Raw genomic sequence first — 115,884 nt, forward strand, 5'->3', positions numbered from 1 at the left:
TGGCCCACTCCGGCCCCCATTGCAGGATTAGGCTGTGTGTGACTTGATGTACATTTAACTCTGTGTTATTAGGGCAGTGGTTCTCAACCAGGGGACACGTACCCCTGGGGTTTCGCAGAGGTCTTTGAGGAGTATGTCAACTCCTCTAGATACTGGCCTAGTTTTACAACAGGCTACATAAAAAGCACTAGCAAAGTCCGTTCAAACTAAAATTCCATACAGACAATAACTTTATACGGCTCTATAGACTATCCACTGAAATGTAAGTGCGACATTTATATTCCAGTTGATTTATTTTATAATGATATGGTAAACATAAGAAAGTCAGCTGTTCAGTACTAGTGTGCTGTGACGCTTTTGTCTTTTTATGTCTGATTTTGTAAGCAAGTCGTTGTTAAGTGAGGTGTAAGTTGGGGGTGCGCAAGACAAATCAGACTCCTGAAAGGGGTACAGTGGTCTGGAAAGGTTGAGAGCCCCTGCTCCAGGGCACGGACTGGCTAATTTTACAGGGCTTTTTTTTCCCATCAGTAAATTCTGTGGCAATTGATGGCAAAACTTCCATTGTTCAACAGAAGCTGGATTATGCCCTGTAGTTGAGTCCTTATTTTCCAGGATTGCACTGGGATCATGCATCAGAACTGAAGTCAGTAATTATAAAAACATTTCATTTATCTGCCTCTTTTTTTACAGTTATATAAATTGAACTTAGCAAGTAATAATAAGCAACAGACTCAATTGCTTTTGCTTGTAGTTTGTTACGTGGGCTAGAGAAACAGTGCGTGTCCAGCTGTGGTACTCATGCATGCTCTGCGTCTCTTAGCCACCACATTGATGCCTCCCTGCTGCCCTGAGAATACCATGTAGGCTGACTGCCCTCTATTGGCCCTAGAAGGGGAAGAGAATACAGGAGAGCAGATTAGCTCTGACATTTTGAACGAGACCTTGTGCGGGGGCGGGCGGGATTAAAAGGTACACCAGGCAATTCGAATGTCTGGGTTTGGTAACTTCTCTGCTCACAAGGGCCTGACCCAACAAACCCTATTCACATAAGCCATCCCACTGAAGCCAACAGCCAACCCTGGCTTTACTCTAGTGTAAAAGAACTAAAATCAGGCCATATTATATACATAAAAAATTCAGAGAGATACAAATCCCAAACCTTTGATCCAGAATCTCACAGAGCATTGCGAAGTTGGAGTACAGCTTTAGGGTCAAACTTTGTGTGTCAGGCTGATTTTTAACATCTGTTGGGGGTACATAAATGCTCCCACACTTGCTGTCGTCTTAAATTTAGCCAATTGTAGCTAATCAAATGTTTTCCTTTGTGATTCATGTAAACTGTGCCTGTGAAAGTTCCCAGTAGTTTCAATTAGAACTAATAAGACCAGGCTTCTTTGTGTAAGTAATCATGCCAGGTCTGGGACTTATGAGGTTGCAAAGGCAGCATTAAAGCATACGATACTGTACACAAGAAATAATGTTCATGTTAAATCAGACTCCATGAATAATTCATGCAGCTTGATATCCCATTGTTTTTGGTGCTAGTCAAAATCAGGGTTATTTCTTGTAAGCCCTGCAAAGAAGGCCTTTGTTAATTACACTTGTGTTGTAGGGTCACAGGCTGCTGAGAATGCTATGGGGAAGTGTGCTGCCTAGGTTAGAAAACATCTTTACAAAGTATGATTTTTTAAAAAATTTTGTATTTTGCATCTTCATTTCAGAGGCCTCTGGGGAATAAAGACACCTATGTTCCAGCTCCAGTGCCCAATTCCTTTGCCTTTTTATGAACTGTCCTATTTTCTTCATTCATTTCACACAGCCCTACAGATTGTGATTCGCTCCTGATAGCTTTCCCCATATTATCCTTCAAAGTCCTGTTATTATTTAATCCCCACAGAGTAGCTGCACTGTGACAATGATCTTTGCAGCTGCAGAATGGTATTTCTTTTATCATTTTCGAAACTGACCTTTCTGCAAGTAATTTGGGGGAGATTAGGATTAGTATTTTAGGGCCCTGTCTCAAGTGGCTGGAACCACTTAATCTGAATCCAGTGTGTCCGAATTACATGAATGAATAAATGCACAAAATTCTGTTTCTACATCCCATCATATTTGTACATGTTTAAATACAACCTGCTAATCTGGAACAGTGTCTTCTCCTCACTGGGAGCTTGCTCCAAAGCCAGTGGAAGTTTTCAGTTTTTTATAGTGTTTCCATGGAAATTTGGCCTGTTTGTGGTTCTTCATCACCTCATGTTCATTTCTCTCTCACCCACGCAGGGGGACACAAATTTTGGGAGATGTGGCTGAAAATCCTCCTCAATTTAGGGGCTGAGAATAAAGAGCCATTTAAAAACCTCATTCAATTTAAATTTGCAACTGATCAATTAAAAAAAGAAAAAGAAAATGGAAGCTATAGACTTGTATGTTTGCATTCTTTTGTCCTGATATCAATAACAATGACCATTGTATTAATTTAAATGGCCTGCCCATTGCACTGGGCTTCTTATTTTTCTATTGAAAAATTATTAAAGATTTTGTTTAAAAGAATGTGGATATTTTTCTGTTTCACAAACACAATTATCAAGGAGCAAATAGAGTAAAGACAAAACAAGGGAGGGCTTTTTAAATGAGTCAACAAAAGCATGGGGCCTAGGAGGGAGTGTGGTATGGAAAAGAAGTGTGATCTATTGCTTGGAACAAGAGGCTATAGACTGGCAGTCTATCTGAATTTTATACCATGCCTATCACCAGAGCATCAAGGCTTCTGGATTCTATTCCAAGTTTTGCTATTAACTTTCTGGGTGACCTTGGTCAAAGCACTTCTCCTCACTTTGCTTCTAAAATACCATAATGCTACTATATAAATCCATGGTACGCTCACATCTTGAATACCAGGTGCAGTTCTGGTTGCCTTATTTCAAAATAGAATTGGGAAAAGGACAGAGATGCTCAACAAAAATTATTCGGAGTATGGAACAGCTTCCATATGAAGGGAGATGAATAAGGCTAGGACTGTTCAGCTTGGAAAAGAGATGACTCAGGGGGGGATATGAGAGAGGTCTATAAAATCATGAATGGTGTGGAGAAAGTGAACAGTTATTTACCCCTTCACATAAGACAAGAACCAGGCCAAGTGAAATTAGTAGGCAGCAGGTTTAAAACAAAGCTGAAGAAGTAGTTCACACAACACACAATGAACCTGCGGAACTCATTGCCAGGGGGGATGTTGTGAAGGGAAAAAATATAACAGGCTTCAAAAAAGAACTAGATAAGTTCACAGAGGATAGGTCCATCAATGGTGATTAGCCAGAGACCCAACCTCATGCTCTGGATGTCCCTAAACCTCTAACTGCCAGAAGCTGGGACTGGACAACAGGGGAGTGATCACTCAATAAAGTGCCCTATTCTGGTCACTCCCTCTGAAGCATCTGGCTCTGGCCGCTGTTGGAAGACAGGATACTGGGCTAGATGGACCATTGGTCTGACCCAGCTTGGCCACTCTTATGTTACTATGACATGTTCTTAGCGCCTGGGAGCCCAGTCATGCACCAGGACCCCACTGCGCTAGGTGCTGTACACACGCACACAACAAACACACAGACCTCTCACTAAACAATCCATCCCAACTAAGCCCCCTTATCATACTGTACCATAGAGGCACTGAGGGGGTTTTGGTAACTTTATAAGCTTTGCCAATGCAACTGGAGTCACCAGAACCCCACTGCTCAAAACAGAAACAAGCCCCTTGGTGAGCGCTGTGAAAATACCTGGCAGGTTCCCTGCCCTGCAGCCAGCCTTCTCTCGCAGGAGCCTGCATTCTTCAGCAAACCAGAGCAAACAAGAAGCACCATGGGTTTGCTGTGCTGGAGTAATTGTTCCTGGCGCCTGCCTCGCTGGGGCTGGGGTACTGGTGAGACTCACACAATGCTGCTCCTAGGTCATTCAGAACTGGACTGAAACCTGATGGGATTTACTCCAGCTTGCAGAATTAGTAGGCTCTTTGTTTTCCTGAAATTGCTTCATTTATCCTCAACAGCTATATGCAATTTTGTCTTCCTACAGAGACTATAAAAAACACTTAACTCATCACTTGCAGCACCTGCCGCTTCCAACGCCGGTGAGCTCCAGGACTATTTCTCCTGAAAGGTCCTGCATTCGCGTGTGGGAGGAACTGCATGTCTCCTAGTTTTTGTCAGGACACTGACCCGCTCCTCAGTAACTCTCCTGCCACCTGGTTACTGTCCATAGCACATCCTAACCTCTGAGCCCCAACGCACATGCCTAAGGACTGGAGTAGTGCCCCCCCCACACACACACACACACCCTGGGTTGCATACAGTCTTCTCTAAACTACTGGAACAGAGCTTGCAGGAGCCCCCACTCCTGCAGCCCAGAGAAGGTCCAAATGCCCCACCAGAGTGAAAAGGTGAAACTTGCCTGAGGTCACACTTGCGCATGCCAAGGATGAATTTGACCTTGAAGGTGCTTTATATTCAATCAGTGGGATCCCCAAGGGTCCTGCTAAGTCTGGTTCCTTTGACCAGCAATAGTCTAAAGGAGCCCACAGTTGGATGTGTCTCCTGATGCTCAGCTGACGGTCTCCTGCCATCACCAACAGCTGTCCCCTTGCAGCAGCTGTCACAGCTTGTACATAACCAGCTGGGATTGCATGGGTCATAGCCTCAGGACTGGCCCTCTGTCCCAGTGCAGCTCATTGGATGTGGGGCTTTATGCCACATAAGGGGTACTGGCCATTTAAGTCTGGAGGAGGCAGACTGGGAATCCGGTCACCTCGTTCCATGACTGACGTGAGCAAAAGATAGCCCTGGGGGTATTGGGGAGGGAGAAGGAATAGGAAAATCCAGGCCACTGTTCCTTTAAAAGCCCAGGACCAGGATCCTTGTAGAGAGGGCGGGGCATGGTTCCCTTCTCCCAGTCAGGTGTTTGGGATTATTAGACCCAACTGCAGAGGGTCAGGGAGTGGGCAGATGACTGGGCTGGTGAATTGCAAAGGAGGCTGCAAGACCAATTAAGGACAGCCAGGGAGCACTCAGCCAGGTTGCAGGCCCCGGGGTGGGGAGGGCTATGAAAACCTTGACTTCAAGGGGAGAATCTGCGGGCTGAGGAAGCCAAGCCACTGGCCTGATAAGGAGGGTGGAGCCCTGAACGCCAGTGCGGGAGGAGCACGGAGAAGCTCTTTTGGCTGCCAGATGTTGTGCAATAAATTAGCCCTTAGGAGAGGGAGAATTCTGGTTAAAGACTCAGGGCTAATCTAGTCACACCCAGACACTAGAAGGGAAACTGAGGCAGGGATTACTGTAGCACCAGGGGGCACGGCTCAGCGACTGCATTCCTCCTATTCCATCAGCTCCAGGCTGCTGGGTGCCAGGCTGCACCAGGGGGGAACAAATTAGAAGAGACTTAGTGCTGCTCTAAATTGGGCTGGCTGGTCATGGCCCCAGATTGCTAGAGCCTACAAGCAGGTTTTCCACTGGCCACACCCTAATGGCAGGGTGGCAGAGCTGGGCTGAGTTCAGCAGGGCAGGTCTGCAGGCTTCCTGCTGGTTCTGCAGTGCTGGAGTCCCACTGAGTGGGCAGACAGGGCTGAGGGTCAGGCAGATGGGCTGTAGTTCAAGGCAGTGGAAGGCTGGCCTGGGACTCCGTAAGGGCCAAGCCCCGGTCTGAGCTGACTGAGACCTTGTTCAGTCTCTCACAGGAGTAGGGGAAGGTGATCTGGGGACCGTACTCTACTTACACTAGTTAATCCCTTCTGTCTCATGGGGCAATCTCGGGCTTATTCTGCTTAGCCATTGGGCATGCCAAGAGCCAGATTTCTTCTGAGCTGGCCAAGGATAAATCAGTGCCAGCCGCACTCGCTTTAAGGCCTGCCAGCATATTACCTAGGTCTCCAGTCAGGGCTCTGAGGTATAGTCCTGTGCTTGCTATAATAGCCGAATTTGGGGCACAGTGTCTGTGCTGCAGCCTGGCTGGAGAATGAGAGCTGACAACCTGGTGTGTAGAGAAGCTTTCTGTACACGTTGGTCCCCTCATACTGTCCTACCTTCACTTTCCACCCCACCACCACAAATCACTGGCTCGCTGGCTGATTTCCTGTGATGGAGTCTGAATACCGACTCCTCTAGCATCTTGTGCTAGAAACAGAATTCTAGTGGAGGTGGCTGCTCATTAGTGCAGAACGTCAGAGCAGAGAAAACCCATCACTGCTCCCATTTGTCTGGGCCTCGTCACTGCTGGGGAACAGACAGACAGATGTCACATGCACCGTTCAGAGTCATTAAAAGGGGAACTCTTGAATCAGTCTTTTGAGCATTTGATATTCTGCTTAGTGGAACATTTGTACCATCTTTAATTACTATTTCTAAAAGCACCATGGGATGAGAGGCAAAAGCCAGAAATAAATCGCAAAGGATGATCAATTGGGCATGAAACCCTTGTTATTGATCACCTTTAACCTCTTCTTAAACTAATGACAGCGCTACCATTTAACTGTCCCCAGGCACAAAGCACATCAATTGCACAAGTGCCACATAAATCATCATGGGTCACAGTGCATTGCCAAGTGGCTCAAGAGTGAGTCTGCCTGACAGCAAGCAGTGCAGGCATCCCGCGTGTACTGTGGCGAGGTCACACGCAGACACCAAGCTATAGCGTTTTCTGATTCACCACGTCAGGCTATGCTAGGTCCCTGCCACTGAAGCACAATGGAGCTACTTCCTTCCATAAATAAAAGGTCAGCCTCTCAGTGCGAGATTTGGCACCAGAGAGATTGTCCAGGTGCAAGACCATGTCACACCACTCCAAATCCTCATCCTCACTATGTAGTAGCCGGATTATGGAAATGTCAGTTACTTCCCAGGCAGTGTCCTTGCCCCGAAGAGTTTATGGCCTAAAAGAAATACACTCAACCCAACGGGTCCATCTATGCCTGCTCCTGACAGCCAAATCCTCTGATCATGGCAGCACAGCTGAGGGTTGTGGGAATGTCAGAGGCGCATGCCTTCACAGGAGGAGCCCAGGGGGCCTTAGAAGAAATCAAGTTCCTGTGTCTAGGCAAACATGCTAAGCAATACAGAGCTACCAGACATGGGCAGAAGGGGGCTCAGACTTTCCCACAAGGCGTTAGCTGCTTTTAAGAGAAAGGACACTGAAAATTTCAGCTTTTCTGGAGTTGCCACTTTTCTTTGGCATGAAAAAATCAACACATGCAATTGGCAGCAAAGCAAAGTTAGCACAGCCTTTCCCAATAACAATAATATTAATCAGCGTTCAGTTTACAGATTATCCCTGGAAACTTCAGCCTGGAGATTTGCTGGTTTCCAATGCAAGACAACACTGGCTGCTAGATTTCCACCATGGTAGCCTTTACTAGGCTGTGTCTAATGGATGGCATCATAGCACTTATCGACTGTCCATGATGCCATGTAAGCAATATGAGAGGACACACGCCTACACTTTGAAGGAAATGCTTGTACTTAATTATAGTGGAATGATCGGCTGCGCTGTGAATTCTGCCCCATGAAAGACCAAGAGATGGTGCCTCCTTTAAGCTCCTGATTTTTCACATGAAACTGTCAGTCATCAGATGCCACCTAGATCTAATAGACGCTGTTTATTGCCAGAAAGTATTTCCATATACAGCCACCCTCGGCCCAGGGGGAAAAAAAAAATCCCACAAACCAAGCAGAATTCCATTGCACAACCTCTCTGTGTGCTTCTCTTTCCCAGAAAGCTCTTGGGATTCCTTCCTTCACAGAAACTGGGGAACTCCCTTTCTGCAGCTAGGTAAAGGAGAGGCCATGCTACTCTGGTAACTTCACCAGCACGAGTCTGTGCATGAAAATCCTTCAGCCAGAGAACTCACAGGCAGACTGCACTTGGTGGGACAGACTGCAGCTCTAGGGCCTATGGGTCACGTTCATCCCCACGCTGGAACAGGGCTTGATGACTCGACGAGGGGCAGAGCAGTGTGGGGTGAAGGCAGCCGTCCCATCCGGTGCTGGGACTGACGGGGCCTGTTCTGCCCTCGGGGCAGGTTAGAGTGCCTGATGGCTGAACTAACTTGCACACAGATGCCAATGGTCCTCCTGGGCTGTTCTGGCAGATAACAATCTCTGTGGCCCAGGACACACACACCCACACACACACCCGGGACTCCTACAGAGTGCGGAGATGAGCCAACTACGCTGATATGGCTCTTGTTGAGGAGTGGGGGATGGAGCTGGTATGAAGGGGCCTAGGTGGGTTAAAGCCACTTTGTAGGAATTAAGAGCACTTGGGATATGCTTACTTGCTAACAATACATTCTCCTCCTAGGGGCATGACTGACACACGCTCACTCACACACACTCTCTCCCCCCCCAAGTAACAGTGACAAAGTCATGCCTTCTGTGCAAGGCCCTGGCTCCTTCCCGATTCTTGTCCTATCGGGCCTTGTGCCCAGACACCCCTTCCATTCAGTGCTATTGCTAACGTGACTCGGTGGGGCAGGCCTTTGCTGCAATGGACTTGAGCCCTTTGGCAAGGCTCTCAAGCCCCCTAGAAATGTGTTTCTAAAGTGTTTCCAATCTGCCATATCCGCCTTCCCCTTTGTTAGCTCTCCTGCGGACAGGGCAATGCTCATGGAGGGTTTCTCCAGCTAGCGTGTTTGGAGCCAATGCACATACGGGGATTTGAGTCTTACTGTTGTTATCGCTATATTATCTATTGATTGCAATACCCCAATCTCCTTGGCAGCTGGGCACCAATATATTCCAGTACTTTCCAGCTGAGCCTCGCCAAAGAGCTTCATGAGTTTTAACTCACCCTCCCTCCACCTCCACCTCCACCTCCCTCTGAGGTGAGGACACAGGAACTGTGTTATCCCGACCATTCAAACACCAAGCACTTTTCTGCTATTAAATGTGCTGTCTAAAGTGTGATGCTAAGCACACATTCTGCCTGCGGGTGGCTCCGGTACGCCCAGCCACACAGGACATCCTCAGCAGGACTTGGATTAATATACACTCTACCTCCCTCTCTGCCATTTGGAAGATTTCCACTGAAACTCTTAAAAATCATTTGGGTGTCCTCATCCATCAGCTATTGGAAGTGTTATTGATAATGCAATCATTCCTCCTTGGGTCCCTCCGTTTCCCTTTTTCTCTGCTGCAGACATTGTAATTTGTCACTGCCGTCCTCCTGTAACATTGAGAGATTGGAATCTCTGCCCAGGTGGATTCCTGGAGCATTGTAAATGCAGCTCAGGGAGGCGGCCTGCATTAGTTACAGCCAACACTTATGAACAGGGCTGTAACACGCTGGAACTCACTCTGCTCTTGTACAACCCCACTAAAGCTCTGTCGCAGACCCCGGCAGGAGAGAGTAATGTCCCTGCTTGTAAGTACACTCAGGCGCCACTCCAGAGCAGCCAGCCCCACTTACAGCTCTTGAGAATGAATGACCACTTTGAATGAAGAAGGTGGAAATGTGGGTGGGCCCATGTGACTCAGGAAGCAGCTCCAGGAACTTGGCCTGATTGTGGCAACAAACAGGATTCACATCTTGGGCAATCTCCAAAAACTCTCCACAGCCGCATGGCAACCACCATGATGGGAACAGGAGCACGTGTTCAGCTGCTGTCCTGGAGATATCAGGGCTGCGCCTGACTCCTGCTTTCCTCTGCACCCCTGCTGTCTCAACGGTGTACATTCCTGGGCACCCTGGCTGCCAGTTCAATGGGGCTGCACAGCAGAGTTCTTGCCAGGGGCTGTTCAGGCTGGTACACGACAACAGCATTTGTGCCACAGGGTCAGGAGGTGGGAGGTTTAAGTCTCCCCTTAGTGGTACGGCATTGGGTGCCATCCTGACACAGGGAACTTGGAAAGAAGATTTGGAACCCAGGCCCCTTCTGCTCATCTCTGGGGGAACATTGTAGAAGGGTATTAAAGCTGAAGGGGGGGTCATCCTGGTGTCCTGGACAACAGCCCCCTTCTCAGTAAAGCAGGTTGCACCATCCCACGGTTGGCTGGGAGATCACCAAACACAGAGTGTCTGGTGCCGTTTACCTGCAGCCAATGTCTAAGCTGGTGCTTTGCAAAGCATTTCCTGTGGAGGGTGCAAGATAGCCATCCCGGCCTTGTGACACAGGGAGAGGAAGAGCTCTGCTTCTGCACCACTTTGGGCTCCTTGCTGGGGGGCAGGTTTAGACCAGGCCTTTCATTTTGAATGTTGCTTCTCACAGTGGCATTTACATTTAAAATTCACCTTGCTGAGCCACTGTGGGTCCTGACATCTCTCCCTGTCAGGGAAGGCCATAAAATCCAGCCAGCTTGGTAAGCGCTGGATCATAGCAGACCCTTGCTGGCTCCTGGCATTAGAACATAAGAGCGGCCATACTGGGTCAGACCAAAGGTCCATCTAGCCCAGTATCCTGTCTTCCGGCAGTGGCCAAGGCCAGGTGCTCCAGAGGGAATGAATTGAACAGAACAGGTAATCATCAAGTGATCCATCTCCTGTCACCTCAGCAAGCAGAGGCTAGGGACACCATCCCTGCCCATCCTGGCTCATAGCCGTCGATGGACCTATCCTCCATGAACTGATCTAGTTCTTTTTTGAAGAACTATGTGGGCATCTCATGATACTGAGCCACAATGATCTGGAATCTGTTATATGCCATTGCTAGTGATGCTGTCGCAGGGTGGCGAACCAGTTCCCCCAGAGGACGGCTGAGCCACGCTCTGCCCAGCCCCGGGGCAGCCGTGAACTTCTCTGAGGGCCTCTCTGAACATGTTACCATGTGAGCTCCATGTGCTATAAAGTGGGACGGATTCTGGGTTTCAGCAGACTCCTCCCATGTGCCACGCCCCTCTGACTCCTGCCACTATAGCCGCTAGCATGATGTGTTTGTACAGCACCTAGAACAATGGAGCTCTGATCTCTGACCGGGGCCCCTGGGTGCTGCTCCAGTAGAGAGAATAAATACTGAGATGAGGCACATCGCTGTCATCGATTCTGACTGCACTGGGGCTTGACTTTGGGGATAATCATTCAGAACGTGAGGCAGCTTGCCTCTGTCGCCTCCCCCATGATGATTACTCCCCAGGGTTTTGCAGCAGTTCTCTAGCTCAGCAAACTGCCCCTGACAAAGGTTTTGGCTTGGGAATGGCTCCCATCCAGTCTTGGTCCTTGCTCAGGTTCCAGGGCATTCTCGCAGAGGGAGTGCTGGGCACATCCGATTTGGGACCCCAGCTGGCTCTATTTTCCACTGTTGCAATCAGCTAACCAGTGAGTATGTCTATGGGGATTCCAGCAGCTCCAGGTAGGCAGCATTCTCTACAGCTCCCTTCCCAGCGGAGGAAGGAATAAGCCATAAGCAAAACAAGCTCTAAAAGTGGCTTCCAGCAGGGGTCTCTGTATCTCAAAGCGGAGGAGCTGCCTTGTTAGATGGCCTCTGTATCATGCAGACCTCGCTGCAAACGCTTCTCAGCTCTTGTCTGGCCCTGAGGCTGCACTTAGCCATGTGGGGCCCTTCCATAAGGAAGAAGCCTGGTGGTGAGACTCTCCTAGGAAACTTGCTAAAGGCAGGAGCCTGCTGCATGGAATGTCAAGTGGACGCTTTCACTATGCCATGAATGGTTTCTGTTCTGGTGGAAGGAAAGTCTAAGCCACAATAAAGTCCTCTGACATGTCAGTGTGCAGAGGCAGAGCTCCGTTCTGACGACAGCTGGGCATAGAGGTTGGCATGAATTTGCATAGATGAAATGATTTCTCCTGCCATTCATTCAGTCTCTCTGTCTCTCAGCTTCGCTGTTCCTTTTTGGAATCCGGCGTCCACACAGAAAGCATTCACTGCCTGACAAGCTCTTTGCTGTGGATTGCTTTACACAGATGTCCGCTAGCAATTCCATGAATTGTTGCTCTATACTCACTAAGCTGTTTGGGAAAACATTTCAGATAACTGTCCTACGCATTGGGGTGACTGAATTAATGACATTTGGATGGTCAAAAAGATAGTGTGAATCGAAAACAATGCTTTCCCTGTGGCAGCAGAACCAGGAGAATTCCAGCTGGTATTTTCTGTTAATAACTGACTCTGGGAGTGCTCTGCAGCCCTGAATACCTTGGAAGGGGCTGGGGAAATGTATAAACCAGCCTGTCAGTTTCCCTTCTGAACTTTGGAAATGCCAGGAGAGGAATTCTTTTCAAGTTGTGACTGACATTTCCACAAATAAGAAAAGCTTCCCCTTCCTGCGGCTCTGCCTCAAGGGTGGGAGAGAAGGTCAACCCAGCCTTGGCGGTGGGCAGCACAGGTGTGAACCAGCCACGGTGCATGGGGGTTAATCGTCCTCCGGAAGGGGGCATGGGTGTGACTCTCTCCTTGGTAGAATGTGAATCATCTCAGGAAGGTGCAGAGTACCAGAAGGGCTGCAAGTCAGGGCTGAGGGGCAACAGGAGATCCCAGGCCTTGAACAGCTGTGGGTGCTGTGGGTCTGGGCAGAGGTGCCTCAGCAGAGCTGTGTGGAGGAAGGGGGCGGGGGGGGCGCTTGCACAGCACCTGCTCACTCTCCAGCCAGCACATCTCGGCCCAACTTGATTATCATACACATTGTAAAGAGAGTGGTCACTTTGGATGGGCTCTTACCAGTAGGAGAGTAAGTTTGTGCGGGGGGGGGTGTGTGAGAAAACCTGGATTTGTGCTGGTGCTTATCACAAAGCGAAGAGATTCCAGCAACGTCCCCTAGTGCAGCTCGAGGCGTCTCCCCAGCTGACGAGCAGGTGACCCTGTTCACAGCCTGGGATGTGGGTCCCATTAGGCAGCGTGCCTAGCCCTGAGCCTGGTGGTCTGGACTCGGAAGAGTCTTTGCTGCGTCTGGGGCTCTGCGAAGCGCTGTGATCCCAGCCATACATCATGGGGGAGAATGTGCGCTCGGGTAACACATTAGAATAATACATTATTAGAACAGTGTTGCTATGGTGATGTATTAGGGCAATACATCACTAGATACTGTCCCCTTGATGATGTATTGCTCCAAACATGGCTCCTGCCAGCCCTGGCACAAGGGCCACTGGAAAAGGCTTTCCTTTTGTGCATTTTTCTCCCCTTCCCCCCAAGGAAAAAGTCCAAATCTAATGGCTTCATTAAGGGAGGCCAGACCGGGCTGGCCTGGAGCCCCACCGCCTCCCTCCTGGGGCCTTTGAAAATGATGTTTGCTCTGTGCTGAGCAGCCTGCTGTGGGGCCTGGGAACCTGGGGGGCTCATGGGACGTGCCTAGAAAATATGGCAGTGTCTGTAGGGCAGCGTGACAGTGTGACGGGACCCCAAAGCGGCTCTGGCAGGCAGAGGGTTAAACACCCACAGCCAACTGCCCCAGCCCTTGGCTCTGGGATGCAGGGGAGCTGCACTGGCAGCAGCCGTCACCTGATTCCCTGAGGGGTGGGCGATATACAAGGAGAAGGGGTCAAGAGTCCTGCATTTGGCAGCCCAGCCACACCTGCTCATACGCCCTCCCCAGGCCTGAACACACCAGCCTGGGGGACGTGCACTGACCCGGGAGCTCTGGGCTTATCTCTTCTACTGGCTGATGGTAAGGGCATGAACTGCACAGAAATAGTCCTGGTGACGACGGCCTTGTGCCCTCATTGTAGGAGGCAGGCAAGTGCCATTCCCCCCATTCACACAGAGGGTTGCTGAGAGGCTGTGGAAGGTCACCTCAAGCAGATCTAGGACTAGAACCCCAAGCTTTTGCCACCACAGAGCCAAATCTCAGCCAGGCTGCTTTCCTGGTTGAATGTGCCCTATCTAAGCTAGCTGTAATCACTAGGCCACAGTCTGCCCCCAGAGCCAGGCACAGAACTCAGGACTCTGCCTACCTGGTGGAAGGAGGAGCCATGCCGGCCAAAGGGCCCCTGCAGGGCGTCCAAGTCTTCAGGCGGAAGAAAACAGCTACAGCTGTTGCTCACTGCAAAGGAGGAAATGGTCTCATTAAAGTGAATGGAAGACCCCTGGAAATGATTGAGCCAGAACCCTGCAGTACAAACTGCTCGAACCTGTTCTCCTCCTGAGCAAGGAACGCTTCACTGGTGTTGACATCAGAGTCCGTGTCAAGGGTGGCGGCCACGTAGCACAAATCTATGCAATTCGTCAATCTATTTCCAAAGCATTGGTGGCTTATTATCAGAAGTATGTTGATGAAGCTTCCAAGAAGGAAATCAAGGACATCTTAATCCAGTATGATAGGACCTTACCGGTTGCAGATCCTCGTCGTTGCAAGTCCAAGAAGTTTGGTGGACCTGATGCCCATGCACACTACCAGAAGTCTTACCATTAAAATTGTTCTTTACCCTTGTATCTTGCAATAAATATGAGGAAAAGTTAATAAATATTTCAAGTTTCTAAGTCTAGGGGGCAGGGGCAAAAAAAACCTCCCACAGCTGGCTCTCCAATGCTTATGTAATCTGTAGGCCAAGAGTGCTGTGCCCTGCACTGTGGGCTAACGCACACAGAGGATAACAGCTTACTGCTCCTACCAGCCACTCCTTTAGCTCAAGTGGAAGAGGTTGGGCTGAAGGTCCTGGAGTCAAACCCTGCTGACTCCCCGTGTGGGAAAAGAGTAATATGGAATCACATAATTAAAGACTGTATCATGATGCATATGCACAAGGGGGCTGAACCAGGGTGCGTGGGTACTTTAACTCCTTTAACGCAGAGGGGTTGGCGTTGTTGTTGTTTAGTTTTTCGGTATGATACCTGTAATATGGGGAACACCCTTAAGTTAGTTCCAGGACCCTAGAATAATTGTTGAAACTATTTTATATTACAAAAGCGTTGTACTTTGAAGTACATTTGGGTGTTGTGTTAATATTTGTTTGCTTGTAATACTGTGGTAGTGTTTGGATTTGGCTAATGGGAGGTGTCCCTTTAAGGACAGGACAGGGCACTTGATTGTCGAGTGCGTTAGCCGAAGACCTGGAGCCCTGTGTAGGAAACGTTTCCTGATTGTCAGAGAGCGGAAGAATCTATCTGTCTGGGCTCCAAAAAGGACAGGATTTCACTGAATAAACTAGACACACGACACAGCACTAACGGCCAAGCCCTTCCACCAACCCCAGTGATGCGTATGGTCCTCTTACCTCCGGAGCCATGAGTGTGTTTAAAGGCTGCCGCCTTTTGCTGCAGCAGCTTGGCAGGAAATGTGATTTAACACAAGTTTAAGGCAAGCATCAAACCCACCGGTGTGGCGGGTTCCGCTCGTGCCAAGCGATGTTTCAGCCACCTACACCAATGACTCCCTGTAACGGGGAGCAGGGTTCTGTGCGACGCTGCGTATGCACTGGGCTCAGACAAACCAAGCCTCATTCTGACCCCCTCGCCTAGGGTCGAGGGCCCAGAACTGAGCATGCCTGGCCTCTGACTCCCAGCAGCTATGCCTTTGCCACCAACAGTTTCTGTGGCCCCCTGGCTCGGTGGGTCATGGATGGGGGGGCACTCTCCCGGGCCCCAGACCATTCGGAGCTTTGGCATTTAAGACCAGGACTATGAACTGGTCCCAGAAGTTAATGGGGGACTAGCAGGCAGCCCAGAGCCCCAGAGAGCTTCCACTCTGAAGGCAAGACAAAGGAGGGTGGATGCCCGGGGACGGCTGTGGGTAGTGGTATTGCAATAGAGAAACCATAGGCAGAAGCAGGAGCAGCCAAGCCATGCGGCTCTGAGCACAGCCGTAAGGGGCACATCATCCTGGGGTGCTCTTGGAGCCATCTCTGTGCCACGGCCCAGCCTGCACCCCACTTGCAAAGGGGAGCAGGGCTGGAGCATCTAGTCATTGCCACTTTCTGGAGGGAAGTCGGCCATTTGCCAGCTCGCTGCCATCTCGGGTCGGTTCCTGGAGACGCTGCCGTCCTGTAGGCTGTTTCCCTGAGGCAGGTGTGTTCCTGTCTCTGACCCAGGTGACAGTGGTGCCAGTCAGTGTGTGGCCCGCTTCGCTGACCCCCGCCAGCTGTCTGCGGCGGGGCTTTGAGTCACGTGTAGTGACCCAGCTCGCTCGGGGCCGGCCAGGGGCGCGAGAAGCTCTGCCCCGACTGGCTGCCGGGCCCACTACGCCGTGTTCAGTGGGTCATTGCTGCCGAGGGGCCCGGGAGCCGGCGGGGTTGGGCCTGGGGTTTAGCTGTTGTGTCGCTGCGTTTACCTTTCCTCTCTGCCTGCTCCTCACGCGAGCTGTGCAGGCATCTGCGTGCGCCTGTGTGGGGGAGGCAGGGGGAGGCGTGGTTGGGAGGGGGCGAGCCCTGTGTTGGGTCTCTGCCTGTGCACACGCTGCTGTCCACGTGCCTTTCCATTCCTTAGCCCCAGTCCAGCGGGGAAACTGAAGCCAACTGAACCCTAGCTCTTGAACCTCTCTCTATGAGGCTCGATCCCCTGCCCCCCTTTCCCCACACAGCCGAGGCACCGTGGGGCTGGCTCACTCTCTGCTCAGCCTGGCTTTGGACCCACATCCGCTCATTTTTCTCAGACATGCAACTGCTCTGTAAAATAAACAAACTGTGCCTGCTCGTTCTTCCTGGCTACAGGACATGGACAGACGTTAACGTCGTTTGCTACTTCATTTGTCAAATTGCATGAGCTGGTTCATTTGTCGATGGATGGGAAGCTGCTCAAATATCTGATCTGTGGTGAGATGGAACATGTGCCTCGTGACGGATGGGGGAGCTCTGCAGCGGGAGATTGAAAATCTTTCTTAGCAACCTTTTTATTTAGCACCCTGTATCACGTTACTAAAACTTTAGGTACGCAGACAACAGGCAGTAGAGCACTGAACAAACTGACTCACAATCCACAGTCCTCTGACAGCAGCTGTGTGCTGCAACACAAAGTGACAAGAGCCAGCCAATCAAAGTTAGCAGTGCTGTGCAGTTCTACACTTCCAATGTTCAAGGCAGAGCACAGAGATTAGCCGATGAATCCTCCCAGCACTCTGGCGCTACGGATGGAAGTGCAACCGTTCCAACTTCGTAGAGGAAGAAGCTGAGGTTTGGAGAGGGGGAATTACTTGCCCCAGGACACCCAGAAAGTCTGGGAATACAGCTGAGCCCTGCCTGACTCCCAGCCCTGTGCTCACTCCTCGAGGTGTCTTTGAGCTGATGCTCCAGCAAGAGCAAGTACCACTTGGAGCCTTGAGATGAAGCTGCTGCTTGTCATATGCGCCATTCACGGCCAGCAGGCTACAGAGAGGACAGTGCTTGGCTCCCACATAGACAGAGGGTGCACTGAACAGGGGGGACTCCTGAAGTCAGTGGTGACACCTCCAAGCCTCCAGCTGGAACCAGTGTGGTACCACCATTGTCTGCCTGCTGGGCCCGTCCTGCCCCTCTCTGAGGGACCAGTTGGGTTTCGCAGGGGGATGATGGAGTTTCGTTCTTCAGAACACTGGACAGACCCCACAGATTGGCAAGCCTGGCCCAGGCCCGATGTCTAACCTACCAGGCTCTCCAGCACTCGGTCTCCAGGGCTCTTGTGATCAGTAGCGTTCCCAGCCCTGAGCGACCTCAGCAAAGGATCCGGGCTGTTCTCAGCTCACCGGAGAAGGCTGAAGAGAGCAGAGTGGGAAAGCAGGTTGCTTAAGCGGCGGAGTGTGCAACATGCCTCGGATGTAATCTGATTTTAATTAGTGAAGAGAAAAAGTAGCGGAGTTAATAAAGTATGCACCTCCTTCTGCAGAGCTGTCAAAGCTGAGCTCATCATGTATGCAACCAAGTCAGGAAAACAAGCACAAGGTGAACTGAGGCTGGCCTTGCATGGGCCTCGTGACAGCAAACGGTGCTGCCATGGGGGAGTCCTGGGCTCTGAGGAGCTGCAGGTGTGTCCTCACCCTTCACAGGCACGACACACACACACGCGTTCGCTCGCACTCGCTCGTGCACATGCGCTCTCATACACTCCCACAAAGTAACAAAATGGGATTTACCAGCTGTGGCTTTGCCAGTGCGAGAGAGCAAAAGTGCCAGGAAGTTTGTCCTTTGTCACCAGAGCTCGTCCCAGGGACTGTCTGGCACCTGCTGAGTTCTGGAGGCTTTTCACCAGGCCAACCGTGGAGCCTGCACAGATGAGGATTGATTTTTCTGTACAAGGCTGTTTCCATTTCAGGCCCAGAAGTGCAAAGTGAAGGCTGATGCTGGGAATTTCCATGGGAGCATTTTCCTCTCCCTGCTCCCCTTGCTAGTTGCTTCTCCCCTTTCCTGAGCACAGGAAGAATCCTGGGTCTCTGCACCCTCCTACAGTGCTTCCAGGCAAGGCTTTTAGCTTTCCAGTCAGCTGGATTAAATGAGGTAACACATTGAGCCCCAAGGGGGGTGGGGTTCTAAATTGTCCCTTAATCAGCAACGCATCCTTCAGCAATGCAGAGAAGTTTGCCATCTAATGCCTATCACATCCCATGCAGTCTGAGAGCAGAGATCTACACAGCTGGGAATACAAACAACTCCCTGTATGAGCCTTGAGTCTCTGGCCAGTAATGTGTGTGCATGGAGAACTCAGGTTGTGTTTGGACTCCAGGCTGCTGAGCCCAGCTTCCCCTTCCCCCACCCCCACCCCCTTTTCTCAGGGCATAACTCATGGCCAGTGTGGCCAGTTCAGGTGCTGGGGGCTTTGCTGTTGACAAGACAACATCTCCAAGGGCCCTGGGTTTTGTTCTTTGCCTTCTGGTGCTCCCCTCTGAGCTGGGCTCTCTCTCGCTGAGGGCAGCCAGATGATTTGGGGAGCAGCAGCTGCTCTTGTATTTAAACCCTCTCTCTCCTTAGTGTGCTTTCCATGGAGGGGGATGGTATATGCCTAGCACCTCACTCCCAGGAGCCAGTGATGTCTACAGAGCACAGCTCTCTCCTAGGGGGGCAGCCCCACCAGTCCCAGAGCTGTGAGCTCCCCTGTGCACTGGTGTTCTGTGAACGGGGCTGCGTTCCAGTGGGCCTGTGATGCTGAATGTAACTGAAGAACGATGTGTCCTGGCTGTGCAGGGGGTCAGGACTCACTCCCCTGATTTTCGGAGCCAGTGCCAGGCATTTGCTCTGAACATGGCAGGGGCCCAACCCCCGGTTTCTGTTTCTCTTTCTCTGTTGAGCTCCATGTAAAAGCTGTTCTTTCGGGGGCCGCAAGAGCAAGTCTCTTCCCTCTCTCCATCTGACCTGGAGCCCAGCTCCTGTCTGCTCAGCTCACACTCTGATGGGTGATAGAATCATAGAATATCAGGGTTGGAAGGGACCTCAGGAGCACCTATCTAGTCCAATCCCCTGCTCAAAGCAGGACCAATCTCCCATTTTTGTCCCAGATCCCTAAATGGTCCCCTCAAGGATTGAACTCACAACCCTGGGTTTAGCAGGCCAATGCTCAAATCAGTGAGCTATCCCTCCCTCACCAATACACAAGCTTGAGGTGATTTTTGGATGTGTGGCGGGGGGGATGAGTCAGGTCTCTCCAGAGCAGGAGCAGCACCATGCCCCCCGTGTTGTGCCCAACCCACCCCCAAGGACTGTGGCTGTTTTCTTGCTACGGTGGATTCCTCAGGTTGGCAGATTCCTGCCAAAGCCCCCGGGGTGCTCCCCACTTGTCTCACCCACTGCAGGAGCATCTCATTTGTTTCTAGAGTTACTGGAAAATGGCAAGCAAATTCTGCAGTGAGTGGCCACCAACAGGGACACTGCAGATACCTCCTCTGAAGGGAGCCCTGCCAGCCTCTCGCCCCCACCCCACCCCCAGGCAGAGAATGTGGTCAGCTTTGCCTTGTCCTTCCCAGCCACACAATCAGCCTTGTAATGCCCCGTGTCTTTGTCCTTTGGAAGCTGCAGGTGCGTCAGCTGAAATCCATGCAGGCAGCAGCTGCAGACCCTGGGTAACTCAAATTCACCGACACCTCGCCAGCTCCTGACCCATTAATATTGCATCAGGTAATAGTGCAGAGCTCAGCTTGGGGAGCAAATGCTGCATGGGAGGTTTCTGGTGTTGCTAAACAAAGGAGGGTAAAAACAAAGTGAGGGCTTTCTCTCCACCCATCCCCCACTCCGTGGCTCCTGGCACTGCTGTCCCCAGCTGGCAGGGCTCTTCTCCCCAGGGAGATGGCGTCCTGAAGCTGGGCCAGGCTGCGAGGGACCACAGACATCAATACACATCAACATCAAAAGGGACATCATAAAGGTTGTGTATGAGCAAACAGCCGAGGACGTGAGACTGCGATGGGGGGTGATGTGTTACAGGCCCTGAGGCCGGGAGCACTCAAGGGGGCCCCAAACTGAGATTCTAGCACTGCTCTTGTTTCTCACGTCAGGCAGGCCGTGACATTCTGAGTAAGGCATGCAATTCTGCATTGGCATGCATATGGTGCATGCGAGGCCCTGCTGTCACTAATAACTGACAGAATTCTGGTGCCCCCGCAAGATGCCAGCGCTCTTCATGTGCAGGGAGATGGTCTCTGCTCCACAGAGCCACGAGCGACATACAGAGGGTGCAGGAGGGGGTGGCAAGGAGACCAGATCCCATCACCTTCAAGGGCTTTCTTTGAATTACACAGAAGCGCTCCAGGCCTGCCTCCTCCATCTCGCCACGGCTAGCCAGCCCCTTGTAGACATGGTGGCAGAGTAATGCCTAGCTGGCCCAGTAATGACACCCAGCTCTGCTGCTGCCCTCTCCAGGCACAGAGCTCCAATCACGGCATAGATGAGGGCAGTGTCAGTATCCCCATTTTTACAGACTGGGACACTCGGGCACAGTGTGGGGTGGCAGAGCTGGGCATGACACTCAAGACTCCCAAGGGGTGTGACGGCAGCGCGGGCAGTGGCCTTTATGACTCAGTGCAGGGGGTGGCGTGGATGAAAGCGTGGCACAAGCGGGTGAATGGGCGTTCGAGGCTGGTGGTGAGGGAGCAACGCCATCAGAGACTGGGGCAGAGCAGGGCTGGGGCAGTGCAGTGAGATGCTTCAGCCTGGTGCAGCGGAGGTGGAGGAGACGTGGTCAGAGCAATGACGGGCTGGAGGGGGCAGTGGGCATCATGGGGAGCAGAGACAACAGCAGCTGACGAGGCCCGATGAGAGCTCCAGCTGCCTGGGCAGGAAGGAGGAGGTGTCATGGAGAAAGGCAAGGCAGGATTTGGACAGAGCCTGAATGTGTGGGAGAAGGAGGGGAGGAGTTAGGCGCTGGCGTGACAGGGAGGATGAGGATGCTGCTAGAGACTTGGCACCTAGGGGAGGATCCAGCCATGGCCTGTCAGAGGGGTGGCTATCCGGGGCCCTGGGGTTCATTGCCACACCCACAGTCCTCCTGTCTTCTGGATGAGTCTCTGATGGGGGCTGGATCAGCGTTCACATCACACTCCTGGTCAGTACCCGGCCGGGCCGGGCCAGCTAAGGATCCAACCAGCGGGCCGGACGCAGTGCGGCATGCTGCTCACCTGCCCCGCGGCACACGGCGCACACGCTCAGAAGAAGACCCCCCAGCAGCTTTGCACCGTGAATGCTGCAGGGGGGGGGAGCTATCCGCTGGCCACAACCTCGGTCGCCCCTTCACGCTGTGCCAGCGGCGTGGACATGAGTGTTCAGTGACAGCTCCGACGGCAGGCCTGGCACCCGGGGGTCTGGGAGCGAGTCGTGCCGGGGCTTGTGGGCACACAGCAGCCACTCAACACAAGCGCTGCAGGCGGGAGGGGCAGGGCACCTTCCGCTCACCCCATCTCCTTCCCTCCTGGAAGCCAGGGAGCTCTCCCCAGCCTGCTGACTGCAGATTTCTTGGGGGTTCCGGCCTGCCTGGAGCAGGAGGGGATGTGACCCAGCTCTGGCTGAGGCTGGGCTTGGTTCCTGCTTTCCCTTGTCACTCTACCCAGCCCCCACGGCTGTTTCCTCACCCCACGGCCAGCTGAGTCTGAGAGGAGCAGCCTCGTCTCCTATGGACTCCCCAGCCACGCTCCAGGAGCCTTTTTTTTTCATTCAGCTGAATCCAATAATTCCCCCCCCCAATCCCCATTCACACATGGAAATCTCTGGTTTGGGGGAATTGCTGGCATGGAACCACGAGTAACTCGGCTGGAGCAGAGCCAAGATGTGCCGCTTGGCTCCCAGGCCGAACCCCAGGCTTCCCTCGCCCTCTCATGCAGTACCCTGTGGCCACGTGCTCCTCCAGCCGGTCAGGCACACAACTGGGTTGGCACGACTGCCCAAGCCAGGGCGTGCAGAGCAGAAGCCAGGGAGTCGAGGGTGAGGGCGGCTGGGAGCATGGGCAGAAAGGCCCGATATTCGGGAGTGCTTGTAAGGGGCCCTTCACACAGTGACTAGCTCTGCTTCAGATTGGACCATGATGCCCTTGGGAAGCCAGCGAGATTTCAGCGAGCAGCCAGTGCCCCTGGCGGCCTGAGGGCAGAGCTTACCCTTGGTTGGCCATGTCTGTGCAGTGCTTAGCAAGGTCATGTATGGCCTGGCCCAGATCCTGGGGGAGTCAGTGGAAGAGTCCCACTGGATCCTGTGGGCTTTGGCTCAGGCGCCTGGTGGTTGAGTGACCCTGTGGCTGTATTAAAACGCGTTCCCTTGCAAACGGCAGTAAATAAATGATCTGGGAAAAGGGTAAACAGGGAGGTGGCAAAATTTGCAGATGATACAAAACTACTCAAGATAGTTAAGTCCAAAGCAGACTGCAAAGAGCTACAAAGGGATCTCACAAAACTGAGTGACTGGGCAACAAAATGGCAGATGAAATTCAATGCGGATAAATGCAAAGTAATGCACATTGGAAAACATAATCCCAACTACACATATAAAATGATGGAGTCTAAATTAGCTGTTACCGCTCACGAAAGAGATCTTGGAGTCATTGTGGATTGGTCTCTGAAAACATCCACTCAATCTGCAGCGGCAGTCAAAAAATCCAACAGAATGCTGGGAATCATTAAGAAAGGGATAGGTAAAGAGACAGAAAATACCATGTTGCCTCTATATAAATAAATGGTACACCCACATCTTGAATACAGCATGCAGATGTGGTCACCCCATCTCAGAAAAGATCTATTGGAATTGGAAAAGGTTCAGAAAAGGGCAACAAAAATTATGAGGGATATGGAACATCTTCCATATGAGAAGAGATTTCTAAGACTGGGACTTTTCAGCTTGGAAAAGAGACGACTAAGGGGGGTGATATAATAGAGATCTATAAAATCATGACTGGTGTGGAGAAAGTAAATAAGGAAGTGTTATTTACTCCTTCTCAGACCACGAGAACTAGGGGTCACCAAATACAATTAATAAGCAACAGGTTTAAAACAAACATAAGGAAGTATTTCTTCACACAACGCACAGTCAACCTGTAGAACTTCTTGCCAGAGGATATTGTGAGGTCAAGACTGTAATAGGGTTCAAAAAAGAACTCGATAACTTCATGGAGGATAGGTCCATCAATGGCCAGGATGTGCAGGGATGGTGTCCCTAGCCTCTGTTTGCCAGAAGCTGGGAATGGGCGATAGGGGAAGGATCACTTGGTGATTACCTGCTCTGTTCATTCCCTCTGGGGCACCTGGCATTGGCCTTTTTGGAAGACAGGATACTGGGCTAGATGGACCTTTGGTCTGACCTAGTCTGGACTTTCTTATGTTATGTTCTTACGTTTTATGTTATTGTCTCCGATGCGGGATCCACCATCACTGTCCCTAAATCACAGTGATCACACCACAGCTTCCCAAGATAGCTGCCAGAAAGCCTGAGGGGACAATGAACTGCTTTCAAACCCAGGCATGGTTTGCACAGGCTGGAAGGTGTTCCTGCCTGTGGGAACATCCTGGTTGATACAGTGAGCAGAGTGGGTGAGGCTGATCTGATTCCCAAACTCGTTTATCTCCCTAATTATCACCAGAGCCAATATCTCCTGCCCTTCCCCTTCCAGCAGCCAGCAAAGGAGAAAGTGTCCTTCTGTGTCTTTGGGCCTGATCCTGGGAGGTGCTGGATGCCCACAGCTCCCTCCCACTGGAGCCCATGGCCCACAGCCCACATCAATAGCAAAGGTTCTGCTCTGCCAGTGGGACACGACTGAGCCCCGGGGATCAGCAGCCACTGAGCACCTCCCACATGAGCTGGTAGCAAACAACCAGTCCCCGGGCCCCAGGCAAACCTGTGAGAGGTGGCACCAGTATCCTGATCAGTTTCTAGCCCTCTCTTTTCTGGCAGTGAGTTCATCTGCTGGCCGTGGGCCCAGCCCAATCATGCCCCGTGCTACCCTGCCTTCTTCACAACAGCCAAGTTAGCCCCTAGCCCCCACCCCATATGTTCAGACTGTGTCAAAGCCTACTCTATTGGGGAGCAAGATCTTGGGTTGTTTTTGTTCCCTTTTCACTGTTTAACCTCACCCCGTGGATTTCTGCAGCTGTGACTCCAGAGTAGCTGAGTGCAGGATGCAGGAATGCTCCTGGGGCCAACAGACCTGCTGGCAGAGGGGAAGGAAATGGGACCATCTTCAGTATCAGCTGGTACTTCATTTACAGGACTCCTGCAACCTTCCAGCCAAAGGGGAGGCAGGTTGGCTGGGAGGCACTCAGCCCTGGGGCCAATCACACAGTATGGGTCGCTCTCCAAGAAAAGAGGGTTTAGATCCCTCCCAACATTTTGTTATCATTCATTATAGCTTTGGATAGTCCTGCTATGTATAGAAATGTCCAGTCCCACTTTGGATCTTGCTCAGCTCTTGGGCTCAGTGAATCCTGTGGTAGTGAGTTCCAGGGGCCAATTACACACTCCATTAAAAAAGATTTCCTTCTATTTTGAATTTGTCTCCTTTCAATGTCATTGAATGTCCCTTTGTTCTTATGGGATGTGAAGAGCAGAATCTCTCAGCTGTAGACCGGGCATTATGTCATAGACTTTTATCTGTCCCCTCTTGTTGGACAGACTCCTTTGTAAGGTAACAATCACTGACTTCCATTATGGGGGTTTTCCAGGCACCTACTCATCCTCCCTGGCTGTCTCTGAACCCCTCTAATTCTGCCATTTCTTCCCACAGGACTTAACTCCTGCCCCACTGTGTCCTATGTCCCTAACTCTGCTCTAACTTCCTTCACTGACATCTACTTTGCTCCACAGGTCAGGAATCTTGGAGTCACCTTCACCCTGGATTTTCTTTTCCTCTCCCATTGTCCTTCTTTTTTAATCCCCTTTCCCCACCTCCAGTTGGGGGCAGCAAAACAGTCTCCTTAGCTGGCAAGAATGCCCCAGTTACCACCCTAGCTTCTCCACTGGTGACCACTTTACAGCTGGCCTCAGAATTTCTGAGTGAGGGGGGAAAGCTACAATTTTTTCCTCCTTCTCTGCTACAAAGGTGTGATGGTAGAAGTGTTTGCCGGGAAATTTGCACAGACTCGTGAAAGCAGAATGACTATGAGCTGCTGCAGCTGCCCCGATCCCTGCAACTCCCTCCCCCCAGCCTGTGCGCTGGCCTCAGAATTCCAGCCCCTCTTAGCAGGGGGTGACTAGGTGCCTCAGGACTCTTCTGTGTGTAAAACTGCCCAGAAGATCCAGCTCCAAAGCATGTGTCCAGCCACACAACAAATGTCTCAGCAGCAGTGCAAGGAGGAGCAAAGTGCTCTGCAGGTGTCCTACACACCTGCAAGGTAGCCACTTAGACCATTGTATAGATGGGGCACTGAGGCACACACAGACTAAAGGCCAGATTTTCAAAGGTATTTAGGCCCTTAGTGAGATTTTCAAATGCAGTTAGAGGGTAAGGTGCTTTGTAAACCCCACTCGATGCCTAGCTGCATCTTTGGGTGCCTAAAAACCTTTGAAATTCTGTCCTTAAAGCCCTGGCCTGGGGTCAGACAGGAAGTCCAAGTGGGGAGTAGAACTCTCAGGGCTAGCTTCCTATCCAGCAGACCAGCCTCTCTCTCTGCTGCATGTAGCAAAAAAAGAGGACTGATAGATGGGAGCAAAACCAAGGCGGCCAGTTCTCTGAGACTCCAGCAAACAGTCCCAGGATGGAGGCCATGGCTGACAGCATGAAAAGCAGTGCCGAGGTCAGGAAGGCTGGAGAGTGAGAGTCAGGTGAGAGGAGATGACTTGACTCCCTAGGGGTGGCAGATTCTGCCCCAGGCTGGGCTGTAAAGCAATGGCTGCTGGGCAATTTTACATTTTAACTGAAAACCATTTTGTTCAGTCATTTTTTGTTCTGAGTTTGAGAAAAGGAAGGAATGAGAAAGTGTCGTCTGAGTATCCAATGTGTTTATGCCTCAAATTCTTAGGGTTTTGGCTGTATTCAGGCCAATTCCAGAACAAAGAACAGAAACTGCATCCACAGAGTCCATAAAGTCGACAATTATTGTCATGATTTGCATTATTCACTGAGCACTATCTGTGTGCTCAGCACTGTTCAGAATATGCCAGAAAATCCAGTCCCTTAGCCAATGCATCTAAGAATGTGTAACTCTGGATAAGATGGCTCAGATGTTTAAGTATGAGGATGTACAGTTATTGACCACATGTGTTATCACATGGTCACTGTGATGTTTATAGCTCTGAGTGGAGACACTGACGGCAATAGAAGGTTTAGTTGATTAAGGGCGAGAAGATTTGACCCACCAACTTTCTTTCTAAAGGAAGAGCTGCCCAGAGCTTCTGTGCCTGTTTGTTTGCCTTTCCTGCCTGCAGTGGCCCTGATAGACCTCAGAAGTCTCAGGTTTTTTCTCAACTTTAATATAGAATTTTCTTGGTATTTGGTTTTAAATAGTCTCCTGTGAGAACGGCAACTCAGTCGCTGTCGTGTCATGTTTCAGAGCCTTCTGGGAAGGAACGAGCCTTTCAACAGAGGTAAAAGCCGTGTTTCCAATTCTCATGATTTTGTCATGAGTCTCATGATAATTGTTTTCCTTAAAGCCCCAGCTCCTGGAGTCAGGTGGATCTGTGATGATTTCATTCTTAAAGAAAAATGAAGTTTCTAGCCCTTGTGGCTGTGGAGAAAGCTTCAAAATGTGACCCCAGGGCACCCGAAAGGCTCAAAAAGCAGAAGGCAAATAGAAAGAACCCCAAATCTCTTATTTTTATATAATCTCATGAGTTTAAAACCAATCTCGTGATTTCTGGTGAGTCTGATGCATGATTTTTGAACATTTGGGGTTGGCAATACTATGAAAGTGACTTGAAAGCGTCAGTTTCACTCCTGTTTAAGGTTAGTTTCTCCTCTATTATGTGTAGTGAAGTAACACCTCTAGAGCCCCAGGCAGGTGCAGTGTAAACTCAGGGAGCCTTGCCCTAGTAGGATGTTTCCAAAGTTAAATGATCTCGTCCAAGCTTGATGAACTGGAAAAAAGTGAAAGAACGTTATCTAGATTTTTCTACAATTGTTTCAATTGCTGTATTTAAGAGTTAGTAACAAAGAATATTAAATGTTAAATTTTAACGTTAAATGTTAAAATTTTAAACCTAACCAGTGTCCCTTAAGTGATTTGACACAAGATGTGAGAACATGTTCGTATTCGAGCTAAGTGGGTCTAATATTTATTAAATCCTCTTTGTTTACATATGAATTAGATACAGTGTTCCTGTCAGTTAATTTCTAAGTTATTATCGACAAAAAAAAAACCTAGAGTTTTCAGGTGCCTAAGTAGCCCCTGGAATCACAATTAAAGTTGCCTTCCCCCCACACACACACACCAAAATCTGAACTGGCGCCTCTGTGCACCTGCCCATCTGGACCATCCCTGCTGCAGCCTCCGTCTCTGAATTTCACCATCGGCACAGCAAGAGCCTGAGCCTGGCACAGGGACACTCCCAGCATCCTACTGTGAAGACCCAAGGGAGCCGGTTCACAGTCGTGGGAGATTGTCCAGGCTTCAGCCTGTGGCTCTTGCCACACTTTCTCATCCCTGAGTCCCCAGCAGAGATGGCTCTGCTCCCAGCTCTCTCTGCAGCTCCAGCACAGACCCAGCTCACGCTAAGCCTGTGTTTTTCGCCTTTTAATGAAAGCAGCTGAAATGTCTGAGGTTGCTTCTCAACTCTTCTCTGGGGCCTGGCTTGCCAAGAAATGATTGACGCCTTTAACAGAGGCTGTGGGTGCAGAGGAATTTGGCAGGATTCCAGCCTCATGATACACAGAGGACACTGCCGTTCCTGCTCAGGTTTTCAGTGCTCCTGATTGCTCTGAACAAGTTGTCCTGTGTCGTAATATTTCAGTGCTTTGTCTGGGGCCTCCGGAAAAGGGGAGAAACTAATATTTGCAGGGGGCTCCATGTTTCATGTAACTGTTCCCAAGCTGGGTGGCACAGGACCTGCAGGCTGTATTATAAATCAGTAGGATGAAGCCAAGCTGCTATCAGCTGTCCTTTTTCTTCTTTACATCACTTCATTGAGAATTAGGGAACCTCGTGTCCATAATCCTAGAATCTCAGGGTTGGAAGGGACCTCAGGAGGTCATCTAGTCTAGTCCAACCCCCTGCTCAAAGCAGGCCCAATCCCCAATTTTTGCCCTAGATCCCTAAATGGTCCCCTCAAGGATTGAGCTCACAACCCTGGGTTTAAGCAGGCCAATGCTCAAACCACTGAGCTATCCCTACCCCTAATGCATGTGTGTTCACCTGACTCTGCATGTGTGTGTAAGGCAGTTGTGTGGTTTTTCATGTGTGTGTTCATGTGTTCACATGTGTGTATGTGGATATGCGTTTTCCTTTTTCTTCCATTTCCTGGAGAGAAAATCCCCTTCCAAGCATAAACTGGGCAGAGGTAAAGAATCAGCACAGCTCCACTCAACACAAACATGGCTCACACACACAACCACATCCCTACACACCCAGCTATTGGCATATGCAAAAATACACATGCAATGCAAACCCCAGCCTCTGAGAGATTCAGTCACGTAGCAGTAAATAATAATTACATCAATAATATGTCAAAATCAGCCCTGGTAACCTCCCTTTGGTGGAGAGACGCTTTTCCAGCCAACGTCAGTGCAGAGACCAGTAAGAACTGATGGTCTAGAAGTTTTTTTAGCCTTTCCAGGTGATATCGCAGAGTGACCTTTAGCTGTTTGTTGAGCTCAGGAGCTACTGCTAGGAGGAGAGCCCCTGTCAGTGCCTGGCTACACTATCTGACCTCAGCTTAGCGTCCGTCTATTAAAAGGCTCCATAAAATCTGCTGATAATTATTGATGTTTCTCTGCTGCAGATGTAGGTGCCCTGTGTATGTTCAGAGAAGTCGTCATCTCTGCCATTGCAAGGCGGACAGTTGCTAGACCCAGAGTAGCCAGTGAGTGTGTAGTGGGTTGATTGTGTACCTCTCCCATCCCCAGAAACACAGTAACAAACTCAGAACTCGCTAGTTGAGTGTCAGTAGTAACGTGTGTTTCCCTCAGCAAGGCAATGTGTGCTTTGTGTTCTCTGGCCAGCTGGCGAGGGGTATCCTCCTTGGCTGCTGAGATTCCCTGGCTATCGAGGTGTCGTGCCTGGACAGCTGGCCACTCGTCAGGGTTTGTGACGTTGGCCCTGAAAGGGACCCCATTGGACACCCCCTTCTGGCTTCTTTGTCTCTCACTTTTTACAACAAAAACTTAAGCTCCAATTCTGCATTTCCTCTGCTTTAGCTTTGCTTTTTGCTGCTGATGGAGGGCACCACGTGAAGGCAACAGTCTTGCTCCCCAATCTCTTCCCATCCCATCTTGATCCAAAAACCTCCCGGGGACCAGACCCTTTGCTCCTTCATACATCTGTATGGCCTGATGTTTGCTCCAGCTGGCTACGGCTCTGTGTCTGCAGCTCAGCGGCCACCCTGTGCTTGTTGACACAGAGCTCGATTCGGCCACCCATATTATTATTGACTGCTTGAATTATACACCAGTCTCCAGGCTGTATGTGCTCGTGCACATGGCTCCACCAGGCTTTCAGCAAGCTGCCATTACTGCTCAGTCTGGCTGGAGCTGAAACCAACCTATGGTATCTCTGGTTGATGGATGCCCCACTCTCAGGCAGGACAAAGAATGCAGCACCAACGCAAAGGTCTGCTCATACTCAGGGGAGGAATCCCACTCCTGCGGGCCAGAGCTTGACACCACAGCTGATCTCTCAAGGCCGCTTTGTTATGGCAGCTGAGCTCACTCATGCTTGGGCAAGGGCTCCACTGACCCTTTTCCATGCACGGTCAATCAGTGCTGCCAGGGAGCTGAAAATTACGTCCTCCGAGTGGAAGCATCCATGGGAAAGTGAGTCTAACACACTAAGTACATTCAGGAGTCCATCGCTCCACCTGCATCTTTGGCCACTTGATCGCAGATCCTGGACCAGCCTCAGCAGGCAACTCGCTTGCTTGCCCAAAGCTGTCAGAGCCAAGCAGCCGCTTGGCCTGTTTTCCTCCCCACGCTGTTACTGTGGGGCAGCATTGCAGAATATAACTCGTATGGTGGACGGCAGAGTGCCCAACTCACCACCTGGAGGGTGATTTCCAATGCCTGGCCTCCCTTGATACAGAGGTTACCCTTTGGCTTTGGAACCTGAATATCAAGTTCTGATGTCTGTGTATGAGAGAAACAGGAAAAAATCTCTCCTCCCCAGGAGCTTCCTGCCTGCTAGAAATATAACAGGGGCAATTGTTGAAGCCACCAGGGACACATTCCAATGCCACAGGGAGGGGGTGGCGTATGAGCCTGGAAAGAAGAGAATACAAGTGAATAAGAAACTCTTAACTGCTGTTTATGCCTGAACCTGGGGGAAATGCTTCCTTTAAAATGTACTGATGACGCTAAAAGCCTTAACCCTTTGGACGCTTCACTGGTTTCCTGCAGGAAAGGGAAACCAGAGCCTCTGCAGTCGAGCTGATCCTTGATCCATGGCACATTCTTTTCAGCAATGCCAAATGAGCAGCATTATCCAGAGAGTAATGCAGCCTGAACCTTGTTTGTGTGGCCATGGCAAGTGTGGGTTGGAATACAGCTCGGGCTATTATCATCTAATGAACACAACCATTACTCTGTACGAGGGAGAAAGGGTTAGGGCCAGCTACAGCCTTAAGAATAAAGGCTTGTTTGGGAGAATTATTCATCGGGTCCCTTCTGTAGGTGGACGGCAGCAGATTAGAAGGAAACATTATCTCTCAGGGCAAGTTCAGAAGGGCAAATGAAGCCAAACTGGCACGGGCTGAGAGTCGCAATACATTATTCTCTTTGCTCCGTAAATCCGTGAGAACAAAGTACTCAGTGTAAAGGCTCACCAGGGCCTTTTCTTTCCCTGCAGGACTACGAAAGTTCAGCATGAGACGAAGAGGCACGTGTTGGCTATTAGTCCACTACAAAGAGCATTTGAGTCTAAAATTTAGAGTTTCATAAAAACATTATTGTCTGCATCCTGGGACATTTGTTTGCTAGGGCAACACAGCACTGAAAAATGTGACCCTCCTAGCAGCTGTGTGTTTCACCCCAGTGGTCATGAGCTGGGCCTCTTAGGAGGGGCTACTCCAGGCCAAACACCCATTTGACCTCATCCCAGCTCCCCACCTGGTGATGGTGGTGGATCCTCCACTCGTTGCTAGAGGTGTTGAGTCCTGCACATGGGAAGAGTTGCTGATAAATGTGGTTTCTCATTGTACTTCTCTTATTCTCTCTCTGGGATAATAATTCCTGGGAATCCCTCTGGGGGATAGGTTTGTTTTGACTTGAATGGCTATGCACAGAGAATGCATTGATGCATTTACATATGCAAATAAATTTACAAATTCAAAGGCACTCCCTGATGCTAGCTGTCCTCCTCGTCTCTTGTTGGTTTGCATTAAAAATGTTCACAGTATCATTATATTATGTCTGGCCTGCACGCTTTCCTATAAGATGCTTTGGTAAATTTTACAGCCCAGTATTTTGCAAGCATATTGCCTTTGCTAGGATCTACTCTAGCAATTCACAAGCTCCGCCCTCTGGGCTGGCTAAATATCTGGATAGAAGACTTCCAAGGAACACTTCAGTCTTGCAGCATCTGGTGGGGGTGACTCAGTCAGGGCGCTTTTCACTCTGAGGCCACGCTTGTCCCAGTGTGGCACTGGAGATGCTGTGATCTGAATCAAAGAACACCAACTGCTGCAGCCGGCAGCCCCTGGCACTAGGGGCAGTGCTGTGTGCTGTTAAACGCTGGGGGTGGGGTGGGGTTCTTTTTATTTGCCTTCTGCTTTTTGAGCCTTCAGGGCGAACTGGGGTCACATTTTGATGCTTTCTCCACTAGGGCTAGAAACTTACTTTTTCTTTAAGAATGAAGGCTGAAATCCTCCCAGATCCACTTGCCTCCAGGAGCTGGGTCTTTAAGGGAAACAAATAATGATCATGAGACTCATGACAAAATCATGAGAGTTGGCAACTCTGCAAAGAAAGTTTTCCCCACATAATGACAGGTTTCAGAGTAGCAGCCGTGTTAGTCTGTATTCACAAAAAGAAAAGGAGGACTTGTGGCACCTTTGAGACTAACAAATTTATTTGAGCATAAGCTTTCGTGAGCTACAGCTCACTTCATCGGATGCATTCAGTGGAAAATACAGTGGGGAGATTTATATACACAGAGAACATGAAACAATGGGTGTTACCATACACACTGTAATGAGAGTGATCACTTAAGGTGAGCTATTACCAGCAATAGGAAAAAAACTTTTGTAGTGATAATCAAGGTGGGCCATTTCCAACAGTTGACAAGGACGTCTGAGGAACAGTGGGGGGTGGGGTGGGGTGAATAAACATGGGGAAATAGTTTTACTTTGTGTAATGACCCATCCACTCCCAGTCTCCATTCAAGCCTAAGTTAATTGTATCCAATTTGCAAATGAATTCCAATTCAACAGTCTCTCACTGGAGTCTGGTTTTGAAGTTTTTTTGTTGTAATATCGCAACTTTCATGTCTGTAATCGCGTGACCAGAGAGATTGAAGTGTTCTCCGACTGGTTTATGAATGTTATAATTCTTGATGTCTGATTTGTGTCCATTTATTCTTTTACATAGAGACTGTCCAGTTTGGCCAATGTACATGGCAGAGGGGCATTGCTGGCACATGATGGCATATATCACATTGGTAGATGTGCAGGTGAACGAGCCTCTGATAGGGTGGCTGATGTGATTAGGCCCTGTGATGGTGTCCCCTGAATAGATATGTGGGCACAGTTGGCAACGGGCTTTGTTGCAAGGATAGGTTCCTGGGTTAGTGGTTCTGTTGTGTGGTGTGTGGTTGCTGGTGAGTATTTGCTTCAGGTTGGGGGCTGTCTGTAAGCAAGGACTGGCCTGTCTCCCAAGATCTGTGAGAGTGATGGGTCGTCCTTCAGGATGGGTTGTAGATCCTTAATAATGCGTTGGAGGGGTTTTAGTTGGGGGCTGAAGGTGACGGCTAGCGGCGTTCTGTTATTTTCTTTGTTGGGCCTGTCCTGTAGTAGGTGACTTCTGGGAACTCTTCTGGCTCTGTCAATCTGTTTCTTCACTTCTGCAGGTGGGTATTGTAGTTGTAAGAATGCTTGACAGAGATCTTGTAGGTGTTTGTCTCTGTCTGAGGGGTTGGAGCAAATGCGGTTGTATCGTAGAGCTTGGCTGTAGACAGTGGATCGCGTGGTGTGGTCTGGATGAAAGCTGGAGGCATGTAGGTAGGAATAGCGGTCAGAAGTTCTTGTCAACTGCTGGAAATGGCCCACCTTGGTTATCACTAAAAAAGGTTTTTTCCTCCCGCTCTCCTGCTGATATTAGCTCACCTTAAGTGATCACTCTGGTTACCGTGTGTAGGGTAACACCCATCGTTTCATGTTCTCTGTGTATATAAAATCTCCCCACTGTATTTTCCACTGAATGCATCCGATGAAGTGAGCTGTAGCTCACGAAAGCTCATGCTCAGATAAATTGGCTAGTCTCTAAGGTGCCACGAGTCCTCCTGTTCTTTTCTCCACAGGCACAGTAAGAGTCACAGGGGCTGCCCGGTTCTCCGCATTGACACGTAGATGCTGTGTTGCGTGGGGCCAACAAATAACAAAGTCGCATCCAGCTAGTGCAGCAGCTAGTGTATTGATAATTGAGGAATGTAGGTTCCTTTGGACGAGCGTCCTGGAGGAAGTATTCTTTAAAGCTCCCAGGAACCATCGCTGTTCGTTAGATTGTGGCTGGAGCCATGAGCATATGTTGCTGCTTCTGAGTTGTGAGTAAGGTGTCTCAGCGGATGCTTGGCTGCCTGTTATAATGAGGCGAAGAGTCCTGGGGCACCTTCTAGACTAACAGACGGATTGGAGCAGGAGCTTTCGTGGGTGACTACCCACCTCGTCGGATGCATGGAGTTAAACGCGTCCGACGAAGTGGGTATTTACCCACGAAAGCTCCTGCTCCAATCCGTCTGTTAGTCTAGAAGGTGCCCCAGGACTCTTTGCCACTCTTACAGATGCAGACTAACACGGCTACCCCTCTGACGCTTGTTATAATGAGGTTACTGTAGTAAGCAGCCAGGACCCAGTGCAGGGGCAGCACAGAAAACTCTTTAATGGGGTGAAGCGCAGTTCAGAAGAAAACCTGAATGGCAGATCCAGCATTCCCCACATCTGAGCTCTGTGCCTGGCTACCCCAACGTAGGCAGCCTGTCTCCAGCAGCCGCCGCTACCTCCAAATGAGCTGAAAGAGGGAGCACGCGCTTTGAAAGGGCTAAAAAAAGATGGAATATATTATCCATCCACAAGCTGGTGCAGGTGGCTAAGGAAACTGTGAGGGAAAATGCCTTTCTTAGGTCTTCTCTGGGTGTGTGGGAGAAAATTCCTTTGATAAGGAGCTATTGAGAGGTACGGCCAAAAGTCAGAGCCAAGCACAGCTTTGAACTGGTTCAAAGTCCAGGTCAGGAGCATTTCCAGACCTGGGGTGGTAAGCAGCTACCCACCTCTCTTCAGAGTCCGTTAAAAGGGAGCCTCAGCAAATCAGTCCACCATGAAAATCGAAGCAAATGCATTCCTGAGAGAGCTATTTAAAAATGAAAGCAACCAAAGTGGAGATGGGGTGGGTATGTCTGGGGGCTCAGGGATGGAGAAGGCACAGGGACAGAGGGTAGATCCAGGTGGCACAGGGGATGGAGACAGCACAGGGGTGGGGCGGGTACACCTGAGTGACACAGGCACATTGCTAAACTATTTGGCCAACAGGAGCCCACGCCTGCTGTGTTCTGCCATCTGGGGACAACAAGGAGCTCTCACCAGCCCTAGCCTTGGATAAGAATTATTCCCTGCAGTGCCCCTTGGCTCATCGTCCTGCAGCATAGAGGGCCACCGGCGCAGCAGAGGGTGCCCAAACTATAGCTTCAAGGGCAGGAGAAGCCTCTCATAAGGAGTGGGTGATGCACGTTCAGCCCTGCAGCAGCCACTCTGCTTTCCTGATGATAAGCTCCTGATGAGCAATGGGCCCCATGTCACAGAGCCCTAGAGAGAGGGGCCCAGTGCACAGCAAGGGGTCTCCCACGGGATGGGAGCTGGGCAGCCTGGGTGAAAGAATGCCCCGCACTATAGTTTCAAGGCCAGTGGCCTACGTGTCATCATTGCTGTCAGACACAGTGTGTCCCTTTTGCTCCAAGCGGCTGGAGATTACCTGCGAGTACGTTTACACTTAAACCACACCGGCTGCACCGCTGTGGAGCTTCCGTGGAGCCACTCACTGCCGCGATGGGAGGGGTTCTCCAGTCGCTGTAGTAAAGGAGGAAGTAGTTAGGCTGGTGGAAGAATGCTTCTGTTGGCTTAGTGCTGTTTATCCCGGGGGTTAGGGTGGCATAGTACTTTTCACATCCCAGTGAGACGTAGCTTTGACGATGGACGTCTTCAGTGTAGACCAGCCCTAAGGGATTATCAGCAGTGAGGCACTGACATGTCCCCAGTGACTAGCTGCGGTTTTCAGGGAGTGTTTCAGTCAATCGCTTGCAGGCCATCTAGCACCTCCCATCTCCTCCAGGCAACCGAGATCAGGGGGCCTTTCCTGGCTAACCACCCCAAGGCTGAGCCTGAATCGGGAGTTCGGAGCATTCTCAGTGTGTGTGTGTCTGTGGATCCATTAGAGACTCTCATTTCCTGGTCAGGGCAAATTACTCCATGGCCATTGAGTCACCTCCTTCCCACCTGCCCTCCTGTGCGGTTGGGAGCTGACACTGACAGTCCCTGGGCCCAGTTGGGTTAATTTGTGCAGGGCCCAAGTGTCTCTGGAGACAAAGTGGGAGCGAAACTCTGCGCTTGCAGGCAGCATGCCTGCTGAGCGAGGGCCCTGGGTCTCAAAGAGTTCCCTTCTGATGCTCCCCGAGTCCGGCTGTAGAAGAACAACAGTGAGATGATTAAAAACGTGAAGGAGATACTTTGATGATAAAGAAAGCAAAACAGCTTATCTTATTATGTAACATTGCTCTGATGAAACAATGCGAGAAAGTTGCCTTGTTCCAATAAATCAGCCACTCAGGAGGCTGTGCTGGGAAGGAGCAGACGTGAATCACACCTTACTTCATACGCCCTGCAGCGCTTTCATGGATCGTTCCAGGTTTAAAGATGAATGGCACTTGCAGATGGAGATTATCTTCGCTTTCCTTTCAACTTCCTTATCAGAAGGGCTCTTTTTAGTGTAATTATTGAGGCTAGAGTCTCCCAGGCAGGCTCAGCCTCCCAGCTGTGGCCCTTTGGGCTGCACAGGAGGCTTGGGCTGGGATAGAAGGTCTGATGCCACCTCCTCGCCGCCTGGCGCTTCCCACTTCCCCCTCCCTGCTGAGAGCTGAGGTGGGAACTGACGTGGCCCCAGACTTCAGTGCAGACAGCTCAGGAAAGGGATAAGGGGAGAGACACGGCACTACCAGCCAGGCCCCTGGAAGGCAGGGCCTTGGCAGGCTACACAGGGCGCAAGGGCCCAACTATTGCACAGGGCTGGGGGGGCCGCTGAGGAGGAGTGGCTCAGGGTGAGGTACCCTTGATATTTGCACACAGCCTCCGGTCTGGGAGAACTGAGCCCCAGTGGCTCCTGGCTCCATCCCGCTCTCCAGGGCTGCATTCAGGGTGGGACAGCCCTGCAATGGGCGGAGGAAGTGTAACCCACACACCTTCTGGGGTTCTGTCCCATCTAGTGGCACCGAGACCAGTTAGAGAGAGTTAAATGAGTCTGCTCTACAGCCTTAGATAAGAGCCAGTTGGCTTTTAACTCATGAGGTAGAGCAGGGGCTCTCAGACTGGGGGCCGGGACCCCTCAGGGGGTCGCGAGGTTATTACATGGGGGGGTGGCGAGCTGTAAACCTCCACCCCAACCCCGCTTTGCCTCCAGCATTTATAATTTATAATGGTGTTACATATATAAGAAAGTGTTTTTAATGTGTAAGGGGGTTTGCACTCAGAGGCTTGCTGTGTGAAAGGGGTCACCAGTACAAAAGTTTGAGAACCCCTGCGTAGAGGCTCATGCACTAAGCTCCCAAGGTCCCCGGTTCAATCCCGCCTGCTAACGACCGGGGTCTGTCAGCGTTACAGAAGCACAAAGCACCCGCCAGGCTCAGGTAAGGGAGACCCTGGCAGGAGCAGCCTTGCCAGGCACTGATTATCCAGCTCACTCACTGCCTCCCAGTCAGAGGGGGTTGTGACTAATCAGCAATCAACTGATTACGTTGGCTGTTCTGTAGGGTAGTGTGATGCTCTCCTTTGGGGCGCACAAGGTCACTTGGGGGCCCAAGCAGCCGAGGGAGCAGACAGACAGTGGCAAGCCACATTCCAGGACCCACAGCATTGGCAGAGGAAACACAAAGTGGGTTGTTAAAGTAACTAAGAATTGTCCCCTCCACCAGTACCGAGCTGAGGCCTGAATTCAGCTGGGACACCTCCCAGCCATTGCCTCAGTGCACGGTGCAGGGGGCCCAGCAGGTGCTGGGAACAGTCAGCCTTCAAGGGCAAGCCTCCACCCCACGGCAGGGAGCAGGCGAGAGTGGCTGGCGGCTCTCTCCAAGTGGCTCACCCATCTGCCTGCCTGCGGCTCCCGCATCCCACAGCCCATCTGGGCGTCAGCTGCCAATGCAGGGGGAGCAGCTCGACGGCCACCTGGGGATGCAGTGAGTGGGCAGTGGCGAGGGGCACTGCAGAGGCTGTCAAGTGGGCAGAAGGAGGCCATGCCCCATGTGGGGTGGGGTGGAGGAGGCAAACAAGCCAGGGTGTGGGAAGGGGCCCTTCCCCGAACTGAGCTGTGGCTCTGTGGGGCACCTGGGGGAAAAGGGGAGTTGAAAAGCCTGTCCCCTCTGCTCTGGGCTCTCACTCTGCAAACAGAGCCCTCCAGCTTGCCTTGCCCCTTCTCTTCTCCCCCCCACAGCCCTTGCCCCAAACCCCACCTGTGTGGGGCTGGCCCCAGCTCTCATCGGCTCTCCACCTGCTCCAGGAAGGCCCTGCCAGCTCAGGCTAGGCGTCATGGTGAGGCTGCTCTGTCCCTGCGGAACATTTGACCAGATCCACTGTGCTTTGGGCCCATGTTTTGGGTCCCTGGAGCTCATCTACTAGGTCTCAGAACCAGCCTGCCTGATATCACCATTCCAAAAGGCCCTGGGTGCATTTACTGCGGGGTGGGAATAAATACTGCAAAGGCATTCAGAGCTGAACCCCCCAGAGCCCTGAGACTGGGTCTTAGCCTGCACATGCTGATACCGACACGTGTCCCAGTCCTGCTCGGTGCCGTGTGTCTGATCGTCACTGCCTGCTCCTTGGGGCAGGACCCATGCCTATGCGTGGCTAGTCAGCCTCGATGCCCTGTGCTGATACTGCCTGGGGGGTGGGGGAGCCCGAGACCTGCCTTCCCCCGAGCCGCTCTGACACCACCATCTGCTGAAGGAGCGAGCTGGCCCAGCTTGGTGGTTTAAAATAAAGCCAAGGCCTCGCTGGTGTGTCAGAGGGCAGCTCGGAGAACAGCTCGATCTCAGCCCAGGAGCCTTCCTGGGGATTCAGAATGGCACAGGCAGTTACTATAATTCATTGGGTGACTGAACTCCCAGCACACAAAGGATTGCCTGCCCATGGCAGGTCACCCTCTGGCTTCAGGGGCTGCTGCCCCTTCCCTTCCACTGGGGACTCAGGTTGCCCTGTGCTAGGAACTGGTTGGGTAGGGGCAGCAATCCCGGCCCCGGTAAGGAAAGAGAACTTCCCTACACCTTGGCCCGGGACAAGCTGTCAGCGGGCTGCTGCGTGAGACAGAGAGGCCACTGTCTCAGCTGACCTGTGCCGGTGGTAGAGGAAACCCTCGCACGTTTGTAGCCAGAGCTATCCGCTGCTTTTGTGTGGCACCTCAGTCCTGGCTCAGCCCATCTCTGTGGGTAAAGCGGTGTTCACACAGCCAAGGGCTGCGGTGGCGAGTGGGAGCACAGATGGGCTGGGACAGGAGCTGTGGAATCTTCTGGAGCTGGAGGGGAAGTTGGAAAAGGAGCTGCCATTGTGGGAGTTTGTTTTGCAAAACAAGAACTGGTCCGGCCAGCTCCTCACTCCAACGCCCCCTGGCTCATTGCACCTCTGTCCCTGTTGCCTTCCAAACAGGGCTCTTCCTGGCCCTTCCGGGTCCCACCAGGCAGCTGGGTCTGGGTCTCCTTTTCTCATGGCTGAGCCTGGAACACCAGGCCCTGGACTGGGTCCAGCGCAGGCTTGCTGCCAGCTCCTTGGTAGAATGTGTCTGGCTCAGGGAAGAGAGTGGATAGCAAAGTGTGTGTGGCGGGGGGGCTCCCCAGCCAATGCGCACGTCACTTCTATTGTGTTCCTCCTGGTGGGTCTCAGCAGGTGGAGACATTTGTAAGGAGTAGGGTGGAGCAGGGGCAGGTCTCTCTGGGGTTGGGTGGAAGCTCAGAGAGCCACTATCCATTCATGCGGGAAGAACGGGCGGGACCATCTGTCTCTCCGTCGTTCATCTTGGGTGGTGGCCTCCAGCTGCCTGGCACACTCCAGGTCAGGCAGAGACCCTCGGGAGCCAGCATGGCCTGACCTCAGAGTTCAAAGCTGCGGAAAACTGCTCCCTCCATCTCTGGCCATGAGAAAGGGAGGCTAGAGCAGCCTGTGTGCTGGGCAGATGCAGAGAGCACGTGTGACTGAGGGGTGACATCCCATTTCCCCAGGTGCTAAAGCTAATCCCCTCCCTCCAACAGGACCTGTGTAAATGAATGGATGCGTTAGAGCCCTGGGCCGTAATGACAGTCTCCTCTCGGGCTTAGCACAGCACCAGTGTCCTGCACAAGGAAAGACCAGCTTACACCAGACGGGCTTTATTATTTCTATTGCAGTGATGCCTTGGAAGGATCGGGCCCCGCTGTCCTGGGAGCGGGACAGACCAGTATAACAAAGACGGGAGTCTCTGCCCCAGAGAGCTCACATGTGTTGGACGGGATGGGATAGGTGGATGGAACAGCTCCTGGGAGACAATAATAGAGAACAATGGCTTCTGAAGCTGCAACACCCTGGCCCCGTCCCTCTGAGAGACACTAGACTGTTAGCACGTGGTGGGTGTGGCTGCGACTCTCTGGGCATGGGTGTATGTACGTTGGGGTCGGGGTGCTGTGTGTCTGCTTGGACATAGGCTTTCACCTGGGCAGGGGAGACCCAGGGAGAGAACGCTGCATTTGAGCTGCCTGTTCTATCTGATCAAGCCGTGATTGCTTCTGTGTAAAGATAAACTGGCCATTGTTGCCAAAAATAAATGTTAGTGTTCCAAATCCACACTTCAATAGCACCAGCTCATTAGAGATGCATATCATTTGGCTCCAGTCCCACACCTTCCAGCTCGTTATAAATATGCAGTTGCTGCTGGCTCTACCCCAATCATCTCTGCAATCAGAGCTTTTAATTAGGTTAATTAAATTGTATCAAACCTCACAGGGACGCAGTTCACTGATGCTGATGAAGCAGCCAAAACAGACCTTAACTCCAGCTCTAATGAAAGCCCTGCTGCCTGCTGCAGCTAATGACAATGCATAATAAATTAGAGCTTCCCTAGAAAGGTGCATCAGGGCTAGCGCTTAGGTAAATGATGATCTATATTCACTAACTTACTATTCCTGGCTGCAGGTCTGCCAAGCCAGAAACATCCTGGGACCATGTTTTCACTAAATAATGGATTCTGACCTGCTCAGAGCCCACCATTCACCTCAGATCTCTATCTATGCTCAAAACTTTAGTACATAACATTATACAGACAGCAGAATAAATATTTGGTATTTTGCACTTGGTGACAGAGCTTGCTTTGCCAGGATGCGTGGCTTCTCCTGTCAGGAGCTACATCGTCTATTTATTTATTAGAAACTCTCCTCGAGTTCATTTGACCAGGAGCTTTGGGCTGAGAGGAAAAACTGAACTTTGCAGCCAAGTGTGATAAGAAAGCTTCTAGCCTGGGATTTCCTGTGAGTCCCACTCTGACTGTTGCCTGTGATTGGCCAGATGTCAGAGGCCCAGCCCACACCTGGCTCACAATATACCTGCCTGTGGGTTGGCCAGTTTGGAGCTGGGAGAATCCAAATCACCCTGGGAGCTCAGAGAACTCAGGGTTTTATCGTGCTACATTTAATAACAATTAATCACTGCCCTGTTATGCTCCTGCTGCAAACATTAATTGCCTTGCAGTTGTCAAAGCCAGGACTAGAAACCAAGAGCCCTGCCACTGCTCTGCGACCCTAGGCACATTGTGCACCTAAGACTATGAGAAAGGGCTAGGAAGTTTCTGCTGGTCTGGGAAGAGCAGCTGGTCTGGAAGCAGTGTGTTCTATCAGATCAGTGTCTGGGCCACACTCAGAACCCCTGGAAGGCCCTCAGCAATGCACTTCACCAGCCAGCGCTTGTTCCTACCTATGATTTCAATGGCCATAGCCTTTGAACGGCTAACAACAGCCCAGCCCCAGTGGGGTATTTCCGAGTGAGCAACACAGGAGCTGCCTGTGCACAATCCTGTAAGGCCCTGAGGCTGGCTGAGGCCTTAATAATGTGCTGTGCTGATTGAATTAATCAATCAGGCCCATGGGGGAAATGCAATTGCTACCTCCCTCCCCACTCTTCAGGCTGTGAGGTGGGGCCGGCAGGGAGGAGGCTGTTAGTACAGCAGCAATCTCAGGACAGGAGCAAGACCCATGTGGACAGACAGATGCTCTTTGGGGGTTAACAGTCTCTGCTGCCATGGCTCCAGCCCCACCATATCTGAGCCTTGCACACATTAATGCTTGTCCTTATTGCCCCCCTTTTACAGAGGGGGAACTGAAGCACAGAGGGATTCAGTGACCTGGCCAAGGTCACTCAGGGAGTCTGTGGCAGAGCCAGGAATTAAACCCACATCTCCTAAACCTCGCTCAGTGTCTTTACCCCAGTGTGGGTTCCTGGCTTTGGGGCAGCAGGGCAGGGCTGCAGCTGAGCTCTGAGACGGTTTCACGGGTAACTAGGATCCTGTTTGGGTCTGGGCTTCTGGTTATATCCCGGGGCAGGGGCTTTGGTGCTGCTGCTGAACCATCGGTCAATGGGGCTATTTCTGAGCAGTGACTGGGAAATCTAGGCCTGACCTGCCATCTGCATCAAGCTCCCTCTGAAAATGATGCCTACAGGAAACTCATCTGATATGCCTATGGACGTCTGACTCTTCGGCTAGTAATATATTGCTGTGGTTGCCTAGAGATAATCCTGCAAACGTTTTAACGTACCCTGCTATTAACTTGTATAGGCCGTCACGATCAATTGAGTTCCTGAGCTTGAACAAGGAATTACATGAAATTGTTATATGGCAGAATATTATTCAGAGCCACCTGAAACCCAAGCCGTTAATCTGGGGGGTATTTTGATATCTGCACTCAGCAAGCTGCAGGGAATCTCCTCACTAAGGAACTTGTTGGTTCAGCCATTGTCCTGATCATTTTAGTAGCAGAGCAGCAAACAGACACTCATCTCCTGCCCACAAGGTCCATTTAAGCACCAGCTGGAGGATGCAAGAACTCACTGATTTCCCCCTCTCTATAGCCTACACCAACTCATGGCTGATGGGTCAATGACACCTCTGTCCCAAGTGTGAAATTAACAAAGCCTCGCACAAGGGCATGCAGAGCACATCTGCAGCAGAGAGCTGGCTGCCCTTACACACACACACACAGCAAAGAGAGAAGATAAAGACAATGAGATGCAAATGGTCATGCTAAAACCCCTCCTTTTTTTTGATAATTGCCCTAAACGTTTTTGTAATTGTGTCTGTGTGCAGGGAGTAGACTGTGGCTTCAGTGACTCCTGAAGGGAGATGTGTCATTCATGGCAGGCAGCTGACATCCAGTCTGAATCCACAGGTAAAATGGGGCCCAAGATCTTCTCCAGTGGACACACACCTTTGATTAAGCCAAGCAGCTCCTGGATGTCATTGCTCCAAACACACCAGAAACTGCACTGACTTGGCTATAGAGAAAAAATAAAACTCCTTCCCTTTTCCAGCAGGTGCCCCGCTCCTAATGCTCCTGCTGGCCCCACATGTCTGCACCACAGAGAACAGGCTCCTGGCACCAAGAGGCCATGTTTAACCTGTGACCGCATTTCCAGTATTTCATTACCTGAATGTTTCTCTTGAAATCGAGCAGTGGCAGCGCTGTGAGACACACAGAAACAAAGATGGATGTGCCAAGGAGATAAAGGGACATCACTTTCTTTAGCTCTTTGAAAGCGTGTGTGAAGTTTGTGCTGGTGAAAGATGCTGCGCTGACAACCCAGGAGTTCTCCACTGAGCACAGCCATGCAGGGCAGTGAGCAGGACGCAGGCCTGACATCCAAGGGTGAGGGGGCAGGTGGGTTCACTCTCTAATGCTCATCGAATCCTGAGGCCCTCAGCTGAAGTTGGTAAGTTACATTTCATAGCATGGACACTGGGACCTTGGTGGAGCTCCCCAACTTATTCCTCATTGGCCATCAGATGCTAAAAATGTTCAGTCACTCCTGCCACATGCTGGATTTGAACTGGCGCCGAGTGTTCAGAGGCTCCATACCACCTTCTCAGCAAAGGAGCTGTTTGAATGTACCCACTGAAGACAGCTATTTCCGTGCTCTAGGAACTTGGAGCCTTCCCATGGAGAAGGGACCTAGAGCCTGCCCTCCTGTGCATCTGCCTTTAGTTTGCAAGGGAGATGCTTGTGCCCTAACCACAGGCAAGAGCCCCCAGGCTGCTGGTGAGCAAGCTGAATGAGGGAGAAGTTCCCTGTGAAAGCACAATTACAAGAGGCACTGCATTCACCCTACAGTCTGTACAGCCGCCAGAGCTCAAATACACTTTCTGTAAAAGAGCAATGTCTGCTCGAAACCCCACAGACCTCCAGCTGAGTGCAATCAGCTCTTCCATCCCTTACTAACCTGCCTTTTATAAGATATTGGGAATAGCTGGATCATTTCCAGGGGTTAGGTGACTAGACCCAAATCAACCTTGACTTGCCAATGGTGAGGTGTTTGCCACATGCCTCAGACTTGTGTACACACTGGACATTCCAAACCCTGCACTGATGAGCCATTCTAGCTCAGGCTGTGTGTCAACTCAGAATTGCCTTGATTTCTTCCACTGAGGCTTTGAATTTCTGGTTTTCTCTTCCACCCTTTCTAGTATTTGTTGCAACTCAGCTAATTTTACACAAGGATGAAGATTATACTTCTTTATACATTTCAATTTCAGCCCAAAGAAAGCTTCACCCCCAAAGTCACGGATGCATTACACTGGACTCCCTTCATATTGATGTTAAAGAATAATAATGCATCTTACAATTTAGTCCAACTGATCGTTAAAACAAATTTTCCACTCTGTATTACGCATTACACCAGAATTCATTGAAAATGAATTAAAAAAAAATCTCATTGACTTTTCACACCTTATGCTTTTTGCATTTTTCTGAATATTGCCAACACCAAGCCCAAACATTCAATATTCAAGCAGATTGCCTTAACAATCAGGAGATGCCTAAAATAAGTGCACTTTGCATTCTGGTTACTGAGACTCGAAAGGTTACATTTCAGGCTTTTCTCCATAGCCAGGAAGAAAATAGCTTTCATCTTTTAAAATAGTAGAGTCTCTAGTAACCACCTGACTCCAGGAGCTGGAGTCTTAAGGAAAACACCAATTATCATGAGACTCTTGATAAATTTGAGAGTTAGCAACACTGGGAAACCGAGAGTTCAGTTTCTTTTTTGTAAGTGAAAGTGACTGATTTGCTAAATTCTGACACACTAGCCCACTTCTGCCACCATATTGTCTCAGTTGCAAACACTCGAGGGAAAAGTTAATTAAAAAATAACAAAGAGCTGTTTCCCCTGGAATTCTGAACAATCCTGGAAACATTTCTGTTGGGGGAAGTTTTAGAACAGCTGAACCAGAGTTACGCTGACAGCAACTGCCTTCAGCAGAATGGTCAGGCCCTGGAGGACCTTGGAATTGAATACTAAGGTGCTTCATGTTAGAGGCAGCTGGCTCCTCGGGGACCTGCTAAGCTGTTCTCTTGGTCAATGCATAAAACGTGGTACCTCCTAATTCAATTAGACACAGGCAGGTGCCACATTTTCTTGTTTTTGTAAATAAAAAGAAAGCTGATTTGGGTTCCAGTAACTTCCCCCACTATGCACCTTGGAGAACCACCCAGCTTGTGCAAGATGCCTTGCAGAATGCTGTGGCCAAGTGCGAAACGCTGAGTCAAATGCCGTGCGTGGCTCAGCACAATTATGAACTGAGCATGCCACTTGGAGAACGTCCCTAGTGCCAGCTGGGAGTTGAGTGGAGAAGATACAGACAGACATCAGCTTGCTTGATTGCTTCATGTTCTGACAAGTCCCGGCCCCATGCTGCTCTGCATGGCTCTGTTCACTGGCCAAGTATTGCAGTGTGTGTATCACAATCAGGGCTTCATTCAGACATGTACCTATTAGCTGGAATTACACAATGCACAGTGTAGAGAAGGGTGGGAAGCATTAATTGACATTTATAGAGACAAAATGGCAGGAAGTGCTGGACAGCCCTCCCTCCCTGCAGCTGAAAACAGTGGTAATTACAGGACCTGGCCCTGCCTCCCACAGCTTTAAATAACAACCCAGGAGAATGCAAAAAACAGAAAATCCATCACAAATATTTTTTCAAATTCAGAAGTGAATTTCCGTGCGACCATATTTGTGACTGCGCTTGGGCAAAGGGCACAAAATTATTTGCCAAATATTTTATTCCAAAAATATATCAATCGGCTGAACATCATGTTCTACAACTTTTTATAAATCTACCCCACTTTGCAAATCGGCAGTTTTATCTGAATGACATGTGGTACTTTCTGAAAAAGTCACCAACATTTAGAAATGCTTGGAGAGAGACACAGAATTCCTGAGTTCTGGTCCTGCCCAAGTTTTTAAAAAAGTAACCTGAAGACCTTTATAAAGTATTCTGGCGACTGGTGTCTTGGAGATTAAAGATTAAATTTATTTACCAAGCAGACTGCACTTCTCAATCAAGTCCTGGACATCATACCACACCCAGCAACGCACATCATAGCCAGCGCTGAGTTTTGGGTGGCAGCTGTACCCATCACCTAGTCCTCTCTGCCTCACAGCCCCACTCTGTGGAACGCTACTGCCATCTGCTGGCCCCCTTACCTCCACCTCTTTTGTAGGACAAATTCTAGAAAATTATACTTAGTGCTGCAGGCTCATCCATCATTTAAATATTCTTCTGTTTTATTCACATTTGTAAGAAAACTTCTGTGGGCTAATGTTTCCGCTAAATACCAGAATGCTAGACGATCACTAAAGACCCCATTTAAGGAGGGACTTGCATCTGCAGAGTTTAATGTCCTTAGTTTAATCCAATTCTCCCTGTCACTCCAGCAGCCATGCCAGAGTCCATTCATGCTGGGTCTGGAGGGCTGGCGAGAGGGTCACTAGCTCCAGCTACTTATTGATGTAGTCAGTATGTTTTACAATATGCCCTGGTATTGGAGGGGAGGCAGTTTGCTCTAATGGAGACTGCGATGCAGGACTAAGGCAGGAGAAGTCAGGTTCCAAACCTGGCTCTGCTCTTCAACATGGGACACTGGCAAAATTTGCAGTCACCTAAAGTGAGGCACTTTGACTGGGGTTGTCAAAGGAGCCTAAGGAGTGGGGCGCTCAAATCCCATGGCACTTCAGTCCCTAGGCATCTTCAAAAGCCCAGCCCTAAATCTGTAGGTAGGCATTTTCAAAACAGCCTGGTTCTGAGATACTGAGCGTCTGGAGTTCCGATTTCAGTGGCAGCTGCAGCTCTAGAAGTGGCCAGCTTTTCACTGTGGTGCCTCAATATACAGTCAGAATCCTAACTTCAGGCACCCCACCTCTGAAAATATTGGCCTGACTCCATTTCGCTCTCTGCAGAAGAGAGAGGCTTATATGCATCACAGGAGTGTTGAGAAGATTCATTTATCTGTACCATGCTTTGATAACATACAGGACTAAATATTAGTAGACATTTTGCAGTCAGCACAGTACAGAGAATTCATATTAGCATTTCTGCCCTGGATTCTGCACACGAAAGCATCACTGAGTAGGAAGATCTGAGGACAGTTATCTGCCTGCCTAGTATTATCTCTACTACACATTTGGACTGAGCAACTGTTGCTGAGTTTTTTCTCCCCCAGTAGTGGCAGACGATTACCTGTTCTGTTCTTTTCCCTCTGAAGCACCTGCCATTGGCCACTGTTGGAAGACAGGATACTGGGATAGATGGACCTTTGGTCTGACACTGTATGACCGGTCTTATGTAGGTAATTCATCACTTGCTCCTACACCAAAATTTTTTATTCTAGCTTCTTAAGGTATGAATATACATACAGTGCTGCAGCGCCTCAGCTGTACCGAGACAGCTGCACCACTGCAGCGCATCTGGTGAAGACGATCTATACCGATGGGAGAGAGCTCTCCCGTTGGCATCAAATAACCACTTCCACGGGCGGCATAAGCTGTGTCAGCAGGAGAAGCTTTCCCGCAGACACAACGCTGTGCACATGAATCCTTATGTCAGTGTAACTTGTCGCTCGGGGGGGTAGAAGAGAGATGCAATGGAACAGAGAAAATAGATGCTTAGAGATTGATCCTAGACTTTTACCGTCTAGAGCACCAGGACAGGAGAGCTGCTCTGGAGCCTTCACCAGACCTAGGCAGATCACCATCCCCTAGCCACAAACTTTACCCCTGTCCCTGGTCAGGGTCCAGTCTCCCCTTTGTTTGTGTATTGTGCACACAAAATGCCTATCAAAAACGTAGTTACAAACTCAGCATCTCTCTCTTGGGGTTTTCACCAAGGTATCTGGACACCTCTTCTGGGGTTTCCAACGTGTAAATACCAAAACTGAAGCAGAAATCTTCTTGGATTTATTAAATAGAATGTGTTATAGTTACAAATACCCACAGGGCTTACTTTGACAAAACATTAAACTGCAGTGAAAATAAGCCTGATGCTGACAAAATACCAGCATTCTCCATAAGAAGCAACACATTTGTTATGTCAACTAGATCTACACAAGGACGTCAAAAACTATTTCCCAGAAAAATTAACGTTTCCGTTGGAATTTGAATTTGTAAACAGGTGGGCTATTTATGGTTTCTTTCTTCACCTTCACTTTGTAAGTTTTGTCCTGAAACGAAAACAAACAATTATTTTTTTTCCTATCAAATGATGAGAGAAACGTACCCTATGGGGAGAAAATGGAAGTGCTGGTGGAACTGGAGGTGCAGATTAGCTTCAGTGGTAACTGGGCAATTCCTCATCTTTAGTGGGAGTGGGCAGAAGATATTTTCATCTGCTTTTTCGTCTAATTGTGGTGCTAGCCACACAACCCCTTTCTGTGACTGGCAAGTCCCCACTGACACAGAAAATCTCTTTAGAGTCATTGGAATTTTGAGGATCTGTTCCTAATCTAGAGAGACCACAACCTCCTCGTTCCTCCCTTCTGCTACTCCACAGCTCCAGTTTCAAATTTACGCAGCACTTTACAGTAGATTGATCAGGCTACACAGAGAACTGACTCTGCCCTAAATTTATGGAACACAGGCCTGAATGGGTTCAATATCATATAAACAAGTTATCTGTGCTACCATTACAGCAGGAATGTTTCTTGGTAACTTTTATAAGGAGCTACCTGAAATGCTCCACAACAAGTAAGGAAACGTGGACACACACATACACAACCTGTTCTCACTTCTAAGACCCTCAACAAGTAGAGTCCAAAGAACAAGAGTTAAGTCTTTGTTCCCTCACCAAGAGGTCTTTGCGTGCCTGGATCTTCTGAGCAATAATAAACATCTTCTTTTCACGCTCAATACGCTGTTTCAGGAGGCTGTACTGGTGCTTCCTTTGTTGGGCTAATTTCTGAAGGAGGAAAAGAGCATTTTTCAGTAGAGCAAAAGAACAAGAAAAATATATTCTCTCCCTCAACTCATCCCAGGCTACCAGGGATCACACTTAGGGTGACTCTCTGAGTTTTTGATTAAACAAAAAACCACACAAGTTCCACAAATGAAAAGTTCTATTGAAGTACCCAATACCAATTTTGTGGTTGCTTCCAAAAGGCTCATTGTTTAACACCTTGAGCTGAGATTTCCTTGCACATACCATATTTCTAGCAGGGACCTAAGGGGTTAACACAGGCAAGATAATTAGGACAACAGGCCTCTAGGACTTCTCCGATGATATGTGGCTGGAATCTTGGTTTCACAGCTCATCCAAAAGTCAATATGCCACAGCAGCAAAGGACCTCCTAGCTTCTTCTTCTTCTTGTCCTTTGTGACTAAAAATGATGCTGACATTTTTACAGCTTGTAGGTGTGGTTGTGGCTAAGACCACCAGTGCATGAGTGGCAGTCCTTTCTGAATGAAGGGCAGAGCTTGCTCAGTGCTGAGAAAGAGATTACAGTCTATACCTGCTGAGTCTGCTGCTGTTTACACTCAGCCACTATATGGCTCTTGAGGCACAGAAGCTGATATTGAACTGGATAACCTTCTAGCACCATGCTGGGTTTTAGCTCTGTACTGATTCAGAGCAAAAAGGGTCACCAAGACCAGTTCCTGAAGTCAAGATATTGCTTGGAGACCTCCCAGTCAAACAGTAACCCACCTGATTCTGCTTAACTTGTGAGAGCTGATGGGCTCAAAGCACAAGGTGGCACGGCTGCAGGTGTGACCTCATTAATATCATTGAACAGGACAGTTCCCAACATGTTTACAATGTGACTAAGTCTTTGGAAGAGGAGAAAACCCATCAGTTGAAACTAGTCCAACCACTTTAACGCCAAGCCAGAGTGAGAGGGCTGGCAGGAGGGAGGGGAGTGGGGAACGTTATCTGACATCTGATTTAAGAAGAACATGCTGCAACCTTATGAGCAATTTTAAACACCTTTATTTTTACCTTATTGCACATACTGACTCAAGCTTACAAGACTGCCCAATATATCCAAACTAATTAGGAGGCATTTATACTGCTAAACCCATGCTTAGCTGCTTCTGAGAGAGCGAGAACTGCTAAGAAATTAAAACATCAGGAGCAAAGCTGGTGCTGTCTAAGCAATTCAAGCTGGAGAACAGAGGCCCGTGTGAAACATATTTTAAATTAAAGAACAGCTAGGAAATGAGATTTCAGCCTAAATAGCTTCACAGGAAAGAGGAGGAGGCAGAGTACTGGATCACAAACCCCACTGTGTTCAAAGACAGAAAGAAAGAGAATCCAAGTATAACTTTATTAACCAAAAGCCATAGAAATAACAGAGAAGACAAATCTCTGCATATATCCAGGGTATTATGATTGCCAGGTGCAAAGGAGAGGCAGAGTCTGTATATTTGTATCTACTAAAGCCACCCATTTCACAGGAAGCTCCTCTGTATCCCCACTTAGGGCTACAAGATTCTTTTTTTTTTGTTTTTTTGAAGTGCTCAGATGCAGCATTATTACACTTATATATATATATATAAACAAACAAATGAATGAAGTCTCCCCATACCAGAACTTCTTAAAATCCTGGAATCCCAATAAAACACCATTTCTATAAGGAACAGAGACAGCAGTAAAATACCAAATCTGCACATGGAGTCACCAGTGGTTCTATCTGTACTTCACGCTGTACTTCCCAATAGCACTTTTGGAGTGGATACTGATGGTTACCACAGTGGAAGAGAATTAACAGGGCCATAAGAAGAGAGACTCCTAAGAAAAAAGTCCACCATCCGTGCAGGACTTGTAAGATGTAGCACAAATGCTATTAGCATCAATTTAAACTGCCTCTTTTAGGGAGCAAAACTATCAAAAGACAATGAAGCTTCTGCAAGAGACATACTCAGCAGCATAGTGTGCACTCATGCTATGCCACCTTACTACATATGTTCTGCCAATCCATCTCAAGCCTGACATCCAGCACCATTTCTTACTCCTGTTCTGGTAAGGAAAGAATGCCTGTCATGCCCACTGTTTTGCAGTGCAGACAAGTGTCCCTAATTCACCAGGATGTGACTAAACTGCTTTTCTGCTTCTGGTCTTAGGGAAGATTTGACTACAGGATTCCAGATCTGAAAGGCTGGCACCATGAGTACGGATGCCAATCAGTCCCTGACTCTTAGTCACTGTGCCCCTCAACCCCTGGTATCACCAACAAAAAGCCTTAGACTAAAAAAGCAAACTTGTTCACCCAGAGAACGCTCCAATGGACTCTTCCTAGTGCCTGTTACATTTTTAAAAGTAAAGTGCAAGGACCCCATTTGCTACTGAATGCTAAATCACAAAGGGTGGCAAAAGAGTCTACCTTTAAATGGGCTGGCTGAGTGGCTCCTTTTACTGTTTCCTTCTGCAGGGTTTCAATGGTAGGTCGGTTATACACTCTGTCCACTAGCTCTGGGGATGTGTTCAGGTGAGTTGCAACATCAAATTCTTGAACTAAAACCATTTTTTTAAAAGAATTTAAGATTAGTAACGAGAGTTCAGCAAATTTCTTGGGACAGATTCAGCATTTCATCCAAATATGTGGCTTATACTTGCTAGGAGATGGAGAGTACTAGGTCACTTTTTGCCCTATGCAGGTGTGAGGTCCAGCCCAACGGCCCGAGCAAGCGGGACAACCCATCTCCTTCACTGTTCAATAATGAGCCCCAGAGCCTCGGACAAGTCACCATTTCTGAGACAGGGTTCCCCTCAAAGAGAAAGGTGTGAAGGAACAACCACACAATTTTAAAGATTTGGGGACAGCCTAAAGATGCTGAAGGGAAGTTCTTTTTCAATAAATAAAGCCCTAATCTTACCTTCTTTTTTGGTATCAAAAAAGAACAGGTGCTTGTTTGATCGCTTCCCCTGAGCGTCCAGCAGCTGGAGCTCCGATTTCATCCTTTCAATTTTCTGTGGGGAGGAGAAAAAACTGAGCCTTCAGCAGTGGGCAATGCTTCCTTTGTGCCTCAGCAACACATACTTTCTTAATATCTAAACTCTTCATTCCTATTAATTCTTTTGTAAACAGATAACAACCAGACAATTAGTCCATTGTTTACATTTGTGTCTCTTTGAAACCTTGTCAATTCAAGAAGAATTTAAAGTACTATCCCTCTCCGAACCCCTGGTTAGGTTTGTAATTTTACAATCATTTTCCTATTTTTCTCTCCTGTTTGCTGCATGAGAAAGCCACACAAACAAGAGGAAACTAACCACATAGATCTCAGAGTAGCAGCCGAGTTAGTCTGTCTTCGCAAAAGGAAAAGGAGGACTTGTGGCACCTTAGAGACTAACCAATTTATTTGAGCATAAGCTTTCGTGAGCTACAGCTGAATGCATCCGATGAAGTGAGCTGTAGCTCACGAAAGCTTATGCTCAAATAAATTGGTTAGTCTCCAAGGTGCCAAACTTCTCCTTTTCTTTTAAGCACATAGAGGAAAGAATAGAAATGACTATCCTCAAAGTACTGGCTAAGACACAAAGGCTTTTGTTTCTCTAGTCTCATTACAGAGATCTTAGGTGCTATTGTAACAGCAGATATAACATTTTCAGACAGAACTTGATCTAAATTGACTGCATCCCTTTAAAACTAAACAGTTATTTCAGAATCAATAATTTTCAGTTCACGCTAAACATCAGAAACGAGGCTAAGCATTTAATGTCTAAAATCTACATAAAGTTTTACGATAGTTTATCCAGCATACCATGCACTGTCTAAGCAACGGAGCAGTCTAGGACACAGTTTCAATCAAAGACCCCCATATACAACTGAGCTGTATTGACATTTTCTTCTGTCATTTCTGGTATGACTGAAATCTGACATGATCAAACAAATGCCTATCAGCCAATGGAACAAACGAAGTTAAAATGTATTCATTATGAACAAACTGGACGATAATGAGAGGATCAGTAAAGACTATTACCTTAGCCTCTGCCACTCTTTTCATTTCTATATATTTGAGATCCTGTGTCCTCATCACCTTCAGCTGTTCCTGGGTCACCTCTTCCTTTGGCTGCTTAATTACATGAACTCCATCCTAAAAGCAAACAAAGTACATTAACTGCAGAGATGAACACGCTCCTAAAAGTAAGGCCTTGTCTACACCAGTGGTTCTCAAAGCCGGTCCACCGCTTGTTCAGGGAAACTCCTGGAGGGCCGGGCCGGTTTGTTTACCTGCCGCATCCGCAGGTTCGGCCGATTGCGACTCCCACTGCCCGCGGTTCGCTGCTCCAGGCCAATGGGGTCTTGGGAAGTGGCACGGGCCGAGGGATGTGCTGGCCGCTCTTCCTGCAGCCCCCATTGGCCTGGAGCAGGGAACCATGGCCAGTGGGAGCCGCAATCGGCCAAACCTGCGGACGCAGCAGATAAACAAACTGGCCCAGCCCGCCAGGGGCTTTCCCTGAACAAGTGGCGGACCGGCTTTGAGAACCACTGGTCTACACTACAAAGTTGTCTCAGCAAGAGTTATGCCGCTTTACTTAAAGCACTTTAATTAAAATCGCTATTGCATGTCCATAGTAGTTCCTTGTGTCAGCAGAGTGCATCCATACTAACAGCTCTTGCTGTGGTAGCTTTCCCACTGTGCAACTGGCTGCAGGGTGCTTTGGGAAGGGCTTGAAATGCCTCATGAGGCAGGTATAGCATCACATGATGCAGGTTTCTCAATCCCATCATTCAAGGGGCATCCTAGCAGATTGTCAGTGGCTTTTCAGCTGGATCATGTGATGGGGGGAGGGGCAGGTGGGGGGCAGGCTGACTGACCTATCTTGAAGTGGGGGAGGGGAACCCAACACCCCCCCTGCCCTCTCCCTTGCCAGCCTCCAGCTTTGCTCAGCACAGCCTGCAGTTGTGATTCCCTGTAAGTTTTCCCACAGCCTCCATAGCTTCTGGGAGCAGCATCCCGGGCAGCTCTGCGGGCTCTCTGTGCTGAAGAATGTCAAAGCAGTCCCCCACACCCGCTCAGCCGCAGTCTGCCTGCTGCTGTGTACCTAGCGCAGGGCAGAACAAAAGGCGCATTCCAACAATTTGCTCTTTGCGCACTCAGCTGCAAGATACTTTCCAGAGGGGAGGGGCACATGCCTGCAGATCAAACCAGCGAGCAGAGCGGTCATGGCAGGCATTGTGGGATACTGGCGGAAGCCAGTTCCGTCGACAAAACGAACAGCAGAGTCTACACTGACGCTTTGCTGCTTTAACTTTACAGCAAAAGGCTTTATGCAGCTTGTTGAGGTGGTTTTGTCAGCAAAACGGCAGAGTTTTGCCGCCAAAAGTAGCTTTGTAGTGTGTACACCTCCCCTGTTTTGCTGACAAAAGCTGCCTTTTGCCAACAAAACTTTGTAGTGTAGACAAGGCCTAAGCTACTAGGGCAGAGGAAGAGCCCTTCAATGCCCTACTCTTCTAATAAAGACTCCAGAGGGTAAAATGAGCATCTCCCCTGATATCAGGAGCAGGCCACTCTACAGCCAGCCACAGTGGGTACCAGGCTATTTAATCATATATAATTTTTTTTTTTTATGGGGGAGGGGGGGAGAGGCAGAAGAAACCCAGCCATTCATTACTCAAAGCAGAATAAGGCCACCCTGTCTGAATACAACAAACCAGATTCTCACCTGGAGGTGCACACGGGTCATTTTAAAATAAAACTCATCAGGATTTTTCTCCAGGGCTTTCTTGCGAAGTGCTTTGAGCACATTCTGTTTCTTGTGATAGTCACTGAAAAACAAGACAGTATGTTTGACACCACCTGCATTGACGTGGGCACAGCCACCAAATGAAACACTCAATAATGATGCTAAATCCTCAAGAGCCTTGCAGCAGCACAAAAGACATTTAAACAGAAGGAGAAATCCACAGACCATTTATCCCCTGGATTTATTCCTTTCTCCAAGCTGCCAGCATGATCCTCTCCACCCGGCTCTCGCATCCCACCCCCAGTCTCAGGGAGAGCAGAGCCCACAGACCTGCAAGAAGCTGGCCACCGAGGAAAGGGGGTTTGGTGGTCGCCACTGTAAGAGTGGGCTCTTCTCCACCCAGGGCTCCGCTCTCCACACCAGACACCCAGCGTTCACACGGACCCTGCCGGTCCCACCAGCCCAGGAGGATGCCCAGAGGAGCCAAGCCAAGCCCCGGCCGCAGGCGCAGGGCCCCAGGGAAGCCGGGGGCGGCAGGAAACCCCGAACAAGGCGACCTCCGCTCCGGCTGCACCGCGCACTGACGGCGGGGCCGGGGCCGCGGCCGCGGTCAGCTCCCGGGGACCCCCCCGGAGACCCCCCCCAGCCCCGGAGACCTCCGCCCCCCCGGGGGCCCCGCCCCGGGGAACCCCCCCACCCCGGGACCCCCGGGGACCCCGCCCCCCCCGGGGACCCCCCCGGAGACCCCCCCAGCCCCGGAGACCTCCGCCCCCCCGGGGACCCCCCCCCAGCCCCGGAGACCTCCGCCCCCCCGGGGGCCCCGCCCCGGGGAACCCCCCCACCCCGGGACCCCCGGGGACCCCGCCCCCCCCGGGGACCCCCCCGGAGACCCCCCCAGCCCCGGAGACCTCCGCCCCCCCGGGGACCCCCCCCCAGCCCCGGAGACCTCCGCCCCCCCGGGGGCCCCGCCCCGGGGACCCCCCCCACCCCGGGACCCCCGGGGACCCCGCCCCCCCCGGGGAACCCCCCCACCCCGGGACCCCCGGGGACCCCGCCCCCCCCGGGGACCCCCCGGGGAACCCCCCCACCCCGGGACCCCCGGGGACCCCGCCCCCCCCCGGGGACCCCCCGGGGAACCCCCCCGGGGACCCCGCCCCGCCCCGGGGAGCCGCCCCACCCCGGGACCCCCCCGGAACCCCCCCCGCCCGAGCCGGGCGCGGCGGGACTCACTCGGCGCGGCGCTTGTAATCCTCCTTCTTCTCCAGCAGGCCCAGCTGCCTGCGGGACCGGGGCTGGAAAAGCGAGACACGGGGCTGAGCGAGGCGCTGCCGGCGGGGCCCCGGGGGAGGCTCCCGGGTAGAAGGGACGCGGGGGGGGCGGCCCGGCCTCGCGCGCGGCGGGCTCGGGGGGGGACTCGGGCTCGGGGGGGGGCCCTGCCTCGCGCTCGGCGGGCTCGGGGGGGGGGGACACGGCCTCGGGGGGGGGCGGCCCTGCCTCGCGCGCGGCGGGCTGGGGGGGGGGGGGACACGGGCCTGCCTCGCGCTCGGCGGGCTCGGGGGGGACGGGACACGGCCTTGGGGGGGGGGGCGGCCCTGCCTCGCGCGCGGCGGGCTCGGGGGGGGGGGGGGGGACACGGCCTCGCGCGCGGCGGGCTCGGGGGGGGGGGACGGACACGGGCCTGCCTCGCGCGCGGCGGGCTGGGGGGGGGGGACACGGGCCTGCCTCGCGCTCGGGGGGGGGGGGGACACGGCCTCGCGCGCGGCGGGCTCGGGGGGGGGGGCGGTCTGGGGGGGGCGCGGGGGCCTCACAAGGGCCCGACGCGGCGTCTCGCGGCCTCACCTGTCCCCGCTCCCGGTGCTCCCGCTGCCCGGCCTTGGCCGCTTTCCTGAAGGCGGCCGCCATGGCGCAGGCTGCGGGGGCTCGGCCGGATCGGGCCGGGGCCGGGGCCGCTCCCGGAAGCGCCCTCAGCATCCGGGGAAGGGAGGCGCCCGCTGCGCCCCCGCAGCGTCCACCGGGCCCCAGCCCCGGCGCGGCTCCCGGAAAACGTCAACTGAGGCGCGGGGGTCAGGGGGTGCCCGGGGGTGCAGAGGTGCCCGGGGGTCACGGGGTGCAGAGGTGCCCGGGGGTGCAGAGGTGCCCGGGGGTCCGGGGGTGCAGAGGTGCCCGGGGGTCACGGGGTGCAGAGGTGCCCGGGGGTGCAGAGGTGCCCGGGGTCAGGGGGTGCAGAGGTGCCCGGGGGTGCAGAGGTGCCCAGAGGTGCCCGGGGTCAGGGGGTGCAGAGGTGCCCGGGGGTGCAGAGGTGCCCAGAGGTGCCCGGGGGTCCGGGGGTGCAGAGGTGCCCGGGGGTCACGGGGTGCAGAGGTGCCCGGGGGTGCAGAGGTGCCCAGAGGTGCCCGGGGGTCCGGGGGTGCATCGGTGCCCGGGGGTCACGGGGTGCAGAGGTGCCCAGAGGTGCCCGGGGGTCATGGGGTGCAGAGGTGCCCGGGGGTCATGGGGTGCAGAGGTGCCCGGGGGTCCGGGGGTGCAGAGGTGCCCGGGGGTCCGGGGTCACGGGGAGCATGGATATCAGGGGGTCAGAGGCTCCAGGGACACCTGCGGGTCAGGGGTCACAGGGAACAGAGACTCCCAGGAGTCAGGGGGTTGCTGGGGTCAGAGGCTCAAGGGCAGCGTAGTTGAGAGGGGTAAAAGGGATCACAGGGCTCAAATGCCCTTTGCCTTCCTGTCCTGTATCACTGGACTGGGGTGGCCTTGGCTCCCTCCCCCCACATCCAGCCTCCTTGGGTGCTCTGCTCCTCCATCTAGCAGAGAAAGGTACACCGCCATCTAAATGCTGGGAGTTGGAGCTAGACAAACTCAGACTGGAAGGAAGTGTACATTTGTAACAGTGAGAGTAAGTAACCATGGAAACAACTTCCCCAGGGTCATGGGGGAGTCTCCATCACTGATCATTTTAAAATCAAGATTGGGTGTTCTTCTAAAATATCTTCCCTAGGAATATTTTGGGGAAGTTCCATGGCCTGTACTATAAAGGACGTCAGGCTAGATGATCACAATCATAGAATCCTAGAATATCAAGGGTGGAAGGGACCTCAGGAGGTCATCTAGTCCCACCCCCTGCTCAAAGCAGGACCAATTTCCAACTAAATCATCCCAGCCAGGGCTTTGTCAAGCCTGACCTTAAAAATATCTAAGGAAGGAGATTCCACCACCTCCCTAGGTAACCCATTCCAGTGCTTCACCACCCTCCTAGTGAAAAAGTTTTTCCTAATATCCAACCTAAACCTCCCCCACTGCAACTTGAGACCATTACTCCTTGTCCTGTCATCAGCTACCACTGAGAACAGTCTAGATCCATCCTCTTTGGAACCCCCTTTCAGGTAGTTGAAAGCAGCTATCAAATCCCCCCTCATTCTTCTCTTCTGCAGACTAAACACTCCCAGTTCCCTCAGCCTCTCCTCCCCCCTAATAATTTAAGCACAGTAGGTCCATCAGGCCTTGGAATCTATGAAACTGGGCAGGGGTGTTAAAACCAGGCCGGGTGCAGATCCACAGAGTTCAGTGGGAGAGCCATCCCTGTCTACACTGTTAAGTATGAGAGGGGTAGCCATGTTTGTCTGTATCCACAAAAACAACAAGGAGTCTGGTGGCACCTTAAAGGCTAACAGATTTATTTGGGCATAAGATTTTGTGGGGAAAAAACCCACTTCTTCAGATGCATGGAGTGAAAATTAAAGATGCAGGCGTAACTATGCTGAAACATGAAGAGAAGGGAGATACCTTACAAGTGGAGAACCAGTGTTGACAGGGCCAGTTCAATCAGGGTGGATGTGATCCATTCCCAATAATTGATGAGAAGGCGTCAATTCCAAGAGAGGGAAAATTGCTTTTGCAGTGAGCCAGCCACTCCCAGTCACTATTCAAGCCCAAATTAGTGGTGTTAAATTGGCAAATGAATTGTAGCTCTGCAGTTTCTCTTTGAAGTCTGTTTTTGAAGTTTTTTTGTTGAAGTATGGCTACTTTTAAATTTTACAGAATGTCCATGAAGATTGAAGTGTTCTCCTACTGGCTTTTTTATGTTACCATTCCTGATGTCTGATTTGTGTCCATTTATTCTTTTACGTAGAGACTGTTCGGTTTGGCCAGTGTACATGGCAGAGGGGCATTGCTGACACACGGTGGCATGGATCACATTCGTAGATGTGCAGGTGAATGAGCTCCTGATGGTGTGGCTCATGTGGTTGGGTCCTCTGATGGTGTCGCTAGAGTAGATATGGGGACAGAGTAGGCAACGGGGTTTGTTACGGGGGGATTGGACCACCACCACTTTCACAAAATTATGATGAATCTTGAACAATGTCTTGTGAGGTATCACTGGAAAAGTCATAATCTGTTACACGCATTTCAACAGGAATGTGAGTCATCATTGTGTGTGAAGTGATGAGATTTTGCTATAGATTTGTTACTGAAACATGCTGTAAGTCTGGGAAACATCCACGGACTAGTTCCTTAGAAATAAGGGATTAGGAACACAACCCTTAGATGTCAAGCCTCACGTAAACAAAGGATGTAAGCAAGAATTTGCAATTAATCTGAAGGACTGAATGCAGGGCATGACACAGCAAGGATTTTTCCAGCACTGGGAGGAGAGTATAAAATAAGGGACAATGACATCACCAGGCCACCTCTCCTCCTCCCCATATTGAAGGTAACAAGATTGTTTGGAAGACGTAGAAACATTTGAACTGGGAGGGAGTGGTCCTAACTGGAAAAACTTTCCAGTTGGCACAGACTACTATAGGGTTTTGGGTAAGAGAAACCTTATCACTTCAAATTTGATTTAGCTTGGTAAAGTTTAGGAATTGGACTGCAATTGTATCTTTTATTTCTTTTTGTAATCAGTTCTGATTTTCTATGCCTATACCACTTATAATCACTAAAATCTGTCTTTCTGTAGTTAATAAACTTATTTTAATGTTTTAGCTAAGCCTGTGTGTTTTTGACTGAATTTTGGGGAATCTACTCAGGTTACAAAGGCTGGTGTATATTCGTATCCTTTGATGGAATGACAAACTAATTAATAAAAAGAAAAGGAGTACTTGTGGCACCTTAGAGACTAACCAATTTATTAGAGCATAAGCTTTCGTGAGCTACAGCTCACTTCATCAGATGCATATCGTGGAAACTGCAGCAGACTTTATATATACACAGAGAATATGAAACAATACCTCCTCCCACCCCACTGTCCTGCTGGTAATAGCTTATCTAAAGCGATCATTAGGTGGGCCATTTCCAGCACAAATCCAGGTTTTGGAGGGTGAGAAAACCTGGATTTGTGCTGGAAATGGCCCACCTGATGATCACTTTAGATAAGCTATTACCAGCAGGACAGTGGGGTGGGAGGAGGTATTGATTCATATTCTCTGTGTATATATAAAGTCTGCTGCAGTTTCCACGATATGCATCTGATGAAGTGAGCTGTAGCTCACGAAAGCTTATGCTCTAATAAATTGGTTAGTCTCTAAGGTGCCACAAGTACTCCTTTTCTTTTTGCGAATACAGACTAACACGGCTGTTACTCTGAAACTAATTAATGAGCTTACTCTGATCAAGGGGGTCTTGAGCAAGGTAAGACTCAGATTTTTGGGGTGCAAGGCTGGCACGACGGGTAGGCAGGTGTTGCCCCATTTGTAATTCAAGAGTGGCTAGGCATAGCATTCTGGTGTATGTCTTGGGGGGTGACTTGCATGCTGGAGGCTGGGGTGAGTGGGCGCAGTGGCAGCTCACACAGCAAAACGGCATAGTGCACACCAGACTGGAGAATTCAGGGGGCACAGCAATTCCACAGCCCAAAATATACTCTGGGGCATGTCACACTCAGTCAATAGGCTTTCTGCAGTATTGCCAGTGCCGAAAAGGTCCCCAAAGTCACAAGACTGGCTTAAAAGTCATTAGGTTTTTTTAAAGGTGGCATCTTTTTATTTGGCATCTGGTTTTTAATCTGTAGGTCACACTGGGAGTCACATTTGCAAGCTCTTCTCCTCAACCATGAGGGCTGGCAACTTAATTGTTTCTCTTAATCCTAGCTGAGATTCTCAAGTACATAGTCACTTATCTCCAGGAACTGGGACTTTAAGTAAAATATCAAATATTGTGAGACTTGTAATAACATTGTGAGAATGGGTAACACTGTTTCTGTGACCTAATAGGGCTTTTCATTTCAACTTCTGTGGTTCATTGTGGAGTTATTTTTATTATCTCACATATGAAAAGCTCTGGGCACGACTGGTTCATTTCAGCTCCTTCACAGCCAAACCTGGTGGCAGGGACTGCTTCAATTTCTCAGCCTTTTCCTCGTCTGTGATGGCCAGAGTGTAGACATACCGGCTGCAATGCACCTTAAATTTCACATTGTCTGGGAGGCTTGCAAACTCCCCAATCCTCAGTTCAACATAATGACACAACAGCCTGATGCAAGCCCCTTCACAGTGAAATGGAGGTAGGGAATACAGAAGATTTTGCAGCATGTTAGGGTATTTGTCATCTGAAAAAAATCAAACAAATGGATTTTTGTTTTGTTACAGTGACAATGCCTCTCTAAATTAATACTATTAATTATGTTAATCTGTGATAAAATCATTTTATTCTATTGAAAATATTTGACTTTGAAACTGTGTTACACAGCTGTTGAGAGAATTTAATAGCTTAAAACAACTGTGATTTGGTGTGCTGTTTTCTCAACATCCTACAGGAGAGAGTTTTGGCTCAAAAAGTCTCCTGGGGCCAGTTTAATTCAGATACTTCACTAGAACCCAGACTTGTCTACAGAGCTAAAGGCAGTGTCTAGGATTTAAGGGTTTAGACAGACATTGAGGGGGAGAAGGGATCACATTTGGGATCTCCACATTTGCATCTGTCTTCAGACACCTTGGAAGTGCCTTTCTTGTTCATGGTGGCAGCAGTCTGTCTTCAAATGAAAGGGTGGAGCCTCCCGCTGAACACTCCCCTTCTCTATTTCCCTCCCCACAGTTCTCTGTAATGTGGATAGTATGCGTGTTTCCCCATTGCAACTTCTTTGGCTGGCATTGCCACATTTACAAACAGCCTTGTGTCTTAATCCAATTACAGCACCCTGGGACCTTGGAAATTTTACCAGAAACCCTCATTTGGCTGAACCACTAAGATTTATTTATGAAAATAAAACCTAGAATACTTGACTAAAACTTCTGCAGATAGTTGTCTATTCCTTGCCAAGCTGTGGCAAAGTCAAAAATACTAGAAATAAGTTCTTGCACTGTTAAACAACATTCTTTTATTGATTCTGTTACTTGCTATACTGAGATATGTATCAATCAAGAGTCTGATATTGGCTGTGAGTGTTACGACAACATAATTGAAAGTCACTGAAAACCTGCATTTTGACTGGTAACAGATTTGTCACATCTCTGCAGGTTCCTGTCTTCGTACCTGATCACTACGAGACTGGGAGATGGAGAAGCAAGCCACAGGTGAAAATAGACCCTTGAGTTTCTGTTTCTCTATATACAATAAAAGTGTTGCCCATTGACATAGATACCATGGGTTTAATCCTGCTTCCATTGAGGTCAATTGTAAAACTCTTATTGACTTCAGTATGTGCAAGATTAGAGTCCTAAAATACATATATTTTCTGCCATGGCTTATTGTGGCTCAGACCTTTGCTCTCTCCTGCCTTTCCTCTCTTCCACTGGTTGGAAGCATCATCTGTTCTCTTGACATCATGCGTGTTGGTGAATTCCAGGATTGATGTGGCAGCAGTTGTGAATGTCCTGTTTTCTTGTAGGGAAGTTTGTCTCTTTCCTATGAAGACTGTTGAGCTCTCTCTTGCTGATGAAAAGATAGAGGTTTTGTTTTCACACCAACAGCACAATCTCTTTATAACATTAGAAGAGATGCCTCTGTTTAAAAAACAAACAAAAAACCTTATTGACTGTATGGGGGCTGGGTGGCTCAAAGAAATGGGTTATGGAGACTTCAATTTTTAGGTTTTAAGCTTGATTCTGACCTAGATCAAAGTGAGTGAATATTGTTACCATTTTTTGGCTGTTGAGTGTGGATTCAACCTAGTTCCAAATGGGCGTAACCGCTTGTCATAAAATTAATCGTCACAATTCAGAGTAGCAGCCGTGTTAGTCTGTATTCACAAAAAGAAAAGGAGTACTTGTGGCATCTTAGAGACTAACAAGTCTCTACGTAAAAGAATAAATGGACACAAATCAGACGTCAAGAATTATAACATTCAAAAACCAGTCGGAGAACACTTCAATCTCTCTGGTCACTCAATTAGAGACCTAAAAGTGACAATTCTTCAACAAAAAATCTTCAAAAACAGACTCCAAAGAGAGACTGCTGAACTGGAATTAATTTGCAAACTGGATACAATTAACTTAGGCTTGAATAGAGACTGAGAGTGGATGTGTCATTACACAAAGTAAAACTATTTCCCCATGTTTATTCCCCCCCCCCGCCCCCCTTCCTCAGACGTCCTTGTCAACTGCTGGAAATGGCCCACCTTGATTATCACTACAAATGGTTTTCTTCCCCGCCCTGCTCTCCTGCTGGTATTAGCTCATCTTAAGTGATCACTCTCCTTGCAGTGTGTAGGGTAACACCCATTGTTTCATGTTCTCTGTGTATATAAATCTCCCCACTGTATTTTCCACTGAATGCATCCAATGAAGTGAGCTGTTTCAGCTCACGAAAGCTTATGCTCAAATAAATTGGTTAGTCTCTAAGGTGCCACAAGTCCTCCTCATCATCACAATTGGCACTATTTGGTCTTCTGGTTGGCAATCTGAGCTCAGACACAAGTACAATCATTTTGGCTAGACTGTGCACCAAATAGTTTAGATTTGACTTTAAGGCTATAAGCTTCTTGGGCAGGGATTGTCTTTATTTTTCTGTCTTGAACAGGGTGGGGAAGATAGCATTTAACAAATACATTGTATAATGAAATGTAAGAAATCTGTGCAGTTGGTGACCATGTGAATCACTTTCTATATCCTGCGCCTCAGGTCCCTATCTGTGAAATGTGGATAGTACTTCCCTACCTCACAAGGCCATTATGATGATAAAACCCATTAATGATAGTGAGGTGCTCAGATACTTCAGGTGATGAAGTCCAGATAAGTACCCAGATAGAGCAGAATCCCCAAATTACCACTTAACCTTAACTTGAGCTGTAGTTCCCTTCAAAATTACAACAGACTTTTAGCACACTGAGGAAAGATCTATTCAATGACTTAATGATGGAAAAACAAACCTTTACTATGATCCAAGTGACCTCGCTAGTCTAAACAAAGAGTGAGTCACCAAGGAAGGAGTGACCCTGGGTGTAGCATCTGCAGAGAGTGACTTAAAGCTGAGATCTACTCAGTACAGCTCCTAGTGACTCAACTGGCAGACAGAAGATTCTGACAAAAGAGAAAACGGGAGGCTATAATCCAAACTGAACTAAACCATAAACTTTGAGCTGTGCAATGGACACCTCTCTTGAAATGGCTATTTGCCTCCAGTATTCTAGTTCCAGACAATTTGGCTGCATGATCGATCTATTGTACGTCATGTTCCCAGTGTATCCTATATACCAAAATTAGACATGTACTAGAAAAAAGTGAAATGTGGCAAAGATTTTCCTTCCTTGGTACACTCCATCCACTTTTACAATGTTATCTTTACTCATGCTATGAGGAGAAATTGAAAACCAGTAGTGCACAAACCACACACAAATTGGAGGTTTGTTTCACAGATGCACCAAAAAGATACCTTAATTTTAGAGATGGCATCCAGCTAGAATTGTGTGAATCTGTTAATCCTCTGATCTTAATGAAAACTTCCAATCTGAGTGCTGACCTGGAGTGGGTGGGTGTCATATATGACTTGCTTGCTGCATTCCATTTCTTCTTATAATTCATTGGCCTTTCTGCAACATTCCTTTCTTGGATTTATACCTTTTTTATGATCTTGAAATTCATCTGTGGGGTTCCCTCTTCTCCTCATGGAACCACAATAAAGTTGTTTTCTATTCTTTATATCTAAATCTTCATTTAGCACAAAAATGGCACTGCTAGAACGGATTCCTGGTTTGATTTACTTAACTCCACTATTCACATTTGAAGGTTTTCTACACTTCCTAAGCACCTCACTGACTATAATATCAGCTTAATATCTGATATGTCCTTTCTCAGAGAATTCTACCATGCCTTTGCAAAACACAGACTCAAGGATTTAACAGGTCTCTTCATCTCTAACTACTGAGAATTTAAGTCCATTTAAAGATTTTGCTTTTCTCTTATAAGACCCTTTTAGATTTTAGAAATTTTATGGTGCGTTTTTGTTCTTTTGAAGTTCCGTGTGAGAGATTTCCTGCCAGCAGGAATCTGCTTCAGACTGGTCTGGATTTTGGGCAGGGATCCAGCTCTATTGGCTAGCTAGGACAGGCCCCAATGAATAGAAGATGAGGGGGCAAAAGTGGCTGGTAAGCCCCTAACATTACAAATGCTTTTGTGGCCACATCTTCCGCTGATGTAAATCACAATAGCTTTATTTAAGTCAATGGAGCTATGTCAGTTCACAGCAGCTGACGATCTGTCCATTTATGTTTTAAAAAGAGAAGAAAAATCCCAAACTCAAGCAAAATTTACCTCTGCAGCCTGGCCTGTGGATAATGTCCTGGTTTGTGTCATGTTTGAGATGAACAAAATGCACACATTATTTATTTCATCTGCCTTTAAATGTCAAAATGGGTAATAGACAAAACTCTTGAAACATGAACTAATACGTGAGAGACCTAATTAATTTAGAAAAAAGTGAGAAAATTAGGTTTTTTAAATTGTATCTAATTTAATTAGAATTTTACAGTTCAGTTAGCAGCAAAAGAAGACTCTGTTGTAGGAGCTGTGGGTCTTTGTGAACTGACTGGCTATGTGGTCTGCTAAGGGCAAGAAATAATAGGCAGATGAATGATCCTTCCAAAGCAAAATCACACAGTCCATCCAGGTCTATCAGATATTCTGTCCTATTTGTTCTCAGATGCTCCTGTTCACTGTAAAGTAAAGCAATTGATGAAACAATAAAAGGCACCCAACACAAACAGCAATTCAGCAAAACAAAGAGAAACAAAGATAACTGAGGAACTGCACCTTTGTCCATAATGAAGGGAGGAACCAAGGAGAAAGCAAGTGGCCAGACACTTCTTGTATTTAATATGTTTAAATGATTACGAAAATTCTCATTTCTGCTGTGGCACTCCCTACAAAATCCAGGGTTGCAGAGCAAGAGAACACTGTGATTCCTGGCTTGATGAGCACAACAGCTCCCAGGAGGTGGTGCTCCAGGGCAAGAGATGGAGGAGGTTGGTGCAGACATTTTCAAAGTACCTTTAAGAGAAAGGATTCAATGCAGGAAAAAGAAAAAGAGTACTTGTGGCACCTTAGAGACTAACCAATTTATTTGAGCAGTTTCACAAGGCTCATTCCCTTTCCAGCAGCCACTGGCTGCTGCCAGGACTTTCCCAAAGTACAGCAGCTAGTACATCTCTCTGGTGACCTCAGAGAAAGAACAGTGGGAAGAGCAGCTCTGACTGAAGACTGTGGCTACCGTGAAGCCTTATTATATGTTGTTTGCAGGCTTGTTGTCGCCATGTTGGTCCCAGGAAATTAGAGAGACAAGCTGGGTGAGGTAATATCTTTTATTGGACCAACTTCTGTTGGTGAAAGAAACAAACTTTCAAGCGACACAGAGCTCTTCAATACATATTTTCCTGCCAATAAAGTTTAATTAAACTGAACTGAATTAAATTAATTCCTTGGTTCATCTACAATTTTTATATCTGTCCTCCTCCCTTACACAACTCTGGGTTGAACTTTCTTCTTATTTAAACCCAAAAACTGAACTGATTCTACAGGCCCACTGTGGTAGTTTCAGAGGAACAGCCGTGTTAGTCTGTATTCGCAAAAAGAAAAGGAGTACTTGTGGCACCTTAGAGACTAACCAATTTATTAATTGATTAACTGATTAATTGATTAACTCCTTAATCACTGCCCGTATGTCCAAACGGAACTTAAAGGATAAACGGAGATCTTGTCCATTCCCTGACCCTTAGGAGGAGAGTCCTGCTCTGCAGCAGGTACACTACGTACATGCTTTTCTATAGCTGTAAATGACATTGACATGCTTTGTAAGGCATGTTGGAGAAAAAGTATAATGACAAAAACTGGATTTAAAAAGATTGAGAATAAATGAACTCATCATTAAGGGAGTTTGAAGGACCCTAATGTAACCTGAATTCCTCCTAGGATTTTAGGGAGAGCTGGTTTTGGCCTTCTGCTGAACTGAATTTCTTTGGAAGATAGTTGGAATATTTTCATAACTGTTTATGTCCATGCTTTGCAAATAATGCAAACTGAGCCTCTGCTGTCCCTCACTCAGGGCTATTTATGCAGTGTGGTAAGCCTATCTACTTGGCTTGGAGCAGGGACTACTTTTGGGGAACATCATAAAAGGCTGTGAAGGAACACAACATTATTAGCACCACACATAAACCATAGATGTGGGGGACACTATGAAATCAAAAGGTAGCAGTTTTGAGTGCTTCACAGGCAATGGCAGGGCAAGCTTCCCACACACATTGCTCTCTGCCAGTCTATCTATCTCTAGCCTTTTACATTGTCAACCATTGTAATGGAATCTGAGGGATTGTATCTAAACTCTGCTTAGAAGGGCCCCCTCAAGAAATTAGAGGCTGACTGGCCCATTCAGTATCACTAGTGTGACTTCTCATTGCAGGGGCATTCTGCTGGTAAGGTAGATACCCATACACTAGGAATGGGCTGAGACGGAAACATCAATTTACTAAGCGGAGGAACAGACTGAGCACAATCAGAGGGTAACAACCTTCACTCCCTCCTGACCTTGGGCAGATTCAAACCCAGGGCCTAGAGGTGACGAGATGCTCTTCATCCCCAGTCCTCTGCACCACCAAGGCCTGTCTGCTGGCCTCATGCTGAAGGGGAGGCAAGCTGTGAGAGAGTCAAGAAGATTTGGGTCAGGGCTAGGCTGGGCCCGTCCTGTTGGCAGCTCTTCAGTGGCCTTCCTCCTGACTGCCAGTGGGCGCCCAAAGCCCTGGTTTGCAGAGACCAATCACAGGATTTCAGGAGGGAGTCTCTAGGGTTAGGCACGTACTTGTGCAAATTAATGCCCTTCCCCCAGGGCCCTTGCACCCCCAGCATCCCCGCTCCGGCCCTTCTCTCTAATGCCCTGCCTCCCCAGGCCCTTCCCCCCAGTGCCCTGCATCCTCCCCCCCCAGTGCCCTCCCCCAATGTCCTGCCTCCTTCCCCCCCGTGCCCTCCCCCGTTCCCCCAGTACCCTCCCTCCCCACCTTCCCCCCAGTGCCCTGCCTCCTTCCCCCAGTACCCTCCCCCCAGTGCCCTGCCTCCCCCCGTGCGCCTCCCCCCAATGTCCTGCCTCCTTCCCCCCGTGCCCTGCCTCGTTCCCCCAGTACCCTCCCTCCCAGTGCCCTGCCTCCTCCCCCCCAGTCCCCCCTCCCCCCCCCAGTGCCCTGCCTCCTCCCCCACCCTTCCCCCCAGTGCCCTGCCTCCTCCCCCCCAGGGCCCTGCCTCCCCCCAATGTCCTGCCGCCCTGCCTCCTCCCCCCCAGTGCCCTCCCCCGTTCCCCCAGTGCCCTGCCTCCTCCCCCCCCGTTCCCCCAGTACCCTTCCCCCCAATGTCCTGCCTCCCCCCCCAGTGCCCTCCCCCGTTCCCCCAGTGCCCTGCCTCCCCCCCCGTTCCCCCAGTACCCCCCTCCCCCCCAGTGCCCCTGCCTCCTCCCCCCCGTTCCCCCAGTGCCCTGCCTCCCCCCAATGTCCTGCTGCCCTGCCTCCTCCCCCCCAAGTGCCCTCCCCCGTTCCCCAGTGCCCTGCCTCCTCCCCCCCGTTCCCCCAGTACCCCCCTCCCCCCCAGTGCCCTGCCTCCTCCCCCCCGTTCCCCCAGTACCCTCCCTCCCCCCCAGTGCCCTGCCTCCTACCCCCCCCGTTCCCCCAGTACCCTCCCTCCCCCCCAGTGCCCTGCCTCCTACCCCCCCCCGTTCCCCCAGTACCCTCCCTCCCCCCCAGTGCCCTGCCTCCTCCCCCCCCCGTTCCCCCAGTGCCCTGCCTCCCAATGTCCTGCACCCGCCCAGCGGGCGGGGCCGGGGCCGGGGGCCGGGCTCCGGCTTCCCCCGGCGGGGACGGGGCGGCCGCTTCCGCTGCCTGAGCCCGTGCAGCGCCGCGGCGGCCAGGAGCAGCCAGCGAGCCCGGCTCGGCCCGGAGCGTGCGGACCAGGTGGGCACGGGGGGCGGCTGGGGCTCCCCGGAGGTGCGAGGAGCGCCCCTTGAGCGGGGGGGTTCCCCGTGGGGGCGCTCCTGGCGATGGGGCGCTCCTGGCGATGGGGGGCTCCCCGGGGGGGGGTTCCCCGTGGGGATGGGGGGCATCCTGGGGATGGGGCGCTCCTGGGGATGGGGGGCTCCCCGGGGGGGGGTTCCCCGTGGGGATGGGGCGCTCCTGGGGATGGGGGGCTCCCCGGGGGGGTTCCCCGTGGGGATGGGGCGCTCCTGGGGATGGGGGGCTCCCCGGGGGGGTGGGGGTCCCCGGGGGGGTCGCCTCCCCACCCCTTGCCCCCGCCTGGGGACCTGGCGGGGCGAGCGGTGTCCCCGGGCTCGGGCACCCCACGGGATCCGGCTGCCCCCCGGCAGTCCCGGCCGCCCCGACCCGCTCTCTGGGCGTGGGTTCGGGGCAGCCCTGCCCTGCCCTGCCCGGTGCCCCCGGCCCGACGGGGCTGCTGCATCCTCGGGCAGCCCCTGCCGGCTCGGCACGCCCGGGGCAGGCACCGCGCCGCCGCGGGTTGGGACTCGGATATTCCCGTCCTGGCGCGGGCAGACCGGGACCCCCCTTGCACCGGGGCAGGGCAACGCCTGGAAAACTCCAGCCCCTCTTCTGCATCTCCACGCCGCCCTCCTGCAGCGCCCCGGGGCAGAGCTGAGCCTCCTTTGTGTGTTGTCTAGTGCGGCGCACGCCATCAACTCACTGCGGACAGAGACAGTCGCTTCCTTGCCAGATCCTTGGGCACGGGGCAGGAGCCGGGGGCTGGTGGGCTGGTGCCCTCTCCCGCTCTGTAAACTGGGGCGTGGGCAACACAAATGTGAACCGTATCTAGGTACGGTATGCCTGCCTTCCCAATGAGGCTGGTCTGAGTCCTTTCTGATTTACAGAAATCCTGAGTCCTGGCTGTGGGCTGCCTCTTTGTTTTGGGATGCTGGGAACAGGGATGGGTATTTTTTCTTTGTTCAGAGTCTATCCTTTTAGCCTTTGCCTCGTGTAGTTCAAATTTCAGGTCAATGATGGTAGGACTTCGAAAAATATATTCCCTAGTTGAAAGTAGGAAACTTTACCTGCCCAATATATGAGTGGGGCGAGGGGAGCTAAGCCATCAGCTTCTGCAGAATCTAAGATTTTATTGAATTAAAGAAGTTCCTTGCCCTTCTAGTGGTGAAGAAAACTCTGTAAATGTGACCAGAGTCAGCGTTGCCTTCCTGAGTCTACAGACACTACAGTGCCTCAGCTGCTGCTACCTTTGACTGAGCTTTGAGGGAAATTAACAAGCCTTTAGACAGGTTCTCTGCTGCTCTTTAGAACTGTGGTCAACAGTGAACTTGACAAGAATTTGTGGCAATTTAACTTGGGGAAGCAGCTGAGGCACTGGGGAGGCGGATCACAAAAACCAGAGGCAGAATGTCAGAGCACCTCTTCTCAACTACCAGCACCAGAAGTGAACAGGGAAAGATGGGGACTTGGCTTCAAATGTATCAAATACATAATAGCCAAACCGTAATATGAAAGCACCTTGGTGGGGATCTTTGCACCCTTTTCTTTCCCAGCAGTTGGTAAAGGGAACTTTGCTGGTGGATTTACTCTCCCCAGCAAGTAGCCAGTGAACATTGATGGTGCTCGCCTCTTCCCTGTGTTTTCATATAGCTTCTTGTTAGTAAGTGTCTACTTAAAAACTTCAAGCTCTGTGTTTGCAGCATATTTCACAAGAGAGCTCAGTGGGTAATTTTAACAGTTGCTGATTTTCATGCGCATCGACACTGGAGAAGAGAGTGTATGTTTATTTCCTGTTAGGCACATTTCTAATGCAACTGACTCTGAGTTTGCTTTTTCAAAGGGCTTTCACTTGATTTTAAAGTTTTGATTTTTATTCTTTCACATTTTTGCAAAACCAGTGACTACCTCTGACATTCTCCTTCCTTGGAGTTTGAATGAACTCAGAGAAATGTAACCAGGGATGAATTGGCGCCAAATGTCTAATTCTTTCTTTACAATCTGTGTTTCTACTCCAGGGTAAATTCTCAGTTAATTATTCACTTTTTATGAATTGTGACTTTGGCACTGCCCAGCCCTTGTAGGGAAAGATTGGAAAGGAAAATCTTTTTAAGGTGAGTTCTTAGTGTAATTTTCTTAAAGAGAAAGTGGGAATTAAGGGTCAAGGGGATCATTATGCTTTAATTTTGTAATAAAAGGAAGATGATTCCACTGGAAATCTGGATTTATTGTTTGGAATGTCCAATAAGCTTTGTGGCATTTTCTGAAAGGGATGTGAGAAAGGGAAGTATCCAGCCACGGTTTCTCCCAGGAGTACCTGTGCTTGCTCTAGTGCGATTGTTGAAGTCCTGAGCCTTAAACTTCATCCTTAATGTAGGAGTCCTGAAGCCGAGCAACAGACACAGAAGCGAAACCTAAATCAAATGCTTGCACTGAGCTGCTCTGAGAAGGTGTTAGTAGGGGGGGGGGGGTGCGTTTTGCACACATCCGGATGGCACAGTGAAATCAAGAGGCTTTGGCCTTCCTATGACTGGTTATTTTCAGCCCTCAGTTATTTGGTTTTCTAAAATTCACCTTGCTGTTTCTTTTAAACAAAGACAACAGAGAGTTTGCTGCTTTAAGCAACAGGTCAGTATCTATTTAAAACGTTTTTATTAAAAACCACTTAACCTCACCTACTGCTGTATTCTTAGCTCTTCAGGGAATGCTTTTGACTTGGGTTTGTCACCCATTTGAACTTACACATGTTACGATCCCTCTTCCAAGGGCAGTGGCAGAAATCCCATTACCAGAGACACTTTAAAACCAGCCTGGACAAAGCAGCAGACAGCAGGTTGTGAGGAACAGGGTCTGTCCCGACCCGAGGCTGGACTAGATGTGACGTGATGTTTTCCCATCTCTGACTTGTAGGCCTCTAGACTGAGGTCTGGTTGTTTAGGTTTTTATTTGCTCTGTTTATCATTTTAATGCTTTTAAATTTTTTAATTGGTTAGTCTCTAAGGTGCCACAAGTCCTCCTTTTCTTTTTGCTAATACAGACTAACACGGCTGCTCCTCTGAAACCTGCTTTTAAAACAGTAAGCCAAAGCTGCTAAATTAAAAAAAAAAAAAATTCAACTACCCCCATCTGTTCATTTTGGGAAAAGCATTTGATTGACTACTGCATGAGGAGTCTTTAATGTTAAAAACCTGCCTTCTACATGAAAAGCTAAGTTATGTGTTGAACTCACAGCCCTTCCATGACTTGCTTTATCAAGGGACAATATAGCTTCTTGGTGGACCAGTCCAGCAGGCACATGGCAGGAAAGAGGGAGTTGCCATTTCTGCCATCCTGTTCTTCCTCTGTGCAATTTCCTCCACTTTGGGATGGGTACCACATGGTTGCCTGCTCCTTGCTCACGCTGGCTGGTTGCTTCCACAGAGCTCCTGATAGTCCTAGCTGCTGACTTTGGTTTAACTTTTTCTTGTTTAGGAATCACGCGGAACAAAAAAGTCACCTAGAATTGCAGGAGTGGTGGAAGGAGGCTTCTGTGAGCATTAGTGACTCTTTGAAACTTGCTCTGCCTGAGGATGCAGGGGGATTTGGGTTTTGGTCCACTTTGAGTGTAGGACTGCAGAGAATACAATGAATAGCTCTTCTGTGTGCAGAAGTGGCTGCTGGAGCTTTGGGAATACATGGCAAAAAGCACAAACAGGTGGGATGGACTCTGCTCTCCAGGGTGGGTAATGCTGGGACCATGCTATAAAGACTGACTGGAGCTGTTGGGGCCTTAAGCTCCTTGCTGTGAGCATCCTGCTCTCAGTTGCTGAACCACCACATTCTCTCCATCTTGAATGTTTCTAAGGCACCTGTCACCAAGGTATCTTGGTGGCACTGGATGTTGTATCTACGTGTCCTTCAGAATGACACCCCAGGAGCTGAGTGCTGACGGGTAGGCTAAAGGTCAGGTCTGACCCTTGGCAGCATGCTAGGTCACCCTCCTTCCCTCCACCAGACTGGTGATTGGCCCCCTGCAGGGTTTGCAGCCGTCTGCAGCATGCCTGCTGTCAGAGCTCCGCTTCCTGTTTACACTGCAGCCCATTTCAGAAGAGACATCGGGGTAGCCCAGCTGGCAGAGGATGCAGCAGGCAGCTGGAGTGGCTCAGTTCTCTGGAGTCACAACAGGCAGCAGTCTTCTTCCCAGTCTGTATTATTGTAGTTTCTCTCCTCTTGCCTTTATGTTGACTCAGAACATTAGCCTTGTACAGCTCTAGTGGTGTTCCCTGATGATAGATTTCATTTCAGAACGGGTTTCGACATTTACAAGGTCAATAAGAAAAACATCCACCGTTACTCAGATAACCACTCGTAAGGGCTATAAATCTGCCAGCTTCAATGTACAAGCCAACTCCAAATTGCTGGTGTCAGGAAGAAACTTCCCTACAGAGAACAGGTTTCAGAGTAACAGCCGTGTTAGTCTGTATTCGCAAAAAGAAAAGGAGGACTTGTGGCACCTTAGAGACTAACCAATTTATTTGAGCATGAGTTTTCGTGATGCATCCGATGAAGTGAGCTGTAGCTCACGAAAGCTCATGCTCAAATAAATTGGTTAGTCTCTAAGGTGCCACAAGTCCTCCTTTTCTTTTTCCCTACAGAGAAGTTACTGCTGAAGTGGCCACTGCAGTGTTCCTTGCACCTTCCTCAGAAGCATTTAATACTGGTCAAAATAAGACAGGCCTCCTTGCCCACCTGGCTCACCCAATAAGGCACTTCCTACAGCATGTTCCTAATTCCAGCTCCGTCCACACCATTGTATGGCCTTCCACTTCCTGCAAGCCTAAGAGGGGAAACTAATAAAGTGATTCCTCAGGGCTCAAACTTAACTCTTCCTCTTCTAGGGAAGATGTATTTGTGGCAGCCACAGCAGTGGTGTGGAAAATGTGTGTGGGGCCAGCTGACTTTCTGTTCGTGCTCATGGGGTTCCTGCTGTCCTTGGCTTGCACAAAGCCATGCTTGCAGGGCCCATGCTTGCAGAAGCTTTGGGCAGAAGGACGGCAAGCCTGTGAATTGTTTGGCCTCTGCCTGGCCTTCCATGTCAAGGATTCCTCAGACAAAGGGGTTATTTACAGACAACTGGGGACTGACTAATGGCTTTGAATAGATGCCAGCCTTCTGCTGGAGACGCCTGATTCGGCAGCTGTCCTAGTGACTCTTGCCGATTGCTCCAGTAAGGAGGCCATCAATCCTGCACTGGGATTGGGCTACTTTGGCATGTCTGCCATTCTGAACTTGCCAGAGCTCCCCCCGTAGAGTGCCAGCTTGGGCTGGAAAGAGGGACGTACTGGTGAAAGTCACGGTTCCTTTACCTACTGGAATGTCTCCCTGTTGTTTCCTGTGTTTAGCTAATTCTGCCTATGGGAGACACTGCAGTGAAACTAAACATGTTTTATCCCAGCAACGTCCATCAGAAAACCTTTTAAACTGGAAACTTCACATCAATTTTCATGAATTTTGGAAAACATCTAAAAGGGGGTGTCTGGGGTGGCGCAGAGAGAAAGGAGAGGTTGGCTGAGTCTAGAGTCTTACTGGGGTGAAAGGAACAGAGAAATCTACAGCAGCAATCCCGAACTGCAGCTGGAAAGGGGGTGGAGCTGTGGGCAGGGGAAATAGAGAAATTAGTACCCAGGTTTGTGGCAGTTTGGAATTACTTTTAAAGCCCAATTATTCAGTGTCAGAATCCCTTCCTTAAAAACCAGAATCTTTTAAATATGAGTGGTGAGATTTTGGAAGCTGACTAGGAAGTTTGGCCACATGAGCCCTATTAATTTTAGTGGGGGTTGCGTGGCTAAAACCTTTAGCTGATGTTGAAAATCTTTCCCCACTGAATATTCTTAGTGAAGCAGCCATAATGCTGCATTGGAGCTGATGCCACAACCTCAGTGCTTAGATAGTGCAGTGATAGGACCCCAGATGGTCACCCGAAGGCCCTTTGCTTCTGTGATACATAGCTGCTAGACTTTGCCTTCCCAAGCAAGCCGTGTCTTGGCTACAGTTCCACGGAAAAATGCTCCACATTGGGAAGATGTACTTGCTGTGAGCAGGTCTTTGTTCCTTCTTCCCCTTCTGACTTCTGTTGACTTTGTAAGGTGTAAAATACAGTTGTCAGCAGTTTACAAGGAGGGAGAGAACAAGGTTTCCTGTTGAGAAAAATGTCAAGGGTCGGGTTGTGAAAGGAAAGGGGGAACTGAAGAATGTCACGTCTCCCATCTTCCTGTATCTCATCCTAAAGGAATCGCCTTTGCTCGTGACTCACCATGTCACTGTGTTTGCTAATTTGGAAGGCAATTTAATTGATTATTTTTTCCTTTATTCAAGCAGGAGCCCACTGAGATGGCATCCCAGGGATGGCTGGCAAAGGGCAACTGTTAGTAGCAGTTCCTGAGTTACACTTCACGCCATTTAAAATCAAACCAAGTTACTTTTTAAATGATGCATTAAAACTGGATCTAAATAGCATTAGTTTAAATGCATTAATATAGCATCTTAGCCATAGAATCCAAATAGCAGTGAAACAAAGGAGCGGTAGTCCCTGCTTTTGTTCTTGGTGCAATCTCACTATAAGCCTTTAATTGGTCCTGTGCTCATGTTACCATTATGTTCCTGGAGATTTAAAGCTCACTTACACTATTTCTAAGCTAGCTGTGTATATAGCACCCTGTATCTTTCCCCCTTGCGGGAAATGGCTGCATCTTCCTCTGATAAAGTGTGCTGAGCTTCTCAGGTAGAAAACCAAAGAATTCTTCTTAAATCAGTGCGTTGAATAAACACCCAGAAACCCCAGACCCTTTTGTTTTCAAAAGAAGGCTGACTTGAGTCATGTCGGGAGAAAACTTTATGTAAGTGTTCGTGCTCAAGCTACCCAATGCCAGTTCTATTCAGGAATTCAGATCAACTTTCAGGCCCAAAGCTGGGGGCCAGAGCCAAGAACAAAATCTGAACTGTTTCAAATTTCCTAACCTAGCTTTGAATGTCTAAGCAGCCAGCCAGAGCCGACCTGGAGCTGTTATCAGCACCAACGACCCATAAATCGTGTGTGCAGGTGGCTGGACAACTGGAGTTGTTCTCTCCACACACGAGAGGGGAAAGGGAACTCTGAATAAGGCAAGGAAATGCCTAGTGTTGGAGCTGCTGCAGCCTGGCTTCCCTAGTGCTTCCTTTGCCACATGTTACGCTTGACCCTGCCAGTACCAGCCACCAATAGGAGTCAAGTAATTGTCTCCAGTGACAGATTAAACTTCATGGCCATTGTTAAGGGTCCAAGATTTTCCATTTTTTCTCGCTTTAAGCAAGTGCTTGGATGTGCAGCCAAAGCAAACATGAGCTAATAAAGATGTGGAGCTAACCAATGATAAACAGCTCCTAAGGGCTGACCACTCCCATTACAGAATAGAGATGGAGATTTTTGCTACTAGGAGATCAGTAGAAGAAAGGAGGGAAGTGTGGGGATAGCCTTCCATCTGTTGCTATTAATGGGAGTTATCGGTGTGCATTAAGGGGAGAAGTGACCTCTAAGGTAACCTCGGAGTCTATTGCATGATGCCATGCTGAGAGCTGTGTTCAGGTCCTGAGCTTGTACTGCCCCATTCCCGGGGCTGGGAAGGCTGCTGAAGCAACATAATCATTCTGGAGTATCTTGCGACCCTCTCAGATGGGTCCCTTGCTTGCTAAAAGGAAATGCTTTTTCACACAATACGAGTTTGCCCATGGAATGCATGGACATATCGATGAAACAAAGAGGTTAGCAGGATTCAGAAAGAAATTAGGCACTTATATGTGTGACAAATACCTAGGATTGTAATAAATTAGAGAAAACACAAGGGTTTGGGAAGGGATATTAAACTCCTCTTCTTTAGGGCATGAGCCAACCTCTAACTATTGAGGATTAGAAGGAAAACTTTCCTTGGGGGTAGGTTATTCCATATCTCCCTGCTGCAGGATTTCTTGTACCTTCCTCTGAAGCTGCTGGTAGTGGCCACTCTCAGTGACTGGATACTGGACTACATGGACCACTGGTGTGATCCAGTGTGGAGATTCCTGGGTTTCTTGTGCTACTTGCAGCCAGTGTAAAAGGAATCTGTGCTGTAGGGTCTTCAAGGTAATGAAGTGAGCATCTAGGTAGACTGTACAGTGTTTGGGTATCTGTCCATCTCTGGTGCTTTGTATCTACCTGAAGACAGCTGAGCTGGATAGGCCCTTTTACATTGGACTCCTTTGCATTCCTGCTTCTGTGGGTTGTGCGGGCAGGGCCCAGGTGCCCCCTTTGTGAATCCGATCTTGAACATTTTGCCATTCTCCCATAGACCCAAAGCAGCAGATGAAAAGCAGCTGAGAAAAGTGATGTAACTTTAGAGGATTCAAAAGCTCTGGGTAGTAATTACTATTAATTATGCGGACGCCTTCAGGACTGGGAACACTGTTCCCACTTTTATCTCAAGCCAGCCAGGACTCATGCAGACAGCACACCTGGAAATGAAGTAATTGAATACTCTGCCCACACTGTTCAGATTTTGCTGGGTTTGGGCACAGACATAGCATGTGCGTTCTGTGTTCCTGGGCAACGTTTGTTCCTCTGCAGCCAGAAAGTCTTTTCACTGAAATGAGGCAAGACAGAACACTGCTCTTCTCAGCGTGAGTAAGAGACTCTGAAGCAGCTGCGGTGTGGCTTTCCTCAGAAATTTCCTTTGCAGATGTGGAGGTTTTGCTGCCGTTTGAAATACAGTTAGGAGATGTTTCCAGAGCTGTTCAAATCTGCTATTTTATTTGGGTTGCTAGGGATGATGGTAACGTGGATTGGAGGGGAACGTGTGTGGGATTGCAGCAGTTAGAGCTGGAAAAGGCTCATTAGGTAACATCCAGCCCATCCCTTACAATTTACTTTGGTGCTTTGCACTTGACTGCTCTTGGACTTTGCTGTTTTGAAGTGACTTCCAATGCATGTAAGCTAACAAGGAGTGTATGGAGGGGTGTGGATACAGCACAGCCGTTGGGATTACATTTGGTGGGTGGCGAAGGCTGTTCAGTCCAATGCAGGATCCTGGATGTTGGCACTCATCCAAGCGGGGGAGTCCTTTGAGACTCCCCCATGAGCTAGCTCTCATCTGGCAGCATGGCTGGAGCAGACTGAAACTGACGCTCGTTTTTCTTCTGCATTTTGTGCATGCCTGCATGTAAGGCCAATTGGACTGGTTATGGAGAAGGCTAACAAATGACAGCTTTCGGCCTCACACCACCCTCTTTCCACACCCACCCTGACTTCTCTCTGAAATGTGGAGGTTGGAAGAAGTCCCCTTTGTATCCACACCTACATCCTGGAGAAAAATGCTAATCAAAGCTGTGCTCCTGACAACCTCCATTTTGGCTGAAACAGGTCCCCAAGAGCCTTGCCTTTGTGGAGATGGCCCACTGGTGGGAGTGCAAGTCTAGGTAGCGCACGCAAGCTAGGCAGATGTGCTCTGAGTATGGTGTAGCTGCAGCAGTCGGAGCGCGTGTCACCGTGCCCAGGGGTTGTAGGTTGAATCAGCAGGGCGGTAAAAGTAGCATCACCAGCCCTTCCATGCTAGGACTCCATCTGGATGTCAGCAGTGGGTGGGAAATGTGCTAAAACTGTCCTAGTGTAGGCAGGGGCTGACCGTGCTGAATTCCCCTTCCCAGAAGAAGTAGCCTGTGCTTACACACTGCTCTCTGGAGAGTTGTAGGGCTGAAACAAATCATTCAAATGCAATAGAAAACACTTGGACTCGCCTTAACTGACGACGCAGTTTGCCAGCATTTAGCCTCGAGGTCCCCTGACCCAGAAGGTTTCCCAGCATAAGGACTTGAGCTGGTTTCCCAGAAAGGCTCCTCTTGGATCTGTGCTGTTGGGGATGTTGTGGCATATCATTGGCCTTTTCATTTTTCCTGGAGCCAGCCCTTGTTAGCTTCGTTCTCACACCATTGTTTAGTTTCTCGAAGATGCTTTCGCTAGCTCTTCCAGACTGTCATGTGGGAATTGCTGACTAGCAGGGATTTTTTGCTTTGACCCAAAGCTGCACACTGCTCCTTCTGTACCACTGCCAACGGCATTTCCAGTCTCTTCTGAGCATATGTTTTGCAATAATACACAAACTCCTTGGCTCCCGAGAACTGCTGGAGGGAAAGATTAGTATCTCTTAACAAAGGAATTAAGATACTAAGAGTGAAAGCAACGGCAATATCTTGGAGCCTGGAGGACTGTCTTGACCTTTCCCAAAGGCCTCAGTTCAGACACTGGTGTCTGGCTAGCAGATGGAAGATGTTTGCGTGGATTTTAGTCAGCTTGTGAAGCCCTCTGTCTGGTGACTGGGCTTGCTGTGAACATGCTCTGCACATTACGGCCATTTGGTTTATATCTTGCTGATCTGCAGCAGCCTCACCAGGGAGCCCCTCCTTGCTGAGATTGCCTGTGGTAGAAGCCTCCCTGCTCTGCCCTCATGTCTGGGTTAGCTCACTTCTAGACGGAGTGGGTTTTTGAGCATTGACAGCCATGTTCCTCATAGGAAGGGTCTCGCAGATGGCTTCATCGCTTCTTTTTGTCTATGCCTGGAAAAGGCATCAGGGTTCAGTAGCGACCCCTTGAATGGTATCTTGTCTGTTACCAGCTGTGGAGGACATCAACGTTAGTGCTTTCAGAACTATAGGAGAAAAGTGCTCCAGGAAAGCACAGCCCTTCACAACGGCAATTTAAGAATTATTATCCCTGCTTCACAATGAGGAAACTGAAGTACAGAGATTGGAAGGGACTTGCTCAAGATTATGCAGCAAATTGGTGACAGAGCTGGGAATATAATCCAGATCTTCTGACCCTTGATCTGTTATGCCAGTAGATCTCCGCCTTTTCCAGACTGGGACTCGCCTCCAACCTAGCAACATGGCAAGATCAGAGTCGTCGTGTGTGCCACACTGAGAACCTCTGCGTTAGGCCATAGCTCCCTATGCCTGGTGGAGATCTGTTTTTGTTCTGTAGGGACAGAGACTGAATATTAGCAAATTGACTTCACTGTTCCTAGAGTGAAATGTCTTCCCCAGCTCCTGATTATTGGAGAGCATTGCCCCTGAAGGGTTTTAGATGAATCAAGACATGCTGATGTAGTTCCAATTGCTGCTGCTTTGTTCTGTTTATCCATAGTTTGAGGGCCTCAAGTTGAGTGCTTCCCTCGGGTCTAGTTAATAGTCCCAGTAACTCTTTGGTTAAAATGCTTTGCTGTTGTTGAGCTGCTGGCTGCAAGGCCCTGTGGTGGGGGAGCAGATGAGAGTAGTGTAGACATTATAGTGCTTACTGGAGAAACCCATATGCACTTGAGTTTCCTTCTCGTATGTGAGAGTATGGGGTGTTGTGGGGACCCGGTTTGGGGGCAGCAATTGCACTTCAGTCATGCTGAATGGCTCTGGCACGAGGGTTTGGTTAGAAACCTTTGCTGTTGCCCCTTAGATGCAGAAACCTCATGTGTTAGACTGAAAATATTTCCACCTAAATCAGAGGTGACATGTAACTTTTAATAGTGCAGGGGCACAATTTAAAGGTTCTGGGGGGCATGTGATGACCCCTCCCTCCCCGGGCCACCCCTCCTGCATCTCCCACACCCGCTCCAAGCCAGCACCACCTTGCCCCCGTTGTATCTATACCACTCTCTCTGGGGACAGGAAGTAGTAGTTCCCTTAGAACAAAGCTTGAGCACAACACCTTTCCTTTGACCTTCTCAGGTCAGTACTCCAGGCAGCCAGAGGAGAAATCCCCAGTCTCCGGTGTTACTAACTGAGGACCATCCAGCTGGTTTGCTTACTTGTGTTTGTATTGCAATATTATCTCTTAAGTCATGCAGGCTAATGGAACTTGTGATGTGGCAGGTAAAGGCTGACCTCACGGCAAGAGGAGACTTGGACTCACCCAGGCACGTGATTAAATTAACGTTGAACATAATGTGTTAGGCCAGAGAATTTCAGACTCCTCTGAGGGTGCCCTCCAGCCTGAAACTAGGGAGAGTCTGCTTTACCCGCTTTCCAGAGAAATGAACAGCGGCTGCTTTCACCTTGTTGAAACTCCTGAGAGCCTCTTCCAGGCACCTGGGTCTAGATTAGGCAAAATGTGCAGTGATAGGTTTGGAATGAGTGTTTGTTTGGTGTGTTTGGGCCTGGGGACCCCCTGTAATAATCTGAACAGTTGCTGCTGAGTGTGTAGCTGGGGGAGTGGAGTTGGAGTGACCAGATAGCAAGTGTGAAAAATCGGGACAGGGGTGGGGCGTAATTGGCACCTCTGTAAGAAAAAGCCCCAAATATTGGGACTGTCCCTATAAAATCGGGACAACTGATCACCCTACGCGTAGCATCCATGAGACGATCCCCATGAAAATAGGGACCAAACCACTACTGCACCGAACAATCTAGCTCTTTGGAACTACGTTGGTGAGCATGGGCCCAGGACACCGCAAGCTGAGCAGTGCAGATCCCCTGAGCTGCAGGTCCCTCCAAGTTCCCAGTGGCTGATGAACCTCTGGAGTAGACCAAAGCTCTCTCTGAGTTGGACACCCTTAGGATAAAGGGCAGCTCCAAAGAGCAGAGAGCTTCATAGGTGGCTCCTTGGCTTCTGCCTGTGATTCTTACTTCCCCTCCCCACATGGGTGTTTTCTGCATTACAGCCCCCAAGGAATGTGATTTGGGATCTAGATACAAATAGTCTCATTGCTTCTGTCTGTGTGGAACTTCCTTCACTTCCACAAAGACCTGGACTGGGGACTAGGCCTCAGCTTGTTTATCTGAACTCTCCTGTTAGTCTGTCTGAAGGGTGCCTTGGAGCAGGGGGAAATCTAGCTAGAGCTGTCAGTCCCTGAGATGTTCACCCTTTGTGTGCAGGGCTTTCTGGCCACGTGGTCCCGGTGTGTGCACAGCAGGCCTCATGGGCAAGGCTTAAGAAGGCTTTTTAAAGGCAAAGCTTTCGAGGCTTCGGAGGTGGTTGGATGGGTTGGGTCTGCAGCATGAATGTTGCGATGAGGCGTCACAATTCCAGAGCGCTCTCCAAGCGATGGTGCTCTTCGTCCTGAGTAGCGACGTTCTCTTCTGCTCACGCTTGTGTACGTGCAGTTCTGTGCTCCAGTGGACAGGGCACTGAACTGCCTCTCATGCTGGATTCTGAATTACTGAATGTACAGAATCTGCTGGTGTATTTCTCTTCCCCCAACTCTGTCTCTCATGTTCTGTCCCTTTGTATCCTGGAGTCCCAGTCTTTCCTTGGCTGGAGAACTCTCCTCCTACACCAGGGGTGGGCAAACTTTTTGGCCTGAGGGCTGCATCGGGTTTCTGAAATTGTATGGAGGGCCGGTTAGGGGAGGCTATGCCTCCCCAAACAGCCAGGCATGGCCCGGCCCCCGCCCCATATCAGACCTCCCCCCCGGGACCCCTGCCTCATCCACCCCTTGACCGCCCCTGGATCCCCCGCCCCTAACTGCCCCTCGCCGCCCCATCCAACCCCTCCTCTCCTTCCTGACTGCCCCTCTGGGACCCCTGCCCCCATTCAACCCCCCTGTTCCCCACCCTTTGACTGCCCCAACCCCTATCCACACCCCCGCCCCCTGATCACCACCCCGAACTCCCCTGCCCCTCTATTCAACTCCCCCCCCCCACACCCCACCCCACCCCCGCTCCCTGCCTCCTTACCGCGCTGCCTGGAGCACCTGTGGCTGGCGGTGCGGCTGCACCAGGACAGGCCGCGGCTCTGCAGCTGCCCAAAGCATTGGCTGGTGGCACAGAGAGCTGAGGCTGTTGGGGAGGGGGAACAGCAGGGGAGGCGAGCCTCCCGGACCAGGGGCTCAGGGGCTGGGCAGGAGGGTCCCGCGGGCCGGATGTGGTCCGTGGGCCGTAGTTTCCCCACCTCTGTCCTACACGCTGCTAGGAGCTCTTTGTAAAAGTGGCTTAAAACAAGCTCCACAGAGAATCTGCATGATCCTCCCAAAAAGGCTTCTCTCCAAATCTCTCCTGCAACAGCTTTGTCCCTTCATTTCTCAGCCGTAAAGGCTGGCTGCTTTTTGTACTGCCTCTGGCTCAGCTGGCCAGTGCTCATTCGGCCACACTCTTAAGAAATCCTAGTGGAGAATTAGACCTGGCAGCTGCAGGCCTGTTACCTCACCCCACAAAAATGCTTTGTTATTGAGAAAATGGAAACTGTCTGAGGTTTCTGGGCTGAATAGAAATCATTGGGATCAGTTTTAACCACAGCTTGGTCATGGCTGCAGAACATTCCCCTAGCTGAGCATTCTCTCTTCTAAACCATAATCTTCAAGACATTGGAGAGCTGCAGGGGTTTCACTGGTTAGCTGAGCAAACATTGGAGACTGTTATGCACTCTGCTGAAGCCTCACTGAAATCTCAGGCTTTCTCAGCAAAGACAGCCATGCCACCAGGTAACCCTTTGAAACCTGAAGCCCAGAAGAAGAGTGTCCTGTGGAAACTATGCCAGGTTCATCTCTGATCTATAACCCAGACTGCCCCACTTGCTGGCATTCGCTTCCCGGAAAGTTGGTCACTCTGCCTTTGTTAAAAAGGTGGGTAAAGGATATGTAAGCAGCCTTTCAGCCTCAGGGACAGGAGCTGTGGAAGTATGTGGAGCCTTCCATGTTGTAATGCTTTAGCACCCAGATCGAATCCCCAGTTCTGAAGGAGGAGCTTTGCTGTTTTAGTGACCTTTTAGGGTCGGTCTCAGGAGTGTTCTCTGGACAGGGAGTTCTGAGGGGAAAAGAGAGAGAAGAAAAGTTCAGTATGAATTGCTTTCCTTATCTGCAAGCGGATTTCCCCCCATGTTTCTGTAAAGGATATGAAATGACATTTTGGTCAATACTGGTTTGCAGAAGCAGCATTTTTCTAAATACAGAACTCTCCTTGCTAACAGATCATAGTTCTATTTACATACAGTTATATTGGTAGCTTACAGCTCCTGTTGAGAAAGTTGCATAAGCATTCTTCACTTGATACCCTCGTAGGACTGGACAAAGCAGCATTAGTTCTTTGGATGCAAATTGAACACGTGATCTGGGTTTCCTAGCAGGCCAAACGAATTCTTCCAGCTGCTACAGATGTGACCAAATAGTTGAGTGCATAGAAAAACAAATATCCCTAAAATATTGCACCCGTGATTAGATATTTATCATTTGACAGTGAAATGTAAATATGGCTTTGGTATTTTGAGTTTATTTACCCAAGCTTCCAGTGTTCCCTAGGAAATCCCGTAACTAAAATGGCTCATAGCTTGTCATCTGGGGAGAACAGTGACTAGTCAGCATCTCCTGTGAGCCCCTTTGAAACTCAGAGTGGGTTTTAGGAATAGTAATTTACTTAACTTGTGAACTAGGCCCAGCTGTTCAGGGCAGAGCCCAGGATCAGTGTTTTAGCTGTAAAGAACTGTTTCCATTCTAGACCCCTACTTTCTGTGGGTTTAAAATGTGGCCATAAAAATACCTTCCAGGCTCAGCACTGGCTCCTGAGGTCTCTGGGAGATGTTTTAAATACAAAATGCAAATGGTAAAAACAATTGGCAGTTTATTCACATAAAAGTATTTTACCCATGTGGGGTGGGTACGGGTGGGTGGGTGAGAGTGAGTGATATTCCGATAACTTTAAAGCAGCCTCAGTTCTGCAGGACCCACGCTCGCAATGTGGATTTCCCTCTCCTGGGTACATTGCAAGTGAAGTGGCTTCTGCTGCGGTGCAGCCACTGGCCGTGGAGCATGCCCTTTCCATACATTCTGCACGGGCAGCAGTGAGGGAGGAGTGTTAACTTCCGAGTTAGAGAGTTTCATGCTATTCTAATGAAACAAAAGAAGTTACACTGAAGTGCAGAAAGACTCCTGAGTTAGGCAAACTTCAACTCACTAAAGCCAAGAAATCCCCCTCTCAGGTTTGCAGTTCTCCCATAACCCATTGTGCTGTTCTTTACACATGTTCTGCAGTCCCTTGGTAGAGTAAGAGGTAGGGGAGTGGCATGGTGCTGAAACTAAAAGCTTGTCTACACGTGAAAGTTAACATCAGTTAAGGTAGGGTGTGAATTTATAGTGCAATAGCTGTTCCTGAATAACTACATGTGTGGACATTTGTTATTCAAGAACAAGAGAACCTTGTTTCTGTTTGGCTTAGCCTGCTTTCAAAGCCCTAACTTTAACAGAAGAAGCTGGAGAAGACATGGTCACATGTGGTCACATATGAAAGACCTGTGGCCCACAGTAACTTAGTTCTATACATGTACGTTCCTCTCTCTTTTATATTCTATTTCTCTTTGTGACAAGGGTTGCCTGTAGTAGAGAGACTCTGGGTTTAGATCTGTAGCATATATACATAGGGGGCTTTAGCAAAGGAGAAAATAGTCTTATAAGCATTTCTTGTGATCTATGCTTACATAATTCCAGCAGGCCTGACTATATAGTGTATTTCTGGAACAGGAAGGATGATGGCCTTATCGTTACAGCATTGGACTGGGACTCAGATCTGGGTTCAATTCCTAGCTTTGTCACTGACTCGCTAGGTTACTAAATCCCTCCATACTTCTGTTTCACAGTCTGTGAAATGGAGACAAAATGCTCCCTGACCTCACAGGAGTGCAGTGAGGATAAGTGTGTCCGTGTTTGTGAAACACTCGGATAGCACCGCGGTGCAAACAGTAATATTATAAAGGGTGGAGAGATTTAAGGTCTGGTTACATGTGGAAGCTGAGCCCCCTTGCACTTACATTCTTGAAGTGCCCTGTGTCTGTATCAGCAGGGAGGTATGTACTTTTCTAGTAGAGGAAACGCTCCTCAACTCAGCCTTCTCTGGAGGTGGCCTCAGGTTTTGGACACTCACCTATGGCCTGATGCTTGGTCCTGGAGGAGTAGAGAGCAGCACTGTTACATTCCTGCATGCCACAATAGCAGATTATTCAGTTTTATAGAACTACAGTGCACCAAGGGCTTCGAAGATCTTCACATTTGTAGTATACTTTTTCTAAAGTCCATCAATTTAACCTGGGTATAGTTCAGTGGCTGACATTAACTCAATGTATGCCTTGGTCCCCAATTCAGAGAGTTCTGGAGTATGCAGAATAACTGTGCACTCACTCAAGAGGTGTAATTAGTCTTGGGTATACAGTACATTGCAAGGAACTCTGACCAAGAGAAGCTACGCTGTGTGTGTATTTTCCAGCCCTACACAAACCTGTCCTGTAAGCCACTGAGAGGTGAGCACTGAGCTTGGATGGACACATCATGCACATCACTCTGAGCAGCTGAGAGGCCCTGGACCACATGTGGGAAATCCCAAATGTGGTTCAATCTATTGAAGAGAATAGACTTGACTTGACCATGCTGCCGCCGGCAGTGATGCAACTAAAGTGAACAGGACCATTGTGGCTTCAGATCTTCAACATGTGAAAGTGAGTTTTGGAAGGGGATGCAGAGCTCTGGTTCTGGACAAGAGTCTCTGGCTCTGCATACCCCTCTTAAGAACCAAGCCCCAGGTAGTGCCTTCTGTTTAAGTAATATAGGGCCTGATCCGGACCCATTGATGTTAGTGGGAGTTTTGCCATTGACCTCAATAGGATGAGGCTCATTAGGTTAGCATGATGATTTTTGTTAGCAATTCCTTTTAGATTAGGGAACCCTTCCTGTTTGCTCTCTCCCTCTTGTCTCCGTGTGCTAGTGAGAGAAGAAAGGGGTTCAGAAATTTAAGTATCGCCAACAAAACCAGAGCCAGGGACTTTGTCTAATGTGGAGACTTTTAGAGGAACTTTAACAAGAGTCCTATCTTCAGCCCCATGTAATGAAACCTGAACCGGGGTAGGAAACGCTGTGTTGATGTCACCCTCTGGTTTCTGATGGGGCTGCTTTGTTTCTGGGCAAGCACTTAAATGTTTTGCTAGTGAAGTGGAGATTTACTGGTGAGCGGTTTTGCTCACAGCACCTGCTGTAACAGATTCCAGTATGAGTCACTGGGAGAGTCAGTCTGTCCGTTGCTCCTTAGGTCATTGTGGCTGTTGGGATTGTGTTGAGTTTTAATCTGATCCATTGCATTCAACAAGCCGACGTAACTTTCTGCTACAGTTAGAGTATTGGCCTGGCTGAGTTATTGTTATTGTGGATGGCTTGCCACAAATACCCTATTCAGCTAGCGTGTTCTCTGTTTGATGGGGAGAGCAGAGGGCTGGTTATTAGCATGCTGGGATCTCCATTACTCCCCTTGTTGTTGAACTGGAGGCCCTGATCCTACAAACATGCGAGCAAACAAATAAACTTGGAAACTTTTTAACTGTAACCAAAGTGCCTTGCTCTGTGGCTGTTCTCCCCTGGCTGTTGCACCATGTGCCTTGCCATGAACAGAGGAGGTTGTTGTCATTTTCAGTGAGTGAGCATGGCACATCTTCTTTACAAATAAGAAAAAGATCATTTCTTCACCGCACAGGGTGTGAACCCTTCCTGGCCTTTACCTTGAGGACATAGCGAGCTGGCTGTCTCCTAGTTAAAATGCTGCCCTACACATATCCCATTGTCCTGGAAAGTAAATCTGTTTCATGCAGAATTCCCTTGCTGCTTTTTACAGCTACCCCTTTACGGCTCAGTAAACACCAGGTCTGTACCGTTGGTGAGAATGTAGTGCAGGAAACAGGCAGCAGACGTGGGTCTGTTTTTCTGTTTTCATAGCTCTGCAGGGCACTTTAAAGAGAGATGAGAACTTGGCCCCTGCACCAAAAATCTCGGAAAGAGATGAAGAGTCAGTGCTAGATGCTGCTTGTTGCCCAGACACAAACGCTTTCCGTGGCTGTGGTGGCAGGTAGCTCTCGTTCTGTGAGGCCATGCAGCATTTGGACTGCGGAGATTTGAATTCCAACTCCTTACTGTTAAGTGCGGGCACCTGGATATTTGTGTCCATAGTGGCTGTTTGTGTAGTTTTGCCTCTCGAGTTGGCAAAAAGCTTTTTTACCCCCCTGGCTACAGATGCCGAAGTCTCCAGCTCTGGAGAGGTGCCGCAGCAGCGTCAAAGCAGTTGTGCAAGAAGTGACGTGCTTTCCACTTCTCCTTCTCAGAAATAGCTCTGAGCAGCGTTTCTCCAAAAGAAATCTCGATAGCAAAAGCTCTTTTGCCTTGAGTCATGGATGATTTCTCATTTAAAATGCTCAGTATTTGAGACTAAATTTTAAAAAAATAGCACAAAGGAGAAGTGTTGCCACAAAGGGGACTGATTTTTCAAGCAGCTCAGGTCTGTCCTGTAAGCATAATTGATGCCGGACGACTCTGCATCCAGCTCTCCCTGTCTGGATAGTGTCAGCCTTGCAGATGTAAACTCATTTCAGCTCTGCTTTGGCAGTGTACAAGTGAAGTAAAGAAATTATCTCCCTGCTTCCCGTGCTCCCCTGGCTGTCTCCACTCAGTAGTTTCCTGACCTGCTGCAAAGCTGAGCAATCCTGCCCTTGGAGCGTGTTACCTTTTTGCAGGAGGGCAGCAGCCAGAAACTCTGCAGCTGGCACGTGCTGTGACTCTCAGGCAACAGATGGTCTAAATTTTGGTTCAGACCACAAGAAGCCATTTATTGGGATGGTAACCTGAGCCTACTTCCCTTCCCAGGACTTGATACTTCACCAGAATTAGAAGCTGCAGGCATACTGGGGTTACAGAGCTGTAATTTCCTTTGCTTGTGAGGGACGCTAGCAGCTGGAATACATGCTTTCAGCAGAGACCTCCTTTACTCTTTAAGGGGGCCTCAATGAAAAGAGCTAGTACAGAGCCAGAGACCTGCAGTTACCAGCCAAATGGCAGCAGAGACCTGCCGGTGGGTTAAAGTTTGGATGGAAGGCTGGTGTGCTTGAACACAAGCGTCCTCTGACCTCTCTCCTTAGAGACTGTATCTTGGAAAACTAGCTACTGACCGTGTTGCTGCCAAGATTGTGCTATACCCAGCAATGTGCATGGGACAGCACCAGTGGGTCCTGGGATGGGAGCAAGTGCCTTGAAAAGTGTTCTCCTCGCTCTGTGTACAGGGGGGTTATGGTAAAAATGAACATTTGTGTTCTCCAGCTGAGGGAAGCCCCGAGGCTGTGTGCGCCCAATTTTAAAGTGCAGTCCAACACAGCCAGGCACACGCTACATAAGCATTAGAGCAGGTGACCAGTCAGGAACCAGATGTGTTAAGGATGCCCAAGCTCTCATGACAGAAGAGACCTTGGTCTCTCTGGAAGCTTCTTGCAGACCTTGGGAATGTGATGTGGTGAATGTCATGGTGCAAATCAGCTGTTTCTCACAGCCGTGCTGCAGTGAGTTACGTCCGTAGTTACCAAAGCCACCTGGATCCTGCCCTCAGCAGTGTGTGTGCCCCGCTGGAGAGGGGGGGTGGGTGGGGGTTTAATTTTGCTCCTGGTATTGCAGCAGAGATGCTTCAAGAGCCAGGGCTGGACCTGGGACAGTTTGTAAGGCGCAGAAATGTTTAGAATCAGCTGATGGAGGAGTTGTATGAAAGCTGGTCACATTTTGACTGCTCCTTGCAGAAGCTAACAGCAAACTATCTAACTGGTAGTCTTAGGCCCCTGTTCCTTTCTTGTCCTATTCTATGCTGGTTCTCTTCCATCGTCTTGAAATCTGGCTCTGAAATGAAGAAACTTCTTTCCTGGTTGGCTTAATGAATGGTACTAACATTTATTTGGGGGGGGGGGGGCGGAAGTCCTCCAGGCAGGGCTCTGTGCAGTAGCTGTGAGGGAGCCGGTTAGCTGCGGATGGAGACAGCTGTTCTGGAAGGGAACCTAAGGTTGTCTGACTTGGCCTGGGTGGATCTTTGACGCTTACCCCATCATTTAGGCACTTCAGACAGTTAGGCAAAGTTTCACCATGGGTTTCTTGGAAGAGAAAGCAAGGCAGAGCTCACCTTTTCTAGAAGCATGTGCAATCCTCTAGCCAGAGGGGAAGTACCCCGAAGACTGGAATTTTTGACGTCCTTGTTACCATAATGAAACCGAAGCTCAGTGCCGTCTGTTAGATGGGTGACTAGTGTGCATGGGAAAAAGGAGCTGGAGCTCAGAGAGCAATCGTGTGCTTGGGTGCTTGCCTTCCTACTTTAGAGCATTGACACGAACAGGCTTTTCCCTGAACTGCGACCCCAACCCCTCTCTCTGATAAAACAATCAAACCAGGGTCCCAGTTGCTGTCCCTAAAACTTGGCTGTAGCACCTCTCTTTCGTAGTCTGCTCTCGGGCCCCCCACAGCAACGATTGCAGATGCTGCCTCTTCAGTAACCTACACGTTCCTTTGTAGTAAATTTGCTCAGTGCAGCCTGTCATTAGGCAAGACACCTCTCTTGCAGACCAGTATTGCGGGTAAAGGAAATGCAGCTCTGCAGCTCGACTCTGGTTCTCTCATCTCCTCCCAGCCCTTCTCTGCTCTAAATAATAATCTAAGGAGGAGTTTGAGGCAGAATCTCCTCTGGTGAATTCTGGGGCCATGGATTTCTTAGCAGTCTGGTAAGGTGGATGTTATTTTGTTAGGAGGAGAGTTCTAATGTGTCGATCTCACTCCTGTGCTCCTGGATCTCCTCCTTCAGTGAAATGGTCCATTTGACTCGTGACAGATCCAAGCTTCTCAAACACTTCCAATCCTCAGCTTCCTTTGAATGCACAAAATGTGCTTATTTATTACCCCAACTGACTCAACTTTGTATTTGTTTTTAAGCAAGATTAATGGCCAATCTCTTGAGCAAAGCTCTGGTTGTGCGTGGTTTTCACGTCAGTGCACCAACACAGGAAGGTAGTTTGTAGTTCTGAATGCATGTTAATAACTGGGCATTTATTAACTACGCCTTGAGTCCAGCCTTCTCCTCAGGAAGGGATGGCTTTGTTCAGATCCTGATGGTGTTTGCACGAAGATGTGTAAGTCCATATGGATTTATTGATGTTAGGGCTGTTGATTAATCACAGTTAACTCATGTGATTAACTAAAAAAAATTAATTGTGATTAATAGCAGTTTTGATCACACTGTTAAACAATAGAATACCAATTGAAATGTATTACATATTTTGGATGTTTTCTACATTTTCATATATATTGTATTCTGTGTTGTAATTGAAATCAAAGTGTATATTATTTTTGATTACAAATATTTGCACTGTAAAAATGATAAACAAAAGAAATGGTATTTTTCAATTTTTCAAAAACGTGACCTGTTTTTTGGGAAACACACTTTGTATCTGGCGTGTGAAAAGAAAACTAAACTTCCGCTTGCAGTAAGGTGCAAGACTCTCTAAAGAGGGGCAGGCCGACTGGCCTTGGAGCTAGAGCACTGGGTTGGGACTTGGGAGATCTGGCTTCTGTTCTTGGTTTTGCCACAGACTCCTTGTGTGACCTTGAGAAAGTGTCTTCAGCTCTCCACACGTCAGCTCCCTGTCCGTCAAAGGGGGATGGTATCCTTCCCCCATCTGCCTCGTCTATTCCGACTGTGCCTGGTTTGAGGCCTTGTAAGACGTGGTCTGTGTAGAGCGCTGAGCACAATGGAGCCCCGGTCTCTGGCTGGCCCTCGGCGCTCTTGTAATACAAATAACAATCTCGCCCTTTGCCCCCACCCTGTCTAGGAAGTTGCACCGAGATCCTGTCGAGTTCAACGCACCTGTCTTTAGCTGGTGTCCTTCCTGCGCTCTTCTGCTGTAACCAGCTGATGCTGTACATGGAGAGATGTGCTGTATAAACCCGTATGCACCATCACATGGCTTGGGGTGACACCTGGGCTACCTGAGGCCAGCAGCGCGTGTGCAGCATGATCAGGCTCGGTGACGTTCGTGCAGATGCTGACCTCAGAGCTGCCTGCCCCTTTCCTAGGGTTGGTTCAGCCCCAGCAGTGTTGCAGTCTTGGGACAGTGCAGTGTCTTTCTGTTGAAGTTTTTAAGGGATTCAGAATTGAGAGCCATTTTTAGGACATTTCCAGGCATATACGTTGGTACAGGAACCTGGGAGCTTAAGGGATATAGGGTCAGAAATCACTGGTCCCTTCACGGTCTCTCTAGTACAGCAAGGTGTATCTTTCACTTGCCGAGACTTACTCTGAATGTGAGGAAATTCTCTGTTCACCTGCCGAGTGTGCCTTAAAATCTGGTGACAATCGGGTGCTCCCCTGTGACTTAGTGAACAATTCAAACAATCTCTGCTATTTCCTGTGCTTGCAGCCGTGGTCATCTCCATGTGTGCTCGGCCAAGCAAGTCCAGGGCTGCGAGAGTGCCGCTTTTTCAGCGCAGAGTTCTCAAACGGCACAGCGTTTCCTTATCGAAATCGGCTGTGCCCAGCGCTGGGCAAGGCTGCTCTGAACTCACGCGAGGTTCAGTGGGAACAGCTGCTGCATTATAGGACTCTGGGTGGGCTCCAGCACACATGGCACTTGTGTAAGGTGAACATGTTCTGGCACTTTCCCACTGCTGCCAGCTTTGGTGCATCCCCACAGGTGAGAGAGGAGAGGGGTACGCAGGCTGCCAGCTTCCTGACTCTGCTCCTTCAGTTCCCTCCTGTCAGCGGGCCGCCACCTGGCCACTGCTTTGAGGGAATGCAAAAGACGCAAAATAAAACTCAGGTCCTCCCCATGTCTTTGCGGGACTAACTGCAGCTGTGTGCACGGATGGGGCTGGGAGAGCGAGTCCCAGGGCCTGTGGGGACAAAGTACCCCTGGAAGTGCATGCCTGGGAATGATGCACTGAGGTTTCCCCCCACCCCATGACTTGCCCTTCATGCTCGGAATTGCAAAGCGCTCCTCAGCGTGTCAGGCACAGGCTGGCAAGGAGGTTTGAAGGTGAAATCTAAAGGCAGGAAGTGACTCAGCGGCTCCAGGAGCAGGAGGGTAAAGTCTTGATGTAATGCAGCTCCCTGACAGCGCTGTGTGAGAGCCAGGGCTGGCTCAGTCATCCTGATGAAATTCCCTTACCTGTGCCTTTCTGGCTGACTGCCCCTCCGCTCTCCTGAAAGCAGGGCTTGGTGAGCCCAGGCTGGGGAGGGTGTTCCCACCGCAGCGCCAGCACCAAGCCCACCCCTGTTCCTGGGGACTCGGGAATGGGGCAAGAACCCACTCATTTCCCAGCCTGCCCGCACGCTGCTCCAGGCCTGCTCAGCCTGCAGGGCTGGCTCCTGGCAAGCACCCCACCTCAGGGCCCTAGTCAGAAGCTGAAGGGCGCTGGGGCGGTGGAACAGTGTCCAGAACAAGTGCCGGTGAAGTTAGAAGCCAAACGAAGGCTCTGAAGATAGAGGCAGAGGCACAAATGAGCCTCGTAGGGAACCAAACACAGTGCTCTTGGGAACTGCGACCTTGGCCTGAGATCCTGCTTGGCCTTTGTCAGGGCTCTTGGTGGGCTGCAGCATTAGCACAAGGGAGCTGCAGAAACCGTGATATTGATTTAAAATCTTCCCAGCCTCACCATGAGGGGTCAGAGCTGCTCCTTACCCCAAGCAGCAGCTGCTCTTCGTCCTGGAGGCGGAAATCTGCTGGCAGGGACAGTTGCACGCAGACCCAGCGGTTGTGGTGCTTCTGCAAAGCTAACTGGGGGAAACTATTTTCTCTTCCCCGTGCTGGTCTGGCGTCCCTGGGCCCTGTCTCACCTACACAGACTCATCCTTATTTGGGAAATTGCTCGCCCTCCCTGCCTGGCTGCATTTCCTCTCCTGCTCATTTGTTTAGAAGTAAATTACGCAAACCCGGTTCAGGTAACTCGGGGCAGATTAGAATAGATGGAACCTGAAACATGAGCAAAGGCAGGTCTATTCCTGTATCCCGGAAAGAGGAACATGTTCCTAGGAATAGCTGCGTGGGCTGCTACAGGATGGCTTCTGTACGGCAGCTGGTTCTGGACCTGATAACAGTCTACGGTGGGGAGTTTCACAAGGTTATTGGCTTTCTTTTGTAAGTGAAATCTCTGGCTGCAGGAGTTCATTGTGTTCTCAACAGTTTGATTAAAATATGGCTGGTTACACATTGCAGAAAGCCACACAGTGGCTGTACCTTCTCCTGTGAGCTCACCCGTTTGCCTCTGTATAGACCCTGGCATGAACATAGCAATCTTCTGGGACTGTTGCTAAGCCACCTGCAGGTCACAACAGACAGTGACACTGGGGTGGTGTTACATGGGTGTTACTCTAATTAGAAAGTGGTCTCTACTGTGCATCATCTGCGGCTTGCTGACCTTTCTGGTACACTATCCTGTTCCAAGCTCTGTTCCAAGCTGGCCATGCTTGTGGCCCATGTTTTTCGGAAGGTTATTTGCAAGGCGAGGCTGGGGGCCACTCAAGAGTCTGTGTTCCCAAAGGTGTTTGGTCTGGCACTCCATGGTACTGGTGTGCAAGGGAGGGAGGAAAGCCAGCTGTCCCCATGAGGAGGACAATGTTTGCCAGGTGGAAAGGCACAGCTCATAATAAAAATAAACTTTTATTGTCACAAGTGACTAAAACCCTGACTGATTTGGCTGTCTCTGTGTGCTGAGTGGTTAGCTTTTGTCTAGTGCATTTCAGGTGTGACCTGTAGAGAGCTGGGTTCTCCTAGTTCAGTGGCAGGTGTATTGCATGGGTCTCACTTGGGGCCACAGTGTTTGCAGACTCTGCTAATCCTGGAGCCTGGGGCACTGGTGCAGGAAGCAGCCACCAGCCTGTAGGTTCCTTTTTTTGTTTACTTTTAATGTAGTAAAAGATTGAATGTGTGTGTCAGCTGTACTAGAGATTCCTGCCAAGCAGAGGCCGCAGCTGCAGTTCTCTGGCTGTAGCCGGGTGTAGTGGGGTGACGGTACACCCAGGAAAGGTGTAAATCCAAAGCAGGAGGCCAGCATCCAAGGTAGTGAGGCATGTCCCAGTCTGCAACTGACGGGAGTGGTCAGCCCGCAGGGTGCCTCTCGGTAGCATAGCGACAGGTGCATTTATAACCACCATCTTGGCACTAGCTGGTGTTGCCCGGGTGGAGAGGGCTGGAGTCGTGGGAGGTGGAGGGGCTGTGCATACATGACAGGCAGCAGGGATGGGATGGGGTGGGGTGGGGAGGGTAACTTGTCACTGACCACATCCTGTCACCACATTGCCCCTGAGTCTGAGCAGCACTGGTAACCTGTTAATGAGGGCAGAGGGAGTCTCTCCTTCTGGAATGTAATAGGGCTGAAAGCAATGAAAATGACTCTACACGGCCACTCTGCAACATGCATGCAGGTGGGCTCCCTACAGAAGGGTTAACCCAGCCCCTGGCTCCGTAGAGCATAGCTCCTGTTCTCTGCTACGTTCGGTGGCTTTGTCTTGACTAGGCTCTCCCCTTAACCAGCTGAGCGCATGTTTAAAGTCTGTCCTGGCTACACTTGGCTTTCAGAACCTGTTACTTAGCACACGCCTACAGCACACTTCTAAATCCTACTCTAGACCAACCCCTTTAAAAATGTTTTTACAAATCCATCTTTTCTCCTAGCCTGGAAAGCGCTGAGTTCCTCCCCCCATTGCAGTGAGTGTTTCTTGCCTGTGCTCACGTATTCGTAGAGTCCAAGGCCAGAAGGGACAATCTCGTCTGACCTGCATAGCACAGGCCTGAGAACTTCCCTAAATCATTCCCAGAGCAGAGCTTTTAGAAAAGTACCCAGTCTTGATTTTAAAATTGTTAGTGACGGAGAATCCACCGTGACCCTTGGCAAATTGTTCCAGTGGTTAATTACCCTCACTTTAAAATGTACCCTGACTTCCAGTCTGAAGTTGTCTAGCTTCAACTCCCAGCATTGGATGGTGGTAGACCTGCTGCTGCTAGACTGAATAGCCCGTTATCAAAAATTTGTTCCCCGTGTAGATACTTAGAGACTGGGATCAAGTCATCCCTTGCCCTTCTCTTAAGCTAAATGGATTGAGCGCCTTGTGTCTGTCACTATAAGGCAGGTTTTCTAATCCTGAATCCTTTCCAGTTTATCAACATCCTTCGTGAATTGTGGACACCAGAACTGACACAGGATTCCAGCAGCCATCGCACCAGTGCCAAATAACGGCTCTGCTCCGACCTGAGACTCCCCTCTTTATGCATCCCAGGTTCACATTAGCCCTTTAGGCCACAGCGTCACACTGGGAGTTTGTGCAGCTGCCTATCCACCCCCACCCCGGATCTTTTCCGGAGTCCCTGCTCCCAGGACAGAGTCCCGCACAGTGTAAGGATGGCCGACGTTCTCTGTTCATAGACATACACATTTACATTTAGCCAAATTAAAGCAGTGTTTGTGCCCTGCTCACCAAGCGATCCAGCTCACTCTGGATCAGTGACCTGCCCTCTTCGTTATTTACCACTCCCCCAATTTTTTTGTCATTTGCAAACTTGATCAGTGATGATTTTAAATTTTTTTATCTTATGTTTTTTATGCTGAGCTGCTTCCTGCTCCTTTTTCTTTGTTTCATCCTTCTGTTCTCCATGCTCTTGGGCTCTCCTGGCTAGTGCAGCCCCAGTGTTTGCTTTGGCATCCTCATGTGTTTAACACCTCTGTCCTACTCTGTGTGTGAGACCCAGAACAAAGGGAGAAAACAGCTTATCTAACACACACACACCCCTGAGCAAACTTCCCAGGCTCATTATCTGCTGCTCTCCCCTCCCTGGAACGGGCAGCATGTGTCCCTACACAGCCAGGCCGTGGTCTGTGCCTGCAGACAGCCCTGGGCTCGCTGTCCTGCTGCCATGCAAACCTGGATTTGTGCTGGAAATGGCCCACCTGATGATCACTTTAGATAAGCTATTACCAGCAGGACAGTGGGGTGGGAGTAGGTATTGTTTCATATTCTCTGTGTATATATAAAGCCTGCTGCAGTTTCCACGATATGCATCTGAGGAAGTGAGCTGTAGCTCACGAAAGCTTATGCTCTAATAAATTGGTTAGTCTCTAAGGTGCCACAAGTCCTCCTTTTCTTTTTGCGAATACAGACTAACACGGCTGTTCCTCTGAACTCTGTGGTCTGTTCAACCTGGAGAATAAGCGAGTTTAGCTCCAAGCTGACACCCTTTTAGCAGCACACTCTGCCTTGCAAGACAGCTGTGCGGCAGACATAGGTGGACGGACGGATGGATTCTGGGAAGCAGTAACCGCCAAGGGGGGGGGGGGGAAGTCGTGTAGGAAATGCAACAGCAATTGGCTAGCCAGCAATGACATGGATGGGGACGAGGGTCTTGCCACTGGATGCAGTTCAGAGGGATGCTTATAACAACCTCCCTCATAGGGAGTCAGCAAGATCTGCACCCGGGGCCTTCAATATTGCAGCACAGGTACCGGTAGTAGGCTGTTACCCTCTAGTAAACTAGCTGCTGGAGGTGGATGTGACATGCTCTGCCAGTGGGTGACGTGTATATTACAGATCGGGACAGCGCTTTGAGCTGGTTGTTCAAGTACCATTTTCAAAGGGCTTGTGCAGTTTGTATCTCTCCCTCTCCCCAGCACTCTTCCTATGCGCCTGCAAAGAATGTGGTGTCGGGTCCCACCTGGGGGCTTTGTCTACATTAAGGATTTTTGCACTGGTGTAGCTTTGCTGGTGCATGCCAGCCCCCAGTGGAGATGCACTGTGGTCTGAACTGGGTCAAGTGGCACTGTCTGAGCCCTCCCTTATACCAGTGCAGTGCATTTACCCAGGGGTTTGCACTGGTGTACCTATTCCTGTGCAAAATCGGTAATGCAGGCAGGCCCTTAGTGGCATTCTCCGCTGGCAACCGTCTCCAGTGTGGTTCAGGGAGAAGGGGATTGGGCAGGAAACAGCCTGAGTTGAGAGGCTGCCAAATGAGAGACAGTATTTGAGACTGAAATGTCCCTGTCCTGGAACTATTTTTTTTTTTTTGAGAGACCTGTTCTTGGTTTTGATCACAATGTTGGCTCAGCTGCAGCGGAGAGACGGAGTTTGATTTGGCAAATCACACTTCAACACAGAAACACATTGTCCTGGAGCTGAGATCCTACCAGTCTGGTTTCTCCTGTCATCTCTGAGGACTTTACAGTATTGTATGGGGGGGGTTCCCTATTGTCACCCCTTTGAGTCCCTCTCTCTGAGGTGTATGGGGGGGAGCAACAGACCCTTCTCTCAGGTGAAGGGATGAATTCACCCTGGGAAGCAAAGTCCAGCAAGGCAGCATGAGTCCGTGCTGTGCGCCTCGAGGGGGGCTGGACGTGTTGCCCAGCGCACAGGCGTGACTCGCGTTGTATGTTGGGAAACAAGTGGCAGGGCCCTCTCCAAAGGCCGGGGGCCCAGGCTGCTTCCTTCATCTTCTGCAGTCCCTGGGCTGCAGCACTTCTAAACATGAACCTTCCTGGCTCAGAGTCCTCACGTGGAGCAAACCTTTGGGGGCAGGGGCCGTTCTCCCCAGGTGGCCCCCGTCAGAGCAGCTCAGGAAATGTTTCATTCTCCCAGACGCACACTGATGATGCTCACTGTGAACCTGAGGGCCTGGCCTGGCCGCCCGGGTATTTTTAGCAGGTATTGGAGACTAATGGGGAGTTGCACAGCCGGTGTCTTGGAGCTAGTCATTCCTGCTGCCATAAACTCACTTGCCGCAGGATGCAGCTGCAGGGGGGCGGGGTGTGTGGGGTGTGGACGGGCGATGGGCAGAGCAGGTCCCTTAGTAGCTCTGCTGCTGGCTGCCACTCAGCCCAAGCTGGCAAGGCTGGCATTCAGCGAGGGCTCCATGTGTAAATCTCCCCACACCCCTCAGCCATGTGCGGGAGACCCCACTGCTGCTGTGGTAGGAAGGGGGTCAGAAGAACAAGCAGGAGCTGGGGGGATGCAGCTGGTTAATGAGCGGGTCTGAGAAGGGACTTTGTTCCCATCTGTCTGTCACGTAGCTAGGCAGGCAGCAGCGCTCTCTCTGCATGCAGGACAACAGCTGGGAAGCCTAATCCCAGGCCCATGAATAGCCCTGATGACTCATGCTGTGCAAGCCAGAGCAGACCTTCCCCAGCCCTGCAGGGCTTCAGCCCAGCATCAGGAAGGCAACTGCCCACAGCTTAGGCAGACAACACCGAGAGATGCAGAGGAACTTGCGACTGTTCCCCTGTCCTGTTCTGGGATTTATCCCTCAATGCCTGTAATAACTCTTCTGATCCCCTGGGTTCGTAAAGAGGATTGCAAAGCCTGGCTCTCTGCAGCTAAATGTCTCTGGTATAAACACCATATGAGGCTTGTCTACACTTGAAAATTAATTCGGATTAAGGCTGGGTGTAAGTTTGTAGCTATTCTGGAATAACTCCAGGTGTAGACAAACCCTATACCTTGGAGAGAAATAGGGCCAGTAACAGTTCTCGTAAACCAGCTTCTCCTGAAGCAAAGCCAGAGAATGTGTTTCGTGCTTTCACTTGTGAAAACATGCACATGCACCAAAAGGCTTGTACTTTGGAAATACGCTCCCAGGGAGGATCCTGGGGATGTGGCTTTGATTAGAAATGTCTTTGTACTGGCCAAATGACTGGGCACCTGACTCATGCTCGATGCTCCCCTGTTCGTCTGCTTTAGAGCATTTGGAAGCTTCAAAGCTTGGGATGTTAGAAACTAGCTCAGGCAAAGCACTCGAAGATGTGGTGCAGGAACCAGCCCCATCCTAGGCTTTGGGCGGGAGGCCAATCGCTGTGTTTGGGTCTGTGAGAGGGATGCCTGTTTCTCCCTCTGTTGGGCTCATGCACGCACCCACCCAACTGGTCACGCACTTCAGTCCAAAAACATTTTTACACACAAAATCGTTTCCGTTTTTTGTTAATCTTCTCGGGTGTTGCATGGTGTACTGAGGATTGCAGCCAGGAGCCCGCGACCCTGCGTCATCCAGCGACCGGCTCAGTCACTCGTTCCCTGTCAGGCTCTCTCCATGCGGGGCCTGGTGACTGGTGTATGCATGTTCTGATGGCTGGCTCTGCTTTACGTGCAAGCAGAAGGTGCGCTCGACACCATACCAGACCATTTCTGGAAACACAGATCGTGTTGTCCATGAGCAGGAGCAGTGTTCGTGCCCCATGCTGGCTGTGTACGGCCAGGCTTCGTTCTGTGCAAGGCTGCCTGACACAGGTAGCAGCCTGGGCATGTGGCCCGTGTCTGCCCCTCGCCTCTGGAGGTGGCGGGGGAGTTACAGGGAGGCTCAGCCCTTTGCACCGCTGCGGTTCTGAGCAGATCCTAACCTATGGGGTTTCCCCGGACAGGTGTGGGAGGCTCTCGAGTTGGCACCATGACGGAAGGTTTCGACTGCGATAACTGCAAGGAGTCCCTGTATGGACGGAAGTACATCCAGATGGACATGGGTCCCTACTGCATCCCCTGCTACGATGCCCATTTCGCTAACACCTGCGAGGAGTGCAAGGAGCTGATTGGCCACGACTGCAGGGTGAGTGAGGGGCTGGGGGCTGCGCCCAAGTGGGGCCTGCCCCATACCCCCCCCCCCGTGAGCAAGTGAGGGGCTGGGGGCTGCACCCAAGTGGGGTCTGCCCCCCACCTGCCGTGGGCGAGTGACACCCCCGCTCTCTCTCCCAGGAGCTGTACTACGAGGATCGCCATTACCACGAGCACTGTTTCCGGTGCTTCCGCTGCGACCGCTCTCTGGCCGACGAGCCTTTCACCTGCCAGGACGAGGAGCTGCTGTGCAACGACTGCTACTGCAGCGAGTTCTCCTCCAAGTGCGTCGCATGTGAGAAGACCGTCATGCCAGGTACAGGCTCTGGGCCGGGGGTTGTTGGCAGGAGACGGAGCCTCCCCTGGGCCTTGGCAGGCTCTGCTGGGCCAGCAGCTGCCCTCCTGTCATCCCAGCCGAGGGCAGTGCCCTGGGGGTGCCGGGCAAGGGCCCAGGGACATGCCGTACCTGTACAGAGAGGCCTGGTGCCAGCTCCCCTCGGCTGAGCAGACATGAGGCCCTTATCGGGGACCCAGAACTGTGGTCTCCCCTGCAGCCCTTGTCTGTGGCCTCTGTGTTGGGGAAGGGCCATGGAGGAGGAGGAGGAGAATGTGGGGAGGCAGCTCCAGAGGCTCTGGAGCATCCTCTGCCCTGTCTCTGGGGGTCCAGGAAGTCACTGGCTAAAGGCTGATGGAGACCCAGCCTTTGGGGGGGCTGGGGCTGTGCCAGGCCCCTTGGGCATTGCCTGCCTGTGTTACCCCCAGGCCTCTGGCGTCTCGAGCTCTCCTGTGCTGAGAGGCTCGACTGGTGACTCTCGGTACGAAGGGAGAACTGCCCCATGTGGCATGACTGTACTAGGACGTGGGGAAGGAAGGGGCCTCCGGGCGCTAGCTTTCCTGCGATCTGTCCACGGGTACGAAATGCTAGCGCCAGGCCCCGCTTCTCAGGCTCAAGCCGAGTTCAGGACACAGGGCTCCGTCTCCGTAGAGCATTGTTGGTTTGTCACTTGCTGAGCCTGTCTGAAGGTGCAGCTGCTGCCTCCCAGCGGTGCCCTGAGCCCAGCTCTGCTTCACTTCCAGGGTCCCGGAAACTGGAATACAGCGGACAAACCTGGCATGAGCATTGCTTCATCTGCAGCAGCTGCCAGCAGCCCATTGGGTCGCGGTCCTTTATCCCGGACAAGAAGGATTATTATTGCGTCCCCTGTTACGAGAGCAAGTTTGCCCCCCGCTGCACTCGTTGCAAAAAGGTAATGCTGGCCTGCCAGCCGAGTGCTTCCTTCGGTGACCCCGCAGGGGCTGGGCTTCTGTTAGATGAGATTCTCCTGGGGCAGCCAGTGGTCTCCGCGGAAAGCAGTCCCAGGCATAGGAGGTGGGGTGCTGTTCCATGATCCCGGGGGTGTAACCCAGCTTCCTAAGGGTCGTGTCAGTGTTCCCCTGGATCTGGGCCAGCAGGACGGCACCCAGCGCGCGGCCAGTACCCACCCAGTAATAAGGAAAGGGTGGGTGTGGCCTGCTCGCATCACGGGGGATGCTGCTCTCCAGGCCTCTCCAAAAGGCTTTGCTGCGTGCTGTCGAGATCTCCAAGCTGAGGCATGTCTCTGTGCCTGGTCTGGAGACTGGCTGCTGCCTGATGTGTTGGCCTCACACCCTGCTCTGGAGGCAGCAGAGGGCTCCCCTTAGTGCCAGGCCCGCCGTGGCTCTGGGCGGCTCCGGGGTTGCCGAGGGTCCAGCTGAGTTCCCTTGGCTGGCTTGAGAAGGGGTCTCCTGTTATAACTGCAGTGTGCTCATGGGATGCATGCGAGCCTTGCCTCCAGCCCGTCAGTCTCCCGATGGCAAGGGCTCCGGAGGCTGAGATCTTTATAACCGCCAGGCCCTCTGGGCTCCTGGGGCTGCCTGCAGCAGCTCTCGGGGAGATACGGGTGTAACTGGTGCTCTCCCTTCCCCAGTCGCTGACCAAGGGAGGAGTGACTTACCGTGACGAGCCCTGGCACAAGGAGTGCTTTGTCTGCACTGGCTGCAAGGTTCCTCTGGCAGGCCAGCAGTTCACCTCCCAGGAGGACAACCCCTACTGTGTCAAGTGCTTTGGGAACCTCTATGCCAAGAAGTGCAGCGCCTGTGCGAAGCCCATCACAGGTAACCATGGAGCCTGGAGCGCAGCACATGGTCCCTCGTGAGCGGGCACGGTGCCTCGGCCCGTGAGCACAACGCAGACCGTGGTGGTGGTGAATTCCCCTCTGCAGCAGGCCAGCGTAAGACCCACGCCGCTCTTGCATCCCACTGCCGCCCTCCAGGGCTCACTTGAGGGGCTGTTCAGAACTTCAGGCCTCCCAGGATGGGAGAATGTTATTGCCAAGGTTGCCCTGGGGCACGTGACGGGCTGCTCCTGGACTTGTTCCTCAGCAGCCCGTTTCAGCTGCTCACAGAGAGAGGCCACGCAATGGGGAAGGAGTTACACTGCAGTGAGGAGTGTGTGTGGCTCGTACTCTTGCTCTCACTTCGTTCTTGCAAAGCTCAAGTGTTGGGTGTGTCCCCTGCTCTTGTCAGAGCAGTGAATGTACTGTGCACACCCAGGGAGGACTGTCTGTGTTTTGGTACCCTGCAGCCTTCCTGCAGAACTTGCCAGAACTCCCAGGACATGCTCCATGTGGTGGGATCTGATGGCTGTGACTGGCCTCTCTCTTTGGGATCCTGGAAGGGTTCTCCACCGCTCTAAAGTGAGGAGGTTTTGCAGCCCAGGGCTGGGCTGGGAGGCTCCAGAAACTGGACCTTTTACACTTACCAAAGTGAGGCGAGTGGGTCTCTCCCTTCATACACCTGCACCAGGAGGCTGCCTGGTCTCCTTCACTGACCCTCCCTCCGTGGCTTGGGTTTACTGCTCCTGGAAAGGCCAACGCGGCCACTGAGTCACTCGGTGAGTCAGAACGCTGGTTCCGTGGTTAGAGACGATGCTGGTTTGCTGCCCCGCCCCAGGTCACCAGTGTTTATCCTTATTACTGTCTCTGCAATAGCACCTACAAAACCTGCACGTCATCCTGCCTTCTGGACAAGGGGCAGAACGCAGCTTCTCTCAGCCGGCTGGCTCCAGTCAGGTCCTTCCCAAAGAGGTTTAGTCATTCAGTGTTGTGCACAGACCCCTAACTGGCTGTCTGCCGACCCTAGGCCCTTCAGGAATCTGCCTTGAGTGCTCCAGGTAACTCTATGCTCTGTCCCCCTTCTCTAGGCTTCGGAGGGGGTAAATATATCTCCTTTGAGGATCGTCACTGGCACCATAACTGCTTCAACTGCGCCCGCTGCGCCAGCTCGCTGGTGGGGAAAGGCTTCATCCCGCACCACGACGAGATCCTCTGCCGCGAATGCAGCAGCGACCTATAAGCCTGGCAAGAGGACGTGGATCAGGGGCTTTATCTGCTCTTCAGGGGCTTCGTACGAGACACCCTGGCAGCTGTCGGTGCTGGGCAGGTGGGAGATGTGCCTTTTGTTGCCCTGGAGAGGGCTGATCCCCTCACCACAGCGTATGCTCGGGGTGCCTGTGCCCTTCCCCTGAAGGCTAGAATAAGCCACCCTAGGCTTTCTGCAGAGTGAAGCTAAATAAAAGCCGAACAAAAGGAGCTTCCAAGTCCCTCATTATTTGCTCTTTCCTTTGCTTCCTATGCGCTTGGGCGCTGGCTGAGCCGGGAGCCCCTGTCTGAGCAAAGGGACTGGGCAGTGGGTCTTTGGCTCCATGTGCTGACCGCACAGCTTTGTCCTTCCTACTTGTTACTGGTTTTCTTCCCTTCCCCCATGTGCTCCCTCTGCTCTGAGTGATGGGCAGCAGCTCCTGTCCTGTGAGCCAGGCTTTCCTGAGGCTCCTGCCTCCCCAGCGTGGGTTTGCAGCACCGCCTGCTCCCCTAGCGTGAGGGTAACATGGCGTCTCACTGAGCGAGTCTGCAACGCTCTCTGTGCTGCTCGTGGCAGCCTGGGGTGTTTCTGGGTGGCCAGGGACCTGGCTGGCTGTGAGCAGAGCGTGCTGGAGTGAGCACACGGCCCACTTCGGGGAATGGCTTTTCCTGACGTCTCTCTCCCCCCTTGCTCCTCACTCTTCAGGGAGATGTCACAAATATGGCAGAGGAACCTGAATCACCAGGAGGTGCTGAGGGTTCTGCCCCCCTCGCCTCCCTGCAGCATCTCCCCTCCCCCTGCTCTGCCCCCTAGCAGAAGGGTCCCCATCAGCTTCCAAGAGCGGCACGAATTAGTTTATTTAACACCGACTCCAAGAGTGTTGTGAAGCGGCTCAGGTGCTTTCGGAGCTAGTTTTGTGCTCTGTGCGCAAGTGCTGCCCGGCTGGTAGCCAAACGCTCTTCCTTCTGCCTGAGAGCCGCTTAGCAGAGCAGTGAAAAGGGCATTTCAGAGGCAGCGGGAGCTATTAGAGCTGACGGTGTTGTCTGCACTTTCCCCCTTACTGGCTGCTGCAGAACCAGGGCCGCTTGTTGTCTCTTGCTGAGCACGGCCGCACGCTATATATATTGACCCCAAATATGGTTGTTCATCCTCTGGAAGTTTGTGCACAGTTGTCTCGGCTGCAGGCTGTGCTCCGAATTCAGCCCTGGGTGCTGCAGGGAGAGATGGATGGGAGTGGGGGACGAATGGGGGCTGTGTTTGTATTAACAACAGGCAAGGCTGCAGATAAATTGAACCAGCCCCCCAGACAGCAGCCAAAGGCTCTGCCCCTCCTTTGCCCCCCTCCCGCCAGGTGCTGAGCTCTCGTCATGCTCATTGGCTGCAGGGGGAGCCGTGGTTGCTCAGCACCTTGCAGGTCAGGTGCTGGTTGGGCCCTGGCTCAGCCTGCTGACCCTCACCCCCAGTCTGGGCTTCTCATGCCCAGAGAGGTAGGGCCCTACCAAATTCACAGTCCATTTTTGTCAATTTCATGGTCATAGGATTTTAAAAATTGTAAATTTCATGTTTCAGCCATTTAAATCTGAAATTTCCGGGTGCTGTAATTGTAGGGGTCTTGATCCGAAAAGAAGTCGTGGGGGGTGGTCTCAAGGTTACAGTAGTGGGGATTGCAGTATTGCCACCCCTACTTCCATGCTGCTGCAGGAGGGGGCTCTGCCTTCGGAGCTGGGCTCCCGGCCAACAGCCGCCGCTCTCCCGCTGCCCAGCTCCGAAGGCAGCAGCGCAGACATAAGGGTGGCAATACCGCGACCCCCATAAAATAACCTTGCGACCGCCCTGCAGCTCCCTTTCGGGCCAGGACCCCCCACTTGAGAAACCCTGGTCTCCCCTGTGAAAGCTGTATAGTACCGGGTAAAAGCGCACACGCAAGAGACCACATCTCATGGTCCATGACACGTTTTTCACGGCCACTAATCTGGTAAGGCCCTACAGAGAGGAACTGAAAAGGGGTGTGACATTGGCTCCCCAGAGGGAGGCTGGTGTCCCAGCTGGAAGAGCTTTGCTTCTCTGAAGACCTGGCTATGCAAAACTGCGGCGCTGCCTCGAGTTCCCCTGGAGCCCTGTCTCACTTGGGGTGCTCACGCCCTGCCCCCCTCCGCCCAGGTAATGGGATGCTTTTCTGAATATGACTTCCTTGTGTTTTCCTTTTTGTACTTTATCTGTCACTCAGTAACCAAACCCGCTAGAGGAACGGGCTAGCCCCGTCCCCAAGCAGGGTTCATTTACCAAGAGAATGTTATGCATGTTGAATCGTTATTAGCTGTGTATTCAAATCCTTACTGAAACCCTCGTTTGAAAGCTTTGATGCGGGTAAGTCAGAGTTTGGGTGTGTGTGCTTTTCTGAAGAGCTTGGAGCGGTTTTTAGAAAGGAAGCTTCCTATGTAAGTGTCCTACCCTCCAGTCTCTTGTATGTTTCTGTAAGGCTTTATATAATAAACCATTGTAATGACACCTCTCTCTGGCTGTATTTTCTCCAAGCAGGGGTGGGAGTAGGGTGGGGTTGAATTAATGTCATTGCTGTGGGGTCAGGCTTGTCTTCAAAAGGTAAAATAGCTCTTTACTCTCCCTAGGGTTGCTCCCAAAGCCCTGAACTGGGGGCAGCCCCATGGTTCCCCCTCCCGCAGCAGCCTGCCCAGCCTTTAACTCTAGGATGATACCACAATCCCTGCCTAGACCAGTTTCAATTTCCCCCACTCCCGGCTTTTCGGGGATGCAGTGGAGACCCTCTCCCTAGATCCATCATCTCTGACTTCAGTCTTTGCATGTTGTTCAACTACCCAGACAAAGTGCTTGGACCCTTCCTGGGTACATGGGGCAAAGTGAAGGCTTCAAGCCAGGGGGCAGGAGTTTAGTGGTCACCACTCTCACCCCAGGAAGGTCTTCTGTGGGCTGGTTACTTTAGTAGATCCTGGACTGGTTCAGCTCCTCTGGACCCAGCAGTCCAGTGGATCCCGGGCTGGCAGGAACTGGCATTTGAGTCACTGGCATGTGACTCTTATGACACCGAATTAAGTGTTTCCTCATTACAGAAAAGCCCCTTGTGCTTCCCTGTGTTCGCTCCATTTGACCTCAGCTTCAGCTCTTGAGGTCTCTTGGAAAGAGCCTGTGTGGGGATGTTGCTGCAGTCCCCAGCTGGAGTAACTTTGGTCTCCTTCCTGGCAGCCTTCCCATCCGCCTTGTACACTCATTACTCACTTTTATCTGCTGTGGAATCATTTATTCCCCTAACATCTGAAACTCTTTTCCACAGATTCCTTTACATTTACTAACAGCCATTGCGACTTCCTCTGGGCCTTTGCCTGGCCCCCGGCCGCTCCAGCATCCCCTCCACTTCCCCCGGGAGCCTGCTACCAGCTCTCCAGATTGCTACGCGAGGGGGAGCCAGGGCTAAAAGACACAGCCCCCAAGTCTCTCTGTGACCTCAGTGCTGGCTCTGTGCACTCGCAGGCCTGCCTCGCTTGGAGGATCCTACAAACATTAGCTCTGGCGGTCGGCAAAACTATTCTTTCCATTCTGATTCTGTTGCTGTCGTTGTGTCGGGACCTGAGCTCTGGTTTTTCTGCTAGGCCTCAAACAATGAGCAGGCGCCTCTGGCTGTAGAGGTTTCCTGAGGGAGCCTGTCCTCTGACAGGAGCTCTGCAAGCCCATGGTTTCTGAAGAGCCGTTTCCAGCGATTAACCGCAAACCATTTCTTTACAAACGGGCCCCCAGGCTCCTCTTTCAGTCGGGTTTAAGAGCCTCCCGTTCTTAGCCAAAAAAGGAAATGACCCAGCTGCACGTAGGGCTGGAACATCTGGATTTTATCCCTGTCATGAATGGGTCATGGATACGCACAGCCCAGTGCCTGATTTACTGGGAGGCAAGGGGGATGATGTAATGCACTTTCGTCCCTCACGGCTCCCAGAGAGGGTCTAAAACAGTCATGAAAATATCATTAATGTGCAGGCTAACAATGGGGGGACAGCTAGGGGAGGGAAAGGGGGCAGAGCCTGGGGCTCCCCAGTGTGCAAGTGGGGGGTGAGGAGATGAAGCGCTCACTGGCTGCAGAGTCGGGATGGGGGAGAGCTGGGTCTCTGGCAGGAGCAGGCCATGGGGCAGAGTGCAGACCCTCGGCTGGAAGGCTCTTGAGAACGGCCCGGTAACAGTGATCCTGCGGGAGCCTGGAAGAGTCTCTCAGTCTGGGGTGAAAAAGTGGCCCAGGGAAGCTCCAGCACTTCACGTGCCCCTCTCTGCAGCTGTTCTCTGGGGAAACTAACCCCAGGCCCTGGCAGGGCAGTGGAAGGACGCTGACTTGGGGCCCGCATCGGGTTCAGCCCAAAGAGCGCATCTGCCATGAAGGAGAAATAAAGGAGCTGAAAAGCCCCAACGCTGCGGCGGGCGGGCAGGAGCGTTTCTGTGGAGAGGCCGTGTGCAGAGACCAAGGGCTTTGTGCGCAGTGCTGGTGTGGAGCAGGGACCCCGCAGCACCAGCTCCCTGTGAACGTCTCCAGGACAGGGTTTGAGACAGCCGTCTGCGATGGAGAGGAGCAGGAGCGCCGAATGCTCAGCCGGGGCAGGCAGCCCTGTGTCTGTGAAGCACCGAGACGCGGCAGCAGTTGTAAAGGTCCTCTGCACCCAGGCTGCGCGAGACACCCTCCCCGAGCACGCAGCCCTGAGGTGAGGGCCAGGCTGAGGCAGCTCACGCACTGGGCGAAAACAGCTGCAGTTGCCGTCCGGGCAAACAGACGCTCCCTGTTGGAGCACAAGCAGCATCCACGGGCTGGGAGAGCTGGTGTCACGCTCGTCAGGGCTGGGGGTGGGAAGTTCAAGGAGGGGCATGCAGAAACCTTGCTACCACTAGCAAGGTGCTTCACCCCGCCAGGGGGCTTGGCAGCCGCTGGGTAACTGCTGTGTGGGGAGGGTACGTTCAGCGAGCAGCCCTCACAGCAAAGCGTCCTCTGTAGCATGTGCTGTGGGTCCCCTGCAGCTCAGCTGGGCATAGCTCACTTCATCAGGCCCCTGCCCTTGCAGGGGCATCGGGCTCTGGTGCCCGCGGTTCCCCCTCTCCTGCCTGTGGCACGAGCGTTCAGTCTTCTCGGGCTCGTCTCGGTGGTTGGTTCAGGGTGCAGGGGCTGGGTGGCGCTGGAGGCCTGCGTTATACAGGAGCCCCTTCCGGCTCAAACCCCGACTGTTAGCCAGCTCCTGGGGCAGCAGAGGGGCTGCTCGCTTTGCAGCGGGTTACTCAGTCGACGACTGCTCAGCCCCTTCCCGGCTGCCTCCTGGGCAAACACTGCTCACACCTCGCCTGTCCTGATGTCACATGGGTTTGTTTCAGCTGTGTTCATGCCCTTAAGTGTTCGCATCTCGCGGCCAGGGTGTGCTGGCATGAGCTCCAGCCGACATGGGAGCTGTGGGTGCTCAGCGCCCCGGCCAGGCCGCGAGACCTGGACAGCCCCAGCAGTTGGGGTTCGATGCTCCCCGGGGACAAAACGTAGGCAACAGGCCACACTCCAGAACTGGCTTCCTCTGCTGGCCTGTGTCAAAAGCGCTGGGGTCCCAGTGAATTGATTGTCAGCGTCCAGCCCTGGTGAGGCGCGGCCAGGAGCTGGCTCAGAGGGCTGGCCCTAGTCTGTCTGGCTCGGAAGGCCTATGTCCCAAATGGTCCGTGGGTTGTACTGCCCCCTTGGCTGCCGTGTCCTGCAGCCATTCCTCTGGGGTGGGGGCCCTGCCATGCCACACGGCCCTGCTGCAGGCCCCTGGGTAAGGAGGAGGTCCCTGGCAGGTCACTTTGGCCATGTGGGGCCTGGGTGGGTGGCTTGGGGTTTTGCCTCTCTTGGACTGGAGGGACCTTGGTGTTTAACGCATTGAAAGCTGTCAAACTGCTGCTGTTTGCTGTGGTTCGGGGTCTGGTGCTGATTGTGGAAATGTTTGTAGGAGAGAGAAGGGGGAGGAACACACACCCACCCCCACACCCTACCAATTCCCAGCTGTGGCATTGCAGTCCGAGTGAACCCCCGGCAAGATGCTTAGTTTCACCCAGCCCATGCTCTGCACAGTGTCGGGGGTCAGGCTGACCCACTGCCTAGAACCACAGCACTGCTCCATCCACTCCCTAGCACTCTGCCCGGCGTGAGAGAGGAGAACAGAGTCTGAAATGATTCATTGTTGGATTTGTGAACTCTCCTTCCAAATTAGACAAGACCAGACAGGCCCTTTGGCACCGGAGACCGAGTCAAAGCTCATCCTCAGCCCCTGCTGTGGGGTGACTCTCTGGAGCAGGGCACGTGCCCCTCCAAAGGCCCCTCTGCTGCTAGGACTGCAGCCCACAGCTGGCCCTGTGCAGCGCCAGGGACCTAGTGCTGGGACGAGTTGATGCTTTCACATTGGTCTGAAGCTGCCTTATGTCAGTGACTTGCAGCACCAAAATGTGCTGAGCCGCTCAGTGATCTGTGCAGCTCTGTGACCTCTTGCGCCCTTCTTACACAAGCAGTTAAATCGCTGTTAACATGGACAGGGAAACCATCGGCTCTGGGCATCTGAGTTAACTTCTGCCTGAGATGAGTGGGGCAATTCGCACAGCAGAGCACTTGTTTCAGGTTCCGTGCAGACTCAGGAAGGCATCGCTCACGCTTGGTTCATGTTTCTCAGGTTGTCTCAGAATTTCTTAAGGCAAGCTGAGATTCTGGAGCACAAGCTGGCACTTGAGAGAGGGGCTGATAGGCCACATCATCGTATACCCAAGCCATCTCCTCAAGGAATCCGCTGACAAGCAACAGTCATGCCAGCTTGCAGCTACCTTGGTGGCTCTGGCAGGAAGGAACTGATCAGCTACCCTCACAGCACAGCAGCCAGGGCCACGAGGCCAGTTAGTGCGCTGAAGACTTACACACCAGCTGGCTGTGCGCTGTCCATACAGCCAAGTTCTCGGGGACTCTCTGGCCAGGGTTTGTGGGGATGGAGTGGGCAGTGCTGTTCTGGGGCATTTCAGAGGACAAGCACCCCCTTGAGCTCTATTCCCTTGGACGCGTGCAGGCCTGGGTCCTGACACCGGAGACTGGTTTGCCCTTCTTGTAATGCATAGCCACAAATGTTTTTGGCCATCAAAGTCAACCCTTGTGAACCCCCAGCTGCTGTATTGGCGTGATCTCTGTGTGCAGGGAATTCCATACGCTACTCATGTACTGGCCCAAAGCCTGTTTCCATGCTCGGGCCGGTGGGTGAGACTCGCTCCCACCTTATGGGTCAGGGTGACAAGCAGGGGCTTGGTTATGGTCCGTTGACACATTCCATCATGTTCAATGCTGAAACCGTGCCCCCTCTCATGCCAAAAGACTGAAATAAAAGGGGCAAACAGGTGGACGGGAGGTCCCCAAATTCCAGCGCTTCCCCTTTTCTGGAGTGCAGCGTCATGCTGGAGGGAAGTGGAGAAACAGTAAGTGCAGGATCTTGTCTCTGTGTTTATTTTTAGGTAGGCACTTGGATGGAAGAACTGCCGTACTCAGAGGGCACACGAGCCAGCTTGGAGGTAATTGGACAATCTTCTTCCTTTCCATATTGTTCCCTCTCAGGTGAATTGGTTAGTCTCAAGATAGGAGCACATTTTGATTGCTGTAATTATCCTTGATTTTTGGTGGTTGTTGCTTTTATAAACTTCCATTTAGCTCAGTCATATAATATACATGGTAGCACAAATGAATCATTTATTAGCGAGTTAAGTTTAATAATGGATTTGCTTTCTCTGAGGGAAGTCCTGGCCCGCTCCTTGCTTGGCTTTTGGGCAAAGCCATAGTGCTGGATTGGAGGAAGGTAATTAAACTCTAAGTGAAAGTGGACCATGCCAGCTGCCAGCCACAGCATCTAGGGAAAGGTGTCTCTACACTGCAATTAAAACCCCAGGGCTGGCCTGTGCCAGCTGAGAGCAGGGGCTGTTTAACTGCAGTGTAGATGTTGCAGCCCAAGTTCTGGGACACTCCTAACTTGCAGGCTCCTAAAGCCCGGGCTCCAGCCTGAGCCCAACCCTCTACACAGCAGGGCGAGAGTCTGAGCTCAGTGCTGAGCCAGAGAGGGCTCTCAGGGACTCCCAGGTTTCCCACACTGTACAAGGAGTGGAAGCCCTGCCTTGCCGCGGCCTCACCCCTGCCCTACCAGAGGCGACACTGGGCATTTATGTTGGTCTTTGCTACAGCAATTGTTTGGGAGGTAAAAAATCCCATGGTGTTGGAGGAGGGGGAGGCTCCACCCCAATGCAAGTGCCTCAGGTGGCCCCGCCCCATTTCCCCCTCACACAAGCTGAGCAATGGGTTCGGCTGTTGGTTTCCTCTGTCTGTTTTACAGGAACAGTGTAAAAGCGTGTCCAAAAGGCATAAGAGCGAGCTTCTTTGCCACCCTCCTTGGTTCTGGCTATGAGAAAATGATTTTGTTTATCTGGGGAAACCAATTTCCCATAACTGCCCCCTCCCACATCTGTGCATCAAGGGGTAGGGCATTTTTGTGAGAACTCCTTGTTACAGTATTTGCTGCCCTTCGCTGAGCTTCTCTTGAGGGTTTACACGCAGCTGGAATCATTGTTCAGTGTTTTCCGGGGCTAGCCCTAGTTAAACCCAAGCAGAATGTGTTCTGAGCAGCACAGCCCGATGGCAGGTTCTGTGCACGATTTTTTCCACAGGACCCCAGACACAGTCAGTGCACTAGACAGCCCATGCACTGGGAGCAAATCAGGGCTGTGTGGTAAAGGAGGCTGTTGTCTGTAGGACGTTTGTGGCAGAAGTTGGAAGGGATGTACTGAATGAAGTAGGGGACTGCAAGAAAAGAAAGGCAGTTGAATGCTGCCCTGGAGAAATGGATCCCATCTTTGTCTCTGCTGCAGAGTTCCTGTGTGGTGCTGGGCAAGTCTCTTAAATCAAATTTTTCACAGATGGTCACTTTGTGCGTTCCCCATTTTCTGGGCGCCCAGTGCAAGACATGTGGGGCCAGATTTGCAGAAGTGCTGAGCACTCACAGCTGTAACTGAAGTCAATGGAAACCGTGGTGCACTGGCGCTGTAAAGTGCTAGATAATGCTCAGTACTCTGAAAAGTCAGGCCCTAGTGGTGTCAAGTTAGGCACGCAAACGTAGTGACGGCTTCGGACAATTTGGTTGCAAATCTCTGAGCTGTAAAATGGCGATATTAACATACCGTCAGCAGCTCAGAGGGTACGTAAAGAGAAATTCATTAAAGTTTATGAAGCAGTCAGCAATGGCCAAGAATCATAGAATCATAGAATATCAGGGCTGGAAGGGACCTCAGGAGGTCATCTAGTCCAACCCCCTGCTCAAAGCAGGACCATTCCCCAACTAAATCATCCCAGCCAGGGCTTTGTCAAGCCTGACCTTAAAAACCTCTAAGGAAGGAGATTCCACCACCTCCCTAGGCAACGCATTCCAGTGTTTCACCACCCTCCTAGTGAAAAAGTTTTTCCTAATATCCAACCTAAACCTCCCCCGCTGCAACTTGAGACCATTACTCCTCGTTCTGTCATCTGCTACCACTGAGAACAGTCTAGATCCATCCTCTTTGGAACCCCCTTTGAGGTAGTTGAAAGCAGCTATCAAATCCCCCCTCATTCTTCTCTCCCATAGACTAAACATCCCCAGTTCCCTCAGCCTCTCCTCATAACTCATGTGTTCCAGTCCCCTAATCATTTTTGTTGCCCTCTGCTGGACTCTTTCCAATTTTTCCACATCCTTCTTGTAGTGTGGGGCCCAAAACTGGACACAGTACTCCAGATGAGGCCTCACCAATGTTGAATAGAGGGGAACGATCACGTCCCTCGATCTGCTGGCAATGCCCCTACTTATACATCCCAAAATGCCATTGGCCTTCTTGGCAACAAGGGCACACTGCTGACTCATATCCAGCTTCTCGTCCACTGTAACCCCTAGGACCTTTTCTGCAGAACTGCTGCCGAGCCATTCGGTCCCTAGTCTGTAGCAGTGCATTGGATTCTTCCATCCTAAGTGCAGGAAGAAATAAATCATTTTGTATTTAGCACAGGGTTTGGTTGCCTGCATTAAATACCATGAGGGACCAAAATCTGAATGAGGAAAGAAATATTGAATAACCACCCATTCACTGAATGAAGCAGGGGTCCTGTGGAAAAAGTAGTGTATGATTCCATAGTTAGTCTATATCATGGTGCACATGCACCAGGAGGCCAAATTAAGTATACAGCCAATCTTAACGCTAGCATTTCTGAAAGTCTGAGTGCTTGACTTTAAAAGAACAGTGTGGTTGCAATGTCATATGATACATTTATATAAATACATGTAACAGAGTCTTTGCGGTGCACACAGTCCATGGATTTGTAGATTAGCCCTGGAAGGGACATACCTGACCCTGCATTGTAATCTCTCAACACAGCTGTAAATGACAACACAAAGTGCAAGGCCTGGACATTTCATCCCCTCTCTGGCCCCAGCACTTGCCTTTCAAGTACATCCAAGAGCAGGAGCTGATTTTACAAGCTACACAGCATTGATCCTGTGACCGAATGCAGCCCTATATTCACACCCTATCCATTATTGTAATAATCTTTGTACAAAATCTGTCTTTTGTAGAATCATTTGAGAACTAACTCCTCACTGGTCAGTAATATGGTGACATGTATGTAGCAACATTATGTGTAAAGTTATGATATACACATACCTTATGATGTTAAAGGCATGTGTTCAACTCACATAGCCCCAATTAGGTAGAACTGGTCAAGCAGGCCTGTCTTAAACAATGGGATGTGTTTACCTCCATTTGCATATAAGGTATATACAGAGTCCTCGGACAGCAAGAGGGGGGAAGAAGACAACAAAGAAAATCTGCATTTCTGCATACACAGGTGAAAAGAAATATGAAGCCCCCTTCCTCCACCACACTCCATTCTCCCTTACTCTCAGCTGGAAAGAACGTTAACTAGGGGTCACGCTCAGGAAAATGCTTTTCAAAGGGTGACTGAACTATAAAAGCAAGAGTCAAAACCACCCTAAGTTCTCTCTCCCTGTCCATCTCTGTCTTTCACCTAAGAGAACAAAAGAGAACTATTGTTGAACCTTGGGAGCAGAACCTGACCTGAAACTTGGTCAACAATGAAACCCTGTGGTAAGAATTTTACCTTGACCCAAGTTGAAGTTAAGTTTAGTACTAGGAAGCATTGTATCATTATTTTGTAATCATTGCTGACTTTAATTCCTTACTACTTGCACTCACTGAAAACCTCTCTTTGTAGTTAAATAAACTTGTTTTACATCTAATCCAGTGTTGTGAACTGTGTGAGTAACGCTGTTTAATGTGGCACGTTGTTGTATCGTGATCCCCTTAAAGGGTCAACTGACTTGGCTGGACTGTGCAGAACACACCTTTTGGGAGAAAAATCCAGGACCGGGAGTGTGTTGGGATCACCCTGCAAGCGGTAATCAAGGCTGCTGGAAGCTGGAGTGTGGCTGGTTGCTGACAGGCTGCTGGGGTTAGAGGTGCTTGACTAGGGCTGTGGCTATCCACAGACACTCAGGGTGGGCCCTGCCTGCTGTCTGAGAGCAGCCCAGGTTGGGAGCACAGCAGTAAAGCATTGTGAGGCAGGGCAGGTGGTGACAGCCCCTCACTGGTCTGCACCCCGGACTGTCATAGATACCAACTGCAGCTGGGCCCTAAGCCTGGCCCGGTGCCTGGGGCATGT

The 115,884-nt window shown here is 50.5% G+C and overlaps 2 protein-coding genes, 2 long non-coding RNA genes and 1 pseudogene across 4 annotated transcripts; 4 read left to right on the forward strand and 1 right to left on the reverse strand.

Annotated features, from left to right (window-relative positions):
* Nucleotides 1-13,890: 13,890 nt before the first annotated feature.
* Nucleotides 13,891-14,330, forward strand: LOC140900576 (small ribosomal subunit protein uS9-like; annotated as a pseudogene).
* Nucleotides 14,331-48,272: 33,942 nt separating this feature from the next.
* UTP11 (UTP11 small subunit processome component) lies at nt 48,273-56,998 on the reverse strand. Its single transcript, XM_073317641.1, has 8 exons — nt 56,858-56,998; nt 56,249-56,310; nt 54,998-55,100; nt 53,311-53,424; nt 52,204-52,297; nt 51,711-51,841; nt 49,181-49,291; nt 48,273-48,557 (listed from the first exon to the last, which is right to left on the reverse strand). The coding sequence occupies exons 1-8, from the start codon at nt 56,987-56,989 to the stop codon at nt 48,474-48,476; spliced, it is 831 nt and encodes a 276-aa protein (XP_073173742.1). The 5' UTR covers nt 56,990-56,998; the 3' UTR covers nt 48,273-48,473.
* A 577-nt stretch (nt 56,999-57,575) lies between these two features.
* LOC140900455 (uncharacterized) lies at nt 57,576-66,839 on the forward strand. Its single transcript, XR_012155640.1, has 3 exons — nt 57,576-59,223; nt 62,467-62,523; nt 66,086-66,839. It is a non-coding gene; the product is annotated as an uncharacterized lncRNA (long non-coding RNA).
* A 2,451-nt stretch (nt 66,840-69,290) lies between these two features.
* On the forward strand, nt 69,291-106,659 carry FHL3 (four and a half LIM domains 3). Its single transcript, XM_073317582.1, has 6 exons — nt 69,291-69,371; nt 100,583-100,764; nt 100,911-101,085; nt 101,847-102,016; nt 102,716-102,902; nt 103,990-106,659. The coding sequence occupies exons 2-6, from the start codon at nt 100,609-100,611 to the stop codon at nt 104,139-104,141; spliced, it is 840 nt and encodes a 279-aa protein (XP_073173683.1). The 5' UTR covers nt 69,291-69,371; nt 100,583-100,608; the 3' UTR covers nt 104,142-106,659.
* A 1,572-nt stretch (nt 106,660-108,231) lies between these two features.
* LOC140900373 (uncharacterized) lies at nt 108,232-115,425 on the forward strand. Its single transcript, XR_012155613.1, has 3 exons — nt 108,232-108,859; nt 111,651-111,707; nt 114,582-115,425. It is a non-coding gene; the product is annotated as an uncharacterized lncRNA (long non-coding RNA).
* The last annotated feature ends 459 nt before the right edge of the window (nt 115,426-115,884 follow it).

The sequence above is a fragment of the Lepidochelys kempii genome, chromosome 19 (genome assembly GCF_965140265.1).
Source record: "Lepidochelys kempii isolate rLepKem1 chromosome 19, rLepKem1.hap2, whole genome shotgun sequence".
In the NCBI taxonomy this organism is placed as follows: Eukaryota; Metazoa; Chordata; order Testudines; family Cheloniidae; genus Lepidochelys; species Lepidochelys kempii.

Excerpts from the sequence above, each read along its gene's own strand:
- UTP11 (XM_073317641.1), bottom strand. The coding sequence starts at position 56,989 with ATGCTGAGGGCGCTTCCGGGAGCGGCCCCGGCCCCGGCCCGATCCGGC. Across the intron at positions 55,101-56,248 it reads GATTACAAGCGCCGCGCCGA|TGACTATCACAAGAAACAGA; the intron begins GTGAGTCCCGCC and ends CTTGTTTTTCAG. Across the intron at positions 51,842-52,203 it reads TTTTGATACCAAAAAAGAAG|TTCAAGAATTTGATGTTGCA; the intron begins GTAAGATTAGGG and ends AAATGGTTTTAG.
- FHL3 (XM_073317582.1), top strand. The coding sequence starts at position 100,609 with ATGACGGAAGGTTTCGACTGCGATAACTGCAAGGAGTCCCTGTATGGA. Across the intron at positions 100,765-100,910 it reads TGATTGGCCACGACTGCAGG|GAGCTGTACTACGAGGATCG; the intron begins GTGAGTGAGGGG and ends TCTCTCTCCCAG. Across the intron at positions 102,903-103,989 it reads CTGTGCGAAGCCCATCACAG|GCTTCGGAGGGGGTAAATAT; the intron begins GTAACCATGGAG and ends CCCCTTCTCTAG.